The sequence below is a fragment of the Uloborus diversus genome, chromosome 7, assembly GCF_026930045.1.
Source record: "Uloborus diversus isolate 005 chromosome 7, Udiv.v.3.1, whole genome shotgun sequence".
Taxonomy (NCBI): domain Eukaryota; kingdom Metazoa; phylum Arthropoda; class Arachnida; order Araneae; family Uloboridae; genus Uloborus; species Uloborus diversus.
The window spans coordinates 483,895-627,656 of NC_072737.1; the positions used below are offsets into that span (position 1 = coordinate 483,895).

The following is a 143,762-nucleotide window of genomic DNA, read 5'->3' on the forward strand; positions in this document are numbered from 1 at the left end:
TTTTTGAGCAATCACGATTGCTTATTGTTCTCACTTGACTGTTTTTGATGTTACGCTGATTTTATTTTCCCGCCAGCACCCTCCGCAGCATCACCCTCGACCGGCTCCTCACGATGCTGCTCCTCTTGCGAAAGCCGTCTCCGGGTTGCATCCATGTCCTACACACACGCGCATACATACACAACTACACATACACACACACGCACACACAAACACATGCACACATACACACACGCAACATACAGACACCCACACATACAAAAACATACACACACATACACACAACTACCCACACACTTATGCCTGCACACAGACACAAACACATATGCCTACACACACATACACATACCCCCCCCACACACACACATTCATACACACAACTACCCACACACTTATGCCTGCACGCAGACACAAACACACATGCCTACATACACATAACCCATACACACAAACACATACCCCCACACACACAAAAACATACACACACATACACACAACTACTCACATATTTATGCCTGCACACAGACACAAACACACATGCCTACACACACATACACATAACCCATACACACAAACACATACCCCCACACACAAACACACACGCCTACATACACACACTCGTGATTGCGAAAAACATAATTTGAATTCAAGCTGTCAAAGTTCAAATTAATTTTTTTTTTCTTTGAAACTCAATAGAAAAGTTGTATGAGATGTGTTAAGACGTCATTTTAAAGTTTTTTGCCTCGACTCTGAAGAATCGTAGATCTGGCTCAGCAACGGATAAAAGACACTGAAATTGACCCGCGGTACCTTTCGGCTGGCTTCAGAGGCGTATTTGGATGTGAAGCCGCCCCGGGCTTTTGAAACTGGCTGCCCTCTAGTTAAGTTAATTTACTGAGTTGGAGGGGGGGGGGTCATAATTTCTTTTAAATACTTAAATCTGATTTTTTTAAAATTTGAATAAGCTTTTTTTAAAATTTAAATCATTTTTTTAATGAAATCTGGTCAAAATCAAATTTGAAATGCAATAATAATAATCAATATTAAACTAACAAAATTATAATCGCTAATTCTAAGTGATAATAATTATCGTTTTGAAGCATTTCATTATAGTACTTCATTTACTTTTTTTAATTGATGATATTTTTATTTATTTAATTAATTTTTTTTTATTCCCTAAGATTATTCATAAGAATGTCAAACTTTAAAAATAACAGAAGTTTCTGAAGTTTTAGATATGGCTAAATGTAATGTAATAATGTACTGCTATACAGTTAGCCAAATTACAATTTAAAATTGATTTGAAGTGCGAAACAGGCAATTATATGTGCAGTTAGTATGTAAATACAATATTGGTTGGTCATCCTATGAAAGAACACATGAAAGGCCACTCCTATGACCTTATAACTAAAAAAAAAAGTTTCTTCGGATTAAAAAAAAAAAGGTATGGGAAAAAGTGCCGCCCCCTTCATTATGCCCATACGTAAATACGGCACTGGCTGGCCTAGGTGTCCCGAGAGTAACAGTTGTTGATGTTGAAGTAATCACTATGAATGGCGAAACTCCATTTTTGAAATGAGGAACTGAAATGAAAGGTTCAAACAATTTGTCCAAATGGGAAATGGACCTCGATTCTTAAAAAAAGAAGAAACAGACAGGGGGGGAGGACTTAAATTTTATCTTTTAAAGGTTACAATATGGGATGCAAAGAAAGATCGGTAACCATCGGTCGTTTTCCCCGACTATTTATAAATCGCCAATTTTCGCCGATTAATAGTCTGAAAAATCATTTTTTTTTTTTTGAGCAATCACGATTGCTTATTGTTTTCACTTGGCTGTTTTAATGTCCTTTGATTTTATTTTCCCCCCGCCACCCTCTGCAGCATCACCGTCGACCGGCTCCTCACGATGCTGCTCCTCTAGCGAAAACCGTCTCCAGGTTGCATCCATGTCCTGCACACACGCGCATACATACACATCTACACACGCACACACACACAAACACATACACCTACACACACGCATACATACATGCAGACACCTACACATACACACAAAAAAACATACACACACATACACACAACTATCCACACATTCATACCTGCACACAGACATAAATACACATTCCTACACACACATACCCCTACACACAACACACATACTCCCACACACAAACACACACTTCTACGTACGCTCACTCGTGATTGCGGAAAACATAATTTGAATTCAAGATGTCAAAATTCAAATTAATTTATTTTTTTTTTGTTTTAGAGAAAAAAATGCCAATGAAAAAAAAAAAAGAGAGATGACGGGGAGATACTTTCATTGCTGGGGGGGATGAGACCGGTCTCAAGAAGATAGTTTTAATCTTTTTTTTTTTTTTTTTTTTTTTTGAACCCCTGTACGATGGACACTCCCTGTTTTACGGACACAAATGTTTGTCCCGTTAGAGAGTCCACTCCAGAGGGGTTTTACTGAACATATATAAACAATTGAAAAATACTTAACGAAGAGGCTTGCGATTTCAAGTTGTTGTTTTTACTTCCTTTTACGAAAAAGGAAGTATTGTATTCGCGAAAAAATTTCCACTCAAAAATCGGCCCTTCATTTCCATTTTTCTCACCCCCGAATGAATGTTGAGTTTTTTTTTTCAACCCGACCACACGTGGATATGTGCCCAGGAACCTACAGACATCCGAAATATCCATTTTGACGACCCCCGAGTTAATGACGACGAATTTTCTCGTGACGTCTGTATGCACGTGCGTATGTATCTCGCATCACTCAAAAACGGTATGTCCTAGAAAGTTGAAATTTGGTACGTGGACTCCTAGTGGGGTCTCGTTGTGCACGTTCCCTTTTGGTTGCGTTCGGATGTTCTTAAGGGGGTCTTTTGCCCCTTTTTTGGGGGGAAATCATTGTTCATCTTCGATTTAAACTCAAGTTATGTTATAATTTCTCGGACACTTGGCGATATATCGCCAGTCCTTTTGGTCGCCAAGTTTTGTCGCCGACTTGGCGACAAATTTGGGCGATTTTTAATTTTTTTTTTTAAATTTGGTTTCTATTTGGCCATTGTTGGTGATATTTAGAGAGTAAACAATTGAATCACGTTTAAAATTGCCAATAATGGGGGAAATGACATAAAATTGGAGTAAAAGGAAGCCATGTGATGCACAGATCAGCTCGTTTCTTTTATAGCTATGAGCATAGCGAAACAAGTTGAACTAAATATACCTCGTGTATTTTCAAATTAAAATTCGTATCAGATTTCGTACGCGTGTTTGAGTTTTCGTCTCTCGACCTTCCCCCAGAGTTGTTGCGCTGCACACCTTCATGTAAAAGGTGGATGCTAATCAGCTGTCCGAAGACGAGAGAGGGAAAGAAAACGAAGATGTCCTCCGGAGAGAACACACTGACCTCCATTTCGGAAAACAAACAAGACCGCGGGCTACCCTCGCCAGACACCTGTTCGATGATGGGTCAGCTGCCCTCCTTCTCTGGCGCTGACATCCTTTAGTGCTCGCTTCGCGGGGGGGGGGGGGGGTCACTCGACACTCGGAAGCACACACACATATTATATATATAATATATATATATATATATATATATATATATATATATATATATATATATATATATATATATATATACCGTAAACCGGGGTTACTTTAGACTGACGGGGGTAACTTTATAAAGACCCTGTTTTTTATTTTTAAACCGTTCTGGCGGGCTGAATTTTACAATTAACGACCCCCTAGTGGTCTCAGGGTTTTAAGAATCACTTTTCAGAGTGCGCACCATTTTTTCATTTAAAACCAGCTTTTTACCCCCCCCCCCCAAAAAAAAAAAAAAAATTGAATTTTTGTTATTAAAAAAAACTAAGGGCTATCTTTTGGATGGGGTAACTTTATTACAAATCACCGAAACAGTCGTTTTAGATGAAGAAAACACGTTGTTACAAAGTAACCCCGGATGATGGGGGTAACATTAATTAAAAAAAGAAATGACCCCCCTCCCTCCCTATTCAATATATCGAAGAATTTCAAAACGGCAATTTAAAGCTGAGATGTTAAGCTATCGTTTGGTTCAAGAATTGTTGAAATATCTTGAAAAATGAGGGTGCTACAAAACAAAATATGCGAAACTTGTATCAAAGAAATCCCGGTTTACGGTATATATATATATATATATATATATATATATATATATATATATATATATATATATATATATATATATATATATATACCGTAAACCGGGATTACTTTTGATACAAGTTTCGCATATTTTGTATTGTAGCACCCTCATTTTTCAAGATTATATATATAAATATATATATATATATATATATATATATATATATATATATATATATAAAGGTGCATGTTTGTATGTGTGTCTGTTTATTTGTTTGTTCTTAATAGTTTGCGTCGAATCATTGAAATACAGTTCCTTTGATGCTCACATGGGGGGGGGGGAGGGGAAGCTTCGTCAGAAAAATCTGTGAAACGGAATGTTTACGCCTTTTAATAACAATAGCTGAATTTTTAGAATTGAATTTAAATGAAATTTAAATTTAAAAAAAACGATTTTTTTATATGAGATTGTTATTTTAATGAGCTTTTAATTTTAATTCCTTTTTTTTTCTTTTTGAAAGCGGTTAAAGATTTTTTTTAATGGAAAATTTTTTTTTAGCTGATTTGTTTTAAAGGTACTCCTATTTATTTGTTTGTTAATTTAATTTTTACACATCTAATTCTTTAGATGAGCGAGGCATATTTTATTTCTAGAAACCAGCTTTAAAATTTTTTTTTTGTTTTGGAGCAATCACGATTGCTTAATGCTTTCATTTGACTCTTTTTGGCGTCCTATCATTTTATTTTCCCACCAGCACCCTCCGCAGCATCACCGTCGACGGACTCCTCACGATGCTGCACCTCTAGCGAAAGTCGTCTCCAGGTTGCATCCATATCCTACACACAGGCGCATACATACACAACTACACACACGCACACACACACATACACACAAACATATATACACATACACCTACACACACATACACAAACACACACACAAACACAAACACATACACACAACTACCCACACATTCATGCCAGCACACAGACACAAACACATATGCCTACACACACATACACATACCCCCCCCACACACACATTCATACACACAACTGCCCACACACTTATGCCAGCACACAGACACAAACACACATGCCTACACACATACACATACCCCCACACACAAACACACATACCCCCCCCACACACACGCCTACTACACACACACTCGTGATTGCGAGAAACATAATTTGAATTCAAGATGTCAAAATTCAAATTAATTTTTCTTAACTTTTTTTTTTTTTTGGAATAATTTGCGATTTTAGCTTTCTTTGAAAATATTGATCAGATGCTAGAAAGAAAGTCGATATTGGTAAAAGGGAAAGTAGGCTCGTTTAGGTTTAGACGGAACTTCTTGTTCATAATTTTTTTATTGGGAAAACCATTATCTCTTTGCAGTAAATAAAAATAAGGTTTCAAAGAAATTCCTCCAGAATTTCTTTGAAAGACTTCAAAGAAAGTCTGCGCCCAGGAGACCCCATAGCACCTACAGCCTTGAAATTTTGTACAAAATTACTTTGAGCCCCGGTGGTTTGCACTTGGGGTTTTGTTTTTTTAAATTCGAATTAGTTTTTTTGTAATTTAATTTTTAATCTCAAATTCGCGTAAATTGCCTATTATTGCCTATTAAAGTGGTGAAAAATTACTTACACATCTATCAATACTATATATCGTTGGAAAGGGTAGAATTTTTCGCTTTCTACGCAATTTGTTTCAATGCTCTGACTTACTTACGGCGGGAGTTATTTGCATTTTTAGTTCAAATTTGTTTAGGATTAGCTAAAATTTAGGCACTACTTTCTCCATTAAATCTATCTGTAAAAAGTGAAGGAACTGTCCCACAGTTTTCTTTTTGACATCACTAAAAAATGCGTGTTTTTTAACTCCAGATCTAACTCGACCTATCGTCGAAAAACCCAACTTCTACCTCCATATATGAAAAAAAGTTACAAGCCATTAAAAATAAAGTTCGAATGATCTCATCTCCATTAAAATTATTGAAGTTTCATTTGGTGTTGCCATAGTTACGTTTTTTCGATTCGCTTGAGTCTAAGATTTTAACGGAATACCTTAGACTCAACTTAATTCAAGCCGCAAGCTCAAGAGGAAAATATATTACTAGAGACCACGAATATGAAAGCGACTTTTCAAACGTAAAAAACTGCAGTTTTGCAATGCTCATGAGCCCCTTAGTCCTTATGGCTCTGCAAGTTGGTGCAAGTTATTTATTTTTTGGAAGGGGTGCTTTTTGATCCAAAGGGAACTAATCTGTTTCTTTCTAATTGACGATTTAAATTTTACGATTGAAATAAGATTGCGAAGCAATCTTCGGGGGTTTGTGAGCTGTAGCGAGCAGGGGGCAGAGCCCCCAAGTAACTTTAAAAAAAGTTTATAAAAGTCACATTTTGCTTCTTTTGAAGAAAATTTAAGGCTTAAGCGCAAATTGAAAACGGAAAAGGAAAGTAATTTAATGTATTTTAAATTATGTCCCCCACGTTTAGGATGACAAAAATCGACATTTGTTTACGACTTCACTTCGATATTCATTCATTTATTTTATAAGCAAGTTACCATAAAAAAAAAATAATAATAATTTGAATTTTGACATCTTGAATTCAAATTATGTTTTTCGCAATCACGAGTATGTGTATGTAGGCGTGTGTGTTTGTGTGTAGGGGCTATGTGTGTTTGTGTGCAGGGGGTACGTGTATGTGTGTTTGTGTCTGTGTGCTGGCATAAGTGTGTGGGTAGTTGTGTGTATGAATGTGTGTGGGGGGGGGGTATGTGTATGTGTGTGTAGGCATATGTGTTTGTGTCTGTGTGCAGGCATGAATGTGTGGGTAGTTGTGTGTATGTGTGTGTGCATGTTTTTGTGTGTATGTGTAGGTGTCTGTATGTATGCGTGTGTATATGTGTTTGTGTGTGTTTGTGTATGTAGTTGTATGTGTGTGTGTTTGTGTGTGTGCGTGTATGTGTGTGTAGTTGTGTAGGTATGCGCGTGTGTGTAGGACATGGACGCACTTTCGCTGTGGGAGCAGCATCGTGAGGAGCCGGTCGACGGTGATGGTGCGGAGGGTGGCGGTGGGAAAATAAAATCAAAGGACGCCAAAAACAGTCAAGTAAAAACAATAAGCAATCGTGATTGCTCAAAAAAAGAAAAAGTTAACAAGTCTGATATTATTATTTTTTTCAGCCCACCGTTTACCACTAATATCTGTGTCTCTATTTATGCAGTCCATACCTTTAACTGTATTTGTATCTTTGTCTTCCTCAGTCTGTGTCTTGAGTGTTTATGCATACGTGTAATGCCGCCTGGCGAACTCGACACCTTCATGCATTATTCCGAATTTACCCCACATTGTTCGACTCGTGAGAGACGATACTCCCGAAAGTGTTCTGTTTTCCTTCCGGGCCACTTCTTGGGTTTTGCGACGAGAACGTCTCACATACACAAATATTGTTTTCCCTGAGTACAGAAAAAGTTTTCCCTTTAGCCTTTTCTCAGCTGAATAGTATTTCTTTAGAAAAAAATTATAAAAATTGATTTCTTCATCTTGCTTCAGACTCGACGTTCAGTGGCTTGATACTCAAACATTCCCTATTTCGATTTTTAACCCCTTCAGACCTGGCGTCCGGTATACCTGACATGGGCTTCGAACAGCTGCTAATTGTTTAATATTTGATTAAATTACTTAATATTTTTGATGTTGATTCCTTACATTCTGCTCATTATGATCTGTGAAAGGATTTTTCATTTTGGGATTGACAATACTAACATATAGGGATTGGGAGAAAGAGAGTGGCTCATTTCTGCTCATTATGATCTGTGAAAGGATTTTTCATTTTGGGATTGACAACACTAACATATAGGGATTGGGAGAAAGAGAGTGGCTCATTTCTGCTCATTATGATCTGTGAAAGGATTTTTCATTTTGGGATTGACAACACTAACATATAGGGATTGGGAGAAAGAGAGTGGCTCATTTCTGCTCATTATGATCTGTGAAAGGATTTTTCATTTTGGGATTGACAACACTAACATATAGGGATTGGGAGAAAGAGAGTGGCTCATTTCTGCTCATTATGATCTGTGAAAGGATTTTTCATTTTGGGATTGACAACACTAACATATAGGGATTGGGAGAAAGAGAGTGGCTCATTTCTGCTCATTATGATCTGTGAAAGGATTTTTCATTTTGGGATTGACAACACTAACATATAGGGATTGGGAGAAAGAGAGTGGCTCATTTTTCCAACCATGGATTCTCGTCGCAAAAGCGAGGGGTTTTCTTTTTTTCCCCCTCTGATTTTTGAAAAAATATATAATCTTTTACTGATCATTTCAAATTCAAATTTTATTTTTTACTAGTGGTACCCGCACGGCTTTGCCCGTAATAGAAAAATCAAAAGGTCTTTTGGTTCGCCTGTATATTTACAAATAATGGATGGTGAATTTTCTCGCCAGTTGGCTTGTACCCATATTACGGTTCCACGTTACGATAATTTCGTATCTCGCCCATTGGCTTGTGCCCATGTTACGGTTCCACGTTATGATAATTTCGAAATTTACTCGTCCGTCTTATGATAATTTTGTTCTTAAAATTGGAATAGAAAAAGAACCAAATCGAATTTTCGAAAAATCGCTTCGAGGTGCACCCCCCCCCCCCCGCTATAAACTAACTTTGTACCAAATTTCATGAAAATCGGCCGAACGGTCTAGGCGCTATGCGCCACACAGACATCCAGACAGAGAGACTTTCAGCTTTATTATTAGTAAAGATTATTGTTTGGAGAACATTTCATAATGAAGTTTGTTTGATATTTCATCGTTTTTTGATCTGAAATATTAATTTCAAAAACATTAGTCCGGAAAATTGGACGCATTATAACTTTTAATTTTTGGCCTACAATCTCAAAATTTCGTCTATAAGGTACCCTTTACCATAGTACCCTGTGTACCAAATGTAAACATATTTGGTTGATCATTTCATAGTTCCGACTGAAGGGGTTCATTTTGCAAACGCATTCAATGGCGATGGAACTGCAACGTGTCAGGTGACTATGCCAACATCAACAAAAAATTATTTTTACTTAAATCTCGTTAGGTTTTGTCACTTCAATTAAGAACTTTTAACAAACTGGAAAAGTGGTCGACAGTGTTTGCCGCCGATTGGCAAAAACCGGACACCTCCGGCAGTTTTAGGCCGATTCCAGAATGATACCATTCGTTTGGTGCGAACTATTTCTACATTTAATAGGGAAGTTGCAAGCTATTAAATGTTCATATTTTGACTATTGGATATTGTTAACTGACCCTCAAAACTAAAAAGTTCACCATCGCCGAATTTTAAAACACCGTGATTGATTTTTAAGGAATTTTTAAAAATCCACACGCAAAAGTGCGCTCTTCTGAAACGTCACGAGCTTGCGTCACGGGGCACTCATGGGCAGCCTTCCGCCGAAGATCCCTTGTTTTCGCTACGGACATTTTGAGCGCGCTGATATTTTCATTTTTTAGAAATTAAAGCACAAATCTAATAATCTTCCTCAAGTAACATCAATGATGGTATTCGAATATTTCCGAGAGGGGATGAGACGTTTAATGTTCCAGAGACGCGAGGAGTTAAATGCGAGGAGGTAAGCCTTAACATTTCGTCTTCGAAGCCAACTGCACGTCCTTCGGCTTCTCCCGTGGCGGAAGAGCGCATGACGTCGCTTCCTGTGCCATTTGACGTCACCTTGAACTTTAAAAATTAATTTAAAAAAAAAAAAACTACTTATCGTATCGCAAAATTTTTTTCACCTACGATGTTCATACATGTTACTCTATCATATAAAAATAAAATTGAAAAATCGAAAACTTCTCTATTGACGTAACGCACCAGCACAATCTCGCATCAAAGTCATCGAAGCATTTTAAGCGATATTTTTCAGATCCGAGCGACTTACCGTTCGGCAATCCGATTTAGGGAAACTCGTTCACGATCCGACTTGACGGATTTTCACGCCCGACAAAGTGGAGGACGTGAAGAATGAAATGTGGAAAGTCATGAAAAAGGTTCCAGGTTTAACTCATGAGAATAAGCCATAAATCATATAAGCTATAAATTCTTCAAATGGCTATTATATTACTCTCTCGCAGTGTTGCCAGATTGGGGGAAATTTTGGGGAAATGAGTTTTGAGGGGAATTCTCTGGGGAAAAATTTTTTTCTTGGGGAAAACCTGGGGGGGGGGGGAAAAAAACCTCGGGGAAAAAAGCATTTTTTTTTCGTATTTAGATTCGCGTCAAGTAGTAGTAGTTGCATTGTTTGTATCAAACAGCGTTGGTTTAGCTTTCCTCAACTTTATGGAATTCGCATTTCGCATTATGTGGAATATTATGCTACGGAATTCACATTAATGTTCTGCTTCAGTAACTAGTTCATACGTGAAACAGGTAAAAATAAGTGTGATGAAGAATATTCTTGGATAAATATGTGCAAAAATCAAATTCATAGTTTAAATGTACATACAGAAGCAGAGTAGTGAATGCAAGTAGAAAAAAAAAACATTTGACTATTTCTTATCTCTCGGTCAGGCGCTTGTATTTATGACTAGTAGCACCCGCCGTCTTTGCCCGTAGTAGAAAATTAAAAGGTCTTTTGGTTCCCCAGTAGATTTACAAATAATGCATGATGAATTTCTCGCCAATTGACTTGTTCACGTTATGATAGCTTGGTAATTTACTCGTCCATCTTATGATAATTTTGCTCGGGAAATTCTGAAAATTGGAATAGAAAAAGAACAAAATCGAATTTTCGAAAAATCGCTTAAAGGTGCTCACCCCTATGCTACAAACTAATTCTTTGCCAAATTTCATGAAAATCGGCCGAACGGTCTAGGCGCTATGCACGTCACAGAGATCCTGACAGAGAGAGATATCCAGACAGAGAGACTTTCAGCTTTATTATTAGTGAAGATAAAGAAAGATAAAGATAAAGACAAAAAAAAAAAAAAGCGAAAATGGGTAGAAAAAAAAAGTTGGGGAATTTTATAAGAAAATTTGGCTATTTGGGGAAAAAAAATTTTTTAAGAGACAAAAATATTAGAGGAAGTCGATTCATTTTATGAAAATATTAGTGGAAAAATAATTTTTGAATTTGGGGAATTTTGATAGAAAACATGGCTTTTTGGGGAAAAGTTGGATGGGAATTGGGGAAATCTGGATTTGACCATCTGGCAACACTGCTGTCTCGTTGTCTATTTTCTAAATCTCTACACCATTTCTTTTAAGATTTGTATGCATTTTCTACCGTTGATTATTTTATTTGTCGGTGGGTTTCGGGATGATCAAAAATCAACTATACCAAAAATCGATGGGAGCAAGTGACGATTTGTTGTCTTTTCTCCTCTCTCTGTCGATGAATGTCAACCATTGATCGAATCAAAAGCAATTTTTATTTCGCATCATCTTAATTTGCAAAAGTAAAACTCACAAAAAACTCTGGTTTGCCTGTTTTTTTCCTGATATTTTTACAGTTCCAATTATGCTTTATAAGAACTCGAAATGCAGAAGTTTTTACCTGCTTTTCAAATTTTTTTTTAACGGGGGAGACCCCCAGACTCCCTAAAACTGAGGATGTTCTATACCACATTTAAAGCGGCCCTTGAACAACTCTTTTCTGATACCCCTTCCTTCAAGGTTAAAAACAAACACAAAAGAGTGCGCAGAAAATATAGGGGGAGAGGGGAAAGAGACATGGCTTTACGTATCAGAGGGAAATTTTTTTAAACTATTTACCCACTTTTTTGATAAGTTTCGTTCCTGGGGGAGGGGGGTTACACCACTCTTGCGATAGACATCCGTGTAATGAATACATATTTTAATTGAGAGTCCAGCAAAAGGTTTTCGCTTAGGGCCCCGTAAGACCTAGGGCCGCCACTGGGGGAAGAGGGAGTAAGGTGGTGAAGTGAGACGTTTTGTGACAAAGGAGGAAGGAGCAAAATATGTTGGGGGGAAATAAAAACCCCGACATCATTTATGGTCAGCGATCGATATTAAAAGAGTATTTCAACTATTTTTCTTCTCTCTTTTCCGATTACGAACTTGATGAACGAATAAGACTCTTTGAGCCTTTAAAATGATCGGGCTCATTGAGGTGAGTGCGCTTCGTGAGACGTTCGGCGGAAAATCCTGACCGATCGCAGCAGATGGAGCGTCGCCTCGGACGCCTTCAACCGTCCCATCGCAACCTACTGAATTCCTTTTTCAAAAATAGTTTCCAGTTTACAGGGTTGACGAGTTTGAAGGTATGACTAGTTATGGGCTTGGTTTAGTTTTTTTGAGCAATCACGATTGCTTATTGTTCTCATTTGACTGTTTTTGGCGTCTTTTGATTTTTCCCACCGCCACTCTCCGCACCATCACCGTCGACGGGCTCCTCAGGAAAGCCGTCCCCAGGTTGCATCCATGTCCTACACACACGCGCATACATACACAACTACGCACGCACGCACAAACACATACACACACGCATACATACAGACACCCACACATACACACACAAAAACATACACACAACTACCCACACATTCATGCCTGCACACAGACAGAAACACATATGCCTACACACACATACACATACCCCCCCCCCCCACACACACATTCATAGACACAACTACCCACTCACTTATGCCAGCACACAGACACAAACACACATGCCTACACACACATACACATACCCCCTACACGCCTACACACACACACACGTGATTGCGAAAAACATAATTTGAATTCAAGATGTCAAAGTTCAAATTAATTTTTTCTTTTATTTTTTTTAATGGATGCAAATGTTGCAGTTCATGGAAAAAACTAATTCTAACGGTGTTAGAATTCAGAAACTGCACGCTTACGGCTGTGATATTTCCATTCATTTTCAGTGATGAAAGTTAGGGATATAGATTTTTGGAAATAAATTGTAATACACTAGTGATGGTCCCACACGTTTAGGTCATGTCAAAAACGAGTCATAATCAGGCTAACTCAATTGCACCGCCAGCTCAGTCAATTCCAGCCGAGGACTGCAGTTTCGTGCTAAATTAGCACTCATCAGCCCGGCATAGGATTAACCGAGTTGGAGGTGGAAAACCTCTTAAGGAAGCCGAGAGTGCCAAACAAACTGGTAGATAATATAGAATTAGCTGCACGAAACTGCAGTCCTCGGCTGGAATTGACTGAGCTGGCGGTGTATTTCATGCCTTAGCCCTGGCTATAGGGCGGTAGCTTACTGAATAACTCAATTGGTTTTCAGGAAATACACAAAAAAGGTACAACAATATAAATAATATTCAATTTTCTTTCCATATATTCCTCGAAGTACATATTTTTCATTACTCATTGGCCCTAACCACAGTGGCGCACACAAGGGAGGGGTGCGGACCCCTCCCATAGGTCTTGCTTTTTTCCCCCTGTTTGAATACAATTCTATGAATTTTGTACGTAGAATAATTTCAAACAAAGGTAACAATAATTTCAGTTGAAATAATAAAATAAAAAGTAAAATCTCATGTTAAAAGATTTTTTAAACATTTTGCATTTTTCCTAATAAGAGGTAGAATGGTGATTATAAATGAATACGCTAATGACCATATTTTTAGTTTTATAACTACAGATTAAAAAGAGATTCTATGAACTTGAATTCATTTTTTTTAATTATGAGAAAAGTTAAAGCGTAAATTATTTCGCTTTCAGATTTTTTGGTTTAAGTATATTTTATTAAAAAATGCTAGTTATTTATTGGATAGTTTATTTTTTACCATTTTTAGTTCTCAGGAATCTATACAACCAAGTCTATATGTTTGATGGCGTATTGGGGTATCATATAAGAATGATGCTTTCGACCTTGGACCCTCCCCTTGCAAAATTCCTGTGTGCGCCACTGCCTAACCATAATGTAAAAACATAACGACCAAAAACGAGTCATTATGACCATCATTTGTTAAAATGTGTGCTCCCACGACCAAAACTAGTACGTATTAAGGGGGTCCGGGACACAAAAATCGTCAAATTTTGCATTTTTTTTTTTTTTTTTTTTTTTTTATCATTTAAAAAATTACTCCGTTTTTTCTGCTTAAAAGGACGTTTGAATCGTGTTTCTATTTTTATTAGAACGAAAGATATAATTCTTTTTGTTGCCCGCACCCAACTAATGTGTATTTAACTTTAAAACTTTAAACGCGTTTTTCTCCATGATGATATTTTTCCCGATTTCTTGCATTCAAACTCTTATAAGTCAGGAACCAATGAAGATAAAGTAATGAAATTTGGAGCATGTCTTTTTCAAACAGTTTACTTTAATTTTTATTCGGCGATTTAAAAAAAAACCGTTTACTACAAAAAATATGATTTTTTTAAAAAAAAAGTATCTTCGAATTTTTCGAAATTTTTCTTCAAATATTTAAAATTTTTTATTGAATCAATATTTTTAAAATCGCCGAATAAAAATTAAAACTTAGATATTTGTGCGTACTTTTTTTGAAAAAAAAATTGAAAATTGACGAACAATATTTTGAGTTATAGCAATTTAAAGCAACCCCATTAAAAAAAAATGAATTTAAAAAAATATTTTTTTTTCATATTTATATCGTGATTTTGCTTATTAATTAGATGGTGAATCAGTGAAAAAAAATTCAAAACTCTAAAGTATATAATAAAAAAAAATTTCAAAATGTGTCCCGGACCCCCTTAACAGTTACATTTTAATGTGACAGATTTGACCAAAAAATACTCTATTTATAAATTGAATAACAGTAAGTTTGATCAAAAGATTAACTGTTGTCATCCGTAGTCTGTCCAATAAATACGCGAACTCATGCAATCAGCAGCCATGACGCGGACTGTAGGCCCGCTAACTGTCGGCGGTAGTTGCCTGACATCCAGTGAGCTGTCAGTGCTTTGCAGATCGCCAAACTGCGCGTATGTTGTCCTTGTTTTTACTGTTCGTCGAAAATGGAAATTGATGAAACCACGGAAACAGAGATCGTGTGCGACCAAATTTAACTCAAGTTGATGGCTGGATCCTTCACCATGACAATGCATCAGCACATTCAGCATTGATTATTCGCCAGTTTCTGGCAAAAAAAAAAAAAAAAAAATCAATCACCATTTTTGATTATCCTCTTTATTCGCCGGATCTCACACCCTGCGACTTTTTCTTATTCCCAAAATACAAAAATGAGATGAAGAGACATCACTGGGAAGATTTGGACCCAATAAAGCGAGAAACGACGAGAAAGCTAAAGAGCCTAACTGCTGAGGGCTTCCTTTAAAGAGGGGAAAAGAAGATGGGATAAACGTATAGCGACGAAAGAAGAGAAGTTTGAAGGGGACAAAATCGGTGTGGACTAAATTTTGCAAAATGAATTTTTTATGGCCTCAGTTCGCCTATTTATTGGACAGACTACGTATGTATCCAAACAAAAAGGGGAGAAGTAAGGCGAGGTGTTTTTTGAACAATCACGATTGCTTATTGCTTTCATTCGACTGTTTTGATGTGCTATCGTTTTATTTTCCCGCCAGCACCCTCCGCAGCATCACCCGTCGACCGGCTCCTCACGATACTGCTCCTATAGTGTAAACAGTCTTCAGGTTGTATCCATGTCCTACACACACGCGCATACATACATAACTACACACACGCACATACATACACAACTATACGCACACACGCACACATACACACACACAAACACATACACGCATACATACAGACACCTACACATACAAACACACACACAAAAACATACACACACATACACACAATTATCCACACATTCATACCTGCACACAAACACAAAGACATATGCCTACACGCACATACACATACCCCGCCCCCACGCACACAAACACTCATACACACAACTACCAACACTCATGCCTGCACACAGACGCAAACACACATGCCTACACGCACATACACATACCCCGCCCCCACGCACACAAACACTCATACACACGACTACCAACACTCAGGCCTGCACACAGACGCAAACACACATGCCTACACACACGTACACATACCCCCTACACACAAACACACACGCCTACACACACACACTCGTGATTGCGAAAAACATAATTTGAATTCAAGAGGACAAAATTCAAATTGTTATTATTTTTTTTTTCGGAAAAAGAGAGTGACATCATTTATAGACATCTCCTCAACGTCGTGTTACTGTCATCCCTTGAACGTTTCGTGTGTGCGGGTGTATTCTTGTTTCGTTTGTGGCTGAAGGGAAAAGGAGGTCAAGGGGAGAACGCGTCTTCGGGGACGCGCGAAGATGAAAAGGGAAATCAACACTTCCTCTCCACATCCCTTCTCAGACGATAACCGGACGTCTCTTTTTTTTTTTTTCCTCCCGCGCGGGAAAGGGGTCCCACGGAGGGGTCGTATGGGGCGAAAGGAAGATGCTTTCGGTTTTAGAAAGAGCGCGTCTCTTCCATGGGCGAGGCCTTCGCGAGGTTCCCTTTCTAAAGAGCGATATTGCTGTTTATTTAGCTAAAGAGACTGTTGTGAAACGAGCTGATGTGTGCATCAAATGACTGCCTTTTACTCCAATTTAATGTCATTTCCCCGTTATTGGCAGTTTTAATGCGATTCAATAGTTTACTCTCTAAATATCACCAACAGTGGTTAAATTAAAACTAGATTTAAAATAAATGGCAAAATTTGTCGCCAAGTTGGCGACAAAACTTGGCGACCAAAAGACTGGCGAGATATCGCCAAGTGTCCGCCAAATTATAACACCACTTGAGTTAACATCGAAATTAACAATGATTTCCCCCAAAAAAGGGGCAAGAGACCCCTTTAGAAACACCCGAATAGAACCAAAAAGGGAGGTGCACAACGAGACCCCGCTAGGAGTCCACGTACTAAATTTCAACTTTCTAGGACATACCGTTCTTGAGTTATGCGACATACATACGCACATACGGACGTCACGAGAAAACTCGTTGTAATTAACTCTGGGATCGTCAAAATGGATATTTCGGGTGTCTGTACGTTTTTTGTAAAACGAAGTAAAAAGATTTTTTACCTTCCCTATTTTTTTACGTCCTTACGAGCTGTGTCATCCAGTCCCGCTAAAAGGGGGTGGATGTTCGAAATGAGGTTGAGGAAGAAGACATCCACCGAACTGTTTAGATGAGGAGATCTGGAACTCTTCCGTCTGGATGAACGTTCTACTTTGGAACGTAAACAATTTACATTTCATTTTTTCCTCCTCTTTCGCTCCCGTGGCTGTCTTCGCGTTTTTCAACCGTGCCACTGACATTTGCTTAAAAATTTTAAATCTTCATGCTGGTTCGGATGGATGTACGATTAGGGTGGTTCGAAAGAACTTTTTTTCTGCTAGAGTCCAGGACAACACCTATTTTTCTTAGGCTTACTAATAGTTTTACGCTGTGAAAGTTTTAGCTTCTTACTTAAATTTTAAAAGGCTGCTTAAGGACCCCTTCATTTAACATTAGCCGTAGCATAGAAAATGCCACACGTTTAGAAACATTTCATTTCCCCAGCTGTTTTCCTAGAAATAATTATTTTATTGCAATGCATATGCATATTACTCGTGTATATTATAATACGTAGCACTGTTTTTTCAGTTTAATGTACTTTTTAACCCCCCTCCCCATACGTATAATGTTTGGGGGAGGGGGTTGAGCACCCTCCTTCAGTTGAAATAGGAGGTGAGGGGTGACCCGTTATCTAGGAGAAAAAATTTTTTCCGTGTATTTCTGAACCACCTTAATGTACATTCATGCTCGCTGCAACTATCTATTCTTTAGAAACCCATGTGTACAAAATTTTCAATGACAAATGCTTTATACAAATAAAAACATGTGTAGGAAAATGTATCTTGGTTTGGTTGGTTTGGTTTTTTATGGCGCAAGAGCCCTTGAGGGCTATACTGCGCCAAAAAAATGTATCTTATGTCTCTCGAATGTACGTAGTACAAACGAAAACATCGTGGGGGGGGGGCATAAACTAACATTCCGAACAACATAACATATTGTATTCTACCTTTTTTGCGATTTACTGAAAGAAACTACCGCTTCACTAACCGCAACCAGAATTTACCTGAAAGGGGGAGAGATTGAGAAAATTTAATCCGAAGATGTATATACAGTGGCTCCCAAAATTGTTCGTACACTTTGAAATTTTTTAGTAAAATCGAAATAACGCAAAACTGAATTCGAATATGAAGTCCAATATTATTTCACATCATTCCTATGTCATTCTAAATAAAAACCTGTAGTTTTTTCAAAATATGAACGGATCTTCTTTTTGAAATGGGTCAGAAAACGAAAAGACAGAGAAATAACACGCCACAAAAGTCATCGTACACTGAAATATTTTCGAATAAATTCATGATTAAAATTTATCATGTGTCGTTTTTTATTATTTTTGCATTGTGTTGACCCTTAAAATCATTTGGCGTTATTTTTTGTTTATTTATTTCTTGATGTTATGCAACTTATTACTTTAAAATGGCTGGTATTCGTAAAAAACCACAACCATCATTCGAAATTTGAATTTTTTCCTCAGAGTATCGGTAAATTGGTTTGAAATGTCTCTAAATTAGTGAATTTATTCCATTCTATAGTAAAGTTCTTGATGAAATGCTTTAAAGAAAAGAATCGGACCGAAAACAAGGTAAGAAAAGGTCAACCGGCAAAGTTGACAAAACGTGATCGAAGATTTACAGTTAAAAAATTTATGAAAAATACACATTTGAGTGCTTTAAAAGTTTCTGCAGAGTTTAATGAAAATTTTTCACTTAATTTTTACCTAAAATTGTTCGCCAAGTTCTTTGATTAGCTGGATTAAAATGGGACCTCTTCCCGCAGAAATTTTCTTGGCCGTGCGAAAAACAGAAAGCTTTCGCTTTTCGTCGCCAAATCAATGATAAATAAGCTCAAAACGGTTTGGAATTACGTCTTACTTACAAATAGAAATGAGTTCAACATTTTTGGTTAAACTGTTGCATAATTGTAAATTGAAAAAAAAATTAGGAACTTAATCTTAAGAACTTAGTTGGAGCAGTTAATCAGGACCGTGAAGGTGTTCTTGTGTGAGGGTGCATATCAGCACCAGGACTTGGTAGTTTGAATGTTCATTTAAATATTTTAAAAACAAATTTTAAACTCTTAGCCAAAAATTTGGTTATCGGAAAAAACTTTGTCCTTGTATCAAAATAACGATAAGAAGCACACGGTTTTCAACGTTTGCGTCTAGTGCCTCAAAAATTGTCCTAAAGTTTAGAAAATACCCCTTCAATCTCCAGATTTGAACTTAATGTAACGTATTTAGAGATATCTGGACGCTAGATTACGAAAACACGGCTTTGAAACGAAAATAGAGCTAGAAACAGTAAGACTCAAAGTGTGGTTGAACTCTGAAATTACGCAAAAAAAAAAAAAAAAAAAAAAAAAAAAAAAAAAATGAAATTTATTCTCAGACATTTAAAAGGTGTTGTTGATACTACATGGTTTTCTACTAAATAATAACTTAATAAAAAGTTAGATTATTCAATAATATACAGTGACATTTAGACATTTTTTAAAGTGTACGAAGACTTTTGTGAGATAAAATTTCCGGCACTTTTTGGTTTTTGATTTTTAAAATATGAATTTTTAATATTTTTTCAAAAATATTTTGTAGTTTTGTTGAAAAATGATCATAGATCTTGTAATTAAATACCTATTTCGAAATACCAATTCTAACCAATGGATAGAGACATATTTCATCGAAAGTTGTAGGTGTACGAACACTTTTGGGAGCCACTGTATTATCATGCTGGGATTGGCAAAGTTTCATTAAAAAAAGCGCAGTGGTTAAGGGGGGGGGCGAGGCGTCCCAAGACAACGCCTCTGTTTGTATCTTGTCAATTAACTAATAGTACGTAAATGTAATAACTAATGCAAAAGAATCATAGGATAAATTGAATTAAAAAAAAATTCTGTTGCGTTATTCCTTGTAATATAAATGTTCAAGTTGCAATAATAAATGGTATGTATGCTGCAATAGTAACAACCTATGAGGTCGTTGAAAATATACACGAGTCATAATATATTAGAAACTTGACTTCCTTCGTGATTATTTGAGAAATCGAAAACAAGACATATAATTTATTAATAATAACAGGAAAATAGTTGATATGTTTACTCTTGTTTGAAGAAGGGGCATTCCACGGTATTTTTGACATTTATGCAGAGTCCGTAACGTGACCTTTTTTGCCATAACTTTTTAATTTACTGTTTGATTAGCATATTATTTTATTTTGATCTTTTCCTACCAACACACCAGCTCAAATTAAAATAATTTGCAAATCAAACGGTAAATTAAAAAGTTATGGCGAAAAACGTTCACGTTACGGACTCTACATAAATGTCAAAAATACCGTGGAATGCCCCAGAAGCTTTAGTTCTAACAACGAAAGAACGGATTCTTCATACTTATTCACTTAATTGTACTTATTCCTTTAGTTTCATTGAGGGCTGCTATAAGAATAGCAAGTTATTGAATTGCAAAAGTCTTTTTTTTTTTTTTTCAAATAAAAAAGAATAGAAAATCAATCTTTCAAGTATATTGATTTTTCATGAACAAAAAAACCTGTCATCATTAGATACAAATGACTTCTAAAAACAACAGAATATCAATCCTATAAAAATTGATCTTTGAATAAGAATGTAAAGTGACAGTGATACACACATTTGTACGGTTTATAATGCTATAGAGTGCTGTGTTAAGGGGGGGGGGCGCGAAATATTTGGTTTTGTATTGTAAAAATAATGCTAATGTAATGTAAAGTGGTTCAAAAACATCCTTTCTTTTGACGAGACCCCCCAAATAGTTTTTCCTAGCTACAGCCCTTATGTACAGAAAACAACGGTGCTGCATTCGAACAAAATGTACCAGTTGATGTCATTATGTGATTTAAATAATTAAATAAAGTTGATTTATGCTACTCTAAGTCGATGGTGTACGAATATGCACTTTCATGCTCTAAGAAAATGCAACCTACATTTAGCTAAAATGAGGTAAATCGAGAAATCGTTTCATGCTAGGCAAAGATACAGCAATGGACGTTCTACTTCCTACTTCTTGAATACCTCAATAATAATCAAATATTTTCCTCGAAGGGAACGAAAAATAAAACGATCACTTACCTCAGCATGCATATTTTCTGCCAGGTCACCGGGAGAAGTAAATAGATACAAATATTAATTGCTGTTTAGACAGCTCGTCCATTGACGAGGTTTAACATTCCGCTGCTTCGCAATCACAACAAAACGAATTCTCTAAGCCGGATAAGCGGCAAAACGAACGGCAGACGATTCGAAAATAAAATAGCTTTCACGCGAAGGCTTATTTCGATCTGAAGCCGAGCTGCGAGACGAAAGGATTCGGGACAGTGAGAGTGAATTACATCAACATTGACTTCAAATTTTCATCGACAAGCTCAGCTTTTTCAATCGTACTTGTTACTCTTCCGAAAATGCGTAGAACTTTCACAAAGAACATAAGCCCATTCATGGTGGAACTGAATTCCATCTTCGTTAATGCGTACAACTTTCACAAAAAACACCATGTTCGCGCATTAACGTTAATGCGTACAACTTTCACAAAAAACACTATGTTCGCGCATTAATGTTAATGCGTACAACTTTCACAAAAAACACTATGTTCGCGCATTAATGTTAATGCGTACAACTTTCACAAAAAACACTATGTTCGCGCATTAACGTTAATGCGTACAACTTTCACAAAAAACACTATGTTCGCGCATTAACGTTAATGCGTACCACTTTCACAAAAAACACTATGTTCGCGCATTAATGTTAATGCGTACAACTTTCACAAAAAACACTATGTTCGCGCATTAATGTTAATGCGTACAACTTTCACAAAAAACACTATGTTCGCGCATTAATGTTAATGCGTACAACTTTCACAAAAAACACTATGTTCGCGCATTAACGTTAATGCGTACAACTTTCACAAAAAACACTATGTTCGCGCATTAACGTTAATGCGTACAACTTTCACAAAAACCCCTATGTTCGCGCATTAATGTTAATGCGTACAACTTTCACAAAAAACACTTAATCTCATTAGGTTTTTTTCGTTTTTCATTTCTTTTTTAATACAAACATTTCTGTTCAATATATTTCACAAACCTTTTATTCAACGTAATATCAATAGTTTACATTTAATTAGAATTATGAACCGTGTTGATACCTCCATTGGTTAATTTTTAATTGTTGCATTAGGATGTTTTTTTAACCAACACGCATTCACTTTTCAGGGCCCACGAGAGGCCATATCAGTCTTGTCAGAAACTAGGGGTGCGGTCCTTAGAAGGGCCCCGCTCTTGAAAACTTTTTAGGGGGGTGGGATCGGGAGACCAATCTGACAAGGGGTCCACCTTGACCTTCGGCGGCCCTGTTGTTCATTTTCCCTTGTACTATAATTAAAAATAAAATAACTGATTGAAGAATGCAGTTAATTTCTTGAAATTTCAAACCCTCATCCATCATACCGAACTATAAAAAGTTATGTATTTTTGAGTCAGTATTTCAATTTCTCCGTAATTATGTCCCGTATTTCTGTTTCAACCGATACATCGGACGGATAGAGATCTAAATACGTTACTGTGGTAATAGTTATATATCGATATATGACGATATATCGGTATATCGCCCAGTTCTAGTTTCCATGTATCCAGAACATGAAAGAATTTGCAGCACAAAGAAGGGAGGGGCCGTGGTAGCCCGATCGGTAGAGTGCCGGATTCGGGGCCAGAGGGTCCCGAGTTCGAACCTCGATGGTCGAAGACCCCACCGTCGTCATTAAAGGAGACTGGGCGACGTTAAATAGGCTCGTGGTCTCAATGTCCTCCAAGTGAAACGATACCTCTGGGGGTGCTAGCACCAGGTAGCTATTAGCTCCTGGTCTAGTTATAAATTCTCATTAACTGTTCGATCCGATGATGGTGCTGCCATCTATCGGTATAAAAAATATTGGAGGCAAGGCACTTAGTATGCAGTCCTCGACATAAATACAGTTGTAGTCAGTTGTGACTCTGAATAGGAATAGGAATTTACTTTTAAATACTAACCGTCATTTTTGTATAGTAGGAAAATTCAAAAATATTGTACGAACTACTAATATTATAACGAGTATTTTTATTTTAAAAAAAACTTTTACGTTTTGAATTTGTTACTTGGAATTTAGCCAATAATCCATACGATCATCGACACTCTCGCTAATTTTGGCTACACAGTGTCCCTAACGATGGCTAGGCGTCCTACAGCTAATAGTGGGGTACGAACTTCTAATCAGGCCCGCGCCAAGTCTGATAGGCGCCGTCGTGCAAATGCCTTTCTAGCGCCTTTATGCAGTGGCGTTCGGGGGAAATGTACTGTTAAAATATTGTAACGGATCTGGTGCGACTTCCAACTTTCTTGAAAGGACGACACAGTTCTTGATAGAAACACAGGAGCTTTATTTACACTATGTACAGGAAAGATCGGTAACAACTGCAAAATTATTCATCAGCAATTAAGCAATTATCACGCAACACCGTAAACTCAACGGTTACACACGCATTTACTTCCAAATACGAAAAACAACACAGCGAAATGCCTCGCAATAAACAGAGCTAATACACTCTCAGCACAAATTCTCAATCGAAACTCCCTTTTTATCATGCGTAACGGCTTTTTATACACACCGAAAGAGACCTCTCAACTATTCCAGAAAATGCTACACCGTTCCACACTTTCTTATTTCTTTTCATTCACAAATTTTATCAATGAAAAATAGGGGCCCGTATACTTCAGCCGAATGTATAGGGGCTGTATATTCATTACGGGAAACTATTTACAGGTTACGTTACTACAATAATTACTATTTACAGAATTTGTAACAATATTTATTTTTGTGCAGCTTTAATTTTTCTGAGTTGGCCATAATCGCCAAAATTTAAGTCTCGCGAAATATTTTAACTAATGAACTTTCTGTTCTGTTGAAATAAAATTCGCGAAACTTTCAGCTCGCAAAATCCCCCACATCGCGGAAATTACGGATCGCGAAAACAAATGTTTTTAGTTAACACCTCTGGAGTGAGATTTTGCAGAATTTATTTAAAAAAAAAAAAATGTAAATATTTAGTTTAGCAATACAATGTATGCTTTTACTTCAGATCTTGAAGTTATTTCGAGCTCAGTAGCTCCTCTGATATGCTAATTCATCTTGGAATAAGGAAATATTTTAAACTAGTGGTACCTGCGCGGCTTTGCCCGTAGTAGAAAAATTAAAAGGTCTTTTGGTTCGCCTGTATATTTATAAATAATGTATGGTGAATTTCTCGCCAATTTGCTTGCCCATGTTACGGTTTCACGTTATGATAACTTGGTCATTTACTCGTCCATCTTATGATAATTTTACTCAGGAAAATGCTCTTAAAATTGGAATAGAAAAAGAAGAAAATCGAATTGTCGAAAAATCGCTTCGAGGTGCACACCCCCACACTACAAACTAATTTTGTGCCAAATTTCTTGAAAATCGGCCGAACGGTCAAGGCGATATCCGCGTCACAGACAGACAGACAGAGAGACTTTCAGCTTTGTTATTAGTAACTAGTGATACCCGCACGGCTTTGCCCGTAATAGAAAAATCAAAAGGTCTTTTGGTTCGCCTGTGTATTTACAAATAATGAAGGGTAAATTTTCTCGCCAGTTGGCTTGTACTCATCTTACGGTTCCACGTTATGATCATTTCGTATCTCGCCCATTGGCTCGTGCCCATGTTACGGTTCCACGTTATGATAATTTCGTAATTTATGATAGTTTTTTTTCTTAAAATTGGAATAGAAAAAGAACCACATCGAATTTTCGAAACATCACTTCGAGGTGCACACCCCCATGCTACATACTAACTTTGTACCAAATTTCATGAAAATTGACCGAATGGTTTAGGCGCTATGAGCGTCACAGACATCCAGACATCCTCCGGACAGAGAGACTTTCTGCTTTATTATTAGTAAAGAAGATATCAAAGTGAACGCCGGTCTAAAAAAACATCTCTCTACTCTCTAAGTGATGAATAAGTAATAAAACTTTTACGTTAAAACATGACAACAGGAGAATGATTACATTTCTAAGTTGAACTATAGAGGATACTCCACCTTAAAATCTGAAAGTGACCCCCCCCCCCCTTTCAGTGAAACCAATTACTATTCTAAAATACGGAATCGTTAAAAAGGCATTGAAGACGGGTGTACTTCTTCTCCTAAGCGTCAATGCCACTCGGTGGCCGCTCCTATTGTTGCTTATGTATGTCTCTTGTATAGAACGATTTTAAAACTTGTTAAATGATTTGAATTTTCATTCACATTTACTTCCTTTTACAAAAAAGGAAGTATCGTACGAGTTATTTCGTATAAGCGAAAAAAAAATCATTCGAAAATTGGCCCTAATTTCCATTTTGCTCCCCCCCCCCCCGAATGAATGTTGAGTTTTTTTTTTCGACTCGACCACGCGTGGATAAGTGCCTAAGAACGTACAGACACACGAAATATCCATTTTGACAATCCCCGAGTTAATTACAGCGAGTTTTCTCGTGACTTCCGTATGTATGTCGCATAACTCAAGATCGGTACGTCCTAGAAAGTTGAAATTTGGTACGTAGACTCCTAGTGGGGTCTCGTTGTGCACCTCCCCTTTTGATTGCATTCGGGTGTTTCTAAAGGGGGTCTTTTGCCCCTTTTTGGGGGGAAATCATTGGTAATTTCGATGCAAAATCAAGTGGTGTTACAATTTGGCGGGTTCTTGGCGATATATCGCCAGTCTTTTGGTCGCCAAGTTTTGTGGTCAACTTCGCGACAAATTTGGCGATTTTTTTTTTTATTTTAAATTTGATTTCAATTTGGCCACTGTTGGTGATATTTAGAGAGTAAACAATTGAATCACATTAAAATTGCCAATAATGAGAAAATGACATAAAGTTAGAGTAAAAGGAAGTCATGTGATGCACACATTAGCTCGTTTTTATTTTTTACTTAATGTGGTAAAACAATTGACAGCATCAAAAATGGGTGGCAATTTTTGAAAAGGGATCCACCATCGTCTTCAAATGACAATTATAGGTACAAAACCGTAAAAATATAAATTAAAAAAAGTTTCTTTCCTGTATTTTCGTTCCTTTTCTGTAAACTAAAATACAAAAAAGAAAAAAAAGGAACATCCATATAATGAACAGTTTTGAACTAGCAGCTGGATGCGCATGACCGTAGAAAATACAGTAAACTTGAGGAAATGAAGAAGGATTGCACGCTTTTGTGCAATTTGTTTCCTTTTTAGTTTTAAAATTATTTATTGATTTCTTTATTTTATTTATTTACTTTATTTTACTTTATTCATTTAATACTTATTTATTTAGTTCAGCAATTAAGAATAGCTTAGCGCTTTGTTTGCACCTAAAGTGGCGTATTGTACCTTTTTAAAACGACACCTTACGAAGATATAAGTCATAAGTGGTCAGTATTGAGTGGTTGAGCCAGGTATAAAAACTTGAGAATGTACCGAAGAATCCATTTAGACCGATCTCATCTTTGGAAGTCGTTAACGGAGATATTAATAAAAGGTTTTCAATTTCATGTTTCGCACATCGAGTGATGAAACCATGCTCACACATTTTAAATTTCGACATGAATCTCAAGAGCGTTTAAGGTGGACGAGTTCCTAGCTTCTAAGTTGATTAGAACTGCTGGACTGGAATGATAACCTAGCATCAGCACAATTTATCATGTTGACGCGTTCTTTGGGCAGACGATGGATAAAACCCAATGATTTCCATTTTATCTATCACCATTCTGGTTAGAGAGAGCAAATAAACGTTGAAAAAATTGATGTTAGAAATTCAACTTAATGTAACTTTTTTTTTTTTTTTTTTGAGCAATCACGATTGCTTATTGTTCTCACTTGACTGTTTTGATGTCCTTTGATTTTATTTTCCCACCGCCAACCTCTGCAGCATCACCGTCGACCGGCTCCTCACGATGCTGCTCCTCTAGCGAAAGCCGTCTCCGGGTTGGATCCATGTCCTACACACACGCGCATACATACACAACTACACACACAAACGAACACACACACACACACAAACACATACACACACACACACAAACACACACACGCAAACACATACACACACACGCATACATACAGACACTTACACATACACACACACATAAACACAACTACCCACACATGCCTGCACACATACACATACCCCCTCACACACATATTCATACACACAACTACCCACACACTTATGCCAGCACACAGACACAAACACACATGCCTGCACAAACACACATACCGCACACACACGCACAAACACACACGTCTACATACACACGCTCGTGATTGCGAAAAACATAATTTGAATTCAAGATGTCAAAATTCAAATTAATTTTTTTTTTAGATCGCATTTTTAACGCAACCAGTTGAAAAGTCCTTTAATATGCCGGGATATTTCTTCAGCAGTGCGGCTGAAAGTGTGAGAAACGAGTTTAAAAATAGAAGCAAAAACCATAATTCCGAGTGACACCGAAATAGTAGCGGAATAAACAGGAGAAGATGATCCAGAGCGAGAACTAACAGCTCGAGGCTGAAACGCATTCGTTAAAAGCCGTTCACGATTTTCGGTCGTGTACACGAATTCCACACTCTCCCTAGAAATATTTATATAACTTATTCAAATTTTCAATCGTTTATAAAATACTTTTTATTCATTCAATCAAGTTCAAATCATCTTAAGGCTCTTGCAGGTATATTTGATGAGTATTATGTAATTTAAAAAATTGCGGAGGTAGAGAGATAAAAGCATTAAAAAAAAGAAAAAAAAAACATAATTCCGGTATTTTCGGACATAAAAATACCGGAAATACGTCCGAAAATACCGGAAATTCGGTAAAATACCGAAACACAATCAACCCTGAAAGATAACAATAAGTTTGGTGAAAAGATTAACTATTGTCATATGTATCAATAGTAAAAGGGGGAGAAGTAAGGCGAGGTGTTTTCTTTTTAGTTCCTTTTACAAAAAAGGAAGTATTGTATTCGCGAAAAAAAATTCCACTCAAAAATCGGCCTTCATTTCCATTTTTCTCATCCCCGAATGAATGTTGAGTTTATCTTTCGACCCGACCACACGTGGATAGGTGCCTAGGAACGTACAGACATGCGAAATATCCATTTTGAAGATCCCCGAGTTAATGACAACGAGTTTTCTCGTGACGTCTGTATGCACGTATGTATGTGCGTATGTGTGTATGTATGTCGCATCACTCAAGAACGGAATGTCCTAGAAAGCTGAAATTTGGTACTTAGGCTCCTAGTGAGGTTTAGTTGTGCACCTCCCTTTTTAGTTGGAGCATTCGGATGCTCCAAAGAGGTCTTTTGCCCCTTTTTGGGGGGAAATCATTGTTAATTTCGATGTAAACTCAAGTGGTGTTACAATTTGGCGGACACTTGGCGATATATCGCCAGCCTTTTGGTCGCCAAGTTTTGCCGCCAACTTGGCGACACATTTGGCGGTTTTTTTTTTTTAATTTTTATTTCTTTATTTTTTTTTTTTTTATAATCTGGTTTCAATTTGGCCACTGTTGGTGATATTTAGAGAGTAAACTATTGAATCACATTAAAACTGCCAATAATGAGAAAATGACATTAAATTGGAGTAAAAGGAAGTCATGTGATGCACACATCAGCTCGTTTATTTTAAACTTGTAGTGGATGACACTTGATTTTAGTAGATTTTTCAAATATTAATTCATTTATTAAATTTAATTTTTTTGTAGAAATAAATTAATGTCGTTGATAAACATCAAATCGTTGTATATTAAAGGTAATTTAGAGTAGGAATTGACTTTTTTTTTCAACTATTGTTTGTATTTTAGATGTTTTAAGTTATTTATCCCTTAATTTGAATGTTAATAATTTTCTAGCATTATTATTTTTTATTTTTCGTTGATAGTTCAAAATTGTCCTAGTTAATAGTTGATTACTGTTAACTTAGTTCTAGCATTAAAATATTTTTTAGAGTTTAATGTGCTGGAATATACATAAGTTCGATTTTTTCTGAACATCGATGTTTTTTTGGGTCGATGTATCGATACTATCGATATTTTCATTTTGAACTTTGATGTTTTTTCAGCGACGTCAAGCCTTTAGTACACATGTATGCATGCACATGTCTGCAAGAGTGATGTCCAGAGTTGGAAAAATCCCGGATGCCAGGTCGCCCAGGCAACTAAACAAACACCTTGGCGACTAGTTATTTCAGAACAAGAAGCCATGGTGCACTGAATTTTCCTACAAACTCTCAAAAGTAATTTATCCGGAGCCTAAAACATTTCCCTGGCTTTCTAAGATTTTGGTTTTTTCGTAGGTGTCTGCTTATGTGTCTGCCTATCGGGTGTTTGTGATCCGAAATTTCCGAAAATTTTGGGTTGCTGTTTCTGCAAATTTTAAGACTGACAACAATTTTAAACTGAAAAATTTTGAAAAAAAATCAAATGTTTACTTTTAATGCTTTTAATGATTTTTGCATACATTTGAAGAGTTTATTTATTTATTTATTTTGAGGGGGAGGGGGAGGGGGGAAATCGAGCTTCCGAAAATTTTGGGTTGCTGTTTCCGAAAATTTTAGGGTTGACAACAATTTTAAACCCAAAAAGTATTTTGAAAAATAATCAAGTGTTTATTTTTTAATGATTTCAATGATTTTTGCATGCATATTTGAAGAGTTTATTTATTTATTTATTTTGGGGGGAGGGGGAAATCGAGCTTCCGAAAATTTCAGTCTTCAGGAATTTTTACGTGAGTCCATTATCATCCCTGCTGCCCATACAAATGAAATCGCGAGGGCAGAAAGAGTTTCGTTTTCATTTGAATGTCCAGTCTCTTTTATTTCCTATTAGTTTTAACTCTAATCCATGGACTAATAATAAGAGTAGACCGAGCTTTCCCAGACTTGCCGATGAAAAAATGGGTTCATGGATACATCATGTGACGGGTGGAAGGCTTGGCGAAACCTTTGGCAGCATGGTTGCTAGATGGAAACATTATCTATAGTTTGGCACTCGACATGTATTTTAAGACGTCATGTGTTTTTATTATAATTTTTTTTTTCAGGTGCAGAGATTGAACTGTTTTTCTTTTAGTTACGCATTATTTTAACATCAGTAATTAGTTTTTGATCACAGTTTTCGGTAACTTTTATTTCATTCGGAACTGCTACGTCAGCGTTGGCGTGAACGTAATGGCGTAAAATGTACTAATCGGTATCTTGAATTGAAATTGTAGGTAAAAATCTTTCCGTTTGCCGATTCTTTTTGGGCGCTTGCATCTTTCATTGCTTAGAGAGTTACTGAAATTGACTAAAGAAAATGCACAACACTATCTAAACGAAAAACTCACTATATTAACAAAATATTTACAACTTAGAATAACAAATTTACAAATCGGATTCCATAAAAGATCATTCCATCCATTCTATTTATTTTATTTCTCGCGGGCGTTGATCAAGGCCCGCTGTTGCTAGGATATCCACCAGTCACATGGTTTGGTTTATGAGCAGCAAAAGGGTTGCCATAGCTCGGTCTATTCTTATTAATAGTCTATGCTCTAATCTGAACAGCATCGTCTCTTCCTGCTACGAATTCCGACGTGCAGAGGAATGAACAAATTTAAGAAGAGAAAACCACCATCCAGATGTAAATAAACAGCTCACTGAAATGAGTGGCCCGTCCTGAAACGATGAAACATCGAAAGGAATTTATTTAAACTACGAACTTAAAACAAACACTAATCGTCTGATACTACACCGGCGGGTTTCAATATCGCACGAAGAATTCGAAGCGGTCTTTAGTCGACCGTGAAAACGATCTCTTCTCGGGTCGACAAATATTTCTCGAACCTTAATAACGGGTTCCCGAGACACGCTTCGTTTGAGGGAGGTCGAGCGAGGATTTTCTCAACCCCTCCCACATGCCTCTTTCTCCGATCGTCTGTGTCTGTCTCTCGTGTGTACAGATTAAGACATTACATACCGTAAAAGCACTTAGTTTCGCGGGCCCGTGGTAATCGCCAAAATTTAAGCACCGCGAAATACTTGAGTGTCATATAACTTCCGGTTCTGTTCATGTACGATTCGTGAAATTATAACTCGCGAAATATTTGAGTGTCATAACTTCCGGTTATGTTCATATAAAATTCGTGAAATTTCAACTCGCGAAATCAGCGATACCCTCATTATCGCCAAACTAAGTGTTTTTTCAGCACGTGCACTGTTATAACCAGGGGTTCCAGACGAGTGAATATATTCCCCCTAAGGTGAAGGCATGGTGCCCAAGGGTGCCATACTGGCCAGGAAATAGAGCAGGGGTGCGAAAACAGCAGGTAATCGCAGACAGGGGTGCCAAAAGAGCAAGCAATCGCAAAATGACTTGCTGGCGCATGCGCTTCCGGCATACATTCACCATTCAACCACTTCAATATGGCGGTCGAATGATACGTTGCATCTATGCGTGGCCTTCTGTGTCTTTCACATTGAATGAAGTACACTATTGGATTAAATCTCAACTTTTCTAGGATAATTCTTTAAAATAACAAGTAAGTACAGCTTTTGATCACTTTGTAGTTTTTAGAGCTTTCAAATATAGTTAAAAGTACGGTTACTGCTTTTCAGTTACCGTTAGTCCGTTAGGGTAGCGTAGTACTGTTAGTTGTTTAGTTTCAGTTTGAGAAACGAATTTGTTTTTCCGTAACTTTAATATCCCAGAATATTTTTGACTCTTCATGTACATAATTCATAAGTACCTCTACACTTTACTTTCGGTGCGGTTATTTCTCACAAATGATCATTAACTTAACTACGATTATTGAGATAATTACTCGTCTTTAACTTTAAATATATTTGTGACAACTCTTTGATACCAAGTAAAGTGGGTAGATATTTATTGTTTTATTCATTTTTAATATTACTTAGTAAAAAAAAAAACTCATCAGTACGCAGAATTTTTTCACAAGTTTTTAACGGCCCGAGTGTTATTATAATTATTTATTTTTTTTATTTTTAAGAAAAGGATAAAAACTTCACAGGTCCGCAATGTTTTTCATTTGCTTTTACCGACCCGTGGGCCAAAAGAGGTTGAGAAACACTGATGAAGAGAGCGATCAGATGAATTAAAGCAATGGGCACTTCTTAACTATGTTGAAAACTCTGAAATATGATCAAATGCTGTAATTACAAGTTTTAATCATTTCCAGTACTGAATTCATACAATGTGAAAAATGTCCAAAGCGTAGAATATCATGAATCAAAACAAAACTATTTAAAAACGAGCTGATGTGTGCCTCACATGACTTCCTTTTACTCCATTTTAATGTCATTTTCCCATTATTGGCAATTTTAATGTGATTCAATAGTTTAATCTCTAAATATTAAAAACGATGGCCAAATTAAAACCAGATAAAAAAATTCCCCAAATTTGTCGCCAAGTTGGCGACAAAACTTGGCGACCAAAAGACTGGCGATATATCGCCAAGTGTCCGACAAATTATAACGCCACTTGAGTTTACATCGAAATTAACAATGATTTCCCCCCAAAAAGGTGCAAAAGACCCCCTTAGGAACATCCGAAAGCAACCAAAAGGGGAGGTGCACAACTAGACCCCACTACGAGTCTATGTACCAAATTTCAACTTTCTAGGACATACCATTTTTGAGTTATGCGAGATACATACGCACATACGCACATACATACAGACGTCACGAGAAAAGTCGTTGTAATTACCTCGGTGATGGTCAAAATGGATATTTCGCGTGTCTATACATTCTTAGGCACTTTTCCGCATGTGGTCGAATCGAAAAAAAAACTCAACATTCATTTGGGGGTGAGCAAAATGGAAATTAAGGGCGATTTTTGAGTGAAAATTTTTTCGCGAATACAATACTTCCTTTTTTGTAAAAGGAAGTAAAAAAAAGTAAGGGTGCCATTTCTCTCTCCGAAGGTTCATTCTTTTCACTCCGGCTGCCTATTTTTTAAAAGGTGCCTGTTTTTCATCCTAGTTAGAGGTGCCATTTCGGCTCCGTATTGGGTGCTGCTGGTGAGCAAGTGTTTCACCCCTGAAAGGTGCCGAATGCAACCTGTAGTTTTAATAGTGTGGTGCATGTTGGGCACTGTCAGCTACGATCATGGTTCTTTGTTTCACCGATGTTCTTATTCTACTTATTTGGGTGCATTTTTTATCGAATCAAATTTAATGACTTCTTCAACTTTTTTTCGTTTAACAAAAGTTCGTTTCTTTTTAAGTTACAAATATTTTTTTGAGATTAGCCATAGTGCTAAAAAAACAAAACAAAACATTCCTGTTAAAGTGTCCGCTATTTTTAACATTGCAAATGTGTTTCAGAGACAAAAAGCTTCTGAAAAATGTCTCGGGAATTTGTTTGTAAAATCGTGAATGATTGAAAAGCTTTGAAAAAACAAAATAGAACCGACTTAAAAATTGCTCTGAGAAGTGAAGACTAATTTTATTCTTTAAACACCATCGATAATACTTTTAAACATAAATTTTGAAGTGGGCGCAAACACAAAAAGTAAAATCCAGTGTAACCATGCTTCGTTCATATTTTTTTTTCAGAAAATCATCCAAAGTTAGGAACAAAACATTTATATCGTTACTCACATATGCTGTCATCAATGCATAATGTATGTGGTGGTGAAGTAACTGGGCCTGGCTAAATTTATAGTTGTAGTTGAGTTATGGCTGTGAATGATCTTATCTATCGTTTTTGTGCCAACTTCAAAAACTATGTTTAGAAGTATTATCGATGGTGTTTGAAGAATAAAATTATTTTTCACTTTTCAGAGCAATTTTGAAGCCGGTTCTATTTATTTATTTATTTATTTTAATTTTTTAACTTCATTCTTTTAGTGTAATTGTATTTCAGAAATAGTAAGAAGTTACCATCACGAAACTTCACCTTATTTTTTTCATAAAAATGCTCCATTCAAAAAAAAAAATCTAGCAATTGGCACTAAAAATTTATCTTTGTTCCTCTCTGGAATTCATTTGTGTGTTAATTTCATTATAACCATTTAAATATTACGTTTTCCCAACTAATTTACATTTCACAGCATACAAGTTGCTTGTGATGCAATCCTGTATCTCCCATAGACTAATAATAAGAGACTCATATTATTAGTCTATGGTATCTCTTTACTTAGCCCAGATCATCTGTTATTGGCATAGATGATAACGATAAAAATATTACTATAGTTGAGGCAAACCTAACTTGGTAGCATTGTGAAGGCTAAGCAGATCCTAATCACTGCATTATCTCGCTTCCAGATTTGGTTTACCCCCTCCCCCCCCCACTATTAGAGCAATGACACTGAAGAAACTTGATGCTTCTTCAGAGAAGCCTTCATTCAAATTTATCACTACAATTACTATTAATATTACTTTTGTATGGCACCAAACTTTTGTAACAATGGGTTTTGTATTTAATCATTTAATAGGGAAATTGCATGAAATTTACTGTTTTTTTTCACCACAACTTTTTTTCTACGGAACAAATATGGTCAAACAAAGTAATAGGACCTAAGTTGAGCCATTCCCTATCCATTAAAAAAAGAATCATCAAAATCGGTTCACTAAATGACACGCTGTAAGTGGACAAAAAAAAAAAAAAAAAAAAAACATATATACGGTATGAACTGAAAAATACGAAAAGTTCGGAATGGGGGGATTCTAAATCCAGTACTATGTGCGTGTGTTTCTTTATACGGAAGTGAAAACCATGAATTCTTAGGAGGCAGAAGAAAACATTTTAAGCACCAGACAAGTTATTTCTCACAGTTTATAAGCAAATTCATAGTAGCCTGGTTTCTGAAAGATTCTTGTCTGAAAACAACGAGTCGCCAATGGGCGCCCATATGCAAAATTGTAAGGGGGGGGGGGGTCAGATATTTTAACCATGGTTTAGCATGATATTTTCCCCATGAAAACCAATTTCAGAACAGATTAGAGTCATTAAACTTTGACAAAATTTTTAATAACTTATTCATTAGTGACTGGGGAAGAAATATTTTTACATTTTCGCAAAGAAAAAGTACTAAAAGCAAGGAAGTTCTAATTTCAAGGGGGGGGGGGCTCGAGCCCTCCCTTGGCCCCCTATATGGGCGCCCTTGGCGCCGAGGTTTTCTTTTCAGTCGGTCTTAACTTTAGCACTGAAAAATACTCGAGATGTATATGTGTGTGCGTTTCTTTTTTTTTTCCGCTTTATTTTTCAAACTATCTTATTATTTTTATTTTTGTGACTTGATCTCAGCTTCGAGAGATCGTTTCTATAACTACTGGCTCCAAATTTCTAAATCGCCAAAGCACACGAACACAAATCTCATTTATTTATTTATTTTCAGTTCCCGTTCTTCGTGTGTCTTCCATGGCAACCGTCTCCTAGCAACGAGAGGCAAGCAACAGTCCCGGATGGAGAGGAACATCTGGAGAGGGTCTGTCTCCGAAGGAAACACGGAACTTCCTTCTTCGCTCCATTCCAGATGAATCCTCAATCATATGGAACTGTTTCATGTTGTGTGCTCGAAGTAGTTGAGACTCTAGTCCAAAACGACCGAAAGAATGACGCAAAAATACCAATTGCGGAACTATTGTGCAAGTATATTATGTTCAAAAAATATATTTTCAAAGATATATGAAACGTATGTTCAGCTACACTAAATCCATTTGAACAGTAAGGGATAGTTTACGATCAGAACACAACGAACTGTACTAAATGAAGGACGTTTCGCAAGCTCTTTTCATATTTTATTACATACAATAATTTAGTTTTGAAACTCGGAATTTCTAAGAGCTTAAAACATCAGGACATTCATAAGGACAAAAAAAAAAAACCTAAATGAAGGACGTCTCAAAAGCTCTATTTATATTTTATTACATACAATAATTTAGTTTTGAAACTCGGAATTTCTAAGAGCTTAAAACATCAGGACATTCATAAGGACAAAAAAAAAATCCTAAATGAAGGACGTCTCAAAAGCTCTTTTTATATTTTATTACATACAATAATTTAGTTTTGAAACTCGGAATTTCTAAGAGCTTAAAACATCAGGACATTCATAAGGACAAAAAAAAATCCTAAATGAAGGACGTCTCAAAAGCTCTTTTTATATTTTATTACATACAATAATTTAGTTTTGAAACTCGGAATTTCTAAGAGCTTAAAACATCAGGACATTCATAAGGACAAAAAAAAATCCTAAATGAAGGACGTCTCAAAAGCTCTTTTTATATTTTATTTCATACAATAATTTAGTTTTGAAACTCGGAATTTCTAAGAGCTTAAAACATCAGGACATTCATAAGGACAAAAAAAAAAAATCCTAAATGAAGGACGTCTCAAAAGCTCTTTTTATATTTTATTACATACAATAATTTAGTTTTGAAACTCGGAATTTCTAAGAGCTTAAAACATCAGGACATTCATAAGGACAAAAAAAAATCCTAAATGAAGGACGTCTCAAAAGCTCTTTTTATATTTTATTTCATACAATAATTTAGTTTTGAAACTCGGAATTTCTAAGAGCTTAAAACATCAGGACATTCATAAGGACAAAAAAAAAAAAAAAAAAAATCCAGGAGTGTTGATTTTTATCCCGAAAGAGTTTGAAAGCGAACGAAAAAAAAAGGCTTCAGGTCAAAACTGTCCGTGAAACATTTCATTCAGTGAACTTGATTTCCTTGCGGAAAGTATTTATAAAGGGTTTTCGAGGAAAAAAAAAGAACGTACCCCGTGGAGAGGGTCAAAGTGTTTTGAACGGGAGCCACTCTGACGTCATCTCGGAAACAATCCGATCCGAGGGCGATTCCGGAAACTCCACTTCCGCCCGTTTTTGTAACGAGGCACCCTAGCGCATCGGGCTTTGTTTCGGAACGCAACAGCCGCGGAAATAGGGATTAGAGTCCAAACCTTTCGCTCACTCTTCACCGATCGGACGAATCGGTTCGACGAATATTCTCTTTTAAGACTTTTTGTGTGTGTTTTTTTTAAAGAGACATTAAGAAAGCGGTAGATTTTTACGGAGGACACATCGTTTAATCGTTCGAGATCATTTACGAAAGCAGAAATAACGACAAACGAGATTGGTATTTGAAAAAACAAAAAACTGTGCAGAAAACGATGTACTGAACGTCCTTGGTATTTGAAAAAAAAAAAAAAAAACTGTGCAGAAAACGATGGACTAAACGTCCTTGGTATTTGAAAAAAAAAAAAAAAAAACTGTGCAGAAAACGATGTACTGAACGCCCAAACCGATAAAACCTTACCCGTAGAGGGATCTAAAATAGTTCATTCAGAAACAAGAGATATTAGGAGAGCAACTAGATTTTTTTTCGCCGAAAATTTGTTTCCTCTCGTTCAAAGTCGTTGACGACTCGCGGAATAACGACCAAAAGACCATCATTGAGCAAACGTTGCGTAGGAAACGCAGTGTCGAACGTACAAAACGAATTGCGAATCTAAGACGTTCTATTTGAAGAGAGAACTTCTTTGGAACGGAATAAGACGGACGGAACTTGAAAATTAATGACCTTCGTTGCAACCTAACTGAAGAGGAGTCAATGGATTGTGGAACGGAATAATCAGAATCCGGAGCATCGAACGAATAAAATACCGTCTGCGAGCGTTTCCATGGAGTGCGGAGATCGTCGGTCCGCGATGTCCGAGCCTTGAGATCGTCTGCTGCCCGGGGAGGAAGGATGAAGATCGAACCGGAAGTGGCGTGCGCGCTCTACGCGTTCACTTCCTCCTCCGAGGGGGGCGGGGGCGGCGGGGGCTGCTCCCCGGTCGATCCGGGGCGCAGTGCGCAGGATCCATCGATCGCCGGGTCCGGGCGTGGCCCGTTCGACTGCGAGCACTTCCAGTTCATCGACGAGGACGATGCGGCCGAGACCCCCTCCCAAGCGACGAAGGAGGAAGGGGGCCCCTCCGGAGGGGACCCCCTGAGCACGATGCTGCGCCCCGCGCTCGTCAGGAAGGGTGCCGCCCGGCGGCCCCGGGGCCGCGTCTCTTTCGACGAGGCCGTCGTGCTCTACGCGGATGAGCACGGGGGCCCCCAGACGCTGGCGCTCACCACGGGGCCCGAGGCCCCGGAGGTCTTCTGCACGTTCGAGCCACCCGACGAGTACAGGGACGTGCCGCCCTTCGAGCCGCCCGCGGAGTACAGGGACAGCGAGGAGGAGCCGCCCCAGGCACGGGACGAGCCGCCCCCGGAACCGGAAGCATCCGAGACCACCGCCAGCGGCGAACCACCGCTGGAGATGACCCCCGAACCGGCGAAGGATACAACCGCCACCACCACCACTACCACGCAGGAGAGCGACCAGCTGTTCGAGAGGTCTGTAGAACTCGTGTTTTTGTTTTTTACCTACGCCAGACTCGGGCACAGCTGCCAACAATCTTTGTCGGGCAACATGAAATAGCATTCAGGTACTTTTTCGTTAAAGGTTCCTCACTTGGCGCGATGTTTAATGTTGGCGATATTAATTCATTTATCGCTATTGCAAACTGAAAATTTCGTAGTTGGCCACATTTAATAACGTTAATTCCAGGGGTTGCCGTACAATTGTGAATATCGCCAATCGCTTTAAGCAGTTTTGCTACTGTCACTAAGGCAAAAAGTAAACAAGTCGCCAATCCAAGTGACATAACTTTAACGTAAAAGTACCAAAAAATAAAAACAATTATAAAATCACTAGCAGTATTTTCAAGTACTACTGTAATATGTAGTCATGAACGGGGGTTAAGAGCCATTGTCTGTAAGGATCAGGCAGTGCGACAAAATTACCAGATATCAATAAGAGATGACCGTCTTTCTGAAACTGGATGATTTGATTTTTTATGTTTTCTTTGTTTTAGTCTACGTCATCCTGAAATTATGTTTCAGATTCTGAGTGCTCGCTATATAATACAATATGTTCGTCACTATTTAAGACATTATGTTATAAATAGTTGCATTTTTAATATAAATAACAGATAAAAAATTAGTGTGGTTGAAAAAATATGAATATTAGTACGACTATTTTAGCCTATAATGCACATTACACAATACGTCCATCTGTACCTATATCGATTTACTGTGTTTCTAATGCTTTTTATAAAGTTTTTTTTTTATAAAAAGCATTAGAAACATATTATTTTGGGTGTCACTACTGTAATTTTATATTAAAGTTTAAAACAAACCGTGTAAAAAGCCATTCGAATTAGAAAAATCTTTTTTTAAATAACTCCATAACATACTAATTTCGAATGATTATATTTCCGAAAGTAATAGGAGTGACACTGATTTTTTTATTTCATATGTTAGACGAACATGTTGGTTGTCAAACTTTATTAGTTTCAGATCTCTGCTATGAGGGCGAGAGTAGTAGTTAGATTTTAAACATTTGCATTTTTGTGAAATTTATCTCATAAAAGTTCCAATATCTTCTGGCGCCCTTATAGTGACACCAATTTTATTACATATTTTTGATGTATGCAAGTGTAGCTAGGAATTTATGTAAAAACGTTGGTGTCATCATGAAGGCGCTTTGAGAAAATTGGCATTGAATGTAGTACAACAATTCATTTTCGGTCATTTTTAAACGGAGTTTGTGGCCGTCGCCCTCGTAGTGACACCGATTTGACAGCTGTAATAGTGTGTAAGAAGACCATATAATAGTATAGAATTTAAAAATCCATGTCATTATAGGGCCGCTTAAAGCAACAAGAACTTTAAAATCTGCAAATTTGAAAAACACGCAAAAATGTGCCACGCCCCCTAAATTTAAAAAGTTAATTTCCCAAAAACGGTAAGGCAGACAAAGCTCATATTTTGCACAAGCATTACATTCATGATAAGGAACAACGTATGTAAAAATAAGAAAAATTAAAAATGTCAACAATCACAAAAGCCGTAAACTGCCTGATTCTTACAGACAGTGGCTCTTAAAGTAATCACAACTCGTGCCGGAATGAGTTGAGCAAGCAATGTCAGTCCAACTCCAAGTAGATGTTTCCTAAGACAGTCATGTCCTGTTGTTCTCCTCAAATTTGCAACAATTTCGAGTTGCAACATTCCGACACTTGGAATAAGAAGATCATCCAATAAGGAAGGGGGATTAGGTTTCGATTCCGTGTTGTCTGGTCTTGAATCTAGTCGCGAGGATTCCTTTGATAGCAAACAGGAGGATCTGGTTGCGGAAAATTCGATCCAGATTTAGTAAACTCGTAACCCGCGACACCACAACACTTGATATCCTTTGGAGGGTGATTATGCACTCTCTCCATCTATTGACCGACCAAGAGCTGGCATTCTAGATCAGCCGAATTTTAAAAGAAATTGCCCTAATAGTTGCCTGTGAGCAGGGTTCGAAAATATCATGATATTTTCGAAAATATCCGATATTTTGATATATATCGGATATTTTGATATCGGATCTTTTGATATCCGATGTTTTCAATCAGCAAATACTGAAGTCTTCAAAATAGTAAATACATCCTCAAATCACTCTTTATTTTCTTACATTATTATTATTACAATATGGTAGACTTAAAATTAAGGTTTCTTTCATTATTTATATCTAACTAGCTGCGTCGCCCGGCTTTGCACGGTGCACCTCGAAGATAATAGTTATGTCTAGTGACACGTGTTCAACAATCAGGCTTGAACAAAAAAAAAAATAATAAGAAGAAGAAATTTTGTGTCAGATTGCGAGAAAATAACCAAAAAGTAAACATTTTAAAACCCCCGATTGCAGGAAAAGCCTCAAAACAAAAACCAATTATTTTTTTTGTTTATATTCGAGAAAAAAATGGCAACAGATCTTTCACATTTAACGATTTTCTTCACGCTACAACTACAAATTTTAATAAAAGCATTGCTACAGAAAGTTGAGATGAAGCACTGAATAATCATTTGAATGGAGGAAAGCCTTCGAAAATTAGGGATTTTATGTCGAAATCTAAGTGTCATAATTAACAGTTTTTAACGGATATGTCCGCTAATTATCATCGGAGGATTATGTTAAATAGCCAAACATGAAGACGGGAAGATGACGAATCCATCGATACCTGATGGTTCGATGGTCAGTTCACTGTCGTTCGGGAGAAGTTTGGACACACATAGATACGCTCAGTTTTTAATTATATAAGTGATATTTCATTTTACATTTTTATCAATTCTAGCGGAGTTCATTTAGCATTGGCTGTTTTACTCATTTTTCTTCTGTTAGCTACTTTTACACAGTTATATGATTCAGAAATAAAAAATATGCATTCGTCGCTGTATAGTCATTAGACATATTTTCTTTTTTTCTGACCAACATGTAATATTTTTTAACTGGGCACTTTTAATATGAATCAAAATTGTAACATTACTAATTATTGAATGAACATAAAATAAAAAAGAATACCTTGCTGAATTAATGATGTATTAATACTCATAAAAAGATTTTTGGTTATTTTTAACAATAAATGAACAATATTACTACGAATAAAGTAATGTTTATATTGAAGATACCGTAGTTGAAAAAAAAATATCGAAATTATCAAAATATCATGATATTATCAAAATAAATATCGGATATGTATCATGATATATATCGACTGATATATATCGGCAAACCTTGCCTGTGAGTCAATGTAATCACGACATTGATTTTAGCAACGTCTACCAAAGCCACGCACACAGCTGCAACTTCTCACTTACAATCTGTACAAATTGCACCAACGGCCGTACTGAGTGCTTGGAGTACACCCCTGCACCATCAGTAGTATCAGCCCCAGTAGCAGGGCCAACATGCAACCAATCTCGTTCTGAAAGTCTTTCGTCAATAGCAGTTAACGTGGCTACTTTTAAAACAGTTTCAGTTTAGGTCTTTTCAACAACTCGCAGAACTGAGTCTAACCTATGTCTAATTTAAATGACCGTGAAAATCTGATGTTGCAAGTAGTGGTTGTCTATTAGTAGGAATGTCAATAGCAGTAGACATGTCATTTATCCGTGAAATACACCGCCAGCTCAGTCATTTCCAGCCGAGGACTGCAGTTTCGCGCTTATTAGCACTCAACTAGGTCTGCTAATTCTATATTAGCTACCAGTTTGTATGGCACTCTTGGCTTCCTTAAGAGATTTTCCATCTCCAGCTCAGTCACTTTCCTATGCCGGGCTGATGAGTGCTCATAAGCACGAAACTGCAGTCCTCGGCTGGAAATGACTGAGCTGGCGGTGTATTTCACGTATTTCTGCCTTAGCCCTGGCTTTTGATGCCTTTTCCACCCTGTAACAATTCTATTTGTTTAGATTTGACAGTTTTGGGTACAAACCTGGAAAGTTGTTTTGTTCGAGTTTGCGACCATTTCATTATCTTTTAACCAACTCAGAAGAGCACCAAGTGCTATATTAAGAGTACGCAGGAGGACATTACAGTCTTGATCAGCTTCATCAGCAAATAGAAGGCTGTACTCTAGAATGTGAATCATTTGCACGGTCAACAATATCATTTATCTTGATAAACAAAACTGAAGCTTGGGGAAGTCCATGTCTTGTCTGTTTGTGTGCAGAGACATCAGTGTGCTTAGGGGTCGGTCCAGGTTTTTATTTTAAGGTCCACATTTTGTTTATATATATATATATATATATATATATATATTGTGAACTCTTCTTTCTGTTAAAAAAAAAGAGAGAGCTATTGCTTGGACATTTTCTTGTGAACAAAAATCCTGTCACATCGTAAACAGCATGTTTATCTATTACAAATTTATTGTGAAAGGTCTCATTTTAAGGCAGCATGAAATTTTGTGAAGTGGCCGTAAATCGGATCAAATTTTCGTCGGAATCGACCCTTAGCCTGGTCCTATATTTACGTCTAATAAAGCGCTGCTTTAAAAAAAGGCTTTGGTCCATCGCAACATTTTTCCCACAAACACCAGAGTCAATAAGTTTTCTGAGAAGTTGTTTTTTCCACACTCAATCGTCTTTAATCTTCTGAGCGTCTCCAGCAACTTGTTCCACGGTGCTTCTGTATTTTCTGAACTCTGCCTGTCTATCCGGTAAACAGCTCAATTTCCCCACGAAACGATTGAGTCCATTTACAATCACGCGGCTTGCGCAGACAACTCCCAGCTTAAAGTTGAAACTGATTAGAAACGAATTGAAGCTCCTAGGAGCAAAGGGCTAAAACTAAAAATTTGGTGGTGATTAGTACAAGAGGTAGGAGAAGCTCTTATATGCTTTTGGGCTGCAAGATGGTACTCGCAGCCCTGGTAGAGGCTGCTAAACAGCGGGATTCGGAGAACCATTTTAATAATATCCAGGATCTGAACTTCTACCTGTTTTACTCAAAAAAGTCCACTGGCCTCTCTTTGATTCTCCCTGTTTCAGATCACATGTAAGCTGAAATTATAAGTTTAGTTTTCAACGCGTTTAAAGTATTGCATTGTAATACAGTAGAAGATCGTCATAACGCCGACCTATATAACGCAATTCTCTATAAACCGCGCAACTTTTCAGAAGTAAACAATAGGTTTTGAAGTTTAAAAAATCCCTCTGTTTTGTCTTGCAAACATAAAAAATTGTTAGGCAAACTAAATTTTGAAACAGTTTTTCATCTTCCCATCTTAATTCAAAGTTTTAAAATGAAAATTAGTGTTCACAGTAAAAAGAAAATATCAGATGGCTCTTGAAAAATGCAGCTGTTATGCAAACCATGCAGCTAGCAGAAGTGCAGGACAGTTCACATGATTGTGAAACATATTTATTTGTGAACGACTCATTGTAATATTGGTGCTTTAATACTCATTGCAGATAAAACTCATTCTGAAGTGCTAATATATAGATACATTCTGAATATTGGTTTCAAAATTCGTGAAATGATATATAATGCAAAAAACCTGTATAACGCAAAAGCTCTGGTCCCAAGGTGTGCGTTATAACGGTCTTCTACTGTATATGCGGCAAAAGTAGAACAAATGCCTAATTCAAAAGAATTTTTCTACAAGCATCTGTTCTATTCACAACTCCAATAAACTATAGGGGGGCCACTGCAGCCACTGTCTAATGGCGGATGGAAAAGGTAAAACAAACAAATGCCGTAACTTATAACTTGCTTTGACGCTTAGTGAATGACAGTCATTTTTCATCGTGTTTGTGGGAAGCTTTCTTTTCTATTGTTCTGAAATTACATTACACCACAAACTGTCTGAAGCCTTTGAATTACCCCAAAGAAAACACGTGAAATGGAATGCTTTACCTTTTTCTTTAGTATTGTTAATCACCGCAAAATAGCGTATTCGAACTCTGGAGTTGCGAATAAGTGGTGACAAGTCACTCCATTGCACGCAACCTCAGAGCAGGGATTAATAATTGATGGGAGCAAGGCCAAACATTGGGTAGGGAAAAGCTGGGGTAAAGATCCGATCCCAAGTCATGTGATTCAACGGTGACGAATGGTTGACACGTTTTTCGCGCAACTAGTGAAAGAAGACAGATTTTTTCCAACACTTTACTTAAAGATCTATCATGTGACTTGAGGTCCAGGCTTCACTCTCTCTATTCAGTAAATTACCGCCCTTTAGCCAGGGCTAAAGCAGAAATACGTGAAATACACCACCAGCTCAGTCATTTCCAGCCGAGGACTGCAGTTTCGTGCTTATTAGCACTCATCGGCCCGGCATAGGAAAGTGACTGAGCTGGAGATGGAAAACCTCCTAAGGAAGCCAAGAGTGCCAAACAAACTGGTAGCTAATATAGAATTAGCACCGACCAGACGAGTGACCGAAACAATGGTTCGGTTCAACTCGAAGATTGAACGCGAGGCATGGTATATTCAGTAAATTACCGTCCATTAGCCAGGGCTAAAGCAAAAATACGTGAAATACACCACCTATGTACTACCTATGTACACACGTGTGAAATTCACTATCTCTACTTCTTTCACGTTGTCGATAGTTGGGGTAAGCCTAACCCAGCAGCAAGCGGGAAGGCTGCGCAGATCCCGATCAGGGCGGTCATTCCAAGCTCGTCAGCTTGCGAGATCGAGATTTTCGCTCACGTGATCGGTTGGGACGTAGAAATGTTGCAAAGTAGTATTCTAATCTACTCGAACCTATCCGCAAGCTAAGTTCTAGTAGACTAGAATACTACTTTGCGATATCTCTTCATCACAACCGATCACGCGAGCGAAAATCTCGATCTCGCAAGCTAACGAGCTTGGAATGACCGCCCAGGGCACTGTCGGGTTAGGTTTGCCCCAACCAAGTTTTGCAGTGATTACATTCGAGCGTTTTGCGCAGGTTCTTGGAGGCCGAGCGCGAGTTCGCCGCCGACGACGAACTGGACAGCGTGTTCCACGCCCTGGAGGACGAGTTCTCCAACTCGAAGGGTTCCAACTCCCTGGACGACTCCTTCTTCCGGAAGCTCATCCACCTGCTGTCGTCCGCCGAGACGCCCCCCTCGGAGGAGCCCCCCGAGGAGGGGGAGGAGGAGGAGGCGCACTCCCGGACGCTGTCGGAGGCCGACTCCGACTGCAGCATCTCGTCGCAGGACACCATCATCGTCCGGCTGGGCGAGGAGCCCGGGCCGGACGTCCCCGCAGACGACCCGGAGGCGGGCCGGACGGCGGAGAGGCCGGACGAGGTCTTCGCCGAGGAGGAGCAGCCGGGACCTCAGAAGGAGCAGCGCGCCCCGGCCGCCGCCAGGGGCGCCGGCGAGGAGGAGAGCCTGAGCCGGCAGAGCTCGGGCGAGCAGTCGGTGGCCTCGTCCCAGGATCCGCCCCAGGACGCAGACGACTCGACTTCGTCGGACTCGCGGAGCGGGGAGGTGGAGGAGGAGATCCGGCTCGACGACATCGGGTACGACGAGGAGGACGCCGACGACTACGACGAGGAGAGCTTCCGCGGCATGGCGCGCGGGAACTCCAAGATCCGGCGCATCATCCGCAAGAACGCGCTCCAGTGCACGCTGCTGAGGGGCGTCGAGGCCAAGCGGCGGGCGCCCCGCCCCAAGTCGCCCCTCCTCTCGCAGGAGTCGCTGGTGGAGAAGCTCAAGTGGCTGACGACCGTGGACGAGGCCGGGGACCCCCCGCCGGGCCCCTTCCAGCCCCCGGACGTGATCCTGTCGGCGGGGGGCCTCAACGGGTCCCTGCCCTCCTCCGAGGACGACTTCCGGCCCTTCTACCCGACGCACGCCCCGCCGCAGTACTACTTCCCGGCGGCGCACCACCCCTCCCTGCCGCGCCAGAGGACGGGCTTCCCGCCCGCGCAGCACACGCTGCCGCACCGCGCCCCGCCCTCCCGCCCGGCGCCCTGGCCCGAGCAGCAGCAGCAGCGGACGATGACGGTGCCCAGGAACTTCAGAGACTGGAGGGTGATCCAGCGGATCAGCGCGGGCCGGGGCGGCGACGCGCAGCCCCGGCCCCCCGCCGCCCACGTGCAGGCCGACTACGTGCGCTGCGCCCCGAACGGCGCCTGCGCCCCGCCGCCCGACGTGACGGCGCCCGGGCGGGACGAGCTGGAGCAGTTCGCGCGCCAGGACTCTTGCCGCACCGAGCGCATCCGGAAGCGCTACAGCGTGGCCGAGGAGGACGACGACCCCACCTTCGGCTTCGCGCGCCGCCCCTCGGTGCGGGGCGTGCAGGTGGGGGCGCCCCGGCCCCCGCCCGACCCCCGGATGGAGCCCCCCTTCGAGGACCAGAGGCGCTCCGTGTACGGGGGCCCGGGCTGGGGCGGCGCCTACGCCCCGCCCCACCAGAGGGCGTCCGTGGCGCTGGCGCCCAACGCCACGCTCCCCTACGCGCACCGGCGGCCGCCCCAGGACCCGCGCTACCACTCGTACGCCGAGAGCGTGTGGGGCCCGAGCCCCTGGGCCCCCCTCCGGGACGAGAGGGGCGCGCCCGAGGGGGCCAGCTCCTCCCCCAAGGTGTCCTCGGACTCCCTGTACCACCACCCCGCGGGGCCCGACTCCTGCGGGGGGCCCTCGCCCCGCAAGGAAGACGGAGTCATATACTATTCTCTGAACGTCTGACACGAGGGAGAAACGCTTGCGCTCCTTACAACAGATTCCGTGGTGTTTAGCTCAATCCGAGTGGTGTCACCGATTGTGTTAGTGTGTGAAAGCACCATCCCACTGCGAACGGAAAAGTGTGTGTTTCGGTGTGTTCATCCACAGAACGTTGGATTAGCTGCGTAATGTTCAAACCAGTGTTGGAAGTTGTGTTGCGACGTGTTAAAAAATTCTGTTTTCCACCTCTTGAGGAGCAAGGTACAACTGCTGAAATCGGAGTCATTTAATCCTTACTAATTTCGGAATTATTAAAAACATTGCACATCGAGCACAGCACTCATAGGCGTGAACGATCTAGCGCTCGTTGTCCATCAACTCTCTCAGTGTAAGCGAGAGACTTAAGTTTCCATCTTTGCAAACAACAAATATATTTGCCTAGCCTCGACGATACTATGTTTGTCGGAGAATAATGTTTTAATCTTATCCAAAACCGACAAGTTTTAAACAAATTGAGTACTCGGGTCTCATTTCTATAGGCCTAGCTAAAATAGTCGATCTATGAGCCTATGCAGCGCGTCCCCGTCTAACCTGCAAACCTCTATTTTCGCAACCGTTAGTCCTAAGAACATACTTGTGTTCGTAAAAACGGGCTAAATCAGATGCAGAATTAAGATGTTGCAAGTTTGAAGGGGAAAAAAGAATGTAATAAAATATATATATGTATAATTTAATTATAAAATATTTTAATAGTAGGGCACCCAAGTCCCCACCATTCATAGTTAGGGAAATCACAAGCATCAAGAAGCACAATCGATCACAAAAATAAAAAGACATCAGTACGAGCTATAATCACCGAGATGCGGCATTTTGTGACTCATACCACTTTGCAATCGTGGTTTGCAGGGGCTTATGGCGGCTTTGAGCTTAATCAAGTTGATTTTATTTCCCTCAAACTGCAGGAGCTTTTAAATTTTTTTGTACGCACCATAGAATAAAATGCCCTTTTAATCAATAGCAATGAAATGTATAATTATAGTATACTTTTTTTTTGAATCGATCATTACTGTCAACGGTGTAGGGTGATATATTCCCGTCTCGCTTCCAGGGCGGTCATTCCAAGCTCGTCAGCTTGCGAGATCGAGATTCTCGCTCACGTGATTAGCTGTGATGTAGAAATGCCACAAACTAGTATTCTAATCTACTCGAACTTAGCTTGCATCAAGGTTCGAGTAGATTAGAATACTACTTTGCGACATTTCTTCGTCACAACCGATCACGTGAGCGAGAATCTCGATCTCGCAAGCTGACGAGCTTGGAATGACCGCCCAGTATGGTTCCTTAGAATTTTGAGCTTGAATATCTCGGTGAACTTTGGTGGTATTAATGTCAAATTCTTTGTGTTCCAATTGTTATTTTGCGTTTGATATTTTCCTAAATAAAAGTGGGAGGGTGGACATAGGGAATAATAACAAATAACCATATAAAAAGTTAGATTTAGTATTTTTTCAATAATTCTTTCTTTTTGCTTCTAACTTTCACTATCCTAACTCTACATCTCATTTCGACCACTTTTGCATCCGTTTTTTCTTTGAAAAATAAAATAAAAACCATTCTTTAAAGTTTGGACAAAACGCCAATTTTTGAAGGTAAAAAAATAATAACAACAAATATAATGATTGTAAGTTAATAATAAATAAAAGGTTTTTGAAAATTTTCTTCCTCTTCCGTCAGACGTGCTCCCCCCCACACACACACACTAGCATATGCATATCCCAGTGGTATTTGGGTTTAACCCCCCCCCCTCCGGAAACTCAGAAATTTTCCGTTTTTGACCATAGGCAAAGACTACAATTGACCATCTCCCCCCCCCCCCCCCGTGAACACTCCTGCCAAAGTTATGAATTGAGTTCATAAACACCAGCAGTAAAGTGTTTTATAGCACTTAATTGAAACGGAATTGACGACCAAGAAATGAACGATGTTATTCCAAATACCTGGAAATCGTTTCACATGCAGATCAAAATGATTTATTGAAGCTCGTATTTTTTTATAAATATTTTAACTGTTTGAAACCATTTTGTCGGATACACATTAATAAAATGAGGTTAGGTCTCGTAGTATATTTTGATTTACTATTCGGCAACAGAATAGTAAACGTATCTAAATATTCGAGAATCAGTAAACAAACGAATTCTTATCCACGCAATAAATGAAAGCTGTAGTATAGTACCATGGTACAAAATAACTCGAATGGTTAATTATTAAAATTCTCTCATTCAAAGTAATTTTAACGTAAGACAGGGGTGCCCCCCCCCCAAGTTCAATGGCGCAAATCCCCCCGCCCCCATTTTTCTCAACTTTTTTTCCCTTTTTTAATATTTTATTTTTTTAGATCTGTTTTTAAATTTTTTTTTTTAAAATATTTATATTTATTTATTCATATTTAATTATTAGTATCCTTATTATTTTATAAGAAAAGTTTTGTGCTGCCAATGACACACTCGCACACACACACACACACAAAATAAATAAATAAAATAAAATAGAAATAGAATATAATAAAATAAATTAAAATTAAATCAATAAATAAATTTAAATAAATGAATAATATTAAGAGTTCATAAACATGTTAAGTCGATTAACCGCTATTGTTAAACAAAATAGGTAGCTAAAACCAGATAAAATCATTTTACGAGACAAAATTGAAAAAAAATTTTTTTTTTTTTTTTTGGTTTCAAAATGGGAGAAAATAAAAATACATATTACAGGTAATTTGTTTTTGCAGAATATTCAATATTCGCCGAAAATTCGGTTAGAATTTAAACCGAACATTCAGCATTTGGCAAAATAGGGTATTCGGTGCATTCCTAATTATTGTGTTGACTAATCTTCCATGCTAGATGCGCGGTTTGTAATGATACGTTATTTTTTGGTAGACTATGTCATTGCACAAGTAAAGACCGAGGGTATTTTCAAAAGAAGTGTTTGAGGTTTCTTTTTGGGCTGGAATGTTTTTAACTCGCGATTGCTCGCGCAGGGTATGACATACCCACCTCTTTGCTTTCATTCAAATTTCTCCCCACCTTTTTTTGGAAGTGGACGATTCCTTGAGTAGCTGACCCAAAGGTCATAACCTTGAAGGGGTAGAAACGGTGGGGACATTCTAAAATTAGTTTATTTGGAATTGACTTCTACGGGTGTATCATACCCTGCGCGAGTATTTCTGCTACAGTTCTGAACTGAAGCATACGCGATGCTTCCAAGAGACTTAAAATTGAAACTAGGATCTAGTGAAGAGATTGCATCTCCTGCTAAAAAAGCAAAGTCAACGTACAAAAACTACTGAAAACCCCAATATAAAAGACAAAAACCAAATTTGTGTGTGAAAAATGAGACAAAAACATTTGCATGGACAAAATGGCATGCATTTGCAAAAAAAATGTAGAAATTGAAGACAAGTCTTTTAAGAAAGTATTTCATAATTATACGCTTTTCTCTTATTTGTGCATTTTCAACCTTTTCGAAAAAAAAAAAAATGAACTCGAAAATGCTAAAAAAACCTCCTCGGGCATGAGATACCCTGCGCGAGCAATTTCGGGTTAAGTAGATCATCGGCAGGAATAAAATCCCACTATTTCAGCAGTTGTACTCCCACAAAAAAGGCCAAGGGTGGAAAAGAGATCTTTATTTTTGACGTGTTTCATAAAAGAGTGCTTATTTTTGTTTTGTTTGTTTCAACCAAAGGTAAGAATTTATTATCATTGTAATGAGCATTGGACATAAATATTTAGTTATGAAATACAGTGGAGTACAGTTTATGTCTGTTTTTGAAGGAACGAAGCTATACAAATGACATTAAAAAAAGTATGAAAATGCACGCTGTCAAAAGCACCCACGACATGACGCATTTAAAGAGTGTTGCCACGTGAAAATTTATATAAATAGCCAAAAAAAAAAATAATAAATAAATAAATAAAGCCAACTTGTATGAGAACCTTTTCGGATATTTTGGAAAACTTAATCAGAACAATACGCGCTTATTGTCAATAGCAAAGAAGATAATTTTAATGTTTCATTAATAAATGAAGGGATGAATTCTACTTGCTGCACATAACTGTATTTGTAATTTCAATATTTCAATCTTTTATTTTTTTTTTTTTGTACTTTACATTTAATTGTTAATTTATTATTCGTATTTCTCTTATTCTTTTACAATCAATGGAAAAACACCAAATGAAAATGAAACGTTTTTAAGACCATACTGTTTGATTTGATCGTTTTCAGACATTTTTAAATCCCGGCTTGGTTTTTTACTGTATTTCAATAGGAGGTGATTCTTTCCCCAAATTAATTATCGTTTGCTTGAAACGAAATCGAAGTAATAAGCTAAATTAAAATGTAACATAAGTGGCATTGCTGCAGCAATAAAAGACGTATAAGCGGTGCTCCACTAGTATGCAATGTTTGTACATAATTACCTATTATTACCAAAGTCGAAACTTGCATTTACTCGATGTTTGAAATCATGTTTTTAGCTTCTTCCATCCCTTTCGTTTCGGAAAATGTGCATCAAATCGTGGCCGCACTGGACATCGCACACTCCTTCAGTGGCATAGCATCCAGTGCGGCCATCACCAAATACACTCAATGACCCTCTAACCCGTAATGCTCGAGAATGGGTGATTACGGAACATGTTTCGTCCATACTTAATATCAATTCAAAATTTGAAGTCATTTGACGTCATCGCTCTAAAAATTGTAGTGAAAAATTAATAAAAACACGGAGAAGAACTCCTTTTTACAAAACTCATCTTACGATTTTATACAAAGTTATCTGGAGAATCGTGGAGCATTACGGATTTCAGACTTTGTGGATCAGAAGGAGTTGACCGTAGGCGTAAGAAATTTGGCTCGAGTGTCGAGTAGGGGGCACTTTGGCGATATAACGAATGCATTGCTATTCGAAAAGAGCTTACTTTGGCGACATTTTACATCGGTATGGTAAACCTAGAATTTCCCAACCCTGTATGTAAGTTAAGAAGTTTTGTCTATATATATAGTTTTTTTTCTTTTTTTTAACTGGAGCTTTTGGACACTATTTTTCAATAAATTATTTGCAATAAGTATCATAATAACTGCTTATATGGAAATAACATTTTTATTTTCACCTTAAAATGGTCTTTTTAGAAAAATGTCTCTTTCTTTCTTTTTTTTTTTCCTGTGTTTTTTTTTTTTTTTTTTGGTTGAAATGATGCTTTTGGACAACGTAAGGCCCAGTTTCTAGGACAAGGTACAACCGAATAGGCAGTTTTACGTACTCAACTGGAGAACAATTAAAATCAAAACAAAACAAAGAGAATTCCTAGCATATTACTCCAGTGGGGGGGAAAACGCCCAGTAAAATGCAAAGTTACAACATGGTATGGGCGAGGCTAGCCTAGTGGATAGGGTGCTGGACTCTGAGGGTTCCGGGTTCCGCCAAAAGCCCACAGAGTTGCGGATAATAAGCTCGTTAAATCCGAGGATCCAAATGTCCCACTAGCAGTTGCCACGGGTGCAAAGTTCCAGAACCGCCCTTCGGATATATGCTTCGATTTTGGAGGCGGTGCTGCCATCTGTCGAATTTAAAGTTCTCCCCATTTGAGAACCTCACTCTCTCGGGAACCGCCCCCTTCTGCCTTAAATCCATTGGGTCTCCCAACGGCATAAGAAAACGATAACAGAACACGGCATCACACATTTTACAGCAGAAACAAACGAAGGAAAAATAATGACTCAAATATGCCGATTATAAATAAAATAAGACTTTAGAGGAGAATAAAAATTCCACTAAAATGTTAGCCACCAAACAAACAACACTGAAAGTTCCAGTAAATTCCAAGAAAAATGGCGCCGACGTCAATGGTGCTTATTCCAATGTGGAGCGTCGCCAAGAGCCCAACGTGCCCCCATTTCCACACTCTCGCCAGAAATGTCTGTGACAGCAAATTGTTCGTCAATTTTACTGTTTTGAGAATTGAGCTAAACGCGCCGGAATCGAAAGGAACGTTCTAGGGACTCGGTACCATTTCATCTCACCCGTAGCTTTGACGCGTGTACAGCCTGTGTTTTGCTTCTCCAAGTCTTCCGTGTACAACAACCAAGTCGGTCAGTCTCTGTTCCCGCCGACCCATTACTTTCCCGCCGGTGCAACATCCCCCCACCCTTCCTCTTCCGTAAGAAGTGGTTTTTAAACTACGTCTCTCTAAATCTTTGACTAGTAGTCTGTGAACTTGGTCGGGGAACCAGTCCACATTCAGAGCCTCTTCCAATGGTTCCTCGACCTCCCAATTTTTAAGAAAATATACAAGTTGTTGATACTTTATGTAAAAACAACTGAAGTAACGCAATTTAATTTCTTGTCAAAAAAATATGGCATAAAATAAATGCAACCAACTCATCCACACAATGATTAACTGTACCTGTCTGTTTTTCACACAAACTGTTAAAATCTAACTCTGTTGCTACCTGCTGTCTCATTTCATACCCCCAACTTCTCTCCCCTTCAGCTCGTGTCTAAATCGTAGAAGTGGAGATGACTGGTGGCGCCATCTCTCGATGGCCAAGCCAGTGATGCTTTAAGTTTGCTTTCACAATCTTTGCATTCCACGAACACTACAAAAACATTCATTCTTAGCAGTTTTTCACGAATGAACAACTGATGCGAGTTTTAATTATTGTTCTGAACTTTTGTCTTGCCTCGCGGGACTCTCCGACACATATTACGGCACTTCATCCTCCCCCCCCCCCTTTGAAGACCACTGATCCAAATGATTCAGTTTGACGACAATTAGAGAGTGTTGTTCCCTTTTCGAAGCATTAGAATAAAAAAATAGCAATAACATATTTGTTTGCAGGTCCTATAGAATAATAAATAAGTGAAAAAAAGGAGCAGTTAGAAATGTTACAGACATTGTAGTGCAAAAAAAAGTGGAATAATAAGGTTTACTTTTCAATACAAAAAGTCAGATTTTGAGTCCAAATTTGTTTTTAAGGTTTTTTACACCAAAACTTTAGCATGTTGTATTTATGAAAAATGTCATAAAAGAAAAATATGAGAATTTTGCAAACTGTGATAAAGGAATTGAACTATATTCATAGCCATAACTGTTTGTGTGTTTTTGCTTTTTGTTTCGGTTATTATTGACCAAGTTTAGTATTTGAGACACATTTTTGATCATTTTTACTTCGGCAGATTTTTTTTTTTTAAACTATCGATATGGATACTGAATTTGAAACTATAATTATCTCGATTTTAAATTTGAAGTTGTGCTCTTTCCACCCCCAGCCCCTATTTTATGCTTTGTTTTCTTTATTTTTACAAATTTTTACTCATAGTTGTCTAACAATTTACAATAGTTTTCAAGCTCACTATAATAATGTTTTAAATTATTGATTGTACTTTCATATTTTTTTTTTCGTAAGGAGAGAGTAATTATTCTGTCTATTTTGCCCCCAACAATGAAAACCTTAACGTTGCTACATTGCACCCATTCATAACCGAGGGTTGGCCAGCAGGAAGTAATGGGTCGAATCACCATTTTTCCCGATTCGACTCCTCGGTGCCCTTTTCAAAACTGTCTCGGAATGTGTGATCCACCAGAATCGAACACTCGAAAGGCTGCTTCGAATGTCCACTGAATGACGATCGCACCCAAATCCTCGAGTGGAAGCACAACCCACATTCAGCTCAATTCTCGACCGCCTCGAATGTTCTTCCCAATAAGCGCTCTAGTTGTCTAGTTACTCAATAGATGGCGCCACTGAAATCAATTGCGCCATCTATTGAGTAACTAGACAACTAGAACCGTAGATCGTCTATTGGGAGAATACTTGAACAATGCTTTTACTCGGCCAATGGACGAATTTAGCTTCTTGTCAATCGGATGCGATTTCTTCCCCGTGGCTGGTCGAAAACGACCGGGGAAGAAGTTCGAACGGCACGGTAGTCATCTTGATTGACGAAATGAAGGAAGATAAAACAAATTGCAAAAACTTTATTGCATAAGAATTCTTTTTAGCTGAAAGAAATCTCGCAGCACTCGACGTATTTCTCAACTTTGTTACATAGGGTCTGGCTTGAGGACCTATATGAGAGTGAAGAGTCTCAAAAAAGACCCCCCCCCCCCCCCATTGGTATTCGTCTGGGTGAAAACCCTTTAGGTCTTCCTTAATACATTCTTTCCACAGTACTTAACTTCGTACTTGGGAGCAATATTTCAATTATTTTTATTGCCATACATCCAATCAGTAAATTATACAAGACTAACAATTTGAGAACGTTGTTCATTACGATGCTTCCACTTCGAGAAATGGTGCGTTTTTGAGCTCAAATAAATAAATAAAATCTTAACTACAAAACACATTTTCTAATTGAGCATATGAGATACAACCTGAGGACTTTTATTTTATTTCCTTTTTTTAAAAAAAATACTTTTTTGTTTTGACGTTTGCAATTGATAACAAACTTTCGGAAAAAGACAGCCACAAATGCTCGGTACTGAAATCAGCCTCCCAGCAATATTCTTGACTGTTGCTGGTTGTATTTGCATTCGCAGTGTTCAAATACAAATAGACGAGTGGAGAGGGCACCGCGGCGACGGACGGACTCTCGCTCACTTTTTCTCGATTCGTTTAGAGTTGCAGACTTGTAAAAAGACGTCGTTGTAAAGAAGATATTATTTTACACTATTCTGAGCAGCTTGTACATGATTATAAATGGTCGATTATTAAAACTGTTGATGATTCATAGACTACTGACTGTGTCTCTCAATATCTTCCCCGCGCTACTCTGGAGTGCAGTCGAACCTCGTTACAGCGAAACACTTCTATAATCCCGCATCGGGTTATTTAGTAACGATCTTTCGATGTAGCGGAATGATTTCGAGTTCGTCAGAACGTGATTCGACTGAACTCCGACAGAGAGAATATTCGGTCTTCTCCCAGCAGGTGATCTACCGTTGCTGAAACCGATGTCGCTTTCGTGTAATGTAAGTGGCGGCATCTATTGAGTAACTTGACAACTAGAGCGGTAGGTCGCTTATTGCTAGAATACTGCATATTCTCCTTGTGTATGACTCTGCGAAGGAAAAGTTAAACTATTTTTGCTAATTTTACTCGATATATCAACAGGTAAAATGTCGTTTAGCCGTCCATCAGCGTTAGATATACAGCATTGATTATGTATTTGAACGCACACAAAATAAGCAATTCAGAAGCTCAAGTTGTTAGATAACTCCCCCCCCCCCCACACTCCTCTAACTGCCTTGAGCTACACAAGGCTTGTCATTTCAACATTTAAGGTTTCTGGGGGAACAATGAGTATTTGAACATCACGGGCACTGCAGAGGAAGAGAGGGGGGAGGGGAGAATCATCCCCAGAATCTTTAATTTTTATCTATTATGCTGATCCTAGTAGGTTGAAGCCTATTATTAACACGCTTTTATCAGTTTCACCTGTATGTATGTATGTATGTATCTTGTAACGGAATCTTGCAGTTCAAATTTCGCCCACTCCCTGCGATCGGATTCTTTTGAAATTGGGCACGCGATCTCAGACCGATGACAATGCAATATTCTATGATCAAATTAATTTATTAACTCTTTTAATTGTTAGTTTCCTCCAATTTTAATCAATATTTTGGCATAAATCCAACAACGTGAAAAAGGAAAAATTAAAAAAAAAAACATTAAAAAATGCTCGCCAAAAATTATTTAAAAATATCTACAAAAACCTTTTTCTGCATCAGACAAAATATGTTCCAATGTTCCAAGGTAATTATAACATGAAATATAATTGCTTTTAACTCATTTCATGCCAAAATTTAGACGAGCTTTCAATTGGAAATTCATTGCCGATTAGACCATTGTTGAACAAAACTTTTATTCAAATGCATCTCAAATTTTCAAAGTAATTATTTTTCACTTTTTAGTTCATTTTGCTACGAAAGCGTGTTTTTTTACTTTTTTAAACTATTATATTATCAAAGCTGATACTTGAAATTTATCAGTGTTGCAGTAGAAAAAAAAAATAATTGGGGGAATTCACCTCCCTTTTGATAGCGTAGATGTCATGGCTGATCGATTTTTGTATTGCAGTAAAAGCTCGGTTTAGTTGACTTAGCCAGGCTTCATTTAAAAAGTCTACATTATTATTTTTTTTTAAAGTGATTTGAAACCGATTTATTTTTCCTAACACTATTTTTTCAATAGACCAAATATTTCTGGCAACGGCATCGTCCTGCATTCCGCCCTCCCCCAACTACAACCTGTCATATTTGTCAAAAGCATATGCGCCCATATGGGGGGGGGGGGGCAAGTGAAGGCTCGATGCTCTCCCCTCTCCTTTAAAATGAGAACTTCCTTACTTTTAGTACTTTTTCCTTTGCAAAAATGTAAAAACATTTCTCCAGCCATTAATGCAGTAAATGTTATTGAAAATGTCAAATTGCTGAACTTGTTTCCATGGGGAAAATATCTGCCCCCCCCCCCTTAAAATTTCGCATTTGGGTGCCCATGCGGGGGAGGTCTGTACCCTGTACCGTGCCCGTCATTTTGAATTTCTCCGACGAAAGGGGGGGGGGCAAAACAACAAAAACCACACCTATACTTGTTTGCAAAAGCATCGACTTTTCAAAGGCAGGGAGGCAATGTAACGGAGCCCCCTCAGAGCCTGGGCATGCGGGGCACAGTACCCTCCTCTTAAATTTCAGGGGGGGCCCAAAATCCCCTTTATTTATTATGCTAATTCAAAATAAATAATAATTTCACTCAGAATCTAGAGTACAATGATATCATTGATATTTTTGCAAATACTAAGACAAGGAAAAAAATCTCTTATTAGTTGATAAAAATTCCCCTTAAAAACTTGATCTCTGTGCAAAAATCCTAAAACCTCTCCAAACTTAGTCTGTATTTACTATTAAAATAACTTTAATATTTACGGTATACTGCAACGGGGCAAAGTGCTATACTATATCACTTCTACTTTTTAAATATATAGTACTATATTTTGATATGAGGTACCACTAAATTTAGCATGGCTGTGTTAATACACAAGTATCGAAATATTTTATAGCTCATTAAATAGAATAAGCAGGAATAGGAGGGGTGGGGCACAAAATGAATTTCATGCCCAGTGTTCTCAAAAATATCTTTGTCGGGCCCTAAGGGGGCCCTGAAATAGAATTGTGCCCCATGTCTAATATCAGAATGATCGGTCTCTGAGCCCCCTAACAGGGGTGATTGTGTTCCGGTATTTTACCGAATTTCCGGTATTTTCGGACGTATTTACTGTATTTTCATGTCCGAAAATACCGGAATTATGTTTTTTTTTTGTTATGCTTTTATCTCCCTACCTCCGCAAATTTCTTAAAAATTATATAATACTCATCAAATATACCTGCAAGAGCCTTAAGATGGACACCTATCCCTTAAGATGGACAAATGTCAAGATAATTTGTATAACACCAGCTCAAAAGTAACTTTGTAACCCATTAAAATTTTAATCAAATGTACACACACTATTTTGACTCTGACTATTGAACTATTTAATACTATGGCATAGGTGCACTTAAGTAATAGGGGCCAAAGATAACCCCCCCCCCCCCCCCCGTTCTCGCTTTGAAACTTTCAGGTATTTTTTGGTGAACTCACAATCACCCTGCCCCCTAAATTCCTGGCCAAGGGGTCGGCACTCTTGCCCCTCTTATTTCTCGAAATGGCACAAAATTCTAATTCCTCTCGGAAAGAAGCTCCCTCCTCTCCGTTACTTGGCACGGTGCCAGGAAGGGAGGCTCGTTGGAATGGCCGTAAAGTGGAGGAATTCATTTCGAAAACCTCTTCGCAGACGGTTTTTTCCTTTTCCCAAATCTTCCGAAAGTGCATCGATCAGACACCCAATCTAACCCCTACTGTTCACAATGAAAATAGTTTCCTTTTTCAATACCTCCGATTCGATTACGATTAAGGGGATTTAAAACATAGACACTGTGATCTCCAAACAAGTTTCGTAATTCGGAGAAATTCGATGACGAATCGGTAAATTTGGCGACATCATCGCCATTAAAAAACCTCCATATATCGAAGTAGCAAATTGTCAGAAAAAAATTCGAAATATCGAAAATTCGATACAGACAAATGATCTTATTTTATCCTAAAAATCTCCTAAAACGTTAAAATTAAAGCTAATTTTTCGTGTATGAAACCAAATTTCTAATTTATACGAGCATCGGATTAAATAAAAATTAATAATTAAAAAATTACAGAAATTATATTTTATCGGGTTCAATAGAAATGATCTTATTTTATCATAAAAAAACTCCCAAAACATTAAAATTAAAGCGAATTTTCGTGTATGAAACCAAATTTCTAATTTATACGAGCATCGGGTTAAATAAAAATTAATAATTAAAAAATTACAGAAATTTTATTTTAGCGGGTTCATAAATCTTCATTCTTCGGTAATTCAACTTTATCCGCAACATGAGGGGATTTTTGTTTTCACAATGTGATCGAGAGAAAAGTAAAAAATCAATCTACTTTACTTGAATGATTTTTACTGAATCCAAAAAGATTAGGAACGATAATCAACAGACAAAAGGGATAACTTGAAACCGATTTTACAGTGTTACTGGTTACAACTCAGATTTGAAATAAACTTGTGGGAATTTAAGAAATCCAGAACGGAATAACGATACCTATCTACACATCCCTCAACCCCAGATTCCTTATGAGTTTCGTAGCAACCTTTAGTGACATAATTTTCTCTCCTAACCTTCATTTTTCATGAGACAAACAATCTGAAATGGAAAAAAAAAACTACGGACGTCTCGATAATAACTTCGATATATAGAGATTTTTTCGATGTATAGAAACAATTTTTCTAGGTAATGAACATAGAAATTTGCTGGGATTTAGATATATAGAAAATTTTGATATGTGGAAGTTCGATATATGGAGGTTCGACTGTAATTGTTTAATGCATGATATCCGTTCTCATCAGCTGTAATGTAAAGATAGGGAATGTGTGACTGATCGTATTTCATCCTTCGCCAAAATTCGGAGTTTCATTCGACAAACTGAGAATTTTCCCCCATCCAAAAATTTAAGTTCAATGTGCGCCCTTGGGGATAATACAAGGCGCCCCCAGACTTTAATTTGGGGGAGGGGAGATCGCAATTTACAGAATGATAAACCACAAGCAGACACATTGTTCACATATGATAATCTACTAATCAAAAGAAATAAGCGTCATTGAAAAAAAATAATCTAGTTTCCAAATTTGTCAAATCAGGACATTTTTAGGAGGTCACGGCGGTGACCTTCCAAACGACCTCTCTTCACGCCTACATTACGGTGATTCAAAAATATATCTAAAAAATTTTTTCCCTAGATAACAGGACACCCCTCCATATTTTTTGACTTGTGAATAGTAATGTACCGGAAAAATTTAGCTTCCAATTTCAACTGAAAGAGGGTGCTCAACCCCCTCCCCCTAGCTTTATACCTATGGGGAGGGGGGTTAAAAAAAATACTTTGAACTGAAAAAGCTATGCTACATACAGAGCCTGATTACCGCAGGGGCATGTGGGGCACAGGCCCCTCCCCTTAGATTTCAGGGGGGCCAAAATCCCCTTAATTTATCATGCTAATTAAAAATAAATAATGATTTTACTCAGAATCTAGAGTACAATGATATCATTGATAGTTTTGCAAATGCCAAAACAAGGTAAAAATCTATTTGTTGATAAAAATTCCCCTTAAAAATGTGATCTCATTGCAAATCAGAAAACCACTCCAAATTTAGTCTGTATTTACTATTAAAAGTTATATCATAGATAATTTTGGTATTTACGGTTTACTGCAATGGGCAAAGTTTAACTACATTTTATATATTTATCGTATACCACTATATCTCTTCTACTTTTTAACACGCTTTTACTAACTTCACCTGTATGTATGTATGTATGTATATATGTATGTATGTACGTATGTATACATCTTGTAACGGAATCTTGCAGCTCAAATTTCGCCCACTTCCTGCAATCGGATTCTTTTGAAATTTGGTACGCGACCTCAGACCCGATGACAATGCAATATTCTATAATCAAATTAATTAATTAACTCTTTTAATTGTTAGTTTACACCAATTTTTATCAATATTTTGGCACAAATCCAACAATGTGAAAAAGGAAAAATTGAAAAAAAAAAAAAAACATTAAAAAATGCTCGCAAAAATTATTTAAAAATATCTACAAAAACTTTTAATTTTTCTGCATCAGACAAAATTTGTTCCAATGTTCCAAGGTAATTCGAACATGAAATGTAATTGTTTTTAACTCATTTCATGCCAAAATTTAGGTGAGCCTTCAATAGGAAATTCATTGCTGATCAGACCATTGTTGAACAAAACTTTTCTTCAAATGCATCTCAAATTTTCAAAGTAATATAAATATGATTTCCATACACATACATCGATGACTCACAGTAGCTTCCCATCGGGGTGCCCTTGTCTTAACTTTAAGATATTACCTCGCACTTGTTTTATAAATAATTTCGTCGCTTGATAATTCTCCAACGTAAGACTAAAAACAGAAAAATAATAATAGTTTAAAAAACTAAAAAATCACGCTTTCGTAGCAAAATGAACTAAAAAGTGAAAAATAATCTTTGGATGATAGTAGTTGACCAATCACTTAATTTTAATGGAATACAAAAAAGCGTGGGGGGCTTCTTATCAGTTGTCTTGAATTTCTTCCATTTGTTGTCCAAGCAAAAATGTAAATAGAGAGCACCCCACGCTTTTTTGTATTACATTAAAATGAAGTGATTGGTCAACTACTATCATCCAAAGATTATTTTTCACTTTTTAGTTCATTTTGCTACGAAAGCGTGTTTTTTTTTATAGTTTTTTAAACTATTATTTTATTTAAATGTATATATTATATTGTGATATGCGGTGCCACCAAATTTAGTAGTATGGTTGTGTAAAAACGCAAGTATCGAAACATTTTATTGCTTCAACATATAAAAAAGGCGGAAAAGGGGGGGGGGGCAAAAATGAATTTCGTGCCTGGTGTCTTCAAAAATCTTAGTCGGACCCTAGGGGGGCCCTGAAATAGAAATGTGCCCCATGTCCAATGTCAGGATGATCGGGCCTCTGGTACACATCATAATATACACCAGTACTATGCATATACATTGCAATAAAATAATTATTTACAAAAAAGCAGCTGGGGAAATGAAATGTTTCTAAATGTGTGACATTTTCTATGCTACGGCTAATGCTAAACGGAGGGTCATTGAGCACCCTCTTAAAATTTGAGCGAGAAGCTAAAACGTTTACAGCATAATACTATTAGTGAGTCTAAAAAAATAGGGGTGGGGGGTGGGGGGTCCTGGACTTTAGCTCGAAAAAAAAAATTTTTTTGAACCACCCTAGTCTACGTTCTTCTCACTTTTACCTTAACAGTTTTGGAACTAATGTCATATACCCCACTCTAGGTGACTTTTTCCCTGTTGGCGCCAAGAAAGCATCGCCAAGAAAACGATGTATGACGACATATGTCATACAGTCGAGTCCCGACTTACGTTCCAAGACCCTTCGCGTAAGTTGAAATTTGGCGTTGTGGAAAAGGGTATGCGTATAAACTTTTATAAACATACCTATACGACTAAAGACACTTGTAAACACCACCTCAAACTGTTAAAAATAATTTCTTGACTATACATTACTGTTTCTCAAACAAAAAATTGAATTTTTACTTATTGTATTTTTAAAGAAAAAAACGCTTTATTTAACATAAAAAACTGCTACGATGCACAAAATCAATGATCAATGGGAAAGGAAGACGTAAAATAGACCACTACGGTACGTACATTATGTAGTAAGAAAAACAAATGCACTATAGTTGTTGAAACTTTTTCCTTCTATCTTCAGTTTTAAATGAAACAGCGCTCTTAGGTGTCAATATATTTGATCAGTTTTACCATATAGAATGAAAAAAAAATTGGAAAATGAGGAGTAGTTATTTGTATAAGCGATGTTTAGACTAGTACGGTGTGGGAACCGCCCTCAGCGATGTCAAAGGGATGAAGGTTTATTCACGAAAAAACCGCGATTCCCTTCGGAAAATGTTCATGTTGCGGGTGAAGAATTTGCGTTGGGAATAAAATTCTTTACCGGGGAAAAAATGGCGTTATAGCCATTTCGCTCAAGTCGGATCGCGTTGTAGCGGGACTCGACTGTACATCGTTCTTAGCGATGCTTTTTTAGCGCCAACAGGAAAAATTCAGATAGAAAAACATGATCAAAGCACTTCAGAACACAATATATATAAAAACAACATAAAACCACAACAAAAAACATCGCGAATATACGCTTCAATTTTTACCAGAAACTAGAAAGTTTTTGTACACAAAGAAAAATTACTAGAAAGTATTTACAATGCTTAAATTGACAAATTACTATAACAGCTCACCAATGAAATATTTACCAATAGAAATAAAAGCTATTTTCCAACATGCATTTCATTGAACAAAAATTTCTCATACTCTGCTGGAAAAGAGCAAAGCGATTCAAATTGTGATGTTTAAAGCGGAAAACATCCCCAAAATCAATAACTATTTCAGCCAAAAAAAACGCTTCGTTAGTCAAATTTCGATGCATGAAAAGTAGAAATGTCTCAACAGAACAACCCAAACATTAACAATATAAAAATACCATACATTAATTTGCTATCTAAGACATGCTTTCAAAATACCTATTATATTTTACATAAAATAACACCTTCATATTTTTATAAAATGCTAGAGTCAACTTATATTTAGAAATTCAGCACCTAAAGAAGACACGTTCATAGAATGTCTAAATAATTCGTGGCATCGATAAGAATTAACTTTTAGAATAAAATAACCGTACTATTTTTGTAAAATTAATTTACATACAGTAAAAATAAAGTTAAAAAACTACAAGAAACCTTCAAGGTTATGTAAACACAATGAATTTCGGAAGTTAGAGGTTTTTTTTTAATTCTAGAAAAAAGAACTTACCTTATTATGATATAAATCCTCACACTCATTCTGAAACAAAATGACAAATGGCACCGAACAGATACACACCAAGTTGGAACCACTTTCAATTAATGTTCAAGTTTGAAGAAACTGGTATTTTCTAATATTTATTCATCAAAACACAACTACTGAATTTAAACTAACACAAAATAAGATTCTAAGATTGCCTTCGGCTTGTCAAACACAGGTTAGTTTCGACAGGGATGCCATGCTTAAAAAATGATCGCCTCATTGGCGAGAAAAATATTTCAATTTTGTGCAAAAAATCGGATGTCGCCAAATGGGGGGGGGGGTATATCACATCTGTACCACAGTTTTCATGGAGTGCTATATAGCACTACAGCACAGTGCATATACAGCGGTTGATTTATAAATGACGGGCAGAACTTCAAGAGGTTATAGTACACACTAGTGATGTGCCGGATCGTTAAAAAAGTAGATCCGCGGATACGGATCATTCGTGTCAAGATCCGCGGATACGGATCTCAAATTTTTTTTTTTTTTTGCCCAATTCAACTATCCAAGTGTAAAATGGAACAGAAGGTATTCTCGTCCCTATAATAACACTGTTTCTTCAAAAAACGTCATCTACGCCGAAAATATAATAAAGACTATGATTTACTCTTTGAAGAAATCTCCGTTAAAATTGATGGAGAGTTGGAACGAACGGGTCAGAGCAGCTTAATAGAATGAAAAATTATTTCTAGCTTGCTCGGTAGGTGTAGGATACAGCAGGAATGTAAAGCTGCTACTGGACAGGCTAGAAATAATTTTTCGCATTTTATTTCAGCATAAATGCAGCGCTGACCCATTCCACCCAAATTACTCCGACCGACGGAATAACAGAGCCGGGAACACCTTTACAAACAGTAAATACAGAATTTTGTCTCACTTTTTTTGAAGGATGACGGGAAAAACAAAAATGAAGAAAAACAGAAACCCCAAATCAATAACAAAAACTAATATTAAACTAAAAATTAAAAAAAAAACATGTCTCAGAGTGCCGTTGGCTTCTGAAATGATACCTTATAATTAAAATAGGGAATAAAACCTAATTTAAACGGAATTTAAGAGTCTTTTATTCAAACATTTAAGAATTTTCAGAATCGAAAAGATCGGTCAAAAAAGTAACGGATACGGATAGATTTTTATTTTTCCTCGGATATCCGGAACACCACTAGTACACGCTGCAAACGAATAACTTTCATCAGAGGTGCAACGAGGCAAAAAGTCACAAAGATCGATTATGTCAATAAAGCAAATGTGGTGACTTAAAACTACAATAACGGTTCGAAGCAGTTTTTTTTATTTCATCGTTTTTTCGGACCTGAGGCGTCTTGCAGTCCACTACAATATTGAAGTGACTCTAGAGAGCGTGAGGGCTCGGAAATCATCGATGTAACGAACCTCAAAAAGGGAGGAGCAACTAAAGAGATGTTTCGCGGGGAATTGGCCTGATCGATTTGATATAAATGGGCCTGTAGATAGTCATGCCCATTAAGGTATCCGACTGCGTTAAAATCGACATTTTCGATGAAATATCCTTAATTGTTTTAATGATTTCATTTTGTAGTCTGATTCATTAGCTTTCCAAAACTGTCTTAGTTTTTACTCTACGTGAATTAGAACTAGAGTTAATTACAGAATCGTACACTGAACTCCAGACCAGAAATTGCGTTTTCCGAAAAACGACATTTTTGAAGAAAACTGTCTACTGTAACAATGATATCTCAAAAAGTTATTCGAGTATTGATGCGAAATTTTCTGAGATAGTTCTCTGTAATATGATTGATGTTTTCCTTTAAAAGTTAAGCTGAATTTTATTATTAAATAATATTTTCATGCGGATGAGTTTAAACAAAGGCGTTTGTTTTCGAAAAAATACCAGTATAGGAACTTTATTCGGCTATATTTCAGAACTTTTTTGAAAATTAAGAAAACTTTCAGAGCAAAACACACATGAATGTCATACAAATGTATTACTACAAGTATTTGTGTGTGATTAGAACCAAATTTTGTCCATGGCTGTTAGCGTAAGACACATTTTTTTCACTATTTTTCTTCAAAAATGTCCATTTTTAAAAAAAATAATATTTTGAAAGCGTGGTTTTACATTGTTTTCATAGTTTTGAAACATATGGAGTTAAAAAATAACATTAAAAAAAGTATTCAAGTTATTTTTTAAAAAAATGTCTTCGAACGCAGTCGGATACCGTTCTAAAAGAAGCAACTCCCTCAGCCCAGGAGAGACGAGAGCCACCAAAAGAGGCGAGCCCGGGATTTTCCATCAATCATGTTCCTAAGAGCAGAAATTGTACCATGCCTGATTTAGCCATCAATAAGTTTCTTAGCATTTGTTTGAAACAGCGGCAAAGAATGGGGGAGCATTTCGAGAGTCTCGCGACGCGTTTCTCGAGGGATTCAATGGGTGTCTCATACATAAGAGCCTTCAGCCGTCGCCACAGAAAGAAATCGAGGCATGAAAGATCTGGTGAGCGAACGGGCCAAGCAGCAGGATGTTTGCATGTGCCGCGTTTCCAACTGCGCCGGCGCCTTTTTGCGAGTTATTTCCGATCACGCATTCTTTGATGAGTGTTTGGATGTGTACGTTCACTTCGTGATCCACCCTGTATATGTAGTACACATGCATAAATCATACAGTTTCTTAAGTGTCGAGATTTTGGGATTATTGAGCGTATTTGCTCGATATTTGTTTCCCTCTTCGGTGATTTTTTATTCACTGAATTTTCAGTTAGCTATGGACACGAGCGAAGACCTTTCCTTGCACCTACAGAGTTGCCAACCTTGGACAAACACTTTGAGGAGCAAATTAAAATTTTGCGGAGCAATTCGGTATTTTGTATAAAAATCAATAAAAAATAACTAAAACCACCTGTTCTAAAATTGTTTTATAGCCGCTATATTTCTGTTAAATTAATTCTTAGCTTTAATAATTCATTTTAAGCAAGAGTATAAAAATTATTTCAGAATTAATAAAACTGCTTTAAACACTATTTCAATCTTCGAGTATAAGCATCTTTTATTTCCCATATTTACACGTTTGTTATGATAAAATAGCAAAATTTAAACTTGAAAACTTTCGGCCGGGAAATGCGGAGCAAAGTAACTTCTTTGCGGAGCGGCGGAGTTTCGTCATTTTTGCGGAACAACTCCGCAAAATCGGAGCATTTGGCAACCCTGCAGTTACGAATGGACGACGCACTAGCTTTACGCCACCGTCCATAACAGACCAGATGTTTAAGTCATTTTTCTAAGCTTCTTCTGTCCGATGTTGCTCATCAAATATCTGATAAGCGAAACACTAGCAGAAAAAGTGAAAAATGATAAGCAAGATAAATTCTTTTAAAAAAAGGGGGGGGGGATTCTCGGTAGACAAGTTTAAAATCTGTAGACAAGTTAAGAGAGCCCGAACCATCCTAGCCGGGGGTTGCACCCAAATTTTCAGGGAGGGGAGGAAATTTCTAACAAAATGATAAACAAACAATAAATGAAACAAAACACTTACTTGCATATATAACCAACCTGCCAATGACAAGAGACATTAGGCATGATTTAAAAAGTTGCAATACTGTATGTCTCCAAATTTTCCAAACAGTGAGCCAAAATTTGCGATAAAGAACGATTTTTGGAGGCCATAGTAACCTCCTATAGGGGTGCCCCACACCCTAGCTGTAAAACTGTCTTGTCTTCATACCGTTTTTGAACGCCCTGTCCATAGGATCATTTAATCTGGCGCTCTAAATGGTGCACGACGAACAGGCCTTTCTTCGAAACTGCCCCTAGAAACACGGACAGGCCATGTCAAGCAGAGGCGGTGATTGGGACTGAAAAAGGGTGGGGGGGGGGCAAAAAATTGACAACAAAAAGCTGTAAGATTTTTAGCAGTAGCAAAAAAATTAAAGTAAAAAAAAAGTAAAAAAATTTTTTTTTTAAATTTTGACATTTTGAATTCAAATTATGTTTTTCGCAATCACGAGTGTGTGTCGTATGTGTTTGTGTGTGGGGGGTATGTGTGTAGGGGGTATGTGTATGTGTGTTTGTATCTGTGTGCTGGCATAAGTGTGTGGGTAGTTGTGTGTATGAATGTGTGTGGGGGGGTGTGTGTAGGCATATGTGTTTGTGTCTGTGTGCAGGCATGAATGTGTGAGTAGTTGTGTGTATGTTTTTGTGTATGTGTAGGTGTCTGTATGTATGCGTGTGTGTAGTTGTGTATGTATGCGCGTGTGTGTAGGACATGGATGCAACCTGGAGACTGCTTTCGCTATAGGTGCAGCATCGTGAGGACCCGGCCGACGGTGACGCTGCAGAGGGTGCTGGTGAGAAAATAAAATCAAAGGACATCAAAACAGTAAAGTGAGAACAATAAGCAATCGTGATTGCTCAAAAAAAAAGGGGGTACAAAACTTTGCTAAGGCTGAGCAATGATTGAGTGGTCACTGATGCAAATCTAACAGATTAACTCGCGTTTTTCTTAAAATTTTGATGAATTATATACACAATAACTTTCCCCGAAAAAACACTTAGACAATGAATGAGACTTACATTATTTACCCCAAAGCATTTTGAGGTGTCACAAAACTTGGTAAATTTCATTGAACAATTGCAGCTTGTTTTTAAGTGAAACAATTGGTTTACTAATATCAAAACAATGAATAACATAAGCTAAAAGTGACTGCTCGGGCTAAATAATGTTTCGTAAACAGATATACAAGATCTGAAAATTTTGATACTTCTGCTTTTTTTTTTTTTTTTTACAATTCCTAGTTTAGGTTTCTAAATTGGAAAATAAAATAAATAAATGACCTATAAAAAGTATGTGTGAGGGGGGGGGGGCAAATCGCCTCCTTTTAACGTCAGCCTCGTCGGAAACTAGGGGATCGGCCTTTTTCTTCCTTCGGGATCATATTGTAAAAGTTTGAGAGGGTCGGCGGCCATGGGCTTCCATTAATGATTACTGACCCATGTATGTCTTTATTTAGATAAGTAGAAAAGGCATTGTCAATAAACCCGTTCTTCAGTTAAAAAAAAAAAAAAAATGGTTTGCACCACTTGAAAAAACTTCCACTTTGCCGAAAAACAGGTGAAGATTCCAACAAAAACCACTTCCACGCCAACGATCGCGTGGAAATCGAGTTCCGTTCAGAGCTCATCCATTCGTAACGCTCTTGCGAGCGAGTGAACTGAAACCCCGGCCATCTGAAAGTGTGATTAGTCCCAACATGTTTCAAATTTAAAATTAAAATCCCAGTTCGGCATCCATACAGTCAGCATCAATATCGTGATCACATACAGGAGTCCCATTGGTTGGTACCAAGGACGGATACAAAGGAGGGGCGACTGCCCTTCCCTTGGGGGATCCTGCATCGGCAATTTTTCCAAATTAAAGTTATAAATTGCAAGTGCAGGCCATCTTTGACGACATTTATGAAAGGAATGGGGCTCGGATCTTTCTTCTGGAAGCTTTTTAGAATTGAAGTTTTAAGAGGGTTATTCCAGGCGATCTTTGGTTGACAAGGAAAGGAATAGGTTCTTCAGAAACCTCCTTGGAAAAATCTAAACAATTTAGTTGTGTCAGATAAAAATGGTGTGCCCCCCCCCCCCAAAAAAAAAACATGTGTAAATAATTAGATACGTAGTAAAGGTAAGCTAAAAAAATCAACCGCCCACTCCTTGAACAATTTCTGTATCTGTCCTTGGTTGGTACCCAGGTCCCGATTTCCACAAAGCTTCCAAATTCTATTATAAAAAACCTTTTGCGCCGTGTTTGTTTACGGTTCTACAATTCGGATTCAAATATGAACTATTTGCAACACGATTTTTATTTATAACGCTTGATTGGAAAATGAAGGTCAAATTTTTACTTCTTTATTGAGGCTAGATTAGCATAAAGTAAGTTAAATTACAGATTTGATATTAATCCGGTGGATCGAGAAAGATTGAATATCACACTGCTTTGAGGCAATAGTTGATCGTCGATGACGATGGGGGGGAGGGGGTTTTTGAAACTGATTTTAGAATCATTAAAGGAGGACTGACCAAAATGTGTAAAAGTGTACCACACTCTAACAAACGGACTTAGGCTGGAGGACCACTCGGGAGCCCTGCAAAAGGAAAGAAATAAAGAGGCACACGGCACGGGTAAGGATTTTAATATACAGTCAAAGGTATGTACATGAAAATACTTTTTATTCATAAATCATCAAACAATCAACAGGTATAGAAAAAATTCGTCCTCAGGATGTGTCTGGGGGCATCTCCAAGGACATCTGGATGGCCCTTTCCAGCATTTCCTGCTCGCTCGGCTCTGGAACGAAAGAAACAGGTCCTCATTGATTTTAACTTTTGCCACTGACAAGTAGGAAACATTCATCGCCAAAGAAATAGATAGTCGTTCATCTATATACAGTCGAACCTCCGCAAATCGAAATTTTCTATGGATCGAAATCCAAGCAAATTTCTATGTTCATTACATAGAAAAATTGTTTCTATATATCGAAAAAATCTCTATAAATCGATTTTTTTTTTCGAGACATTCGTCGATTTTTTTTTCCTCTCCAGACTGTTTGTCTCATGAAAAATGAAGGTTAGGGGAGAAAATTATGTTCACTAAAGGTTGCTACGAAACTCATAAGGAATCTGGGGTTGAGGGGTGTGTAGATAGGTCGTTGTTTCGTTCTAGAATTCTTAAATTCCCTCAAGTTTATTTCAAATATCTTAGTTGTAACCAGTAATATTGTAAAATCAGTTTCAAGTCATCTCTTTTGTCTGTTGATTATCGTTCCCAGTCGTTTTAGCTGCAGTAAAAATCATTCAAGTTAAGTAGATTAATTTTTCACTTTTCTCTCGATTTGTCAAAACGAAAATCCCCTAAGGTTGCGGATCATGTTGAATTGCCGAAGAATGAAGATGTATGAGGGCGCAAAAATGTAATTTCTATTATTTTTTTAATTATTAACTTTCATTTAATCCGATGCTCGTATAAATTATAAATTAGGTTTCGGACACGAAAATCAGCTTTAATTTTAATGTTTTAGGAGATTTGTAGGATAAAATAAAACCGTTTCTATACATCGAAATTTCTATATATCGATTTTTTTCCCGGCAATTCGCTACTTCGATATATTTTGGAGGTCCGACTGTATACGAGGCGTGTTTTTAAAGTAAGGTCCGTTTTGATATAAAAAAAGAACGAGTACAGATAGAGCAAAGAAATTTATTGCACAAAAATCTACCATCCTTACGCTATTTTTTGACATTGCTCCCGTGATTTTCCAAGCATTTGTCATAGCGTGGTACAGGTTTTTGTATACCTATTCATAGAAAATTGCCGCCTGTGTAGTCAGCCATGGGATAACATGTTCTCTGAGCTCATTATTGCTGTTGTGCCATCGACCGCCAAGGCAAGACTTTAGATGCCGAAACAAATCAAAGTTGCTGCGAGCGAGGTGAGGGCAGACCAGAGGATGTTCAAAAACGCCCCAGCCAAAGCCCTGTAAGAGTCCTCATGGTTGACTAAACGGGCGGTAACTTTTTACGAATAGGTATACAAAAACCTGCACCACGCTATGACAAATGCTTGGAAAATCACGGGAGCAATGTCGAAAAATAGCGTAAGGGTGGTAGATTTTTGTGCACTAAATTACTTAGCTCTATCTGTACTCGTTCTTTTTTTATATCAAAACGGTACTTACTTTAAAAACACGCCTCGTATATAAAGGTGACGGTTGTTTCTACCCGATGTCCAGAAGCCCCCATAGCACCTACAGCTCTGAAACTTGGCACAAAATTCGAACATACCCCGGGGTCTGCACCTCGATGCCCGAATTCTAAATTTCGAATTGGTTTTTTTTTCTAATTAACTAATTAAGCTAAATTTCGGCTGTAGTAAAACATGTGTAAGTTGGTCACTTGCGGTGCAATATTTTACTAGTCACCTTAAACAGGTGGTCAACTTATAGAGGTTGAATCATATGATGTAGATCTAATTCTGTGCCTGAAAATAGCGGTCAACTTAGACAGGAGGTCAACTTACAAGGGTGGTCAACTTTACAGGTTTTATTGTAATTAGGAGGTAAAAAATCCCTCCACCCTCCAAACATTATATATCGTTGGAAGGGGTTTTCCTTCCCTAACAAGATGATGTTTGTTCCATTTTTTTTCAATTAATTAGAACAGGAGACACAAGCGATTCTAGTTGAGCCCATTTCCGAGGCCTCTCTTTCGAGAAATTGCTATAACACTAGGTCCATTTTTTCCAGACAATTTTTCAATTACTTTCTTGTTAAACATTTTGGAGGAAGTTGCCTCTGTTGCTTATGAATATTTTACTGTTATTACTTTATTTTAAATTCATTGTGCGTCTGTTAATTGATTTTCTTTTTAATGAGAAAGTCGCTTGGCGAATTTGGCGATGAATTATGGAAGTTTTTTACATTTGAAAGCTACTGCAAATGTCATTTTGATGCAGTTTGTCTATCTTTAATTCAACGGATTTTCTTTAAATTTTTAGCACAGGCATAGCTGTGCGGGTACTGCTAGTTTTTATATAAAGACATGACATTTAAGGACACAATTCATTGATCAGCATTGAAAAACCAAAATTAATGGCAGTTTAAAATTTAAATTGTAAGGACAAATGTAATAATTTTTCCCCAACTTAAATAAAACAAAAACTCAGAAACTTTTACTTAATTAACTATTAACTAATAACAAGAAAGAAAGCAAAACACATCATTTAAAATAATGTTTCATAAAAATTTAAATAACTCTCTTTTAAAAAAACCTATCTAGAATTTTGAAAGGCTATTTCCATTTTCACAAGAGTTTTTACTTGTTTGCATTGCAAACATTTAGGCATCGCTAATGTTTTTATATTGCCCTAAGTAGGACAACATTTTAAAAATACACACATAATATTTTTAATTAAAAATAATATTTGTTATTAAAATGCAATTTCTGGATATGGGACTGAAGTTATATAAAGGGACAGAAATAGAGTAGAACCTCCGTTAACTGAGCTTCAATCAACTGAGGTTTCTCTTAACCAAGCCAATAACTATTAAGAAAGGTAACAGATTTTTTTTTTTTGGCAAAAAATGTAAATTTAAGAAAATGATGAATATTCAATTTGAAAAAAAAAAAAAAAAAATCTGGAAATGTTTGCTTTTTTAAACGTATTTTTTAATATTTGAACTTGGCATTGGAGAAAAAAAAAATTTGACCTTTCAAAACTTACTGTGTTAAGTGTTTTTTCAAATTTTAGTTTTTCATCTGTAAAACATTGCTTTACTTTTATATACTCTTTCTCATCTCTTAGAAATATTATTATCAATTTTTTTTTTTTTTAAATTGATACCTTTTAAACTTTTTGCAATCCTGACAACTTTTTACACCAAGTTTTCATTAACTTTCAAATCTTTAAGCTTTCAAATTCCCTTTTCTGTGTTCGAGGCCATTATAATCTTGAATAGAATACATATCACCTTCATACAAATCTCGGAATAAATCTTGTTTATTTCATCTGAATTGTCTACGGAACAGAAACAGGGGGGGGAGGAGTGGCCCTGGGGGGGGGCATATTTACATGACACATAGTTTCGTTTTCAGGAAGGCTCAGTTTATCTCTCATGCACTATAAATATATTTATTCCCCCTTGAAAGTCGATAAAAGATATACTTGAAGATCCACCTTCTTGTACACTGTCTTACATCTAAAGGCAATAGAAAATGTTTTTTAAAAATATTCCAGAAAATATTTACTATTGTAAAAAAAAAAATGGAAAATAGTATTTATGAGTCAATCACAATGCATACCTGGATACCCTTCTCTGACAAATAACTGCAACTTACTGTAATAATTCTTGTGAATACAGAAATATTCCTTCAAAATTCTAGAAAATTCTCGATATAATCTGTTTTTTTAAAGAGAATTATTAATTTTTTAAAATGAAATATTGTTTTAAATGATGTGTTTTGTTTTCTTTTTTGCTATTAGTTAACTAAATACAAGTCTAGAAACATCTTTCCGAGTTTTTGCAGTATTTAAGAAAGGGAATGGTATTTACATTTGTCCTTCCAATTTAAATTTTAAACTGCCATTATTATTTTTTTTTTCAAACTTTTGTTCAACTTTTGTTTTGCCGCAAGAAGTTATGGTTTATTTCTTTCTTTTATCTTTAAGTGTAAATTTTAGACAGTTTGACTTAATTGATAAAATATCAACTGCCGATGGACTCGATGCATAGTGCTTACGACAAATTAAATCATTTTTTTCCCAATAAGAGCTCTCGTAAACGTAACACTGATTTGATTTTTGGCAACAGTTTTAATTAAAAAAAAAATCTGAATAGAAAATTTAAAAAATCAAATTAAAAATTATAACTTATTTAAAACAGAGGTTCGAAATTATTCTAAGAAAAGAGGAAAACAAGGTTGGTTTAAACTTGCAATGAAATAAGTTCACAGCAATAAAAAGTTAACTTTTGGAATTTTCTCAACTGTTCAATTTTGCTCTCTTCTGTAAATGATAACTATTTTTGAACACTAAATATTTTAAACAACTTAAAAAAAATATCGATCAGAAAATTTTAATTTCACATACATCAAGAATGTTAATGAACAGCTAAAACTTAATTCCTATAAGTTTTCAAAATTTGATGTAACGAATAAAACAACTCTCAACTGTAGATGCAGCTAAATGTATTTCCATCTTAAGTATTATGCTTAAAGACTTTTCAATATTCCTGACTTGTTACTATTTCGAATTCGAGAAAATAGTTAAAAAATAACATAACCAAACTGCTAAATAAACAAATAAATTATAAAACCATTTTAGATAATTACTATAAAGACGGGTCAGATATCACAAAACAATAGTTTCGGCCCAACAGGGGAAAAACTTTTTCATTACTTCAATTTAATTATTCATCTTAATATATAAAAATCAATGTCCTGAGATAACATATATATATATATATATATATATATATATATATATATCAACGCACAGCCAATACCGCTGAAGACTCAGACTTGAAATTTGGCAGGCATGTCCACATGATTACGGAAGTAACCACTAAGAATGGATTTTTCGAAATCTCAATTAGTTCGGGAGAAATTAATTAAAGCCTCTTAATTTCTGCGAAATTAAAAACCTGTCATTGAAATTCAAATCCCTTATTTTCGAAGGCTTTCCTCCATTCAAATCATTATTCAGTACTTCATCTCAACTTTTGGTCGATAGCGAACTATAAATTTGATATTGTTTTTGTTTCTCACGTGGTTCTTCGAGGCTTTTCTCAAGTCAAATCATAATGTTTCTGCCTTTTGCTTTCTTTTTTTTTCAAAACTAGAAACGAAGTTTTTAAGAACATCATCACAGGCGGACTATCCTTTTGAATTTAGTCGAGTGCAGTTTCCTATAAAAGTTTGCTTTGCAATAACCGTTAATAAGTCACAAGCACAGACATTGAAAAGTAGCAGGGACCGATTTAAGAGAAGACTTTTTTTCACACTGCCAATGTTATGTAGCTTGCTCCAATTCATCAAGCAGCTCAATAATTTTAGCACCAGAAAAAAAAAACTAAAAATGTTGTGTACAAAGAAGTTCTTGCTTAAACATAGGTATAACAATAGAATGTGGATGGCCTGTGTTTGCAAAGATAATCAATACTTTAAAAGGATCGTTAATAACAGTCAAAGATCGGTTGAGGACAAGGGCATATATATATAAGGAGTCCAGGGGCCCCGGGATCGTCTCAAAATTAGAAAAAATTATAGGTAATAAGCAATTATTATAGGGGATTTTGGAAACTAGGTGCACTAAGCACTATTAAACCCTGCTAATTCCATTAGTATTTTATAAAAGTAAGTTATTGCATTTTCGGCAAACATTTTTTTTAACCTTTTTTTTTTTTTTTAATGTCTTGGAATATAGGTAGAGGGACAAAAATGACATTGAAAAAAGTCACACATGGATTTTTAAAGATAAAACAAGCCTCACAAACCCTTAAAAATACATTTTTTTTTTTTTTTGCATTTAAATTTTGTTTTTCTGCAGAGAAGAACACTCTTTGTATTTTGGAAGTTATTTTTCAGCCAACTACAGTGGTGGACAAAATTATAGACTCCATTTTTTTTTTCTCTTGTTTCAATTACAACATGACTCGGTTTAAATTATTTTCATTGAAGTAATGATGAATAGTTGAAGAAATAAGTTCTAAAATTAGTACATCTTATCAATTAAATTAAAAAATTCATAAAATTAGAAAATTTGCAAATTTAATATTTTATCATTACGTGAAACCTGGACAAAAGTATGAGGTAAAAAAATCCGGGATTACGAGAAAGTTTCGTTCCAAAATGTTAATTTAACGCCATAGAATGAATAAATGTCGCCATCAGTGATTGCTAAAAGTTTTGTTTTGGGAAATTAATGAGAAACATAACTGCACCGCTGGACGAAATTATAAACTCATTTTTTTTTTCATTTTTTCAATCATAATTTAACTCGGTTAAAAAAAAAAAAAATTGTTCGAGTAAAGATAAATAACGTGGTAAAGCAGGGTTGGCATTTCTTAATGGAAGATAGAACGCTGAAGATTACCAATTAATACTGGAAGATTTGCAAATTTTCTAATTTCATGAATTTTTTAATTTAACTGATAAGATGTACTAATTTTAGAGCTATTTCTTCAACTATTCATCTTTACTTGAACGAAAATAATTTAAACTGAGTCACGTTGTAATCGAAACAAAATAGAAAAACATTTGAGTCTATAATTTTGTCCACCACTGTAGCACCACTCATAGAACTTAATTACCTTTTTTTCTACATTAATACAAAACCTGGGGACAAATTCGAAATGATGTGTTTTTCGAAACACATACATAATTTGAAGGATATTGCTACGGCCCATTCGAGCATTGTATTCGCGAAAAAAATTTCACTCAAAAATCGCCCTTCATTTCCATTTTGCTCACCCCCAAATGAATGTCGATTTTTTTTTTTTTTTTTTGACCCGACCACATATGTACCTATGAATGTATAGACGCCCGAGATATCCATTTTGACGTTTCCCGAGTTAATGACGACGAGTTTTCTCGTGACGTCTGTATGTGCGTATGTATGTCGCATAACTCAAGAACGGTACGTCCTTCGTTGAAATTTGGTACGTAGACTCCTAGTGGGGCCTAGTTGTGCACCTCCTCTCTTGGTTGCATTCGGATGTTCCTAAGGGGGTCTTATGCCCCTTTTTGGGGGGAAATCATTGTTATTTTCCATTTAAACTCAAGTGGTGTTTTAATTTGTCGGACACTTGGCGATACATCGCCAGTCTTTTGGTCTCCAAGTTTTTTCGCACACTTGGCGACAAATATGGCGATTTTTTTTGGGGAATTTTAAATCTGGTTTCAAATTGGCCACTGTTGGTGATATTTAGAGAGTAAACTTTTGAATCACATTAAAATTGCCAATAATGGGGGAAATGATATTGAATTGGAGTAAAAGGAAGTCATGTGATGCACACATCAGCTTGTTTTTTTTTTTTTCATTTAAAGAAGAAAATATTATCTGAAGAATTTTTTTAAAATTTATCTATAGAAGATCTTAAAAAAGCACAGCGACGCTTTCAGGCTCCGGTGATATGCCAGGATGATGACTTTTGAATAATAAATGTTTTTTGAAATAAAATTATGAAGCAATGTACAGGGGTAGAAGTGATCGACTTGTCACATATAGGACATTTTCCACAAAAAATATAGGACAAATATAGGACACATTATATGAATAGTTTCGCTATGAAAAAAGAAATAATACATACATATTATTTATTTATTCTTATCAATGATTTTATTTAAAAAAAAACCCTCAAACAAAATTATAACTTACGCCTGAAATGACTTTCCTGTAGTTGAAAGAATAATTTTTGGAAAAAGTGTACTTTGTAGACAAAAAAAAAAAAAAAAAAAAATGTGAAATTTATTGATAATTAACACAGCAACTCACAATTTTTGCAGGGATAGAAGTGTCACAAACATAGCTTATATGAATAAATAAAAACCGTCTTTGTGTTGAGAACTAACAGGAAATAACCAATGCTTTGTAGCACAAACATACAGATATTTTGTTCTATAAAATTCCACAAAAAGAAAAGATTGCAAAAAGACTATTATAACATTCCGATCAGAAAATGCACTGAACACAAAAATATACCCGCGAAAACAAAAACCAAAGAAAAAAACCACGAAAACAAAACCAAAAAAAAAAACCACGCTGGAAAACAAAACAAACTGCTGTTGCCAAACGCAAAATTCTAAAACCAACTTCAGAATTCGTTCTCGAAACTCCACCCACTACAGTGACGTCATATTGCTGTAGCCAATGAGAGAAGATGCCTGTTGCATGATTTAGTGAGTTGTGTTTTTTAATTTGAAATTCGTTTGCACGCGTACTTTCGAGGAAAAATCCGAAGTCAGGTTGTTTATTTACTGTTGTTTTAAAGAAATAAATTGGATAAAAAAACTGGAATATAGGAAATATAGGACATTTCCCAAAAATATAGGAAATATAGGATATATAGGACCACTTCGACCCCTGAATGTACTTATATTTTGGTATGAAACACAGAATACACTCCGTTTTTCTTTCACAGATTTTCAAAATCCATTTTTGGGACACCTCGTACACGCACATTATAGATACATAGATAGTCATGGAAATGTACACACATGTGCAAGTATGCATCCAGGACGCATATAAACAACCTTTACTCAGCTAGAGACCATGTAAAAATTTGGAGACTGCTGATTGGCTACCGTGTGAAAACATCATCCGTCTTCTGTATAGTTTGTTTTGCACGCTCTAATTATTGTTTCATTTCAAAACAAAACATGTCTTCTAGGCATTATGAAAAGAGAGGACGAGAATTTAAAACATTCAAACGTGAATTTATCACTTCCCAGGAACGAAATTTGGTCATTACGTTGGATGGAAAAAAAACATGGCTGACACATTTGCGAAGACTGGCCAATCAGGAGTCCCAATACTATTATAAGGTCTCTAACTGAGTAAAGGTTGCTGATATGCATCCAGGACTATATTAATGGGGTGGGTTTACGGGGAGCTACCCCCCCCCCCCACTCCCAAAATTTTCTACAACAATTCAAAAAAAAAAAACTATGATACATTCTTTTGGTTGAAAAAAATACTAGCATTTAATTTTTATTTATTTTTTAATTTCATTTAAAAAAATAAATTACTATTATAAAAGAGTTGTACAAACAATGCAATATCTACAGGATTTATTTTTATCGTACTCATTTACAGGGAGCAACCCCCCCCCCCCCACTCCCAAAATTTTCTACAACAATTCAAAAAAAAAAAAAAAAAACTGATACATTCTTTTGGTTGAAAAAAATACTAGCATTTAATTTTTATTTATTTTTTAATTTCATTTAAAAAATAAATTACTATTATTAAAGAGTTGTACAAACAATGCAGTATCTACACGATTTATTTTTATCGTACTCATTTACCGGGAGCAACCCCCCCCCCCCACTCCCAAAATTTTCTACAACAATTCAAAAAAAAAAAAAAAACTGATACATTCTTTTGGTTGAAAAAAATACTAGTATTTAATTTTTATTTATTTTTTAATTTCATTTAAAAAAAAAATTATTATTATTAAAGAGTTGTACAAACAATGCAGTATCTGCAGGATTTATTTTTATCGTACTCACGGCGAACGTCATTTCTCACAAAACCACAGAGCGTTTCCTTCGGAATTCGATGCTCGCAAACGAATCGAAATTCTTTGAATTCGAAAGTGTCAAACTATAAGGAATACATTTCAAAAGTGTCAAAAAAAAAAAAAAAAAAAGCAAAAAGACTTTTGATAAATATAGATCACATCGAATGTGCTCCATTGAATAGATAGGACATCTTTTACATATGTTCATATTACTGACTTTAACGTAGCACCTCCTCATTCAACAAGTCGACTGCCAACTACGAGATAACTCGAAGATTGGGAACATTTCTAGGACGCCGACTCATCTCGTACTCGCTATTTTTGTGCAGCTACAATTGAACTCAGAATGTATCAGTGCTAAAATTGATAGAAGGCTTCAGGGCCCGATCAAGCCAAACTGGTGCCCAGGTCCTGAGTAGATGTTGGTGCCCCCCCCCCCCCCCACATGAGAAAATCTGCGCAATTTTAAAGTGAATGTTTCATACTAGAAACTACATTTTAAAGGAACATTACTACATTTGAAAGGAAATCTGGGATTTGAATACCAAACACTTGATAGTCACCAAACTAATCACAGTTAAAAATGCCTCTTAAGGCGAAAAAGAGTTAAAAAGAATTTAAAACTGCAAAAAAAAAAAATCTTACTAATTCTGACATCAAGCTTTAAAAAAGCTTCTTTCTGGCTTTAACAGAGGCAAATGTGTCGATCAAATAATCGAAATCTATGTTTGATGTCACAGAATTTTCAGTGGTCAATAAGGAAAACGCCTGTAAATTATCCTGAGAAATGCAGCTTCTCAAATGATTTTTGATTCTTTTCAAAATTGAAAAGGAACGTTCACTGGAACAGCTGCTGATAGGCAAGGTAAGAAGAAGCTGCAGGGGCGAATCCACATTCGGAAATGTATGTGTAATGTTTAGTGATCTTATCCTTTTAAAACATTCTCCAGGAGAAAGGTTACGTTTGCAAAAATTTGAAAGTGTGTTCATTCTTCTGGAGTTCATCTGAGTAATTATTTTGAAATTCAAGACCTAAGGAACAACGACTTCTTTACGCGAATTTTTTTTAACTTTATGAGTTTCTGAGCTGATTTTTAAAAAATTTTGAGCCTCCTCTCCCTTAAAGTTGATAAAAAGTAAAATGAGCTTAAAACAAAAAAAAAAAAAAAAAATTAATTTGAATTTTGACATCTTGAATTCAAATTATGTTTTTCGCAATCACGAGTGTGTGTATGTAGGCATGTGTGTTTGTGTGTGTGTGGGGGCGGGGTATGTTTATGTGTGTGGGGGCGGGGTATGTTTATGTGTGTGTAGGCATGTGTGTTTGTGTCTGTGTGCTGGCATAAGTGTGGGGGGGGGGGGGGTATGCGTATGTGTGTGTCGGCATATGTGTTTGTGTCTGTGTGCAGGCATGAATGTGTGGGTAGTTGTGTGTATGTGTGTGTATGTATGCGTGTGTGTGTGTATGTGTTTGTGTTAGTAGGTGTATATGTGTGTAGGTGTATGTGTGTATGTGCGCATGTGTGTGTTTGTGTAGTTGTGTATGTATGCGCGCGTGTGTAGGACATGGATGGAGATGGCTTTCGCTGTGGGAGCAGCATCGTGAGGAGCCCGCCTGTCCACGGTGATGGTGCAGAGGGTGCCGGGGGGAAAATAAAATCAAAGCGACGTCAAAAACAGTCAAGTGAGAGCAATAAGCAATCGTGATTGCTCGAAAAGGAAGTAAGTAAGTGAATTTAGGTGCCCCTAAATTTGTGGTGCCCAGGTCCGTGGACCAGCCGGACCGTGCGTTAATCGGGCCCTGGAAGGCTTCCGGGATGAGAAAAAAAAAATGAATGCAGAACACAAACAGAAAATTTATTTAAAAAAACAAACAAAAAATATGCTTACAAAAATTAATTCCAATTTGAGAAATAAAATAATATTTTATGGGATTGTGGAACATCTTAAAACAATTTCCACGTGGCTTCTCTTCACAGGCCAGACAGAAATATCGACCGTATTTTTTGCTCGGGTACACATACGACTCTGCCCTGTCAAACGAGTTTTTTTTTTTTTTTGGTGGGTGCTTTCATTTTTTGTGTTTTTTGATGATAACTACGTATAGTAGGACTTCTGTTATTCGAGCTAATCGGGACCGCTGGTGCCTCGAATGTCGGGAATATTGGTTAGTTAACATGTCAGGATCGCAAATTTTTAAAATGTGTTCGTTAAAATACAATAGAATATTTTTAAACGATAAAAATGAACATGCAAAAATAATATTTTACAGTTAAAAAACCAACATAGGAAAATAAAGTGTAAGTTTTAAAACGTCCATCGAATTTTTTACAATGCGCGAATTTAAATATAAACAAATGCCTATAAAAAACACAAAATTTCCAGAAATTAATTTTATTTTCCCACTAGTGGCACCCCCACGGCTTTGCCCGTAATAGAAAAATTAAAAGGTCTTTTGGTTCGCCTGTATATTTACAAATAATGTATGGTGAATTTTCTCTCCAACTGGCTTGTGCCCATGTGACGGTTCCAAGTTATGATAATTTCGTCATTTATGACAGTTTTTTTTCTTAAAATTGGAATGGAAAAAGAACCACATCGAATTTTCGAAACATCGCTTCGAGGTGCACACCCCCCTGCCACAAACTAACTTTGTGCCAAATTTCATGAAAATCGGCCGAACGGTCTAGGCGCTATGCGCGTCACAGAGATCCTGACGGACTTTCAGCTTCATTATTAGTAAAGAATTGAAAATTTATTATTTTATTAAATTTACATCATTGTTGCTAAATCTGTTACCATTCTTTGCAAAAGTCCCGAATTTCCGGCAATGGCTCTCCGATCGCGCCATTTCTTCTGCAACAAAATTTCCATAGGTGTAGTTAGTATCTGCCGCCTGCTCTAAATACGGGTCTTTCTCACGTTTCTTAGAAATTAGTTTTCGAGGCAGAGGGGCAGGCAGCACAGGCACAGAAATAAAAAACCTCGTTCATTTACGGGCTCACGTATTTGGACAAAAGAAGGGGGAAAAAACCTCATTATCGGATCGGTCAACAGAAACCTCGGTTGATCGAAGCTCGGATGTTGTACTGTACTAGAATTGAAACACTAGTTTTTAATAATGTAAGGCGATTAAATCAAATGCTCAATTTAGGCCAGATTTCTGAGAACTGCCGTGTCGAATAACCTGTCGTAACAAATATCGATGCGACTGATGCCAACTTTTATTGCCAATACCAGCCGCGTCGCCCGGCTTTGCACGGTCCACCTCGAAAATAAAAGTCACGTCGAGTGACGCTAGTTCAACACTCGGGCTTGAACAAAAAAAAGAAAAAAAAGTCGGTGAAATTTTGCTGCAGATTGCGGAAAACCCCCAAAAAGTAAAACATTTTAAATCCCGTGATTACAGGAAAAGCCTCAAAACAAAAACAAGAATTTTACCTGTGCATGTTCAAGAAAAAAAATGGCAACAGATCTTTCATCTCAGCGATTTCCTTCACCCCGCTATACATTTTAATAGAAGCGTTGTTGCGGAAAGTGGAGACGAAGCACCGAATAATCATTCGAATGCAGGAAAGCCTTCGAAAAATAGGGATTTTGTGTCGAAATCTACGCGTCGTAATTAATATTAATTGATATCTCCGCTCATTATCATCGGAGGATCATGTTAAATAGCCAAACATGAAGACGACGAATCCATCGATGCCTGGTTCGATGGTCAGTTCACTGTCGTTCGGGAGAAGAAGCTGGGACATACATAGATATGCCATACCTGCCAACCTCCGAGAAAAAAAATCCGGAAGATTTTTTTTATTTTTATCCACAAGATTTTAACGCAAAATAAAATCAAACAGGACCCCTATCCTCTTCACATTAAACAATATATTAGTTATGAATTTCATATCAATTGAACTTACTTTCGTTTAGTAAATATTACTTTTATTGCTTTCTTTAAAAGTTTGGAAATAACATTTGGTACTCATTTAAAAAAAAAGAACGAAGCAAAATCAGCTCGAACTGAGGGAACGAGAAGATAATCGGCGCCGAAATTGAGCCCCTAGTTGCCAGGCGCGACGCTTGCTTTGATTGGATGCCGATGAAGTCATGCGCCGTATCACTCCGTGACGTCATAATCTTCTCGTGCCATTCTCCTACGGCAACCTTTCCTTGGCTACTTGGCCTAAAACGCGGTGCCGCGTTCCACAAAAGTATCGTTAGCGCCAAAATTGGCGAGATACTATTTTTTCCCTACAAAACGTGAAAAATCCGGAAGATTTTGCTCATAACCGGAAAAACGGAAAAGGACACAAAAATCCGTAAAACTTCCGGGAAATCCGGAAGGCTCGGCAGGTATGGATATGCTCAGTTTTTAATTACATAAGAGATAGATTCGACGAGTACTGTGTTTGGTGAAGCAATCGCCGAAAACAAGGTCAAAGGAAAGAAGACTCACCGCTCTCTGCTTCTGTGTGAGGCCTGGAGGACTCTCCCGCTCGGAATTCTGGAAAGAGGATCGGGAAATCAATACTCGATACACACAGCCACATATTGTTGACCCTCCAACTCAGAGAGCCTAGAGATTGGTTAAAAGCATAGACTAATAATAAGAGTAGATCGAGCTTTCCCAGACTTGCCCATGAAAAAATGGGTTCATGGATACATCATGTGACTGGTGGGAGGCTTGGCGGAAACTTTGGCGGCATGGTTGCTAGATGGCAGGATTATCTATAGTTTAGCACTCGACACGTATTTTAAGACGTCATGTGTTTTCGTTATAATTTCTTTCCAGGTGCAGAGATTGAACTGTTTTACTTTTAGTTATGAATTATTTTGACATCAGTCATTAGTTTTTGATCACAGTTTTCAGTCACTTTTATTTCATTCGGAACTGCTACGTCGGAGTTGGCGTGAACGTAATGGCGTAAAATGTACTCATCGGTATCTTGAATTGAAATTGTAGGTAAAAATCTTTCCGTCTGCCGATTCTTCTTGGGCGCTTGCATCTTCAACTGCTTAGAGAGTTAATGAAATTGACTAAAGAAAATGCACAATACTATCTAAACGAAAAACTCACTATATTAACAAAATATTTACAGCCTAGAATAACAAATTTACGAATCGGACTCCATAAAAGATAATTCTTCCGTGTTCCATCCATTCTATTTGTTTTATTTCTCTCGGGCGTTGATCGTCTGTTACGATCGACGCCCGCTGTTGCTAGGATATCCACCAGTCACATGGTTTGGTTTATGAGCAGCAAAAGGGTTGCCATAGCTCGGTCTACTCTTATTATTAGTCTACTAGCTGCGTGCCCGGCGTTGCACGGGCTACTTAAAAAATGAAAGATGTCCAATTGATGTTTTTGTATTACTCTGACATCAGTTTCTAAAGCGCTAAGGAGTAAATAAATAAGCGTCATGCAAGGTTTGCAAAACACCAGTAGAGCATATTTTTGGTAATAATCTCTTTAATGTTAATCATAGTTATCAATGATACAAGTTATGAGTACTTTCAATTAGCACAAAAGATGAAAATATATGCATTATCAACTATAATCTGTGCTCACGTTAAAATGAACGTATAAATGAAATAAATACATCTGATAGACTATATCTGAACTATTTATGCATAATTACAATCAGCTTTTTACATAGAATGACAGATACTTTTTGGTTGATTACGTGAAACTAAAGCACCAAGACTAAATAACTACTTATAAGCATTCATTTAATACCAAGTCATCAGATTCCAATTTAGCTTTAGTTAAAATCCTTAAAAACAATCTTTTTTGTTCAACTCTGTTTCAATTAAAGAAATCCAAACAATCTTAATTTAACATGTTCTTTTAAAGATACAAACTGTATTTTAAAAATAGAAACAGGAAAGAAAAAGAGACTTGTTACAATTCGAAAACTCATCCACGTGACGGGAAAAAGTCCAACAAAATAAACATAATTAGTCGCACATCCTAAGTGTACCAAAATATGAGGCCTGTGAATGATAACCTTACACTACAATCAATAAACATAGCTAAAGAAACAACTTTCATATGCTGAAAAGAGTTAAGAACATTGAATGTAAAAAATAAAAAAAAGGACAGACGATAAAATAAAGGCTACGTCCGAATAGGAGCAACCAATTTTAAACTAATTTAAAATAAAATTCTAAATGGAGACGTTGTTTTAAGATTTGGACAGCAGCCAAAAAAATCTCTTTTAAAACAATTATTAGAATTTTATTTGCTCACCCAGATTCAAAATGGCAACAGGAAAGAAATAAATATTCCTGAATAACGTAATGTTAATTAACGTTTTAATTAATATCTCCCCTAATTAAAGTCTCCCCCAATTACGAGATTGGTCCTATTGTTTTCTTTGGAAAATTTCGAATTGATCGGTATCTCGTGCGACTCTCGATTCGCAGCGGTTCTCGAGAAGATAGATCTTCAGACAGACAGACGCGAACAGATCTTAATGTTATAGTGGATGGAGTGTACTGACCGCTGAGGCTGAGCTGCAGGGCCGTCCTGAGGCAGGCCTCCTCGAACTCCCGGGACTCCCTCATGGTCTCCCGCAGCACCTCCTCCAGCCCCCCCTCCTCCTCCCCGGGGGCCCCCCGCAGGAGGCGGGGCCCCCGCCCCTGCACGGCCGGCCTGGCCAGCAGGGGCCGGTCCGCGGGGCACTCGGGGAGGGGCCCCTCCACGATGAAGATGGAGTAGCCTGCAAAAAAAAAAAAAACAAGCCACGGTTATACGTCACACGAGAAAACATTTTCGCTCGAAGTTCGCAAATGGGAAGGTCGAGCGGCTTCTCTGTTTCACATAGACGCCGTTTTCAGTCGAGCGCTGCCGTGGGCAGGTAAAGGGCAGTAACTGCAAATATTTCATTTTTTGCATTTTTTTCATCTGTTGTACATTAGTTTTATTGTGCAAGAGTGCTTACTCGGTTTCCGCAGAAAAGAAAGCTCAAAAAAAAAAAGCCTCACTCCAACATTTTCCTTTTGTTAGTACTGAATCCAACAAATATTGAATCCTTCAAAAATTTCGAAAACTCATTTCTGCAGATACTGCTATTTACCTGCCAACGGTAAGAGTGCCACCTACATGCTTTTAACTAATATTGTAACAGATCCGGCGAGACTTCCAACTTTCTTGAAAGGATGACACAGTTCTTGATAAAAACACAGGAGCTTTATTTACACTATGTACAGGAGAAATCGTCAACAACTGCTAAATGAATCATCAGCAATTAAACAAGTATCACTCAACACCGTAAACATAGGTTACACACGTATTTACTTCCAAATACGAAAAACAACACAGCGGAATGCCTGGCAATAAACAGAACTAATACGCTCTCAGTTCGAATTTGTTGGGAAATGTGTCTTTACCTTAAGTTCATAGAACTAAATAAAAGGTTTACAGAACCCCAACATCAAAAAGCCGTGCAGTCTGCCAGTAAGAAATAAAACATACTCAAAGTAATTTTAAATAAATAACATTTATTAAAATATCACAGTATACAACAATCAACATTTGTTAAATACCAAAAATAATTTAGAGTGTAAGAAACCCCCCAATAATCACAGAAATTTCAAAGTTAAATTGTTAAATAAACACTTTTAGAAAAAACGCGAAACATTTCAGAAAAAATTGTAAAATGTCACCTTCCTGCGCTAAATGCGCATGTTTACATTGCTGAAGACTTCTTGACCAAGTGTAATCGAAGGAAACTGTTCCATCATGCACCGGCCGATAGGCTTGCTTAGTTCTAGAAGAACCTTTTCAAATACCGGAAAACAAACTTGTGAACCCACAGGAATCACACCGGAACCTTCTGGAACTCTGGTAGGAACGTCTAGGAAATCCAATCATGAAGGTCACTCTGAAGGACATCGATGATTTCTCACTGATGACAGTCCCACACCACCATAGGAGCACCAGTAAATCAATCCAAGTATTGGCCAAGTTTAAGTGTTAGGCCTAGTTCCAATGAACTACATCTCCTGCGAACCTCTTCAGCAATGTTGACATTTTTCCCTCCATGAACAGGAGTAATTTAGAACATTCTTAAACAACAATTAACACTGAATAAAACTTATCTCAAGCCCAGCTTGAATTCAAAAACGTTGCATCATCAACGGCTCGAGCACGCCGCAACTTCCATCAACGACAACCAAGTACCGTTGCCGAACCTTCAAAGACCGATCCCTGATTGGTCAACAAAAACTGGCAAGATGCCAATGGGGAGTAAACACAAACAATAAAGTGAGCACCGAAAATATTTCGATCAATCTATTTATACGTTCCATGACCGCGATACGTCATCCCATGACACACCCTACTTTGCATTGGAGATATACATCTCAACTATTCCTGATTGAGTGATTTAACAATCTTTCTATTCGTTTTTTCGGCTCAAAGCGGCCAAAAACATCTCAACCATCGGGTGTTACGTCATGGGATGATTCCGATGTTGCACGATCAGGCCCGAATCAATTTCAGTTATCCGCCGCTGGGACACGGGACGCGGAGTGGCAAAAACATATCCGAGGTAAGTTTCAAAAAGTACTTTAACATTTGTAATTAAATTGAAAGCGCTCCAAGACAGTGGCGTAGCTAGACCCGACTTTCGGAGGGGGTTACTTCTTTTATATATATATATGTATATATATATATATATATATATATATATATATATATATATATATATATATAATCGCTTGGAATTTTTTCCTTTTCTTCTTTTTTTTCTTTCTCTTCTCTCTTCTTTTTCTCTTTTTTTTTTGAGACTAACTTTTCGGGGGGGGTTTTGTCCCCAAAACCCCCCCCTTAGCTACGCCCCTGCTCCAAGATACTGAATAAAGGCTTTCAAGCCCAACAGAATTCTCAATCGAAACTGAACTTTTTATCACGGCTTATATACACACCGAAAAGAGAGCTCTCAAATATTCCAGAAAATGCTACACCGTTCTACACTTTCATTGATAAAATCAGTGAATGAAATAAGAAGAAAAGAATAGGGGGTTCGTATACTTCGGCCGAATGTAAAGGTACATTCATTACGGGAAACTATTTACAGGTTACGTGTTACTACAATAATTACTATTTACAGAATTCGTAACAGTATTTTTTTCTGAAAGAGCATGCTTAAAAACATAGAATCTGACCATTTTTTAAACAATTTGACTTAGTTTAATATTTTTAAAAAATTACTTTAATCGCTGCCCTTTCGTCGTTTACGCTTCTGCCGATGACATCACGAATGATGAAATGCCATTCACTGTGGCCATTCACGGTCCAAAATATTTCATTCTTATCTTTACTCACGTGTATTGGCAACGATAGCGTCGATAGCGAGCGTAGAGTGCAATTTTTATTTGCTTCTCGATTTATGACGAGGTAAAAAAAATGCGCCGAATTGCATCATTTGTGACGTCATCGAGACCGCGCCTTGTTTGAAAAATCGGACGTTTAAAAAATTAATTAAAAAAATAACTGTTGGGAAAATGAAAGTTTTTTCTCGCTCCATGTCTTTTTGCTTATTCTATCCATTTCAGTGACAAAAAGTACTACTTTTGACTGAAGGAAACAACCCCGTTAAAAACTGAGCGTATCTATGTATGTCCAAGCTTCTTCTCCCGAACGACAGCGAACTGACCATCGAACCAGGTATCGATGGCTTCGTCATCTTCCCGTCTTCATGTTTGGCCATCTAACATAATCCTCGAATAATAACCAGTGGAGTTATCATCTCTTCCAGTGGAGATTCATTATCTTCCCGTCTTCATGTTTGGCTATTTAACATGATCCTCCGATGATAACTAGCAGAGATATCCATTAAAAACTATTAATTATGAAGCTTGGATTTTGACATAAAATCCTTTATTTAAAGGCTTTCCTCCATTCAAAAGATTATTCAGCGCTTCATCTCCGCTTTCCGCGACAATGCTTTCATCAAAATTTGTAGCGTGAAGAAAATCACCGAGGAGAAAGTTCTGCTGCCTTTTTTTTTTTCCTCTCAAATACGAACAAAGAAAATTCTGGTTTATGTTTTCAGACTTTTCCTGTCATCAGGAAATTTAAAATGCTTCCCTCTTTGATTAGTTTTCCACAATCTACTGCAGAATTTTACTGTTTTTTTTTTTTTTTTTTCAAATAGCGAGTATCATTGTTAAACACGTGTCCCTTGATATAACGTTTATTTTTGAGCTAGCTCGAGCAACCTAATCACTACAATGACTAAATCGTAGATACATGCACGAGCTACCTAAAAATGAATGGTGTAGAGCACGTTCAACAATTATGCTTATCTAAACATTTCCCAGCATTTTTTAGAAAAGGGCCATTTTATGACTCAAAATTTAAGTTCAGACCTCTTTGGGTTTCTTTAAAATCCTAAACTTCAGTTATCTTTGCATGTCGACTGGCATCAGGTGCGATCTTTCCGCACTGACAACAGCATGTATGAAGGAATTAAATTCCGAAAATTTCACACCGATCTTTCAAAACACAGACTAAAAGTAATTCCGAAATGAATGTATATCAACTTATTATAATATAGCTTATCTACTGTGTTCCACAAAAGCTATTAAAACTGGCAGAAATTGCAGATGATACATTAAAAAGAAACTAGTATGTTGTGGCCATCACGAAACTTTCTTCTATATTTTTTTTTTTCTGATCCCTCCCCATGCTTGACGAGGAAGCAATATTCCTAACAAAAACAAAATGACACATGCAAAAACTTGACGACCATCCCAATGTCTGAATTATTGTAAAAACAAAACAAAGAGCGAAAATTGAAAGTTACTTTAAAAGCCTTACTTGAATTAATTACAAATATTTTATTTATTAACAAACATAAGACGGCAACAGTTAAAAATTTTAAATCATTGAGATAATATTTCTGATCATTTCCATACAATTAAAATCACGAGAAATACGCAGACGACACTCTATTACGATTTATCTTTCTTATTGTTGCATTAATAAAACTATTTTTATTCGCAAAAAAAAAAAAAAAAAATCAACACCTTTTGGAGCGATTGGTGTCAAAATTGAACCAAAGCCTGTTTACATATGGATTCACATATATTCCAAATTTCAACCAGAACGTAGCATTACTTCTTGAGATAGGGCACTCACAATGGAAAAAAAGAACGGGCGATTGCGCTACCCCCTTTTTAGCTGTTGACACAAAAATAAAATCAGTTCTTATACCCACTAAGGGCTACTTGCCGATAAATTTTTCTTTCATTCCGTTCATTATTTCTTGAAATACAGCAGTCACAATTGACGACAAAAAATGTTCTATAGCTCAACCCCCGTTTGAGTTATTGACACCAAAAGTGAATCAGCACCTGTTCCTGTTAATACCAACATATGGACCAAATTTTGTTTGATTCCGCCAGTTACTTCCTGAGGAATAGCAAGCACGCGTAACTCGAAAAACGTCCCATTGCTCCACCCCCCTTGGAGGAATTCGCGCCAAAAACTAATGGGCACAAGTTCACATAGGGGCACATACGTGTACTAAATTTCGTTCGATTTCATGCGGTAGTTTTTGCTGTAGAGCGGCCACAAAAAACTGGTCACACACAGACGTGACACACATACACACACACATACAGACAGACAGACATTTTCCAAAAATGGTCGAAATGGACTCAGCACACCTCAAAACGTTCGAATCCGTCAAAATTCGAAATTCGAAAATTTGCACGAATCCAATACTTTCTTCTATATATTAGATATAGAAGAAAGTAAAAAGCATGGAAACTTAACTTATAACTTTTCTTCACAAACATATCGTCGGCTACGAATTAGAAATTCAACTTGACTTAATTTCAGTTCTGTGACCAGAAACTGCAGACGATACTTCAAAAATGAAGATAAGCCTTGTTTTAAAACATGGAGTTATCTTAAACTGAAGCATTTCGGGGTGTTGTAGTTATCCCTCGGACTTCGGGTAAAGTTCACATTGCGCAGGGCTTCAACACGCTGCAAAAATTGAACGAATGGGACGTTTATTTGATGAGATAATCGCAAATTTGTGACACAGTCTCACCAGTAAAACAGTCAAGTGACTGGATCAGGTTCAACTTCGTCTAACTAAAGCCTTTCCCTGCATGTCAAACATGACCGAAACATATTCGCAACTCCAATAAACTATAGGGGAGCTGCAGCCACTGTTTAATGGTGGATGAAAAAGGTAAAACGCATGCCGTAACTTATAACTTGCTTTGATGCGAAGTGAATGACAGTCATTTTTCATCGTGTTTGTGGGAAACTTTCTTTTCTATTCTTCTGAAATTACATTACATCGCAAACTGTCTGAAGCCTTTGAATTACCCCAAAGAAAACACGTGAAATGGAATGCTTTACCTTTTTCTTTAGTATCGTTAATCACCGCAAAATAGCGTATTCGAACTCTGGAGTTGCAAATTAATGATCACGCCATGGTACGAATATCATTATTGGAGGCACGTCAGGAGCGTTATTCGATCATTGGCTATCATGTATATGAGGCAGCGAGAAGCAAAGGGATGCAAATTAAAAATTTGGAGATAACCGGTACACATGGTAGGTGAACCCCTCCTCTGTCTTGGGGGCAAGACATGGTACTAGCATCCCTGGTAGGGGCTGCTGTACAGCATGATTTAGAAAACAAATTTCAATGAAGGCCTACCTAGGATCTGACCTTCAAACGCGTTTCACTCGAAACTTAAAATAGTCCACTTGCATCCCTTTGCCTGTTGTACTCTAATCATATATTCAAATGGGCAAATCTTTTCTGCATAACGATGCAATCTCAAAAGGCCAAGGCCACTCTGACGTCATACTTATCCTTCCCACAATTCCCTTCTTCCCCCTTCAATTGTTTGTTTCTTTGTTCTCTTGATGTAGTGCGTGTGTACTATCTGTTTTTGTGCCGTATGGAATATATTTTATAATATGCGTACATTTTTAGTCATTCCTAATCAAATCTTTACGTGTTGTTCGTCTACTCGTCTATTGACTGTCCTTCATGCGTTCAGAAAACTCAACTGCTACACCGCTGCCTATCGAGATAAGAAAAGGTAAGCCAACCTTTCCTTACAACATTGCCTCTGACTGCCTCGTATGAGGATTTTTAAGGAATTCGAGCTGTTTTCTTAAACGGTGTGTTTTCATTGACTCAAGGGAAAGCCCTTCAATTCTCAGCAAGGGCACGGCTAGTTCGTAGAGTACTCTTTCATGTTAAAAAAATGAATAAATTAATTAAATGAAATAAAATACTCAATTACCTATTAAAATTAACACTTAAATTTCTTAATATAAAATTGAGTGTTCAGTATCTTAACTGTAGCCAACAGGTGATTGGTCCATTGATATTTAAGTTAGCTTCTGGCTGTTGACCAATCAGGTGTTGGCACACATGTAACTGCACTTCCAACTGTCGGTTTTCGGCAACATGTCTTGATTTTCGCCCAGTCGCCTTTTGTCTTGCAGGGGGCACACAAGTGGTGTTCTTGTTGAATAGAAGATTTTTATATGGAAAGGTTTCTACTCTGATTTGAAACAGATAGGTAACCTTGAATTTTTATAACATAGTTGCTGAGAAAGCATGGAGTCCTCTTCGAGACTGCAAGGGACTCACCTTCCTCCTGCAGCTGTGCCAGGTAGAGGGAGAGGAAGGTGGAGGAGACGAGCTGGGGCCCCTCCAGGAGGGAGTTGAGGTCGAACCACTGGGCCCCCGATCTTGCGCACAGTCAGCCAGTGCTCCCGGAAGTGGCAGATGTAGGCACGCATGGTCCTGCAACAGAAAAATCAAGCTCCATATGCTATATATATCAAATATATATACAGTAGAAGACCGTTATAACGCCGACCTGTATAACGCAATTCTCTATAAACCGCACTACTTTTCAGAAGTAAAGAATGGGTTTTGAAGTTCAAAAAATCCCTCTGTTTTGCTTTGCAAACATAAAAATGGTTGGGCAAATTAAATTTTGAAAGTTTTTCATCTTTCCATCTTCATTCAAAGCTTTTAAATTGAAAATGAGTACTCATAGTAAACAGAAAATACCAGATGGCTCTTGAAAATGCAGCTGTTATGCAGACCATGAAGCTAGCAGAAGTGCAGGATTTTGATTGTGAAACATATTTATTTGTGAACAACTCATTGTAATATGGGTGCATTAATACTCATTGCAGATAAAACTCATTCTGAAGTGCTAATATATAGATATGTTCTGAATATTAGTTTCAAAACGTGTGAAATGATCTATATAACGCAAAAACCTGTATAACGCAAAAGCTGTGGTCCCAAGGTGTGCGTTATAACGCTCTTCTACTGTACTTTAATTTTTATTCTTCCATTTAATATTTTCATTAATTAATCTCTGTGTATATGACTCAAGGAACGTGCATATGATTGTACTTAAAGAGATAATAAAAAATCCCTATTTTTCCCCTCAATACATGGGAAAAAAGCGATATTGAGCCACATTGAAAAGATCTACTGGATTTTTTCCTTCGAAGGTTGGCAGGTATGATGGGTACAGTATTGTACAATAGATGCCCGAATGAACCCATTCGATGCTGACATCTTCGGTTTTTTTTTCTTCCTCAGAACCCGAAGAGGTCCCCGAAGAAGTGGAAGAGCAGACGGAAGATCCCGGATCGAGCTTGCTGGAAGACTTAACTGCCTGGACCAAAGCTTTGGAAAATACGTTTTGTTGTCTTCACCTTTCCTCCCCCCCCCCCCCCCGCTCCTGGCCTGCGAAGTTATGACTTCTATTTTGTCTGAGAGCTTTACTTTCCCAAACCGTGGTTATTACCATTATTTTGCTCATTCAATGGAGTATTTTTAACCCAGGAATTTTTTTTTACCTCAAAACCAGAAGTTCAGAGGCTTTTCCGAAGTGGACGTTATACTGATCATTTTCCATTTCATTGACGTCCATTTTATATGTCACATGTCATATTTTTAAAAAACATATTGTCATAATAACTGCGTGATGTTACTTTTCGTCCCCCCCCCCCCCCCGTCACATTTTCATGAAACCGTCTCCATCTCAAGGCATGACATTACTTGTGGATGACTCATTTTACAATATCATTACTGTGATTTGCTAAACAATTGTTTTCTTTAACACACTCACTTAATATAGTACATCTGCTTATGTATTTTTAAATATTTTAATAATAATTAGACAAACTGACTTTTGCAGCTGAGAGTGGGGGTGAAGGGAAAAACAATCATCATAAAATTTGAAAAAAATAGCCAAGCCCCATTTAAGCATGTTTTACTTCACTTATGAAATGTCTCAGTCATCTAATAATATTTTCACCTTCAACTTTTATGATTTCCATGATCAATTTGTAAATCACATCTTTATGAAAAAAATATACGAAATTACTACATTAAAATCGCCCTTTTCGCTCTTGTCAAAGTTAAGTTGTCAACCGAAGTATTTCAAGCTACTGTCATAGAGGAAGATTATGTAATCTTGAACCAAAAAAGAAGGAGTTTTGAAGGAGTTCAAGCCAAAAATGAAGGAGTTTGAAGGGCCCTTCAAAAAAATTTCCTAAATGAAGGAGTATTGAGGAGTTTCGAAGGAGCGTACAAACCCTGTTAATGTTGAAGAAACTATCTACATAAACAATGACAAAATATGTAATACTTAATAACCAAAGCAGAGTAAGCAAATAGACTATTTATAGTTTCAGTCCAGGATTAGTAAGTTAACCAATTAATGTGCTTCTAATGTAAAACATCCAATCAGAAATAAATAAATAAAATATATAGACAAAAGAAAAGGATTAACTTAAGAAAACTTAGGACCTCGGAGAGAGAGCTTCAAGTAAGCCTCGACCAATAGCAAAACGTTAACTGATCAAAGTTTGCTTTAACCAATTAAAGTGCGATTATAGATATTTCAACATGACAGACATTCGACACTGGGAATATTTTTAGAGAGTCGCTCGTAAGCATCGAGACAAAGAGTGGGTACTCACGTGGGGTCTTGCCTGGCCCTCTGTGCCAGGGGGTTCTGGCTGGAGTAGGGCACCAGTTCCAGGTTCCACACCTTGAGGGCGCTGGCAATCACCTGGACAGAGAAGTAGCCGCTGTCGTCCACATTGGACGAGGGTTGCTGGGGGGGGAGAGACAATCGCCTATTATTTCGATGCAACATCGACTTTGGAAAAATGGTAGTAAGTGTGGTGTATCGAACTTATTCGGACCTCCCCTATCCTAATCGCAGTGGGGAAAACATTCGCTCAGAACTGATAGCCACAAAATGTCTATTTCAGAGATATTCTCACCAATTCATTTTAAAAGCTAAGTGTAAACTATGTGTAAATGTCTTTTCTCACCCGTACTTCTTTATTAATGAACTAGTGGCACCCGCACGCAGACTTAGATAAATTGAAAAGCTTTCTGCGAACACAAATCTTAACTGAAAAATTTTCTGCAAATAATTATTTTGCCTAACTCACCCTTGAATAAAAAATTAAATTTATATTCAAATAAGAAAGAGACAAAAAAAAAGTGCTTTAAATCATTTAATTTTTTTTTATAATAACATATAGTTTTGCTTATTTTTCACCAACTGAAGAAAACTGCCAAAGTCATTATTTTTTTTACACGTGTGCTTTAAAAGGCTTTTGGAAAAAGGCTTTTACAGAAACAAACTCTTCGATTTTCTTAAAAATTCCCTTTAAAAAAGAATTTTTTTTTTTTAAATTAACGTTAGCAATTTGAAAAAAAATTTCTGCAGAGCCAAAAATTTTTCTGCGAACGCCGTTCGCATGCGTTCGTCTATATTATGCAAGACTGCCCGCACGGCTTCGCCCGTAATAGAAAAATTAAAGGTCTTTTGGTTTGCCTGTATATTTACAAATAATGTATGGTGAATTTTCTCGCCGATTGGCTTGTACCGACGTTACGGTTACACGTTATGATCATTTCGTATCTCACCCATCGGCTCGTGCCCATGTTACGGTTCCACGTTATGATAATTTCGTAATTTATGATAGTTTTTTTCTTAAAATTGGAATAAAAAAAGAACCACATCGAATTTTCGAAACATCGCTTCGAGGTGCACACCCCCGTGCTACAAACTAACTTTGTGCCAAATTTCATGAAAATCGGCCGAACGGTCTAGGCGCTATGCGTGTCACAGACATCCTACAGACATCCTCCGGACAGAGAGATTTTCTGCTTTATTATTAGTAAAGATAAAGATAAGCAGCTAATCTTGTCCCTTAGAGGACGCTCGTTTCAAATCGCGTATCGGAAAAACGACGTGTAAACACCGGAACGACTTCGAACGACGTATTCGTCAGGAAGAAGGATGTGACCCTCAGAGCACGAGCGGATGCGTGATGTAATCTCCCGATCAAGTCGATTGTTCTGGAAAAATCCAGATTGGCTCTCACGTAAGCATATCCGGAGTGACATGCCGCGTGTGCGGGGGTAGGATATAAGCGGAAGGAATGAGAAGGAAATCACTCTTCTATTTGCGTTTCTCATTTTCGACTGACGATAAGTCGTATTTTTTTTTAAGAGGATCATTCGCTGTTGAAGCGACGTCCTGCACTGAGGAGATGGCTGTTAGGATTTCGCCACGTGAGTTAGAGACTTGAATTTTTTCGAAACATTTTAGAATGATTATCGTTTGGGTGTCGAATATTTTTCAGGAAAGATGTTCTTTTGGAACATGAAGATTGATTTGAGTCTTGTTGAAATCCCTCTCATACTTGTTTATATCATTTACAGAAGTTTTTATGTTTTAGTTGTTGATTATTAGATTTATAAATAAAATGATTTAGCTTTTCAATTTGCATTCTGACATTTCATTCACTAGATGGCTACAGAAATGTGTAATAGAAAGGCATCTGCCAAACCTTTGGTGTTTACCTTCCTTACGGGAGTTAGACCCAAATTGTTAGGTCGACAAGAACAGAGCAGATCGGAACCGACTCCGGAGATGTTCGCATTGGTGGCACGCTCTGTATTGTATATGGTATTATGCATATAGTTAATGTAGTAATTAAAATAGTAAAGTCTAGTATTATAACGTCTGAATGAGCCAGGACTAGAAAAATCTTTCAAACTTTACATGTCTTACCGGGCACATTTGTCTAAAAGGTACATGCCCGAAAAAACTTTTACAGGCCCAGGTTTTTTTTTGATTGTATAATAATAAAAATATTTGAGTTTGTTGTCTAGTATTAATCACACAAAAAATTAATTTCACAGCTTTATATCTGAATCAAGAATTATTTCAATATACACCATAAAAAAAGTTTAAATAAATAGTACATAATAAGTCATTAAAATTAAAAATACAGTAGAATACCTTCATAACGCCGACCTCTATAACGCAATTCTCTATAAACCGCACAACTTTTCAGAAGTAAACAATAAGTTTTGAAGCTTAAAAAATCTCCGCTGTTTTGCCTTGCAAACATAAAAATGGTTAGGCAAATTAAATTTTGAATCAGTTTTTCATCTTTTGCTCTTAATTGAAAGCTTTTAAATGAAAATTAGCATTCACAGTGAAAGAAAATACCAGATGGTTCTTGAAAATGCGACTGTTATGCAAACCATGAAGCTAGCAGAAGTGCAGGATATTTCACTTTCTTGTAATAAAGAAACATATTTATTTGTGAATGGCTCGTTGTATAATTAGTGCTTTAATACTCACTACAGATAAAACTCATTCTGAAGTGCTAATATACAGATATATTTTGAATACTAGTTTAAAAATTTGCGAAATGACCTATATAACGCCAAAACCTGTATAACGCAAAAACTCTGGTCCCAAGGTGTGCGTAATAATGGTCTTCTACTGTACTTAATTTAAAAATTGTAATAATTACATGCCCAGCTGGGCATGTAAGGGTAAAAGATTCCTGCCCGATCGAAATTTTTACCTGCCCCGGGCATGTCGGGCAATGTAATTTTCAAGCCCTTGAATGAGCGATTGCATGTCCCAGCGAGCATCGGTTCCATAAAAGAAATCATAACAGTAAAGCCGCTGTTTCAGTCGACTATCTCATTCCGTCGAACGAGAGTCCGACAAAAGGGAAAGGACATTCCCCTCTTCGAACGATCCAATGGCAGAGAGCGGGACAATTTACTATGTGTTTCAGATGCAGAAAAATAAAATAAAACAGCCCAGGAGAAATTTTCACATCCACAAGGATCGTTTTCCTGTTCCTTCTACTATCCAAAATTTAAAAATGTTCTTAATGCACAACAAAAAGTGATGTCATGACAAAAGTAGACCCCGGGACAAAACCGAAAAGAAGGGTTCACGACTTCTCGAAGCGAGAATTGGACCCCGTGCAGGGTTGGCAAAATCCCGGGTTTTTTTAAAAAAGCCCATGGACCCAGGGTTTTTTGGGTTTTTTTTAAATAAAACCCAAAAAAAACCCAACTAAAACTGGGTTTTTTAAAAGAAATGTGGGTTTTTTTTGTCTTTTTTTAGGGAAAATGTGGGGTACTTGCAGCATAATATAGCATAAGTATATGGACAAAGCGCAAAAATTGTCTTGGGGTAAAAAAAGCTGGAAAACTAGTTAAAATTCAGCGTTTTCTGAAGAAAAGTATAAAAGACGACAAAACCCAAGAATGGTGAAGTTTCAGATTTTTTAGTTTTCATGATTACCAACAGTTAAGGCAAAGTTACTTCTCGAGTGAGAAAATCTATTGTTCGTTTTCAATTGCTACTACTTTTTTTTTTGCATTTTACTTTCCTGTATTTCATTTTGTTATGCAAAACTACTGTAGATCCTCAAGTAGTTTTTACTCCCTTTTTACTGAATTCCAGCTTAATCAAGATATTCCTTTCAATTTTATGTTGCCAGTTTTTCTATTTCTGTGTACAAACTAAGAAATATTAAACTTTTTCGTAAGATAATGAAAATACTGTACATCCTGTTCTGTTTTCTGCCTGACCGTTTGAAAAACCTGTTAATTTCTAAAAAATATACCTTGTGTTTATTTGAGATTTGCGACGTGTTTGTTTGCAGGAAATAATTCACATGAAAGCCTTTTAGCTAGAGTAGTTTCCTCTGTACAATCTGCAAATATTGAGAAAATCAGACGTGACAGGACTTAGTCAAAATAATTTGAGTCCATGTATTTATCAGTTAAAGAAAAAAGTTAAATATATTTATTTAAAATCTTTGAAACATTTTTTTAATGCGAGAAATACTATTTCAAAAAATTCATTTTTTATGTCCATGTCTGTGGTGAAGAAGAAATGAAAAAGAAGTTTAAATTGTGAAAGTATTTAAATTAATTTTTTTAAAAGCTTCTCAGAAAATTAAAAAACCCAAAAGTGGGCTAAATAATGGGTTTTTTTAAATGGGTTTTTTCAAAAAAACCCATTGGGTCCGACCCAATTGGGTCCAATCTGGCCAACCCTGACCCCGCGTAAAGCAAAGGTTTTGGAGAGTCATTTTTGCCTAGCCGTTTTCTCTCTAAATATATCTTCAGATGCTGTCATTGTCTGTGGCTGGTGACTGAACTTCAATCATTTAAATGACGAGATGGATTCATTTAAAGAATTAATATTAATGATCAAAAACTAATTTTACTCATAAAATTAAACTTAATAAAAACAAGTTTATTTAGTATTACAGTAGAATACCTTTATAATGCCAACGCAATTCTCTATATAACGTAATTCTCTATAAACCACACAACTTTTCAGAAGTAAACAATAGATTTTAAGGTTAAAAAACTGCCCTGTTTTGCCTTGCAAACATAAAAATTGTTAGGAAAATTGAATTCTGAAATATAGTCTTTCATCTTTCCATCTTAGTTCAAAGCTTTTAAATGAAAATTAGTTTTCACAGTTAAAAAGAGAATACCAATGGCTCTTGAAAATGCAGCTGTTATGCAAACTATGAAGCTAGTAGAACTGCAAAATAATTCACTTTCTTTTAATTGTGTAACATATTTATTTGTGAAGGACTCATTGTATAATGAGTGCTTACTATAGATAAAACTCATTCTGAAGTACTAATACATAGATATATTCTGAATATTAGTTAAAAAAATTTTCAAATGACCTATAGAATGCCAAAACCTGTATAACGCAAAAGCACTGGTCCCGAGGTGTGCGCTATAACGGTCTTCTACTGTACTAATGTTAAATTCTGAACACGCTGAAAAGAAGGTAAGGAAACATTGGGTGAATTTAAAGTTTTAAAAAAATGTATTCAACCTCGTGTCATCTTTTTCAGTCAAAGAAAAAAAACCTTGAGAATAGAGTATGTTGGGGGTAATAGTGATTTTTTTTAAACTGACTTCAAACATTTTAGGCATTCATTCATTATGTTACACTCCTAAAAATCCATGATATTTTAAACACTATGAGAAACACATCATTCAAGTTCATTTCATATTAGCAGGGGTTCGCTGTTGAAGCGGCATCCTGAACTTAGGAAATAGCTATTAGGATTTCGCCACGAGAGTTAGGGACTAAAATTTTTTGAAAGATTAATTTGAGTATTGATGAAATCCCTCATATTTGTCTATACCATTTGCAGAAGTTTTTTATGTTTTACAGTTGTTAATTATTAGATTTATAAATAAAATGATTTAGCTTTTCAATTTGAGTTCTGACATTTCATTCACTAGATAGCTACAGAAATGTGAAATAGAAAGGCATCTGCTAAGCCTTAGGAGTTTACCTTCGTCACAGAAGTTAGACACGAAATGTTAGGTCAACATGTCCCCATCCGAATTGGAGTTGTATAATGCAAAAGCACTGGTCCCAAGGTGTGCGCTATAACGGTCTTCTACTGTACTAATGTTAAATTCTGAACACGCTGAAAAGAAGGTAAGGAAACATTGGGTGAATTTAAAGTTTTAAAAAACTGTATTCGGCCTCGTGTCATCTTTTAGCCAATTTTAGCCAAAAAAAAAAAAAAAAACCTTGGGAATGCAGTATCTTAGGATTATTATTGATTTTTTTAAAAAGGGAGGCATTCTTCAACTATGTTACACTGACAAGAATCCCCTTCGAGGTATCGTGGGGGACAGTAACGAAACGTCTATATTCGAGTGCACTGTTGTCTCCGTCCGAATTGGATTCGTGAGGGACGGGGATTACCTGCATGAACCTCTGGTACTCGGAGGAGTGGGTCCCTCCTTCGGCCATCCTCCTCCTCTCCTCCTCGCGGGCCAGCTGCCCCAGCTCCAGATGAATTTAAAGTTTTAAAGTTATAAGAAAATTTATTCAACCTCGTGTCATCTTTCAGTCAAAAAAACAAACAAACTTGGGAATACAGTACCTTATTTTTTTTTAAACCGGAGGCATTCTTTAATTACGTTACACTCACGAAAATCCATTCTATTCCCGTTCGAAGTATCGTGGGGGGACAGTAACGAAATGTTTATATTTGTGTGAACTGTTGTCCCCATCCGAATCGGATTCCCGAGGGACGGAAGGGATACATTACCTGCATGAACCTCTGGTACTCGGAGGAGTGGGTCCCTCCTTCGGCCATCCTCCTCCTCTCCTCCTCGTCCGCCTGTCGGGCCAGCTGCCCCAGGTCGGGGGCCGTGAAGTAGGCCCCCTGCAGCAGGGCATTCAGGCAGTGCTGGGCACACAGGCTGCCCTCCTGCTGCAACACACAGAAACACAACACGCTTCAACATCGGGACGTCACAGGCATAGACTAATAATAAGAGTAGACCGAGCTTTCACAGATTTGCTGATGAAAAAATGGGTTCATGGATACATCATGTGACTCGTGTGAGGCTTGGCGAAAACTTTGGAGGCATGGTTGCTAGATGGCAACATTATCTATAGTTTGGCACTCGACATGTATTTTAAGACGTAATGTGTTTTCATTATGATTTTTTTCCAGGTGCAGAGATTGAACTGTTTTACTTTTAGTTATGCATTATTTTGACATTAGTCATTAGTTTTTGATCGCAGTTTTCAGTAACTTTTATTTCATTCGGAACTGCTACGTCAGCGTTGGCGTAAAGGTAATGGCGTAAACGTTTTGCGTTAACGCAAAAAATGTACTAATCGGTATCTTGAATTGAAATGGTAGGCAAAAATCTTACCATTTGCCGATTCTTTTCGGGCGCTTGCATCTTTAGAGAGCTTGCTTAGAGAGTTATTGAAATTGACTAAAGAGAACGCACAGTACTATCTAAACGAAAAACTCACTATATTAACAAAATATTTACAGCCTAGAATAACAAATTTACAAGTCGGACTCCATAAAAGATCATTCTTCCGTGTTCCATCCATTCTATTTATTTTATTTCTCGCGATCGTTGATCGTCTGCTACGATCAAGGCTCGCTGTTGCTAGGATATCCACCAGTCACATGGTTTGGTTTATGAGCAGCAAAAGGGTTGCCATAGCTCGGTCTACTCTTATTATTAGTCTATGGTCACAGGATAAATAAACCAACACACACTTCAGTAGAAATAAAACAAGGAATATAGACGGTGAAGCACCGTTTCATACTTCCGCACAGTGGGGCGACCTTGTAGTAATTTTGGACATTGGGCGGAAAATTAAACCATTTAGTATTGCCTTTTTACTGTTGAATTGATAAACTAAGAACATATTTCCACTAAACTTACTACTTTTTAACATTGTTACCGGAAGATAATACCTCGGATTCGAAGAATGAACTTGCTACTTCGTTAGTAGACAATTTAGTAAATAGTGGGTAACTTGTTTAAGAGCTTAACAGGTATAATGCTGTGATGTGCTGTGCTTTATGCGCCCCCTAATAAATAACTAAAACATCCAAAAAAGTATCTTAGAAAATAAGAAAATTTTGGGGTTAATTTCCAAAGTATTTCGATTGTATTTTTGAATTGCGAAAATCGCTAACAAAACTATTAAATCCCTTACATTGTAGAGAGTTTAAGCTTTTATAATCCAGTTTCAGTTCTTGCCTAAACCTGCCTATCCAAAGGATATTGACAATTAAACATATTTACATTCTTCAGTTGTTTACTTTTTATTGCAAGCCCTTTAAATTAAATCCCTCAGAGAATCAGTTTAATAATAATAGGGATAGCAATGGGGATGTATTTAACAACTTATTGACCGATTCCGATCCTCAGATTTCAAATTTGCGACCGAAGGCTTACAATTTGCAACAAGAAGTGAAGAATTTGCTTGAAGATGCATGTAATGGAAATTAGATACTAAATGCTTCATATTTCTATGAAATTTAGTTTTAATTGCTAATTACTTATTTCATTTTGCATTAATTATGAAGTTTTTTATTATTTGCACATTTTAAATAACAAAATATGATCAAATTGTTAAGTAGAAATAAGTTTTCCTGAAATGTCCAACCAGATTTTTCAAGCTAAAAACCAGGATACATGATGGGGGGGGGGGAGTAGTTTTTTTTCTCCACAGGCTTAATATTCTACGTAACAGAAAAATGCCGAGAAATAACTCAAATGTACCAATAAAGAACTCAAGTTGAAAATAATTTAATAGTATTGATGTAAAGAATATTGCATCACACAACAAGTTTATTAATCAAAACTATTATTTTCAGTTGTACTTGCTGTTAGAAGCAATTTCAAGAAGCAAATTCCTTAATTTCGTTTAAAAAATCTAGATTGTATGTTACATTTCTTGTGTGACCGAATTTAAACAAAAAAAGCGGGACTTTTTCGACAAAGCTGGACTCTTTGGCGGGACAGTAAGACAAAAAGCGGGACATCTGGTCACATTACGTACAATAGATGACAAAAATGAAAAATGACTGCCCTTTACCTGCAGACAGCAGTATACGTTTTTGAAGGGTCTATGATAAAAACATACAAATGAAAAAACGTATAATAGGTATAGGTTAGTGTATATTAGGCTTTGCAGGGACTAATTTTAAAAATGTATAATTGATACAAACCTATAAAAGAGAAATGTATAAACTTTGCTCCATTGTATATGTGTATGTTGGTGTGGGAGACTTTCAGGTGTCGTGTCATGTATATGTGTATGTTCCATACACAAATCCAGTTTACGTCTGATCTTGACCCAACTTCGCAAACAGGTGCTTGGGCACCGAAGAAGGAATGGAAGGGAGGGAAGGTCAAGCGCCAAAAGAGCACCGAACCGTTTGAATTTTAATTTTTGGATTTGAAAAAGGCACCAACGGCTCTATTTACCCGAAATAATTATCCAATTTTCTTGCTTTAGGTCCATTCGAAAGTTCGCAAAAAAATACACCTGGATTCATTTCCTTCCTTCAAATTAAAAAAAAAAAAAAACAAGGCTGTAAAATCATCAGGAGGAAAGTTTTAAGCATTTTTAAGCCAAATGAAACATTATTTTCACATCAGAAAATGATCTCATTTTAAATCCGTGTGAATAAAACCATTCAGAAGGTTGTCACTTTTTTTTCTCGGCTGTGTCTAAATAAAATTTTGATTTTGTTTTGAGGTAAAAACGTCCCTCTCTGATTATTATTTGGCAATTTATCTTCTTTCTTTTTCTAGGATTTTAATTGTATTTATGGAAGGTTGCACTTAATTTATTCGGAAATTTTCGATTTGCCGTTTTCTTTCTTTAAGAATGATTACTTTGACGGGAAATATTCATTTTTTCAGTATTTTTTTTTTCTCTCATTGAAGCCTAATTGTTGACATAACTTTTAATTTTGAGGAAGACTGAGCAAAGCCGGGCAACGCAGATAGTGCTAATTCAAATACATGTGTATTTGGCTGCATGGCTGGGATTTCGTATTGGAAGGTGTCCAATCAGACGGAGCGTTTGAAAAAGATCGAAACCAAGCCTAATGACATGTCATAAAATAATGTCGCTCAAAATCATCCGACCAAAGAGTCCTTCCAATTTTGAAATGTTTTATACCATTTCCCTTTGAACCAAGACGTCTTGCTGGGAATCAAATGAGGAGTATTATTTTGTTCTAATATCATTTTTCTTTTTTTTTTTTTTTTTTGTGAAAATGACATTTCTTAATGAAAAGAGAAAAAAGTTTTTTATTCTCAAATTTGACATTCCTTATATTTTACAAAAAGAAGGAAATGCATATTTTTCTTTGAACTGAAATTTGAGTTTTGTCGTAATGTATGAGCAGGAACAGGATGCAGGACACGTTTTCATTAAACAATCTTTTTGCACATTTCAGGAAGGGTCCAGAACTCCCCCCCCCCCTGCACATGTATGAGCGTTTTTCCCCAGATCAAAAAAGGGGAGGGATGCATCCGGCTAGAAAAGCACCGTCATTCAATGAAAAGGGCACTTTTTTTTTTTCAAAAAGATATCTTGTAGCAGAAAAGTTGCTTTTTTTCCTTTTATTTTTATGGTATGTAAATGCAAATCAAAGATTTCTTTTTTTTTTTAATTCTAAAAAGCTTTTTAGTATTTGTTTTTAAAAAAATGCTAAAAACTAAGAAAATTTGTATTTTCGACTCTAACCATACTCTACTGCTCAAGGGAAACAACAGGAGCGATGTTTTGTGAGTTCGGTTCATTTCCGTGACCAAGTTTCACTCCAACTTCAAAGCGACGAAGGAGGCGTATTGAAAAATGCGAAAAGTGCTTTTTAACCTGTTTCGCTCCAAAGTTGACTCGTATGAAAAAAATACCAAAAAGTCACATTAAAGTTTCCCGTGAACAAGCAGATACAGTTAATATCATATTTAACTTTTGAGTGTGTATAAGTACTAAGATATAATCTGATTCAAAACATTAAGACACTACGTACCTGAGAAGGAATTAAGGAAAGGAAAAAAAAGACATTCCCCTCTCATCACTCACTAGAACGTATATAGGATTTCTAAGGCAATTTAGTTTTGTTGAACACTTGGATCATTGATTGAATATTTTGTTTAGAAGTCAAATCTTGGTAAACGCACATTGTGGTTTCTAAATTTTACGGTTTTCTATCATTAATTGTGTATGGTATATTTCAGCAGCAGAGTTTTTATTTCTCCTCTCACTTGCTTTCGTGGGAAATAATCTCTCACAATTTAATATTGGATGCATTTAATAAGGATGAAATTACTTATTTTTTACTTGTGATAGTGGCAAAACATAAGGTAAAAATGATATTAATAAGTTACCATTAAATTGATGTATTTTATAATGCTTGATTGCTATCTTACTAGTTTATAAGAGATGTTTCTTTAGCAAGCTTCTGTTCACTTAAGCAGATCTTGACAGTTTAAAGTTTAAACCATTATTATATCCTCCTTATGTCAAAAACAACTTTTGATGTCAAATACACAGCTGTGGAAAACAAGATAAATTTCAAAAATGTTTAGAAGCCACTCGCACCGGGACCAGACTAAAGCCCGCCCCTCGGGTTGAATATCTCTTAGAATTTGACCCATTCATTTCCTGTTCCAGTGAGAAAATTACTATATATTTATGTTATAGGAATATTCTAGGGGCTCCTATCCAGCTGGGGCTCAGGACAGCTTCCCTATTTATCTTAAGGCACAAGCCAAACATGGACATGTAAAAACGGAGTGAGAAATTTGGTAAGAAACTCCACAAGGTTTAATTTATTAAAATTCCACAACAGTACAAAGTTTCTAATCATTTCATTTTATGCTATAGTAAAGAAAAATCCGCTTTAATTAGTATAGTCAGACGTGGCTCCAAGGGAGGGGCAGGGGGGGGCAATTGCCCCCCTGTCGGAAACGTCTTGCCCCCCCCCCCTCGGGGAAAATTTTGTGTTTCGTCGGGGAATCTGTTTGCTTTGGCATTTATCGTAAATGAAAATTTTTTTCCTCGGATATGAACTCGAAAAACATTAGTAGAAAAAAGTAGAAGTATCTTAAACATTTAAAACAAGAAGTTCCGTCTAGAACTAGACGAGCCTACTTTCCCGTATACCCATACTACTTTCTAGTACCTGATCAATAGCAATAAGTACCAAGCGCGTCCGTAGCATGATACGACTATCGACCGCCGCACTCAGCCGTGCGGGGGGCCCGCTACGCGGACCCCCCGGGCGGTGGAACCTAAGGCCTACGGCTAAGAGGTGGGGTGCGTGCGGAGAAAAGTACCTGATCAATATTCTCAAAAATAGCTAAAATCGCAAATTTTTTCAAACATATATTTTTTAATATTTTAAGCTGATTTCTAGGAATAAAATATTCCTTACTTTTCTTCAAAAAAACGAACAAATAAAATAGCAGCACCTTTTAAACAAAGCAGCTAATACACTTCTTTCCATTAAAAAAATTTTTTTAACAGCTTTCAAAACGAAAAAATAATAATAAGTTCATTAAAATAAATACATCATATAAAAAAAATCGTTTCTTTTTCCCCTGTTGCCAAAAATAATTTTTTAAACGAATTAATGCACTTACCAAAATAAAAAAAAAAAAAAACAATAAAATGTCAACTTAAAGAAATAATTTTCATTGTCAAAAAAAAAAAAAAAAATCGTCTGCGCATATTTTACGAGTTTATTCACCGAAAACTAAATACCTAAATTAAAACTTTAGCGTGAAAATAAAAACAAATCATATCAACAATAATTATTTCACAGTTAAAACCACAGCAGCGGAGTCGGAGTCAATCTCATTTTGGGATAAAAGAGTCGGAGTCGAATATCCAAGAATCGGAGTCAGTCATTTGTCCTCCGTGTATAAATGTTTGCCAAAGCTACGAAGTCAGAGTCGAAGTCGGGGAGTCGGAGTCCGATTAATTGTCGGGAACAGGAGTCAGAGTCAGTGTCAGGTCCCCCTAAATTCTCGGAGTCGGAGTCGGGAGTTGGTCGTCAAGAGCTATTTCCAACAAAGTTTGTTTGAAGTAAATCCGCCTTCAAGTACGGAATCTACATTGACTTTCAGTTTCCCCGTAGGCGCTAATGTTAAGGGATTTGAACTGTTCAAAATTGAACGGAAAATTGTTCAAATCAAAAAGATATCTTATATACAAGTTTTTTATCAAAAGCTTTTTCCTACAAAGTTTGTTTGAAGCAAATTCGCCGCACAGTTCGGAATTGCTTTGAATTTCCCCGTAGGCGCTAATGTTAAGTTTTTTTGAACTGTTCAAAATTGAACAAAAAATAGTTCAAATCAAAAAGTGAAATATGGGAATGAGGTGTCCTCGCCGAGATCTTTCGAACAAAAAAAAGTTTGTTCGAATCGGACTATTCATTCAAAAGTTATTAGGGGGGGACAGACAGACAGACCGACAGACAGACCGACAGACAGACAGACAGACAGACCGACAGACAGACAGACAGACCGACAGACATTTTTCCCCATCTCAATACCCTACTTTCCAATTTTTAATTTTTCAATATTCATTTAATTATTTTATTTATTTTTGACTTTTTTTTGTTTTTCACGATATTTTTAAGATGCATTAAGCCTTCTTTCATGCTTTTTTCTTCTTTTTCTGACTTTTACTGGGAAAGTAGGCTAAAAAGGGAAACACAAAATCAATTCCCTTCGGGGCCACCCACCTTGACACCTGCAATTTAGCCCGAGTCCATAAGTCCCCTTTTAACGTCGCCCAGATGGTGATAAAATAAGGGATAGCTATTGCTATGGGGGGAATGGTGTGTTTTTCATCCTTGAAATTTCTATTTATCGATGAGCTGGTTTCGACACCTCAGGGTGTCGACGACTAATAAAAGAGTACAATCTCCCCTTGACTATCCACGTCCCTGCCGAATGTAGTGGTGATTTCCGGTCAGACCTAAGGCGTCGTCATCTGGTTATCGGGTTACGAGAAAAATACGTACCGAATGACAACAGCCAGGACGAGACGGGGGGGGGGTCATCGGAGAAAAAACATGCTTCGGAGATTTTTCCTTTTCTATTACATTTGCTAAACAGCACTTCAGCCAGTGCAGACACACTATTGATGCGTTTTAAAATACTTCTCTGGGTAAATAACTGCAATATTATCTTTCATTTTCACTCTGTAGTTACAAGTAAGTTATTACTATAGTTATTTAAAATTTTTCTGATTATTGTTGGATTATTCTACAACAAAAGATATCGATGAGTAAACGATCCTTTTACCTCATACAAGGAAGCGTACTAAAGTAGATTTAATTTTTTAGTGTAATGATGTTTTGTCGGCAAATGCTAAACGCAAGAAAAAAATTCTTTTGACTAATGTAATAAAAGCAAATACATGTTTAACATTTTAAACACATGTTTCTCAAAAACTTATATTGATCTTGTTTGTAGGCTGCATACTGGGGGATCAGGGGATCATACTAGGGGGCTGCATACTAGGGGGCATAATAGTTTTGCTGGGAATGAAGAAGAAATGAGAATGATTTAGTAAACATCGGGTTAGGCACAACCAAACAATCATTGGATTATTAAGCGTCGGGTTGGTATTGCATCAGGTTTGGGTTCTTTTTGAGAAAAATGTCTGGAGGAAATTAAATAAATAAATAAATCATGTGCTAAAGGCAATTAAAAATATATTTTGCTTCCAAATTTCATTTTTTCAGATGTTATCATGTAGTCGAAACTCATGTTTCTAACTTAAAGTAAAGCCTGCAATAAGCTGCGCTTAGTCCATACAGCTGTAATTATTTGATTGGACCAGGTCTAATTCAAAAGTCAACATTGCTCCTTCGAAATCGATCAAACCAACTTACAAACTGGTACCAGGCTCAGTCTTGTTTAAGTTTTTTTTTGCAAGTTATGTTCTATTTTTTTTTTTTTTAATATGCTTTTTTTCAAGTGCTAAAATAGTGTAAAAAAAGCAGTGCTGCGGAGTCGGAGTCGGACTGATTTTGGAGAGAAGGAGTCTGAATCGGAATTTGTTGGTTAATAATGACAAGAGTCAGAGTTGGAGTCATTTTCCCCCAATGGCCGTAACACTGCCAGTGATTGCTGGGTCGGAGTGAGAGTTGGAATCGAACCGACGTTAGGGTAAAGGAGTCGGAGTTGAGTGCTCTAAAATTTTTGAAGTTGGAGTCGACCATTTTCCCTCCGACTCCGTAGATCTGCAAAAAAGCTCCATGTATGGAAATTTTGGGGTAAGACTTAGAATTTACACTTTTTCCTCTTGGTCTGGAAAGTGAGTGCAAACTTAAAAAATTTGAAAGTATGACAGATTTCAACTAACATGATCAATAAAAAGTTTGAAACTAATGGTTATGCATTTTCGAATTATGAAAAGTGCTTCAAAAAATTTTAAAAATAAAAAAAAGGTAGGTATATAGTAAATTTAAAAAAAAAAAAGAAAAAACCTTACACAAGATAAAAGTTGGTGCAATTAATGTTAATCACTTTGATACTTAATAAATTTGTTTATTGCGTAATATCGTCGGCACCATGCTGAACTAACGAATCTGAAAATTGGCTCTTTTCAGGAGAGCCAAAACAAAATTTTGTCCATTAGACGCGTTTAGTTATTTTCAATGTATTAATTTTTATAGATAACTTTAAGTGTAAAATTTATTGTTCGAAGTAGTAATAGCCTTTTTTCAGTACTGCGGCAAACCATTGAATTTAAAAAACGAGATTCGCGATTTTTCACCTTCGCTTGTTTATTAAGTTTAGCATGGTGCTGACCATACTATTAAGTTTCGTTTCTTTCTTTTTTTTTTTTTTCAAATTAATTTTTTTTTTTTTTTTTTTGATTGCACAACACACACACACATTACTTTCGTTTTTTGCATTCAAAACTTAGAACCAAGTCTGAGAAGTTGGAGTCGGACTGATTTTGAGGTCAAGAAGTCGGAGTCAGGAGTCGAAAGTTTAAAACTTCAAGAGTCGGGGTCGATCATTTTCAATTAAAATCTGCAACCCTGCCAGTTCTTGTGGAATCGGAGTCGAAGGCTTTAAAATTCCTGAAGTTGGAGTCGGTCATTTTTCTTCCGACTCCTCAGTCCTGCTTAGAACTACTGGTGTGACTATTCATTTGTATAATTTCAATCTCGCTCACTACATTTTAATTTTTATTTTCTATTTCAAACATGCTTCGGCGGCCCACACATTTTCTTCCAAATAATCTGTGATTTGCAGGATGATATTTTTAAAAATCTAGGAATGAAATATGTTGGCGGTCCCTATGAAACTATCATGATTATTTATACGATCAAAAGAAAGAAAGGAAGGAAAAATCATGGATTTATTTTTATACTATTTAATTGCCAAATCCAATGCGGCCTGCCGGTTCCATCCACCACCAGCTAGGCCTAATCGATGTAGACCTTCTATTACCATAGAAAATAATCAAAATCCGTAAAAATTTGCACCTTTTCTAATTTTTTTAGCGCAAAATTTTTATCCGTTTCCAGTTTCTATTTGTTATCGAATAAAATACTTGTAATTGGTTTCAGCAAGCAAGGCTCTTCAAAAGATATTCATTTTTTTTCTCTTGATTCTGCTTTTGCAATAACAAAACTTAGTAGTTGTGTCTGTATTCCCTTTTTCGTGCTTTCCCAAGTTATCTCGGAAAAATAAAATAATGAAAGAAAATATAAATAAATTTAATTTTATACACGTTCTGACTCGCGAGGTTCATCTTAATATAAAGCTAGGCATCGGGCTCAAGTTTCTTTTGAATTTTTTAACTTAATATTAGTTACTGTTCTTCTGCTTACTTAAGATGTGGATTTCTCTGCTCCCTAATATATATGTTGATGAGCTAGTGGATGAGCACCGCTATACTCTTGAGCCCTAGAGTTTCCATCCCGTAAATTTGTGTGTTTATAAGGTTTGATTACGGAAGAAGGAGGGGGGAGGAACACTGAATATCTTAATTGGTCATTAACCTCATCACCCTAACGTTACAATACATGACCTACAATTTTGTTTCTTTAATTTTGGAACTTTTTCGGTTGTGCACCTCGACTCTCAGTCCCTACAAAATACCATTACAGATCGACTAAAATCTCGTTTATTGGACTTCAATATCTTAAAATTATTTGGAGGTGAGCATCCAACCCTTGTCTGCATGAAACCACTGAAGATCATCTAAAATTGCGTTTTCAGAGCTACAATTTCGAAATTTTTCCGGGGGAGGACCCCCCTCATTTCTGTAAGAGCAACATTACATTCACAACTACATTAATGTTGTTAAGTTTCTTTCTCTGCATAAACTCCGTAGAGCACACATTTTTAATGATTTTACATCATATTCAGATTTTTCGTCAAATTCTGCTTCTTACACTGTTCTAGTTTATTGATCTCGCGATATGAACCTGCTCACAAAAGCCTAGTTTCATGTTTTTAATTTTAAATTTAATTTTACTTTTCTCATTATTTTATTTTATCTTTATTAAAATTTTTATTGTTTGCTTTTAATTTTTATGGGGAATTCGTGTTGTTAGACGCCAAGAATGATTAGTTTCTTTATCACCTAAATTGGGGGGGGGGGGGAGGGGGGGGAATCTTGCAAACTAAAATTTGGCTATGCCCCCCTGTCGGGAAAGCTTGCCCCTCCGTCGGGGATTTCCTAGCGCCACCACTGAGTATAGTATGAAATATCATATTAATGTTGCAACGAGAAATGATTTTCCGGTTATTTTTCTGCCGACTTTTCCTTCTACAAAAGTGTCTGACACGAAAAAGTGTCTGGAAGAAGACTACGGAAGTGGACTTTCAAAATAAATTTCAACGAGCGACTCAAATTTAAAAAATAATAACAATAAAAATGACAACCTTGTGATACTTTCACAAAATATGTTCGGAGTGAGATGCATTTAAGCTCACTTTTAAAAAAACGGAAAGAGTGGGAATGCGTTTTTGAATACGTTAATGGCGAGCTATTAAGATAATTTAATGACTCGCAACGATTCGGGCGTAACGCGATTGAGCTCATTAAAAACTTACCTTTTCGTGGAAAATAGCCTCCATGTCGGCGGAATAGCGTCACATTTTTGTCACCTAAATCCGCACATTTTCGGGAGGAAATGGATCGGCAGAAGCAAAAAATTTTCCCACTTCCGAGATAAACTTTGCTAAAAATACAAACAGTGCGTGGACGGGAGAGAGCGCGAATCTTCCGCCCTCGTGGCGAGAAATAACCGCGCCAAGTTTGCCAAGTGTTTTTTTACGACTCGTTTAAATCGGCGCGTCTGTCTCCCACGTAAAAAATACTTGAATTAGAACTTTATTCCTCTTCTTCGCAGCTCAATTAAACTCTTATGTACGAGGAGAACACTTATTTTAAATAAAACTATGTGCTCGAATATATGTATCTTGCCAAACGCTTTACGACAAAGATTTATGCTCTCTATAGTGACCCTACATTGCCAAGGAAGACATTATTGCCAAAGTTTAAGAAGTAAATCTTTGAATTAAAAACTTTCAAAATAAATCTCAACTGTTACTGCAGTAAAACCCCTCCTAACGGACACCCCTCTTGTGCGGACAATTTTTAATTCCCCAGTTCCAATGCAAATAACATTATTAAACCCCTGTCCTGCGGACATCTCTATTGCGGACAAAAAAATTTGTCCCGTTAGTGTCCGTATTAGAGGGATTTTACTATATTTGCAAGATAAGGTACATAAAAACAACAAAATAAGTGTCTACGATCTATTTACGTTGGATGGACCTGTCCGATGAGACGAAATCTGTCTTGTCCGCTTGGTTTTTCCTCTTTGGCAAGTTTCTCCAGTCGCCGCGAGGTGAAGTATTCAAGCTCAAGAACTGCGAATGGAGCCCAAACGCATTGGTACGGCGTTGTACTTGTGCCACAAAATTTGAGCGTGGGCTGCCCAGAATTTCGGTACTTTCCAAATGAATTTATTTCAGAAAGGACATAAGTCCTACGGAAATCCATTGGATTTACGCCCTTTCTGAAATACTCGATTCAGATAGTTTTAAAAGTACTTAGGGACGCAAAAAGCATCCAAATTTCGAAAATTGTGGTTATTGTTTCCGAATTGATCAGATTTGTAATTTAGAACAAGCAGCGAAGATTTTGGATAGAACTGATGATGTTAGCATATTATTTTTGTTTTTATCTGATTTTTAGTAGCAATCAATTAAGAAAATAATGTACATATTCATGACATGACACCCTGAAGTCCCCCCGCACCTACGGTTTGCACGGTTCATCTGTTTTAGATATGGGAGAGTTTCTCCGACAAACGGGACTTCAGGGAGTTAAGCACCAACCCTACATACATACACAGTACACCCTCATTTTATGCGGGTAAATTTTGATTTTACGCGGATGGTGGCATTGCAAACCAGATAAAATTTCCCCCGCTTTCAAAATCCAAACCCCCGTAGATGGCAAATAACACCTAATAAACTAAAAATCAGATAATTGCATTTTTGCGTTCTAACCAAAAAGCAAGCCCAGGCGGTCGGAGAAACCTTTTTTGTGATTGATTTCAGAACCCTTTCCAGTAGTAAAGATCTTAAACTCAAATAATTCAGAGCTGACTGCAAGACGAGCTTTTAAAAGTGACAAAGGAGAACGAAGCCAACGAGGATACCGACATCGATGAGACACGAGCAAAAGCTTTTGCATAATTTGAGCCATTCCTTGACAATGGCAAATGATCTTTTTGATTTGTTAGTGAAGATCCTGCCATTTCAATGACGTGAGTGATCATGGATGTGTTAAATGTGACACAAACTATAGGCCAGCTGTTTTAAACAGCAAGTTAAATGGTTTCTTTGCATATGTATCGGAATAAGTACACATTTAACATGTGTTTATTTCTACACTATACTACTGTCTATGCTTCATTCTAGTGCCGATGTATTTATCTACCACTAGAATGAAGGTTTTTCTTTCATCTATGGAAACTAACCCCTATTTTAACACTACTGTTACGTCTTAATTTACGCGATTTTGATTTACGTGGCATTTCCGTAAGACGAGAATCTACTATATATATATAGTGCAGAAAATGTGCAAAGGATATGTTTTCTTGTATGTAAACCAGATAAGGGTTTTTGTAACCGGCATTCTCTCGCATATTTTTTTTTTTTTTACAAAAAGAATAAATTAAAATACAACGCATGAAAACTCAATGATCGTAAGTTACTTCCTCGTTTGAGAATATTTATGTGTGATAAACTCAAACATCAGTTACACATAATTACTAGAATCCAATTTTAATGAATGATGCTTAAGTGAGGGTATAATGCTACTTAAAAAATATTTTTGTTTTTCAGGACGTATCATTTTTTGACAAAGCCCTTATACATATGGTGAAGCACTGCTTATAGTTTTTTGAAGGAACCATGTGAAAAATATGTATCAATAAAAAAACCCATAACAAGTGTAGGGTAATATGTATTGGACTCTGCAGAGACCAATTTAAAAAAGGTACAAGGGGCCATTCACTAATACGTAAGGATGATTTTGGAAGTTTTTGACCTCCCTAACCCCCATGTAAGGATACGTGAGGTTTTCCAAACTCCCTTCCCCCTTTCTTACATAAGATTCCATTTCGTTTCTCAAAACAATAAAATAACATCTTACACCACTGGAATCGTTTTTAAATTCACTATTATAACGTTACTTTAAAAACCTTTTATTATATTTTACACTTTTCATTTGTAAAACAAGTAAAAGACTGCTCATTATGTATTTTACCTTCCAGACGCAAACGAAATAGGATCTCTTCCAAACCACTTGACCGTACGATTTGTAATATAAAATATCAACTTGGAAAATATTACGTAAGAATGTGTTAAGGTTCATACTCTTCCAGACAAAATGAATTTCAGAAGTCAAAAGCAAAACTTTCAGGAGTAATAAAAAAAAAAAGAATTAAAAATTGGTTCCAAAATATTGGAAAAAAACAGGAATACACAAAATATTAGATATATCGGCATATTATCAGTACTAAATATACTACAAAATAGCAATAGCACTACTAATTAGCAATATAGAAAATATGCTTAATAGCTGCTGCTGTCAACACAAAAACAAGCACATGCTCTTGGTTCGTTCTCTAGTGGCAGTTACAATCAGTAACCGTAATGGGCAGGTTTGAACCATAGACTAATAATAAGAATAGACCGAGCTATGGCAACCCTTTTGCTGCTCATAAACCAAACATGTGACTGGTGGATATCCTAGCAACAGCGGGCATTGATCGTAGCAGACGATCAACGCCCGCGAGAAATAAGATAAATAGAATGGATGGAGCACGGAAGAATGATCTTTCATGGAGTCCGATTTGTAAATTTGTTATTCCGAGTTTAAATATTTTGCTAATATAGTGAGTTTTTCGTTTAGATAGCACTGTGCGTTTTCTTCAATCAATTTTAATAACGCTCTAAGCAATTAAAGATGCAAGCGCCCGAAAAGAATCGGCAAACGGTAAGATTTTTACCCACAATTTCAATTTAAGATACCGATTAGTACATTTTTGCGTTAAAGCAAAACGTTTACGCCATGACGTACACGCCAACGCTGAAGTAGCAGTTCCGAATGAAATAAAAGTTACTGAAAACTGTGATCAAAAACTAATGACTGATGTCAAAATAATGCATAACTAAAAGAAAAACAGTTCAATCTCTGCGCCTGGAAAGAAATTATAATGAAAACACATTACGTCTTAAAATACATGCCGAGTGCCAAACTATAGATAATCCTGCCAGCTGGCAACCATGCCGCCAAAGTTTTCGCCAAGCCTTCCACCAGTCACATGATGTATCCATGAACCCATTTTTTTATCAGCAAGTCTGGGAAAGCTCGGTCTACTCTTATTATTAGTCTATGGTTTGAACAGAGTAACAGGTCAGTCGGTTTGAACGCAACCCATGTCTCTGCGAAAAGCACTGGGTGATCTGTATAATACGAGAATTTTGATTGGTTCCCAGCGATTCAATATGGCTGCCTAAACGGAGATGACATGGAATTAAAACTAGCGATTGCTGTTGAAAATTATTTTCAGGAGAGGAGAAAAATCAGGAGGTTGAAACAAAAATTTAGGAGTTTTAAGGGCCCTCAGAAGAAAAAAATAAATTTCAGGAGTTTTTCAGGATTTTAAGGAAGGAGACGTACGAACCCCGATGTGTTTTACCCACCCCCCTTCCCCTCCGGACCATTACGTAATTAATAAATGGCCCCCTAAACGGAGTTTCACAAAACGGCCCCTAAAATGGCGGCCCAAAATGGTGTTTCCTCTAAAGGTTTCATGAGATTCCACCCACTTTAACTTTCCTAAACTTAATAAGCTCAAAATGGCCGTTTTCATGAGAATGACTCATATTTAATCTCTAGAAGAAAACTGAAATTTGTTTCTCCCCGATTTTTGAACGATGTTTCGAGAGGATGTGGTCTCATGCAGCATTCGCAATAAATCAAACAGATACAGAAAATTAGAAGTTTTATTTCAGACACTATTTATAACAGTACAAATGATATATGCTCCAATAGGTGTTTCCTGACACATACAGTAACAAAGGAATCAGTATTTAGAGTTACAAAAAAGATGAACACTTTCTATTCGCGAGCAAAACAATTGCGACACATTTACGTAAAAAAGGAAGCGCGTGAACATTGTACATAAATTTTTACCTCTAACTAAGAGAATATTCTCAAACTTTAAAAAATAATGCACTTGGACAAGTCAGTAGGATGCAAAAATCACCACTTTCAGCATATTAATGAACAAAACCACCAACCTTTAGTCATGGGTTCTTTGGAGATTTTCACTATTTTAGAGTTATGTACCTCCCCTTAAAGTGTGTATTTCAATTTAGGTACGGAAACAAAACAAAATTCCGTACAGAAATAGTTCCAGACAAAATGAATTTCAGGAGTTTTCAGGAGTCAAAAACAGAATTTTCAGGAGTAATAACACGAGTGGTTTTTAGTATATTTAGTATATAGTAATTTGCATATTTGTATTTCAATTAGGTACAGAAATAATACAGAATTCCGTACAGAAATAATTCTGATATCATACTTGCCAACCTTCGAAGGAATAAAAACAGGAGATTTTACTAGAGGTATATAGGTGATTCACCATCGACATATCCTCGCTACAGAATTATTAAATTATGCTTTTAAATAACATAAATACTAAATTTAAAGTGAAATGGGGATTTTCTGCAAATTGGTAGCAGCAAGAAAAATATACTGAAAAGGAAAAACTAAATAATAAGGAGTGAACTTGCTTAAAGTTTCGTACATTCTCCAGTCTCTACCAGAAAAGTAGATACAAAAATTTAATTACGAAAATCTAGAAAAAAAAAAGGAAATCAATATATAATGGAAATACAAAATGAAATAAGTAGGTATAGGGTAGCACATGTTAAAATAACTTCAAACATTAAAAATAATTGAAATAATTTCAAGATGCAAAAGGATTGAAATATGCTGCAATTTTCAGCAAAGCACGTGCTTTATTGAACATGCAATGTGGAAAGCATCTACAAAATTTAATTTTTACTAAATGAGTTATTAAGTGAAAAAAAATCTTATCCCTTGACATTGGTCGACTAGAAAAGGGCGCCATCTATTGAGAAGAAAGTGAAACTTTTTGATGATTGACTGAAAAAACTGCAAAAATGGGAGAAAATCGTAAAAAACGGGAAATCGGGAGATGGAAGCAAAAAACGGGAGTCTCCCGTTAAAAACAGTAGATTTGGCAAGTATGTAATATGCAACTTTTGTTACTTTGAATTATGCAAAATATTTATTAGGTCAGAAGGGGGCTATTGTTTATTGGACCATTAAAATTCTGGTTGCAAAATGGCATCATGATTCAATTACGATACACATGCATTTCCAGATCCCGTGATGCGTAAAAGGCAAACATTAAAAAAATATATGTTTATACTGTTTATAAGCTAACATCTTCTCGATACATTAAAAGTGTACATTCTGTAAATAAAATACATGTCCAAAAATATAATTTTAAAACATTCATAAATGATACGAGTTTATGAGAAGTAAAGTGGCGATTAAAAAGAATCTCCGACCCCGGAAGGGCGAGAATCCCGACGAATACATTTCCAAAAATATGATTTCCAAGCATTCATGAGTCTTGTTCACAATAATGGTAATACAAAAAAAGTGTTGCAAAAATATTTTTAAATAGATGAATTACAATGTATAAACATCCACGGACTACAATGTATTACAGATAGGCCTGGGGCCAAAGTCATAAAAATGATTAAGATGGAAATGTTTCAACTAAATAAAAAAAGGAAGTACATCCAAAAATTAGATTCAAGTCTGAAAAACCGACTTCACACTAAATAATTATGATTGCTTAAGAAGCAGTTTTCTCTGTAATAGAATCAGGGGTACCCCGGGGGGGGGGGGGGATTATGGCGCAAGTTGCGGCCTTCAAAAAAATTTTTTTTTGGGGGGGGGTTTAAAAGTTATTTATTTATTTAAATTTATTAATGGAAAAAAAATAAATTTATGTATTGATTTATTTTTTATTTAAATTGTTTATTTTATTTATTTTTATTTTATTCTGTTTATATTTTAATTCATTCATTTAGTTAGTTTGTGTGTGCAATGTGTATATGTTTTTGGCGTAGCACACAACTTTTCTTTTAAAATAATATAAATAAAATAAAAAAATAAAATTAAAAAAATAATTCATAAAAAATATTAAAAAAATAAATTAAATTAAAAAAAAATAAAATAAAATAATTAAAAAATAAAAAAGGGAAAGAGAGTTGAGAAAATTTGGGGGGGGGGGAATTTTGAGGCCATTGAATTTGGGGGGGATGGGCACCCCTGAATAGGATCATAAAAAAGCTAACTTATCTGAACTTTTCCCTCACTCCGAAATTTAACTCATTCACGAATGATTTATGACTTTTTAAATTTTATTTAAAAAAGTCTCACTTTGTGTCGCATTCTTTTTTAAACGACGGAAATCCGTCAAAATGTTCGCCCCCGATCTTTGGATCCGTTACAAAATGAATGATGATACTGATTTGATTTCTCATTTACGTACGATAGTCCAGCTTGATACAAACATCCTGGAGCACATACAGTTTTTAAGGAAACTTGCTCGATTCTCAATGTTCCTGGATTAATTAATGCATCGGCAGACTTTCTCTCGAGTATAATGGGGGGGGGGGCTACCGAGCAGCATTGTACCCCGGGAAGAGCATGAGGAGCACTTTCTGGAGCTCTTTGTTGAGGTTCTTGACGGCATCTCTCTCCAGCTCCCTTCGGCACATGGGGCAGTTGAACACTTCCGCCTTGAAAGAACGCTCAAGGCACGACTGAAACGGAAAATAAAGAGGGATGAATTCTACTCCCCAAGTAAAAAGCACAGGATACACAATAAAAAACTTAAGTCTAGGTCCACCAAATAAAATTTGATTTATTAGTGAACTGTATAATAGAATTCATGAGAATTCACACAAAAACTCATGCCCCAACTCAAGAAGAATTTCCAATGCTCGGAACGAAGAAAATTACAACACCACAGAATTAGAACCAGAGTGAAAATCAAAGTACGGTAAAACCCCTCTAATGCGGACACTAACGTTACGAATTTTTTTGCCCACAATAGAGGGGTGTCTGCAGGACAGGGGTTTAATAAAGTTATTTGCATTGAATCGGGGAATTAAAAAATGTCCATATAAGAGGGGTGTCTGTTAGGAGGGGTTTTACTGTATTTTTTAATTGTTGCAATCAATTTTTCTGAGGGTATATTCCCAGTAATCCATTGCGCACAATATGTGTATGCGATCATATACATAATGTGGCATAATATGGCTCGAGGGTATACGCTATGTGTCTAAAAAATGTTTGAGAGTATACAGCAGAATATTCAGTAAAATAAAGATAAATGAATTGTATTCCCTAAGTAAAAAGCACAAGATACAGAATCAGGGTTCGTACTTGATTCCAGAAATAAAATTAAGGAGTGGAATGAGATTTTGAAGGAGTACTTTTGGGCTGTCCTTAAATGATGTCACACTTTTTTCCAACATATTCGATCGACTTCGTTCTTTGTCACAAAGTGTCACATTTCACCTTACTCCTCCCCTTGTCACATGTCAAATTTTTCGTAAATATATTGTCATAATAACTGCATGATGTCACTTTTTATCACCTCCTCTCTTCCTCTTGTCACAATTTCACGAACCCGTCTCTCCCTCAAGGCATGATATCACTTGTGGATGACCCTTTTTGCAATATCATAACTTCAATTTACTAAACAATTGTTCGTTTAACACAATCACATCTACTTATGTATTTTTAAATATTAAAATAATTATTAGATAAACTGACTTTTGCTGCTGAGAGTGGTGGAAAGAAAAGCAATAATCATAAAACTACATATACTTCACTTATGAAATGTCTTAGCCACATAATATTTTCACCTTCAACTTTTATGATTTTCATGATCAATTTGCAAATCACATCTTTATGAAAAAAAAAAAAAATACAGAATTACTATCGCATTAAAACCTCCCTCATAACATCGCCCTTGTGACGAAATTAAGTTATCGATCGAAGTACTTTAAACTACTTTCAAAGAAGAAGATTATGTAGTCTTGAACTAAAAAAGAAGGAGTTTTGAAGGAGTTAAAACCAAAATGAAGGAGTTTGAAGGGCCCTTCAAAAAAAATTTCCTAATTGAAGGAGTTTTGAAGGAGCGTACGAGCCCCGAGAATAAAACTTCCGTCTAGGTCCACCAAATAAAATTTGATTTATTAGTGAACTGTATAATAGAATTCATGGGAATTCGCACAAAAACTCACACACAAATTCAAGAATTGCACACACTGGAAATGAAGAAAATAACACGACACTACAGAATCAGAACGCAAGTGAAAATAAAAGCATTTTTTTAACTGCTGCCACTACTATTTAGAGAAATGATGCAGATTTTATTCAGTAAATAATTTAATTCTGAAAACCGATCTGCAATGTATTGAGGAATGGTGCGAATATTATGACATTTCTGCAGGTTCATTTCAAAGTACAAAAACTGCAAATTGCATCACGATGCACTTCGAAGGAGAGCAAATTTTGTTTGTTATAATAGAATTCCAGCACTATAATGCCAATTAAATCAGGACCGAAAATTTATTTCGTCAAATCAGGCATGAAATCGGCAGTTCGAAAAAAAGCCGTACTCCAAAGCTCCGGCCATCGAAAATAGCCGTACTGAGAACATTAAGGGTGGGAAATAAAAATGAGGATGTTGTCAGATGCACTTGAAATACTTTGACGAATAATAATAGGAATTTTTTTTTTATTGATTGAAAAAATAAATAAATAAAAGCTATAAATAATTTAATTAAAAAAAAAAAAAAAAAAAAAAAAAAACAATTCCTGAAATTAGGAATGAAATGAGCAGATTGAAGGTAGCAAAGGCTTAAATAGCTTTAAATTTTCAGAAAAATAGAAATACTTGCAGGGTGCAAAAGGATTTATAAATCTCAGAGTCAGTGTGCCGCATTTGTCCCAGCTCATGTTTGATGTTGGCATGATTCCAAAACAAATTCGTTTATCACACATATGAGCTTGTTATGATAAAACTTCTTTCTAACAACAAGAGATCTGTTTAAGAGTGCCCCCCCCCCACAATTCCTCTTTACTGCCTCTCCCTACATATTTGGTCACGATTTCCCGATTTTTGAATGATCTAAAAAACAACCAGAAAGCCTTTTGAAAAAAGCAGATTTCCGGAAAAGTGCGGAACTTTCGTGCGGCGAAATGGCTTGTCTACATTGAGTATTGTTAATATTTTTAAACAGATAAAAAATAAAGTAAATCATTTTGAAAGAAAAGGAAATAATAATAAATAAATAATAACAATAATAATTCAGTTCGGCCAAATACTTTAATATTCTGTGATCAACTAAACAAATTCAGCTGTGATAATTGGTAAACAAGCATATTTTATTATATAATGAATGAAAGTTATAGAACAGCACCATAGAACAAAATTCAAGTTGTTACTTACAAATTTTATCACATTCAAAATAACGTTAATGTGAAAAAAAGCTATCAGATATTAAATTTTGTTTCCTTTCAATCTTTCTTAAAAATGTTTAAAAAAGGGGGCAAAAGCAGTAGAGTCTGTTTGTGGTAAAGTTGAAAGGATCAAATAAAAACTTGTTTATACCCGTATATTCGTCATAAAAAAAAACCATAATGCACAGTAAAATGTAGAGGGGTGGAAGCTATTGAAAACCTGTAAAATACCAGAACGCACGATCACCTCTGCTGTGACTAAAGTTAAACAAGGACAGGGGTAGAAGTGCTCAACTTGTCACATATAGGACATTTTCCACAAAAAATATAGGACAAATATAGGACACATTATATGAATAGTTTCGCTATGAAAAAAGAAATAATACATACATATTATTTATTTATTCTTATCAATGATTTTATTTAAAAAAAAACCCTCAAACAAAATTATAACTTACGCCTGAAATGACTTTCCTGTAGTTGAAAGAATAATTTTTGGAAAAAGTGTACTTTGTAGACAAAAAAAAAAAAAAAAATGTGAAATTTATTGATAATTAACACAGCAACTCACAATTTTTGCAGGGATAGAAGTGTCACAAACATAGCTTATATGAATAAATAAAAACCGTCTTTGTGTTGAGAACTAACAGGAAATAACCAATGCTTTGTAGCACAAACATACAGATATTTTGTTCTATAAAATTCCACAAAAAGAAAAGATTGCAAAAAGACTATTATAACATTCCGATCAGAAAATGCACTGAACACAAAAATATACCCGCGAAAACAAAAACCAAAGAAAAAAACCACGAAAACAAAACCAAAAAAAAAAACCACGCTGGAAAACAAAACAAACTGCTGTTGCCAAACGCAAAATTCTAAAACCAACTTCAGAATTCGTTCTCGAAACTCCACCCACTACGGTGACGTCATATTGCTGTAGCCAATGAGAGAAGATGCCTGTTGCAAGATTTAGTGAGTTGTGTTTTTTAATTTGAAACTCGTTTGCACGCGTACTTTCGACGAAAAATCCGAAGTCAGGTTGTTTATTTACTGTGGTTTTAAAGAAATAAATTGGATAAAAAACAGGAATACAGGACATTTTCCAAAAATATAGGAAATATAGGACGATTTTCATACTTTTTTCGAAAATATAGGATATATAGGACCACTTCGACCCCTGCAAGGACCTCATCCCTTAAATTTCCTTTTATGTTTGGACAACATGTTACCTACACTTATTTTCTCGGCAGTGTTTTTTGCCAGACTGAAAAGGAAAAACTAAATAATAAGGAGTGAATTCGCTTAAAGTTTCATTCATTCCCAGTCTCTACCAAAAAAGTAGCTACAAAAATTTAATTACTAAAATCAGAAGAAAAAAAAAATCACATGTAAAGAAAATAAAATATAAAATAAGTAGGTATAGGGTAGCACATGTTAAAACAACTTCAAACTTTCAAAATAATTGAAATATTTTCAAGATGCAAAAGGATTGAAATCTGCTGTAATTTTCGGCAAAGCACGTGCTTCGTTGAACATGCAATGTGGAAAGCTTCTAAAAAATTTAATTTTTACTAAATGAGTTATTAATTGAAAAAATTCTGATTCCATTGACATTGGTAGATGATTAGAAAGGGACGCCATCTATTGAGAAGAAAGTTAAACGTTTTGATGATTGACCGAAAAAACTGCAAAAAGGGGAGAAAATCGTAAAAAAAAAACGGGAAATCGGGAGATGGGAGCAAAAAACGGGAGTCTCCCGTTAAAAACAGTAGAGTTGGCAAGTATGAAATTGGTAAAATTTCACCGTTTGACCACACGATCGGTGCAGAAAAGTGAAAGAACAGGAGGATTACGGACAGAAAGGAAAAATGGAACGCCTTCTATCTAAAATATCGTACCTGGCATATATTATGAGAACAAACCGTAGAGATGGGACGGTGAACCAACTCTTGGCAACAAATACATGAGAAGCTATCTTCCACTTTCTTCAAAAAGACCTGAAATTAAAAACAAAATGCATGAACAAAAGTATGCGTTTTATTGGCTTCAAAAATTCTTACAACAAAATCAGTATTTATTACAAATATAACTTCAGTATCAGTACACAAGGGGGGGGGGGAGGCTTTGTGCAATTATTACTCGTGTTTCTGTATGAGTAAAATGTTTTTTTTTTTTTTTAATTATTCTGTGTCTTCTGTTTTTGCTTAATTTTTGTAGTAGGTGTTTTCTCACGAATCCCCCTATCGGTCTGATGGGGGGGGGGGGGGAGCTCAAATAATGTTCCGTGGATACTTTTTTTAAATACTTTTTAGCCTTATTCTAACATTTAATTTTACCAAAATTAGATATATTTTCCTCATTAAAAATAAAATTTTTCAGTCAAATGTTATCGGTATGTCCCCCCGTTTCATAGCAGCAATTCTCATATTCTAAAAAATTTAGACAAAACTGATAAGAGATTTCAGCTCTATTTTTATCTAACAATTAAATATATTGAGAACATTTGTCAGTCATTTTTTTAAAAAACATTTCCAAAAACGAGTGTAAGCACTGATACGAGCACTGTCAGTCACTCAAGTATGTGGAAATGAAACATTTTTTTTCCCCTATCAAAATAAGTTTCAAAAAGGAGAGCATTTTGTTGTCATAATCTATTTCTTTCATTAAAATATACAACTTTGTCGAGAAGGGCGCAAGTGACTGTTCAGAATGTAAAAAAAATAAAATAAAATAAAGAGTTTCACTTTTATCCTTGACAACAAATACTTTAAAAAAATTTTCTTTTAAATAAAACTGATTTTTTGAAACAAGTGTATTTTTTTTTTTTTTTTATAAAATCACACACACAGTGAAGTCCCATGTTGTTCCCAACCACTCTTCCACACAATCGCCAGAAACTATGCACAAATGATGTGAACATGGCTCGGCGATATATATCATGATATTTTTGATGTTTATTTTTTCAACCACAGTCACATTAATATGAAAATTATATTAATCATAGTAATAGTGCTTGTTTATTATTCAAAATAACCAACAAGGGATGTACTGTATTTTTATCATACATTAATACATCATTAATATGACAAAGTAATATAATATTCCTTTTTCATTTTATATTCATAAAACGATTAGTAACGCAACAAATTTAATTCAGATTAAAAGAGCCTAGTTAAATATTAAACATTAGTCAGAAAAAAAGAAAATGTCTTATGGCTGTGCACCAAATAATGCATATTATTTATTTCAGAATTATATAACTGTGTAAGGAAAAATGAGTAAAACAGCTAACGTTAAATGATGTGCATTAAAATTAATAAAAATGTAAAATGAAATACTTATAACTAATGAAAGAGACCTCAATTTGAAGTCTATATAGTGTAATAACAATGTAAGGAAATAAAGAGTGTTTTGAGGATGCATTTACTATTTTGAAGAACTTAGTTTTTGCAAATTGAAAATATTGGATAGATATCAAAATATCCAAATACAGTAGAAGACCGTTATAATGCACACCTTGGGCTTACTTATACAGGTTTTTGCATTATATAGATCATTTCACAAATTTTGAAACTAATATTCACAATATATCTATATATTAGCACTTCGGAATGAGTTTTATCTGCAATGAGTATTAAAGCACCCATATTACAATGAGTTATTCACAAATAAATATGTTTCACAATCAAAAGAGAGTGAATTATCCTGCACTTCTGCTAGCTTCATGGTTTGCATAACAGCTGCATTTTGAAGAGCCATCTGGTATTTTCTGTTTACTATGAGTACTCAATTTCATTTTAAAAGCTTTGAAATAAGATGAAAAACTTTCAAAATTTAATTTGCCTAACCATTTTTATGTTTGCAAGACAAAACAGAGGGATTTTTTAAACTTCAAAACCTATTGTTTACTTCTGAAAAGTAGTGCGGTTTATAGAGAATTGCGTTATATAGGTCGGCCTTATAACGGTCTTCTACTGTATACATCAAAATATTGGATATTTTCAATATTTTAAAAAATATCATGATATTTTCGAACCCTGGATGTGAATGGACTGACCTGTGAGCCTTCCTGGACAGACTGCAGGCATTCGGCCCAGAGCTTCTCGTTGGCAGAATCCTTCTCCATGAGCTCCCGAGCTTCCGAGGGCAAGGCGTAGGAGCTCTTCCTCTTCTTCCGCGGGACCTCCTCGGCGCCATCTGGAGGGGAAAAACGAATCGGGTTCACTCACGACCCACCGAACGGGAAAAGCAGAAATTTTGTTCCACACGAGACAAATCTATGTTTTATTTCAAAATGGTACAAAATGTTTTTTGCCTAAGACGTCAGAGTGTACAAGCGGTTTCTGGAGCAGATGAATAGAATGAATGAATAAAAGCACAGAATTCACAATAATAAATTTCGGTCGAGGTTCACGGAGTGAAATTTGATCGGTTAGCAGACTGTGTGAACAGAACTCGTGAAGATTCGCGGAAAAACCCACTCACCGACTCGAGAAGAAAAATTCTACACGACTCGGAATGAGAAAATGATCCGACACGACTCGGAATGAGAAAGAAACAGTGGCGGATCACCGCATAGGCGCATGAGGCGCTAGCTGGGGCCTCCAGCTAAGCGGGGGGCCTCTGAGCCGCGATGTGTCACATACTCAAAGCCAAATTTTGCTTTTGTTTTAGGATTTGCCATGGAAGAAGTCATAATTTTTTGTACAAAAATGCTCAAAACTCATTGGAAATTGACAGTTAGTCATGGGTTTTAGGCGCGGGCTGATTGCTCCCAATAGAGCGTGTCTATAAGGGCCCCTGGCTTTAGGTGCCTTTGTTCGGATTTTTTCCAGGAGAAAAAATTGTTTGTTTAGAGAATTTGCAACAGAAAGTCATAGTTTTGAGTGGGAAATACTCAAAACTCATGGAATCGCCCAGTTAATCATGGATTTTTAGGCGCGGGCTGACTGCTCCCAATAGGTGCCCCTGCCTCTAAAGGGGCCCCAGGCTTCAAGTGCGTTTATTTGGATCTTTCCAGGAGAAAAAAAATATTTGTTTAGAGGATTCGCAATATAAAGTCATAGTTTTGAGTGGAAAATTGCTCAAAAAGTCATGGAATCGACAGTTAATCATGGATTTTAGACGCGGGCTGACTGCTCCCAATAGGGCCCCCCCCCCCCCTGCGTCTAAAGGGGGCCCCGAGGCTTCAGGTGCCTTTTTTTTTTGGATTTTTTCCAGGAGAGAAAATTGGTACATTAGAAAAAAAAGTATGTTTTTTTTTTGTATGTACAAGGTGCAAATTTCAAAATATATTTGTTTCTTTTCTCCGGAATGCTTCATCAAAACAAGCAGCAGATTTCGTGTTCCACCGTAGCCATCACTTTTTCTGAGATTGGAGAGTTCCCCGCTTTTTTTGTTCAAGGTCGTGTGTCCCCTAGCGAAAGTGGGGTGTTAGATAAGAAGTGACAAAAGGAAAGGCATTACTATGGCTCAAGTTCCACGCTAAATGGAATCACAAACAGGGGAGTTGACCTTGGGAAAATGACCGGGAGCACCGTTCTTCTGCACTGTACATTCCAATCCAATTCAGTAGTGCAATGTTATCTTCTCTTGCAACAGTGGTCAGAATCTTTCTAGTTTAATGAAAGAAAAAATACCTTCTAACTAATAATACAGTCCTTTAATTTAGGTGAGCAATGAAACTTTCTTTTCTCTAATGCCTTAACTTACTTTTTAGTCGTAAGTTTAAAAACGAAATTGTCTCTCAAAAGAGTCGAAAAAGAAGGGAAATGTGGGGCAAAGTGAAAAAAATGGTTAAGATCACTTACTTTTTTCCAATATGAACAAATTGGAATTTTGTTCTAAAATATACGGCTCATAAAGTAAGAGCAATATATTTAAAAAAAAAAAAAAAAACGCTTAAACATTATTTTTAGTTTTTGGCTATAACTTTGTACATCCAAAAAACGTGGAAAATTTTCACTTTCTTTTTCTATGGGTTTGCACCATATGAAAAAAAAAAAAAAAGAATTTTTTTCGAATGAAATATTTTTTTATTTGATTAAAAGATATCGTTGATCAAATGAATGAGTAAATAAAAGAATGAATGAATAAATAAAAAGAAAAGGAAAAAATAAACAAATAAAAAAATAAATTAATCAATTAATATACGAGAAAAATTAAAGGATGAGTATACGAGTGAATAAAATAGTGAATGAATATGAAAATAAATGAATGAATCAATAAAAAAGGAATTATTAAATGAAAGAATGCAAATGAGAGAAATAATTAATAAACATGCGCAAGTAATTTTGTAAAGTATTAAACAAGTAAACGAAATGATCTATTTCACTCTGCCCAGCATACACTTGAATAAGTGTACAAATAATTTGAATCAAACAAATATGCTTAATATTAAACAAATAAATACTTCGCCGAATATTAGTTAATCTCAATTAATGTTTAAAACGTTAATAACAGAAACTTTATCACCTAGTAATAACAAAAATAATTTTTGACTTACAGCAAAATATTACAATATGAGTATCAATTTTTGAAATTTGCTTTATTATCATATTCTTTGATTTTCAGAGCTAACTTTATCTGTTCTGAAATAGAATTCATGTATTACCATACAGTTAAAATTACCAGATAGGTGGCGCTAAAAGTGGAGTAAATGTTTCACCACTTCACTTTGCCCCGCTATTTAACCTTGCCCCACATTCCCCTACTTCTTTTTGACGCAAAGCTCCTACGTATCTTTTTTTTTTTTTTTTTTTTTTTTTATACCATGCTGAATTTTTCCTTTCCTGCTACCGAGTTGTGACAGCTGTCTTTTTTAATTTCCGAATTATTCGTAAAAAAAGTTTTTTTTTTCCCCGCAAAAAGTAAATTTTTATAATTTGCTTTCAATCGTCGCGTCTCGCGTAGGATGCTTAACTAATTATATCATATAAAACCAAGATTTGTGTTTCTTGAATAGAAGGCACGATTTTTCCTAACAGAAGTTTCTTGTATTCGCGGCGATGTTTTTGTCAAATCGATACATCGTGCTCAGATCAAGTTAATACTGAGTAATACTTACTCACAAATTTTAAGGGTTATTTTCTTTTTCCAGAAATGCTTAGAAATGACCCCCCCCCCCCCCCCCCCCAAAAAAAAAGAGCATCCATAAGTTACATTTGAATTTCGACGTCTTGAATCCAAATTATGTTTTTTGAAATCAGGAATTGCAATAAGACCCTATTCGTTGGGTTTCTTGTTTTTAAAAATAAAAAGGAATGGAAATGGTCAAGGAATTTGCACTCGTCATATTATGAGTGGTGATTTTCTAGAATTGATAATACGAGGCATATCCACAAAAAAGAAATGGTGATTAGGATGCGGTAATACAAATGACGAATTTATAGCCCATTCCAGTAAGTATACTTATCATGAAGATTTTTTGTAGCGTATAGCGTTATGTATTTTAATTTCTTATCAGTCTTAAATGATGGGATAAGGGGACAGAGTACCAATTACGTATCGAGTACTCGGTACCACACTAATTACTGCTATTTGACCACTAGTCTAAAGAAATTGACATAATCATTGTATATTACTGATTCTAGTTGGCATGTTCTACGTAATACCATAGGCGGATTTAGGCCGAAATATTTGGGGGTGCAACAATAACAGGGATCTGAGGAGGGGGGGGGATTTCCGGAATAACAAGGTAGTGGCGAAATCAGAAAATAATTTTAGGGCGGGACACACTTTTAAGTCTAAAAAACGCGATGTAAACCATATTTAGTAAGATTAGGGGATGGGCAATTCTTAACATTTCAAACTGCAGAAAAAGTCTTAAACGATAAGTCTTAAACGAATATTGCTTCTAAGTCGATATTAGAAGCAATGGGTGAATCTAGCTACTGGTTTGGAATGGGATTCACGCCTCAGAAAAAATTTGAAATAGTAGTTTTGAAAACGCAGTTTTACAGTTTTTGGTGATATTTTAGAGGCAAGAAAGGTACGTGTGGCTCCAAGGCTATTTTTAGAAATTTTAGTCTTATAAATGTGATTACAGTCCATATTTACAGTTTGGGTTATGAATGAGACTCATAGACTGCCTCCAATCGATTTTTTGAAAAGCAGATAGAAATACGTAACCCCCCCCCCTCCCTCATGCTTCCTCTTTAACTTTTCATAATTGAAGTTCCAAAAATTCTACGGAGGACAATTTTTGATGCTGTTACCGGACGGGGTGTTCTGGAGCTCTCCCCTGGAAAATTTTCGAAATTGAAGTCCTAAAAATGAAGTTCTTCTGCAATAATCCATGGTATTAAAAAAAAGGATTCCCCCACTTAAAAATTTCGAAATAGTAGTTTTCAAAGCCAAAATATTAACACTCTTTGATGATGATAGAGAAAGGGGGGTCAGAGGCCCTTGTTCGAATATTTTCCAAAATTAAAGTCTTAAACACATGAGTGTAAGACCATATTTGGTAACGTTAGGGACACTGCAGTTTTTCAAAACTGAAGCTCCAAAAACGGAATTTTAAACGATTTTCGATGTATTTAGGTGATTAGATCTTGCTTGGAAATTTTGCGAAAGTGAAGCCCAAGAAACGAAATTTGAGGTACTTTGTAATAACTTTAACTGGAAAAAGGGCTTTGGAGAAGAAACATTTTGAGGACTAATAGAAAAAATGAAAACGAAATAGAAAAAAAAGGGGGGGGGCGAGAAGGCACACAATTCGCCGCCAATAATCTGTAGCTGTTGAAAAATTTATATGTCAACATTTCTCTTTGAAAGAGAAATTAAGATTTTTTCCCAACATTCTTTTTTTTTTTCGTATAATAACTGCTTTTTCCCAAAATGAGATCTTTTCTTCTCTTCAATAATAAAGAATATTTTTAAAAAAAACATCCACTCAGCATTTTGTGGGGAGGGTCACCAGTCTTGTGCCCCTTCCCCCCCTGGATGCACAACTGCAGCAAAATGTCCGGAAGTCCTCCTTCAAAAATTTGTGTTTATTTACCTTAAAATTGTTGGTTTTCGGTTGATTTCGGTCTAGATTTTATTGATCAAGTTTCTTGCAATAGCCATGTTTTTTTTTTTTTTTTTTTTTTTTTTTGGACTTTATTAGCCATTGTTGTTTTAAAATAGAAGAATTTGTATTGATATACGAATAAATACCCTATTACAGAACATGCAATTATTCTACACAATAACACAGCACTGAACAATAAATTGTTTGAGAAGTTTCTTTATTTGCATGAAATTATTTATTAGGTTTTTTTTTTCCAAATGGATAAAATTACTTTAATTCTTAATATGAGCACAGTTATGTTTTTCTTGCACTAGCGACGTGTGGTGATACACTGGATTCAAGTAAATTTACTAGTATAGCAGCCATGATTTTTTCCCCCAACTGCGTTTCTGAGTGAAATATACTAAACCAATTTTTTTTCAAAACCCAACCAAAAATTTTGGGGGTGTGGCGCACCCCCTGGCACCCCCGTAAACCCGCCTATGCGTAATACATTGTTTTAAGCAGCTCCCCCTCCCTCAGATTTCTTAAGTCTTTCAGCAATCGCTGGTCATCTGGACACGCCAGGCAGCCAGATACTAAAACGATCTTTTTTGGACTGATCAGACATTTGATATTCTGACAATTTCAAGTTGCTCTTTCACTGCTTTTTGACAGCGATTTTGAAGGAATCAATTTTTAAATTTTGTTATATTAGAAAGTTTTTTTTTTTTTTTTTTTTTTTTTTTTTTTTTTTTTTTTGTTTGTTTGTTTTTTTGCCATTTAGAAAATGGCAAGATTTACCATTTCCCCCTCTATTGCTCCTTACAAAGCCATTCATTAATAAACAATGTTGAAAAGTTCATTTGAATATACTAGAAGCTTATTTTTTATACTTACACGCAAAACTATTTTCATGCCATTTTGATACAATTTACTTATTCCTAAGTAAGATAAAGTTAAAAACGACTTTCACAAATTTATTTGAAAAAGATTGAAAATTAGGTAAGAAAAAATGCTATGCATCTTAATTTAAACAAAATATATGTTATATTATTTGGAGAGTAAGAAAAAAAAATTCATAAAATAAAAAAAAGCATTTAAAATGACCGAGAAGATAACCAGCAATAGCAATGCATTTTTTTAAGATTGTAAAAAATGTTTAATCGAGTTTGGAAATTTTTGGAATAATGACTGATAATCATCACTAAGGATCGCATTAAAACCTTTATTTGATATCCTAAAGGTATAAATAAATTAACATTCCCCCTCCCGTTGAAAATAAATCAAGACTGTAATTGCTAAGGGGCTAAAATAATGTGATAATGAAATAATGTAATAAATGTAATTGCTAATCCATGCAATCCGTGGTTGGACAGTAGGTATATCAAAATAACCGTTACGTAACGTTTCAGCAGTTATTTATCAAATTCAGTCTCCAGTTAAATTTCGTTCTCTAGCTCAGCTTTAATTTAGACTATGATATGTGCAAAATTAGAAACACTTGTATCTGTCTAATATTAATTGAGCAAATTGTAACAGACTTCATCTTCTACGGAGGAAAAGTTCTTTTCGATGACGTAAATAGTGATGTACTGGATATCCGTATCCGTATCCGCGGATATCCGAGGGAAAATAAAGATCTGTATCCGTATCCGTTACTTTTTTTGACGGATCTTAAACGGATCATTTCTATTCTAAAATTTTTTGAATATTTGAATAAAAGACTCTTAAATTCTGTTTAAATTAGGTTTTATACCCTATTTAAATTTTAAGGTTTCATTTCAGAAGGCAATTTGTATCCCCCCCCCCGTTTCAAAAAGGAAGGGGAAGTAAATTTTAAAATGCGTATCAGTGTGTCTTTTTGTAGCATCGTAGCTCCTAAACAGATAAACCGATTTTGATAGTTCGTTTTTCGTTCAAAAGGTGACTTGATCGAAAGTGTTCTTAACTTGGCCTCCTTTTTGTAGAACTTTAAATACCGGAGATATTAATTAAAAATCGACTTAACGTTTTTCACAATTAGGGTAGTAAAAATTTACCCGTACGTTAAAAAAGTTGGCTCTAATTGAAAGAACGAAGTTTTCTGCGTTTGATATTTATTTGAAACTTCTAACTGATATATAGTAGGAGCTAAAATCTTGTTAAGTAAATTTTAGATGCAATTCTAAGCCTTTATACGCATGATTAGTAGCGATTTCATAGTCGGAAGATAAGGAGAAAAAACTCAACGATTTAAAAAATTTTCCTGTTGTCAGTTCATATTTGTTAACAAATGTGTAATCTGACCCGCAAAATTCATCTTAATATGAGGTCGGCTCTCTGGGACATGTTTTGGTTTTTTAACTTTTAATTTAATATTAGTTTTTGTTATTGATTTGGGGTTTCTGTTATTCTTCAGTATTGTTTTTCTCGGCATCCTTCTAAAAAAGTGAGACTAAATTCTCTATTGTATTTACTGTTTGTAAAGGTGTTCCCGGCTCTGTATTTCGTCGGTCGGAGTAAGTTCGGTGGAATGGGTCAGCGCTGCATTGATGCTGAAATAAAATGCGAAAAATTATTTCTAGCCTGTCCAATAGCAGCTTTACATTCTTGTTCCTGTATCCTACATCTACCGAGCAAGCTAGAAATAATTTTTCACATTCCATCTCAGCATTAATGCAGCGCTGGCCCATTCCTTCCAACTCTCCCTCAATTTTAACGGAGATTTCCTTAAAGAGTAAATCAGTCTTGATTATATTGACATTTTTTGAAGAAACTGCCATTATTCTGACGGGAATACCTTCCGTAACAAATTTTACACTTGGATAGTTTAATTGGGTAGAAAAAAAAATTTGAAATCCGTATCCGTATCCGTATCCGCGGATCTTGCCACCAATGATCCGGATACGTATCCGTATCCGCGGATCTATTTTTTATCGATCCGGCACATCACTAGACGTAAAATATTAAGGAGTGCGTACTTCAATTTTAAACTACCAATTTTTGATATTTATTCGTAATTACAACAGTGGCGCAACCAGAGGGGGGGGGAGATCACAGCCTCCCCCTCAGATTGCTGAGTTGAAATTTTTTTTAAACTATTCTTTATTATTGAAGCAAAGAAAAGAACACGTCTTGGGAAAACACAGTGATTGTTAAAAAAATAATAATAATAATGATAGGAATTTTTTTTATATTTTCTCTTTAGAAGAAATCTTTGAATTAAAAATAATTCAACAGTATAGCTTACTGTTCTTATTGCCCCCCTCCCATATTATTTCGTTCTTATCTTCTCTTTTTAATTTTTAAAATTGCCTTTTCTCTGAAGCCCCCTCCCCCCCCCCCCCCCCCCCCCCCCCACACACACACCGAAATCATTATGGAGAGAAGAGCGAGCATCTGAAATTCCGTTTGTGAAGATCTTCAATTTTACCAAAGTGCGAGGGGAAAACCTCCTAACACCTAAAACCATCGAAAATCGCTTAAAACTGCGTTTTTGGAACTTTAATTTCGAAAAATTACTTTCCCTAATGTTACAAAATATGGTCTTAATAACTGCGTTTTTAAGACTTGAATTTCAGAAAATATTCGAGCAATGGTCCCTGAACCACCTTCCTCTAATATCATTAAGAAAAAGAACCTAGAATCTGTTTTCTGTAAAATTGTTTATCACTTAACGCTTGTCTACAATTGCGTTTTTGAAACTTCAGTTTCGGAAATTGGAAAGGTGGGAGGAGTAATTGATTTCGATTTATTTTTTTTTTTAATCGATTAGAGGCAGTCCCTGAGCTGTATCCCTTACCCTAACGTTAATAAATATGGCCTGTAATCGCGTTTTTAAGGCAACAACTTTCCGCTGAGACCCCTGCACCTTTTGCCCCCTAACATTAGCAAAGAAAGACTAAAATTGCGTTTTTAAAACTACAAAGTTTCAAAATTTTCCCGGACCCCCCCCCCCCCCCCTTTCTTATCTTCCCCATCCGATTAGAGGTTCTCTCTCTCTCTCTCTCTTTGCCAAGAACCCCCCCCCCCCCAAAAAAAAAAAATAAATAAACACTTTTTTCTGGTTGCGCCACTGAATTACGCGCATTGGAAAGCTGGGTAATGCTGGAATTTTGCTAGATGCCAGAAATCGGGGATCTCACCCCCTGCACTAACTAAATTACGAAAAAATAGAAAAGACAAAATTTTTAACTAAAATTTTATTTTTTGTTTTGTCGGAAATGTCGTTTTTCTCCTTTTAGATAAGGATGTAACCCCCTCCCAAGCTTGTTGATTCAAAAAATAAAAAAAGTTATGATTTTCTGCATCGTTAATATTAGTAAACTATATCATTTTTGTTGCGTCAATTAGAGGGCCTTTGGATCAGGTTGCGCCTGGGGCCTCAAAATCGCATGATCCGCCACTGGAAAGAAAGAAAGTATTTTTAACTGTTGCCACTACTGTCTGGAGAAATGATGTAGATGAGATCGAGAATAAAAACACGGAGGAAACATTTTTTAGCTTTACTAAAAGGCAAATTTTTTACGGTTGTAACATTCACGTAAAAATCAATAATAAAAGCGTGAAACGGAACGCCATTTTCTTTCAGTTTGTTCTCGCTGTACCAAACATAGGCAGAGCATCTTTGTTTATTACATTCTCGAAACTCGACTTTTGCCATGAAATACGGAGTCATCACATGCAGGACAAAATGTCCTGCGGATTCGGAGGACATATTGCCGGTGTCACGAACCCCGAAGCCGACATCCAACAGTATGTCACACACATGTGACAGTACACTGGCCAACCTGTCACACGAGCAGTTCGCTTCGATCCAATAAAGGTGACCGACCATTTCACGATCATACGGGCAATGAAATAAATATGGGTCGAGTCTCTGGAGGGCAACACGAAAAGTAGAAAAGTATACCAGCTACGGTACAACCCCGATTTAACGACCGTCAAGGGACTCGAAAAGGGTATCGTTAAATCAGTGTCTCGAGTATAGTTTAATTCTTACTTGTCTTATGTCTTTAGTTAAGCCTTGTTTATGTTAATGATTTCATGTGAGTGCTCTTATTTCTTTAACTAGTGGCACCCGCACGGCTTTGCCCGTAATAGAAAAATCAACAGGTCTTTTGGTTCGCCTGTGTATTTACAAATAATGTATGGTGAATTTTCTCGCCAATTGGCTTGTACCCATGTTACGGTTCCCCGTTATGATCATTTCGTATCTCGCCAATCGGCTTGTATCCATATTACCGTTCTACGTTATGATCATTTCGTATCTCGCCAATCGGCTTGTATCCCTATTACAGTTCCACGTTATGATAATTTCGTAATTTACTCGTCCATCTTATGATATTTTTTTTTTCTTAAAATTGGAATAGGAAAAGAACCACATCGAATTTTCGAAACATCGCTTCGAGGCGCACACCCCCCTGCCACAAACTAACTTTGTGCCAAATTTCATGAAAATCGGCCGAACGGTCTAGGCGCTATGCGCGTCACAGACATCCTACAGACATCCTCCGGACAGAGAGACTTTCAGCTTTATTATTAGTAACTAGTGACACCCGCACGGCTTCGCCCGCAATAGAAAAATCAAAAGGTCTTTTGGTTCGCCTGTATATTTACAAATAATGTATAGTGAATTTTCTCGCCAGTTGGCTTGTACCGACGTTACGGTTCCACGCTATGATCATTTCGTATCTCGCCAACTGGCTCGTGCCCATGTTACGGTTCCACGTTACGATAATTTCGTCATTTATGATACTTTTTTTCTTAAAATTGCAATAGAAATAGAACCACATCGAATTTTCGAAACATCGCTTCGAGGTGCACACCCCCATGCTACATACTAACTTTGTGCCAAATTTCATGAAAATCGGACGAACGGTTTAGGCGCTATGCTCGTCACAGACATCCTACGGACATCCTACAGACATCCAGACATCCTCCGGACAGAGAGGCTTTCTGCTTTATTATTAGTAAAGAAGATGAAGCCGGCAACTGTATAGTGTTCGGAAGATTTCGGCGGTACTGTGCGTACCAGTCCACCTCGTTGTTGTTCAGTCCTTCATTTATTATTTGAATGAATACAACTTCCTCAATCAATCTGTGTGATCAGTGAACACGAGGACATCGTCGAGTCGAGGAACACAGAATCCGAACCGGCGAAAAGTATCCTTAAATCGGGTGCGGTTAAATCAAAGTCGTACCGTATTCATTACGAAGAACGCTCCAAAAAGGGATGCATCGACCCCGTTCTCGAATAGGCCCGCCCCGAATTGCAAAACAGATTGACAACCAGACACACACCCCTGTAGGACACGAGCTCGGCCAATCGCAAAGCGGAGGCGAATGCTAAATACGGTCGAACCTTGATATCTCGAACCCGCTCATCTCGAAACCCCTGATGTCTCGAAACAAAAAATTTTCCCCAGCATTTTCTATAAAAAACCACTACGTATTTTCCATAGTTATCTCGAAATTTATTTTTCGAAACCCTTGATATGTCGAAATTTTTGTTTCGATTGTCCTTTTGCTTTGGCAATTTTTGTATCAAAACCAGTTCCAGGGACGATTGCTTAACGTTTTTCGTCCCTTTTCATGGAAATTTTGCGAGTAGGGGATTGGGGCAAGATAATAGGGGAGTGTTGGCATGAAGGGGGTGCAGTGTTTTCCCCAGAGTTTGGAATCTTTGTGCATTTCTCTCGAACGTGTCGTCCACTCTGAGGAAAGGGGTTCGATTTTTCGTCTGTCCGTTTTCGAGCGAAAACGGAAAATGCGTTCCTCGTTTTCATCATTCGGCTTTTTTTAACTCCTACAAAATGGCTGCCGACAACTTTTTGAATGTGAGGTTACCGGGTTAAAGATAAAATTAGCATTTTTAAATTTTTAGGTGAAAAAACCAAGTTGAAAGTGTCGTTCATTTCAAAATCTCATCCTGTGCGCTTTCGACAATTAGAAAATTTCAAATCTAGTGAAATATTGAAGACTACTTTAGTGATCGTCATTCGAAGTGGTCCCACAGAACATATATAAATGCATATAGCGTACGTGTGTGCAAATGTGAGAGTTACTAGTGTCCTTTTTTAAAAACCCTGATAACTCGAAAACTCGAAAAATTTTCCCCGTCCCGAGAGATTCGAGATATCCAGGTTGTACTGTAGCTCTGTCTTCTTTATTTTTTTTTCAAATAACAATGCCGGTCTTCTGGGAAAAAACGACCGTAAACGAGAGCGGTGGGAATCCCGAAGGCCTCGAATCCCGTTGCAAATGATCCCAGGGGTGCGGGGTTGCTGCTCGAACTCTACATTCGAAACATGAATCCCTCAGGGCCGTAACCAGACTCTTGTTTGGGGGGGGGGGGGGGGGGGGGGGGGGGGTTACCAAACACATTCTCTGAAACATGTATATGGTCCATCAAATTTGGTTTCATGTGTATTCTATTGATCTTTATCACAATAGATTATCTAAATGGAAGGAGGGGATGTTCTTACGAAACACCATATTGTGATATAATAAATGAATTTCTCAGTAACTACCATAAACACACAATGAGTTTGTACAATTTTTCAGCTATACAGTAGAAGACCGTTATAACGCACACCTCAGGACCAGAGCTTTTGCGTTATACAGGATTTTGCGTTATATAGATCATTTCACAAATTTTGAAACTAATATCCAGAATATATCTGTATATTAGCAGTCCAGAAGGAGTTTTATCTGCAATGAGTATTAAAGCACTAATATTACAATGAGTTATTCACAAATAAATATGTTTCACAATCAAAAGAGAGTGAATTATCCTGCACTTCTGCTAGCTTCATGGTTTGCATAACAGCTGCATTTTGAAGAGCCATCTGGTATTTTCTGTTTACTATGAGTACTCATTTTCAATTTATAAGCTTTGAGTTAAGATGAAAAGATGGAAAACTGTTTCAAACTTTAATTTTCCCAACAATTTTTACATTTGCAAGACAAAACAGAGGGAGTTTTTTAACTTCAAAACCTATTGTTTACTTCTAAAATATTGTGCGGTTTATGCAGAATTGCGTTATAACGGTCTTCTACTGTACTCATTTCATTTCACAAATGAAATTGATTAATTAATTAAACATTATTTTTATCCCAAAAGAATAAACAAAAAAATTGAAATAAATAAATAATGTAAAGCATTTCCTTGGATGAAAAATTTCGGAGGGAGTTAGAACCCTATTATCCTCCCCCTTGCAAACGGCCCAGGAATCACTCTTACAGGATGGACTCACTGACCGAAGACAGTGACCATTACCTTTCAAGCAATTTTTTTTCAATTTAAGTAAATTATATTTTTTGTTGAAACCATGACATGCTTACTTACTTTGTAATCGATAATTTATTTTAAAAATTTTAAAATATTGCTTACTTTTTTCAAAAATTCAAAACATTTGAGAAAATTTCAATTTTAAAAAATCCCTAAGCCTTTTTTGTTTTTAAACTAATATAAAAAAAGCTTTTTGCTAAACGATCACAATCATCATCTCTAAAAATCTGTGCATTCATTTGCTTCTGTGTTTACGAGAAAATTTTCTGTGATCAATTACGTGAAAAATCGTAATTTTTTTCAAAAAAATTTGGTTTTTGAAGGTATAACATGCTCTAAACATTTGAGTCATTTATGAAATGCTTATCCAATGCACAGTTTTGTCAACTATGTTATCCCAATTGCAAAAAGTATTACTTTAAAGCTGTATCTTTAATAGAAAAAAAAAAATCCTTAGGGATTCTTATGACACGAAAACACAAAAATACCATCATCGAGAAGTTTTCTTTTTGCATAAGAACGCATAGCGAGCATGGCCTAAAACCACGCATAACTTTTTCAGTATTTGAACTAAAGCTATGAAACTTTTCCCCTGTGTTTGGACTAGTGTTTAGTTTCGAAATAATTTTTTTCTTTTTTGATCATTTTATCATTTTTGAGGTAACCCCTAAAAAAACATGACAATAGTGATAGACATCGGTAAACGATATTTAACCGCGTTCTCATTCCTAATGTAATATAAAATTTACTTTATTCAAATTAGATTAACTTCTCGACTCTTTCGGCACGCGTAAAGTTTCGGTTTTAGGTCGGCATCCTTTGATGCCCAATCCTTTGCAAACGAGGCAAGTATAAATAGTGAACGATTCCAATCGTTCTCTCTCTTCTCTTTCGTGAACTCAACCTCTCGCTCATGGCCAGGGTTTATTCTTATAAACTTATTTTGTCAGTTTATTTATTTTAGTTTCTGTTAGAAACTGAAGTGAAGAGAGTTCCAAGTGAATGATAAATGTGTGCACGAGAAAACGTCAGAACACTGAAAAATAAAATTAAAATCAGTTGGAGTTTAAAAATGGTGCTGTAATGCACAAATGTTTTTGGCTCTGTAGTTTTCTGTAGTTTAGCAAAATAAATGTCTTTTTTTATGAAGAAAAGGTGAACTTCTTCGATTCCAGCACCACGCATTGATTTAATGCAGTCCTGATAAAATAACTCATCGTTAGAATTTGAGTTTGTATTCAACAGTTTCTATGGACCAATCAATTTTTGGTAAGATTTCAAACAAGTTCCCAATGTTCATTTCCTCACATTAACATTTGATTCTGCATCTTCCACTGTGTGGTATTATCTCTGCTTGTATAAGCGTGTAACATTGCTGACCGACTTACGGAATTCAGCCTTTCGGCTTTTCGTTTAAACATCGTGAGTTATCAGGAATAATATTAGAATTATCTGGATGCATTTTAAAAACTCACCAGTGGACGAGTCCCTCTTCTTCTTCTTCTTCTTGTTGTCTTCCGCCTCCCCCTTCTCCTTTTCCGCCAACGATTCCAGATAGCCTTCCGGGTACTGAGAGATGACAATATACAATTTTTTTTTTCAAGTTTCAAATGAATATCAAGTGCTAAAGTAATGAGAGTGTTCGAGTTCAGCAATCTGTAACTTGGGTCCCAGGAATCCATTAATGATAAGGATTCGGGTCTTTTGGCGGAAAAAATGAGTCCCTTAAATTTTAAACAGAAAATCTTACTGTATAAATGAATACTATTACTTATTATCCCCAATATCCAGGATTTTTTTTCTCACTACCTATTTTTGTGAAAGTATTGTATCAATATTCTATTTTTCTGAAAGTTTTTTTTTTTTTTTTATCAGCATTGATTTTGTGATCTTTTAAAGGCACATTAATTTTTGTCTCAGAAAATTAGAGCAATTTGAATGTTAGTTTGAAAAGTGCAAATGTCATTGACTAATATTTCAAACGTTTTTTTTTTTTGGGGGGGGGGGAGACCTAAGAGGTAGGGAAAATTAAGCGATTGTTCATATAAATCTTAGCATTTTATTTTATGAGTAAACTATGTTTTAAACAGAAAAACATGTTTTCTATTTTAAAACACAGATAAATTTTCAAAGTTAGTTTTGTGAAGCTGCCGATTTCATAACTTAATTTTTGTGAAAGTACCGATTTTAAAATAAGATTTTTGTGAAAGTACCGAAAAGCAGTAGTAAAATCAGCCTGTATTGGGCCCTGAATATATATAGTTATTTATTATTGCGGAAAAAAAACTTGCCACATAGTGATTTTAAAAAGTTATGCAATAAACTAAAGCGGATAGTTATTTTTTGTGATTATCATTGTAAAATAATTTTCAAGTAATACACTTGCAAGAATTAGTTATGTGAAAAACAATTTAGTCAGTCACAATGAGATGACGG

General features: G+C 36.5%; 2 protein-coding genes across 2 annotated transcripts; one reads left to right on the top strand and one right to left on the bottom strand.

Moving 5' to 3' along the window:
* The first annotated feature begins 35,975 nt into the window (after positions 1-35,975).
* On the top strand, positions 35,976-47,346 carry LOC129225766 (uncharacterized). Its single transcript, XM_054860271.1, has 2 exons — positions 35,976-38,674; positions 45,610-47,346. The coding sequence occupies exons 1-2, from the start codon at positions 38,037-38,039 to the stop codon at positions 47,336-47,338; spliced, it is 2,367 nt and encodes a 788-aa protein (XP_054716246.1). The 5' UTR covers positions 35,976-38,036; the 3' UTR covers positions 47,339-47,346.
* A 23,245-nt stretch (positions 47,347-70,591) lies between these two features.
* On the bottom strand, positions 70,592-114,104 carry LOC129226013 (ataxin-3-like). Its single transcript, XM_054860587.1, is given in 8 exon segments — positions 70,592-70,754; positions 84,653-84,700; positions 86,700-86,918; positions 93,840-93,930; positions 93,932-93,995; positions 96,203-96,339; positions 102,671-102,835; positions 114,000-114,104. Coding segments are annotated over 8 exon segments (819 nt in total). The 5' UTR covers positions 114,024-114,104; the 3' UTR covers positions 70,592-70,683.
* Between the last annotated feature and the right edge of the window lie 29,658 nt (positions 114,105-143,762).

Coding starts and splice junctions, on each gene's coding strand:
- LOC129225766 (XM_054860271.1), top strand. CDS start 38,037: ATGAAGATCGAACCGGAAGTGGCGTGCGCGCTCTACGCGTTCACTTCC. Junction 38,675..45,609: donor AGCGACCAGCTGTTCGAGAG/GTCTGTAGAACT, acceptor CGTTTTGCGCAG/GTTCTTGGAGGCCGAGCGCG.